This window comes from Heptranchias perlo, chromosome 11 (genome assembly GCF_035084215.1).
Source record: "Heptranchias perlo isolate sHepPer1 chromosome 11, sHepPer1.hap1, whole genome shotgun sequence".
NCBI lineage: Eukaryota > Metazoa > Chordata > Chondrichthyes > Hexanchiformes > Hexanchidae > Heptranchias > Heptranchias perlo.
The window spans coordinates 20127742-20249637 of record NC_090335.1 but is presented as its reverse complement, the minus strand read 5'-3'; the positions used below and the strand labels follow the sequence as shown (position 1 = coordinate 20249637).

The 121896-nt window shown below is 43.6% G+C and overlaps 2 protein-coding genes and 2 long non-coding RNA genes across 7 annotated transcripts in view; 2 read left to right on the top strand and 2 right to left on the bottom strand.

Annotated features, from left to right (window-relative positions):
• Window positions 1-4476: 4476 nt before the first annotated feature.
• Window positions 4477-10788, bottom strand: LOC137327152 (uncharacterized). The gene is made up of 3 exons (XR_010964376.1): window positions 10706-10788; window positions 8225-8308; window positions 4477-4578 (listed from the first exon to the last, which is right to left on the bottom strand). It is a non-coding gene; the product is annotated as an uncharacterized lncRNA (long non-coding RNA).
• On the top strand, window positions 9335-69117 carry LOC137327151 (uncharacterized). Its single transcript, XR_010964375.1, has 3 exons — window positions 9335-9633; window positions 23160-23215; window positions 69034-69117. It is a non-coding gene; the product is annotated as an uncharacterized lncRNA (long non-coding RNA).
• Window positions 69118-72308: 3191 nt separating this feature from the next.
• Window positions 72309-95325, top strand: si:ch211-161f7.2 (retinoic acid-induced protein 2). Its single transcript, XM_067992663.1, has 2 exons — window positions 72309-72457; window positions 82879-95325. The coding sequence occupies exons 1-2, from the start codon at window positions 72455-72457 to the stop codon at window positions 84649-84651; spliced, it is 1776 nt and encodes a 591-aa protein (XP_067848764.1). The 5' UTR covers window positions 72309-72454; the 3' UTR covers window positions 84652-95325.
• Window positions 95326-121153: 25828 nt separating this feature from the next.
• Window positions 121154-121896, bottom strand: part of scml2 (Scm polycomb group protein like 2) — a 161657-nt gene continuing 160914 nt past the window's right edge. For all 4 annotated transcript variants that reach the window (XM_067992658.1, XM_067992661.1, XM_067992662.1 and 1 more), the window contains one exon: window positions 121154-121896. This exon is cut by the window's right edge and continues 779 nt beyond it. The gene's annotated coding sequence lies outside the window, so the exon portion shown is untranslated.

Genomic DNA, 121896 nt, shown 5'->3' with positions numbered 1-121896 from the left:
CGCCCTTCCCTTTTTCAGGTGATGAACAAGAGAGTTCCAAGACCTGTGCTGCAGATTCTTCACTTTCACAGATGGGACAGACTTATTTTATTCTTGTATGTCAGCCAATTTAACTTGCACAAAGATGAATACAATAGACTTTTGAATTTTAGCTTTTTTGCTTTTGATTACAACATTCAAGTAAACTAAAATTATGATCACATGGAAGAAACCGGAATCAACATGTGTGGCCATTGAGTACAAAGAGGTTCCTTCGAGTTGGTGAAAATGTAAAGAAAGAAAGAAAGATTTGCATTTATATAGCACCTTTCACAACCTCAGGAGGTCCCAAAGTGCTTTACAGCCCATGAAGTACCTTTGAAGTGTAGTCAATGTTGGAATGTAGGAAATGCAGCAGCCAATTTGCCCATAGCAAGGCCCCACAAACAGCAATGTGAAAATGACCAGATAATCTGTTTTAATGATGATGATTCAGGAATAAATTTTGGCCAGGACACCGGGGAGAACACCCCTGCTCTTCTTCAAATAGTGCCATGGGATCTTTTACGTCCACCTGATTTTGTACCCTGAGATAGCATCAAGCACTGCCAGGTCTGGTGTCAAAGCCAAGATATAGGATGAAGCAACATCTAAACAGCCCTGAAATAGTATATTAACTTCCACCTCGCAAGGACACTCCCATCACACCAAAGCAATATTTCATTTTCCATTTCCACAGCAGTCATCCTTGTATTTTATTTGAGCAAGATGCCTGAATTATATTGTATTAGGTGTAGTTTGGTATTTCTGTCTACTAGGAAATGGATGAAATCGATTTCACTTTGATCTCATCGTGAAGAGGAGACAGTCTCCATTATGAATTTATATATGGTCTCCAAGGGTCCATAGCACACATCTGCGCAACCCACAAAAAAAGCTTGGACACTTCTATACTAGCGGTTAAAGTGCAGTGTTCTAGTAATTTGAGGCATGACATATGGTAAGTGTAGTATGCTTGGGAGGTATAGGTGACTTTGGACCTATAGGGGGCTAAATTGGGCCACACTGTGCCTGTTTTGTAGGCGCTACGCGGTCTCCTAAACTCCAAAAATGGCATCCGGAATGTGTGCGCACACTTCTAGCATGATTTGCGCCAGACGCCATATTGGTAAAGGTGTTTACACATGCACAGATAACGAACGCCAGCACCATGTTAAGTAGGGAGAATATGCAGTAGATCAGTGTGCAATGCTGACTTAAAGAGACAGATGCGATTTTGGAACTCCACGCTCCAGCCAATCCACTGTCTTAACCTCGCACAGCTGAACAGGTCTTAAACAGCATGGAGGACCCCCCCACCAGCGCTATTTAAAGGGATCATGCAGGAGTTACAGGTTAGTTGTTGGATTATTGCTTCTGGCTGCTGATGTATTTGTACCTATTTCTATACTTGAATACTGGAACTTGGGGACATAGCCTAAAAATTAGAGCCAAGACTTGCAGGAGTGAAGTTAGGAAATGCTTCTAATGCAAAGTACGGTAGAAGTTTGGAACGCTCTTCCACAAATGTCAGTTGGTGCTAGCTCAAGTGTTAATTTTAAATCTGAGATTGATAGATTTTTGTTAACCAAAGATACTAAGGGATATGAAGTAAGGTCACAGATCAACCATGATTTCATTGAATGGCGGAACAGGCATACCACCACTTTCCCTTTTATGCCATGGAGCTGAAATTTCCTCCACCAATTTATCATGCAGTACTTTATCAAATGCTTTCTGTAACTCCATATAAACTGCATCCACTGTATCCCCCCGACTATACTTTCTGTTATTCTCTCAAAAAATTGTCTTAGGTTAGTCAAACATGACCTGCTTTCCACAAATCCATGTTAACTATCTCTGATGCACCTTTAAGTATTTATTTGCATTATCTCTAATTATGGTCTCTAGCAATTTATGGCTAAATGCTTAATAGTTGCCTGGCTTATCTCCTTCCCATTTTTTGAAGAGGTATAATGTTCGCCACACTCCAGTTCTTGAACACAGCTTGTGCCTCTAATGAATTTTGAAAAATCATGGTTAGCCCTCTTCTACTTCCTCATTAACTTCTTTCAATATTCTAGGGTGCATATCAGATACAGTCTTCAGCACCCTTAGCTCCTTACTTCTTAGTTACTTTTTTTTATTAGTGTTAATAGTTCGGCACTACAAATATAAGTTCTCTTGCTTGTTGCTCCAAATATCTCCCCCAATTCGCCTTTACTTGATGCTGGGCTAAATCCCCTGTACAACCTATTTCTCTGTAATCTGACATCATTATTGTTGGTATCCTTTCTTCTGGGCCTCTGTTGATGCACCAAACTCTGCTGCAGCTCTCATTGCTATTATATCACTTGCTGCTCTTAAAATATTTTAAACAGGGCAAGGAAAACATTTAATACATATAAAATATGCTTATGGAGTTCTTAATGATAAGAATATAAACAGAATGCCCTGCTTCAGGTTCAAAAAGATTCCAGTATTGCCAAAGTCAGAAGTAGTAAGTTTGTTTTTTGTCCAAAAGTGGTGATTGCAAACGTCTGTAATGAATTGACCACAAGGAACAATGATTTTAACAGTTTTTATTTTTTTTTAAATAATGTAGACTGTAATCCCAAGGAAACATAGAGCTTTTCAAATAGTATCTCACACACACACACAGGTTACACTCTGTCATGTATACAAACAGGGCCTGTTATTGAAAATAACTGAGACTTGCCATGGCTTAAATTCTCTACGAATCTTTTAAGTGGCCCTGCCCAGTCTGTTACTTTCAGTGCGTGCTTGGGACATTCCTTCCCACGATAAAGATTCCGCAGGGACAGGACAGCAGAATATCCGCCAGTGCACGCCGTTCTCTCGAGTGGGCAGGGCCAGGTGATTGACAGAGAGCTCTGGGAGGGCAAAGAGGACAAGTGAGGTCGCGAGTCCAGTCAAATGATGCATAATTAGATGAAAGCAAACTCCGCCACCCACTCCCCCGCCCACGGAGCGGGTCATTTGTTATTAGTGAATTGCATTTCCGTTTTATCACTATAACTGCACTATATCTGAATGTGAACCACCTACAGCAAGCACGTATTTGCATTTTGCTGATTGTCTACGCGTAAAGGCACTGGTTTGCTGCCTTCCTCTGGCCTGACAGTGATAAGATCATTTCCTGCACGAAACAAATCCTTGAGGTGACGCTCCAGGTGGGGGGAGAGTTCGGTTTGCTGGCTGCAGCTTTCACTCTATTTTCTAAATGCACGTTCTTCACACACAGGCTGTCGCCAAGCGAGCTGTAGTAAATCTGATCCCTTTGGGAGCCAACATGCTTAATGTCTCCAGATAATGTCAAACTGTCGACAAATTAAGGACCACCACATTTCACGGCAGGTTGGCTTCATCAAACCTCATAAATATCTACTCTGTGAGTCTGTTCATTTCTGCTATATTTTATCACGTGTTTTAAAAAAAGCAAAGGGGATCAAAATAAAGTTTAAATGTGAGCCCACTGAGAATAGCTAATCTTTTTTACATTTATGTTTCGCATTATTTCTCATACAAGGATGTTTGTCTTTGTATCATAACCGCATTTTCAAATTGCAAAACGTGTAATGAAGCAATTCCCTGATAAAATCAATCCCGAAACGTACAACATTGTGAGATAGGGAAAGGTCAGGGTCCTTTCACCGTGTGTAATAAACTAACAAACTAATTGCTGAAACTTCATAGCTCTATTTTTGTGTGAATTACATTTCTGACAACTCGATTTTTTTTACTAGAGAATGGATACACGGATAGCACCAAGCTCAGTGTTTTTGTAAAGTTGAGGTGAAAATAATTTTAAGCGATTAGAGCCACGTTGCAACACATGCAGTAAATATTGGTGACATCATATTTACATTTTAAAAGCTGCACACATAATATGCGAAATCTTTTTTTACCCCTCTATTTAATAATGAGTACTGAAAGCTTATATTTGGAATAGACATGAGATTTCATTAGAAACCTTGAGACGTATAATGCCTCAATTTATAATAGTCAATCATTCTGCATTTGTCGCTTCAAATTACTTTAAGAAATTACAGTTTCTTATTCTATACAAAATTTGAATGCAGTCATGTCTGCTAGTTCAACCAAAATCTACTTGAATTAGCCTAATTAAATCCCATTAACAACTGCTTATTACCATTAAGCCCACCAGAACTCACTCGGCTGGTCTCTTACCATCTGCCTTCCCTGTGGGCGGTGTTTTATGTGAACTAAAAAATTACAAAACGCACAGGCTCAAATATAGAGAAATGAATAGTTTTTAATAAGGGTTTCATTTTAATGCCTCCGTCTTGCTGAGATGTGAATTATTCTCAAAATTGTGCCGTGTGGAATTAATATTCGTTTATAGCTGAGAATATTGTGGGCTCCATAAAAACCCACCACCAATTTACTTTGTTTAATATATTTTATTTCTGGTTATTAGAATTTTTCTGTTAATCTCAAGTTTTATTTACAATTTTCTTGGCTATTTGAAAGTAGCTCTCTTTTTTTGATCCACCAGCTTTCCATTTCCCTTTTGGCCTACGAAAAGAAATTTAAAATGCCAAAAATTAATTTTGCACATTTAGTACTTTATTAATATTGTTCATATTTACAAAATAATCAATTTATTTAGAATACTTACAACTCAAGTATAGTAATTATTTAGGAAGAGATCTAGTTGACAAGTAAAATATTTTCTTTTGGTCTTTGAGAATAATTTCAATTGAACCAGCCTCTGACAGCCTGACACCATAAATTGATCAGTTGAAATGCAGTCATGGTTGGTACATTTTAAAATATTTTTCATTTTGTTTTGAGGATTTGGCAAAAAGTCAGTTTGCAAACTGGCACTACTACTCTATGGTTGAAGTATCCATGTTTGCCAATCCAGAACAATGTGTACCCTGAAATTATACAATGGGTCTTTCATAACGATTAAAATGTATACAGTGACCTTATTAGTCTCAACAGTTAATGAAAGACTTTAACCTCCATTTGAAGACCATTGCGTAACGCCAGTCTCAAAGGTATTTGTTATAAATCAGTTTCAGTTTATTATGTGCTAACAAAAACACTTCCTTTAATGGATATAAAATAACCAAAAACTTGAGTGAATTTTATAAAGCTGTAATCTAATCAATGGATTTACATGATATCATAAAGCGCAAGAGTGAAACTTAAGCAGATTGTAACTATCATCTGAGCCCATAGATCAGATTACAGGCTTGAACGTGGTCCCTGGTATCTATTAAGTTTAATAATGCACGCTTTCATTTCTGTGGGTGTGGGCAGTATTTAGTTTTAAGCCATGGAAAGTCATGACGTGAATCTTATCAAACAATATCTACAGTCGATTACAGGGAAATTCTATCTATGCATATGTCAAATAGGGAGTGAGTCACTGGGCAATAACTCCATCTCTGAGTTTACCTGATGAGGTAATCTGTAAATTTATGAATGTCTCCTAAACCCAGAGGTAAAGGATTATTGGATGTCTCAATTCCCAGTATTTCTTATTATGCACAATGGTAACTGGCAAAGTTACCATATACTAACTTCTTACTGGAAATGTAGAATGTTGGTTTTCACTCCAGGAAATAGTAACTGAAAACACTGAAAAGATAAATGCTATGTGAATATAATGTAGGGTTAAGGATCTAACAGCTGTTGATATTTGATCTGAAGAAGAGGCTGCACAATGACACTTGGTAGTTTACCAAAAAAAACTGTCAGATGCTTAAGTCATGAGGTCAAGGAGCATGTATTTTGCACGCCCAGCTTACTTGATTTGCTTTTTCTGAGGGGATGTAACTATCACAGAGGACAACTTTGTAGTTTGCATGACAGTTTCAGTACTGGAATATGATCATATTGCAATTGGTCAGAGGTGGGACAGGCTGGTGGGTACATTGTGGTAGCAAATTGTGGGAAAGGTTTTTATCTATGCTTTTAATTATAATGGACATTGCAGCAATGACAAAATACTGAAAAACACAAGACTCTGTGAAAGGCTGTTATTATATGCATGTGTGCATCAGCCAGTGTGTTACAAATTGCAGGTTTCAGATACTTCTACTGCAAATAAACCATTAATATTTAATTAATGTGCCTGATACAGTAACATTATATGACAAGTACTGTGTCTTACCTTTTTCTAGTCAATTATTGGAACATGTCATATAGTATCTATTATGACTGGCGAAAGATAATTTTACTGTCCAGCAATATAAATTACTTTAGTAAATTATCCCTCCAAAGCTCTGACCACAAATTGTAATCGGAAATGCTTTCAACAACAACAACTTGTATTTATATAGCGCCTTTAAAGTAGTAAAGCATCCCAAGGCGCTGCACAGGAATGTTATCAAACAAAATTTGACACTGAGCCACATAAAGAAATAATAGGAGAGGTGATCAAAAGCTTGGTCAAAGAGGTAGATTTTAAAGAGTGTTTTAAAGGAAGAGAGAGAGAGAGAGAGAGAGAGGCATAAAGGGTCTGGGCAGCTGAAGGCATGGCCGCCAATGGTGGGGCGATGGAAATCGGGAATGCACAAGAGGCCGGAATTGGAGAAGCGAAGAGAACTCAGAGGGTTGAAGGGCAGGAGGAGCTTACTGAGATAAGGAGGGGTGAGCCCATGGAGGGATTTGAGAAGGATGAGAATTTTAAATTCGAGACGTTGCTGGTCAGCGAGAACAGGGGTGAGGATATGAGCAGCACAGTTTTGGATGAGCTGAATTTCATGGAGGGGGGAAGGTGGGAGGCCACCCAAGACAGCATTGGAATAGTTGAGTCTGAAGTTAACAAAGGCATGTGTTTCAGCAGCTGATGGGCTGAGGCAGGGACGGAGCCAGCAATATTACGGATGTGTTAGTAGGCGGTCTTGATGATGGACAGGATATGGGGTCGGAAGCTCAGCTCAGGATCAGATAGGATGCCGAGGTTGCGAACAGTCTGGTTCAGCCTCAGACAGTGGCCAGGGAGGGGAATGGAGTCGGTGACTAGGGAACGGTGTTTGTGGTGGGGACCAAAGATAATGGCTTCAGACTTCCCAATAATTGGAGGAAATTTTTGCTCATTGGACAAGCAGCATGACAAATCAGAGGCAGTGGAGGTGGTTGAGAGAGGTGATGGTGAGGTAGAGCTGGGTGTCGTCAGTATACATGTGGAACCTGAAGTTGTGTTTTCCGAGGGGCAGCATGTAGATAAGAAATAGGAGAGGGCCAAGAATAGATCCTTGGGGGACTCCAGAGGTAACAGTGCAGGAGCGGGAAGAGAAGCCATTGCAGGAGATTCTCCGGCTATGATTGGACAGATCGGAATGAAACCAAGCAAAGGCAGTCCCACGGAGGAGTAGCGTGGAGGAGGATGGTGTGGTCAACCACGTCAAATGCTGCAGACAGGTTGAGAAGGATGAGGAGGGACAGTGCACCGCGCTCACCGTCACATAGCATGTCATTTGTGACTTTGATAAGGGCCATTTTAGTGCGGTGGCAGGGGCAGAAACTTGGAGAGGTTCAGACATGGAGTTGCGGGAAAGATGGGCATGGATTTGGGAGGCGACAACATGTTCAAGGATTTTGGAGAGGAAAGGGAGGTTCAAGATTGGGCGGTAGTTTGCAAGAACAGAGGGGTCAAGGGTTGGTTTTTTGAGGGTGGTGATGATGGCTGATTTGAAATGGAGGGTGGCAATACCTGAGGAGAGGCAACCGTCAACAATATCAGCTTGCATGGGGGCCAGGGGGGGAAGTTTGGTGGGAATAGGGTCAAGAGAGCAGGAGATGGGTCTTATGGACAGGATGAGCTCGGAGAGGGCATGAGGAGAGATAGGAGAGAAACTAGAGACATCAGAGTGTCAAGAAAGACTGTGAACTAGGGAACAAGATAATTAGTCACTGAATATCAGTGGAATATTGTGCCTGTATACAAGCAAATGCACCTCAGTACAGACATGACAGACACGACTCTGGGACCTGCTATTTCATCCAGATAAGAAAGAAAGCAATTCCATTCCTACAATGCCTTTTATGACCGCAGGACATCCCAAAGTGCTTTACAACCATCTCAGATGACTGAACCAATGCTGACACCTTGGTTGCGGCTAGTTGTACTGTATTTGGCTGTTAAAGATAACTGAATGTTTCTACTAAAGAAGGGTAGTAGCAGTCAGAGAAAAAGAAGCAATACCTTTTTATGTGGTTAGCAGAAGAATCCTTTCTTTTGGCATGTATCTGGTATGTGAAATTGTTGTTGGTGTTTGAGAACCAAGTACTGTTGGTAGCAAAAAAGAATGATAAATTTAGTGCTCATCAAGGTGGTATTGGGAAATTGAATTCCTTCCCACTTTGGGTAGTCAGTGCTAGCATTATGCACTGTCAGAACAAGCTGGATGCAAAGTTTCATTCACAATGCTCCAACAAAAAAGTCAAGGTTGAATCATTTGGTGGGGATAAAAAGGAGGGAAATATGGAGTTAAAACAAATGCTGGAAATACATAAAAGGTTCATTAGCATCTGAAAAAAATGTTTCTGATGGAGACCCCTTGTTAGAACTCAACGGGTGAACTACTGCTTTTAGTGCTAAAAAAGCAGTGAATGGGAAAGATACATTACACCGCATTAGGATGAGATGCGCGCTTATAAGGCGAAGGAGGTACAACAACATTCTACTTAAGATAGTTAGCACACGTGAAATCATTGCTGAAGTTTAGAAAATTTGGGATGAAGACTTATAAAATTACATTTGCTGTTGGAAGTTTCAAGCTACATTTACTTGTCTTTATTTCTATTTATTATAGTCTTTATTTCCCCGCAACATGATAAAGATTCTGAGTCCTGTAGCATGTCATTATCCCCAGGGACGTTTTTGGACTCATGGTCTCTCTTTCGCTGTATTGAGGTAGAATGTGCGAATTATCAACATGCGAACAGAAGAGGAAGGTATAACCTATGATGAAAGTTGTTTAAAAATATTTTTTAATTACCGTATGGATTAAATCGATTTGTTTAAAAGGAGAAATGTGTATAAATTAGAAATCTAAATCAACTTGCATTGACCTCTCTGCGCACAAGCCTGGAGGAACGGCGTAGGGTGTTGCATTTCCAGTTAAAACATTGCTTTTTTAGCGTGGTTCCGGTGTGTCAGAGCGTGAGGGCTGGTGGAGGGTCCCGGTGGCTGGTCTGGGCTTTTGGCCGCGGATGGAGGGAGCTCCATTGACTCCCAATGGGCGGGATGTGATGTGATGGGATGGGATGGGGCGGTGCGCGCGCAGCTTGTCACCTCTCCTCCCCTCGGCCGGCGGAGCGGCTCCTGGTCTGATAGCGGCAGTGGTTAACAAGACACCCGGATTGCAATCCGAATCTTGACAGACCGGCAACGACGCCCAGCATCAAACAACACACACCAGAGAAGAAGAAAAAAAACCTCCAACAGCCACCACCACCACCAACAAGCCAGGCAGGGAAGGACATGTAACCAGAGGAAGCTCATACACACAGCCCAGTGCAAGGCGAGGCTGCTGCTTGCTGTGTGTATATGTGTAAATATTGTATATTCGACTCTCTCCTTGAAAACCGGCAATGAATGAAGACAAGAAGGTAAGTGTCAAGAAAAAAAACCCCAACAACCTGGTGGGAACCCTTCATGAAACATTTAAAAAGAGCCAATGTCATAAAATATTCAATGTGCAGCAGTCTGAAACTGATACTGATACATTGTCACTAGTCCCAGAGCCCAGACTGCGAATCAGGAATGGAAGCCAGAGGCTCCTTGTGTTTGTGAGAATTTTATTTATTAATAATTTTTTTTAAAAAAATCATGTCTTACATTTCGAGGTTCCTGTCTTGCTGCCGAATCGCCCCCCCCCCAAAAGGGTCCGTCGGATTATTCTACTTCAGCTGTTAGAAAATAAAGCCATTTCGCCTTATTTTCTTTTGTTGAACAAATACTGCGTTAGGTAAATAGAGTCGCAGTCTTGTGGAAATCGAGCTCTCCCTTTTCCCATTTGCGTAAACCTACGTGTTAATTTTAGGAGGCTCATGATAACGTGATGCAATCACATCAATTGTGTCTCACTGAGTAACTAGATATAAAAATGCATTTTTAAAACTGATATTCAGACGACCAGGTTCATTTTGTTCCTTATTAAACATTGAAAAATGTAACGAGGAAAGTGCGTCTATTTAGATACCGATTACATTTTTAAAAAATGTACTGAAATAATAAAGGAGATTTATAGAAAGCCTGGTCCCCACCGTCACACCTTTATATAAACCAAGTGGATTACGCATTGACTCCCCCCCACCCCCCACCCCCCCCTTAACATACACACGCTAACGTGTGGTGCGTTTTTCTGACAGCAGCAAGGGCTGTCTTGTGTTGTGTTTGAGGCCGAGAGTATCCCCGCCAGTGGCGGTCTCCGGCTGGTGGGAGCAGTGTTGACAAACAGAGGCTGTATTTGGCTGCACTGTAACAGTATCGGTCTCTGGAGTGGGCGAATTGGAGATGTGCGGCGGGTCCAGAGCTTACAGCAGAGACCCCCTTATAAACGAGAGCACACCCACAAAACACCCGTTCATTATTAGCGGTCCGAGTGCTCTTTGATGGACACAGGATTAAATCAACAACAACAAAAAAAAAAATAATGCATTGAGCATAAGATGAATTTACTGTCGATATTCAAAGCGGCGTCCGAAACATCGCGATCTGCGGGAGCCTTTTGGTTCTTCGTTCGTTCCCAAACCCCCGCTCATGCTCAGTTTGTTTGGATTGGCTGCTCTTCCTTTTAAACTGCATATTTTCAGGTGCGTGCGATATTCGCTGTAGGGATATGCATAAAAAATCTGAAGAAAATGATTATGTATTTGTTCATTTTGGTAGCGAGATGTAATAGACCATAAAAGGCAGATTTTTTTTTAAAACATCAGCGAGTTTTTTTTTCTGTTTTAATTTAGGAAACGCAGGTTGTAAACAAAAGGTCGATTATGTAAAGCGAGACATTTGGCGACAATCGGTGTTTGAAAATACGGTACTAAATATTCCGTGTTACTGCTCGGATTTAGCTACTTTTATAGGTTTTTTTTTATTAATGGTTTTGCGCGATGCACACAATTTACTTGCAATTCGAAAATAAAAGTAGCGATTTTTTTTTGAGGGGAGCGAGGAAACATCAGTTTAGTGTGGTTATTGAGAGGTTTAATAATCAAAGGCAAAGTTGCCCTTTGAACTGTCAGTGTGTGAGCAAAATGGACCACAAAACAAAACCGCGTTCAGTTCTTCAGAAGGATCGGCGCGACCTTTGTGCAATGTACAGAAAGAACGAATCCAGGGGCCGATTAGCTGACTTATATTGAAAGAACCTACTGTACTTAATTTCTTGTATATTGTTTTTATTAGTAAACTGGCGAAGGTGCTATGTCTGAACAGAGTACTATGTCAAATATTAATTTTAGAGTTTAATCATTTATAAGTTGGCAGTATTGTAGAGGTTTAACTGAATGATGTTAGATGGCTGACTGGTTAGCAACAAAAACAATTAGTGGTGCGATATTCCAACTTTGATAATAAGATTACCCAAGTTGGAAATTCGATCAGAATACAGTGAGGTTACTGGTTTTACACTGCTCAGGCAGACCGCAGTGATTTCTCTAACTTACCAAATTGGATAGTCAACTGCTGTCTGTCCACAAAGATTTTTAGATGAGGTGGCTGAAATGAAGAAGAAATGGCCTGTCATCAAAACAAGATGCCAGGAGGAAGACAGCCAGTCTTGGGGCATACTGGTGGTGGCCTTTCTGTTTCATCAGTCATTCTTTTGATGCTGGAAAGACCACTGGCAAAGAACCCAGGAGCTGACATCAGTCAAAACCAGGTGAATGGAATTGTTCTTCATCATGGACTAAGTGAGGCCCGCCGACCACCTTATTCAACAGTATTACTGATCACAGCACAAGGAAACAAATGTAGGTTCATGAGCTAAGAATTCCCACTTGCTGTTATTTTAATTTGTGGGTTGCCTAGAATGCTGACTTCCAAGAGAACAGAGTGACAGATACTAAACAGTTGTCATGGTAATCGAAGGAAAAATATGCAATTAAACAAAAAATCCAATATACTTACAAATGCACTAAGTTAAAGGAAGAATAAATACATTTGCTTGGTGTGCTTGTTTTGAGAAAGCACTGAAAGATCCATCTTTTTGCAAAGTTTAATTTGAACATAAAGCAGGAAGAATACATGTAGATGGAAAGGTCACTGACCCAGCATCTACAGAGAAACAATGAAAGTACCTGAATATAGTAATATATGTAGTGTATTTCAGAAGCACATTATTTCAGTGATAATTTCTTTATGTTCAATTGTGCATATTGCTGAAAAGTATCTAATTAAAATACGTTCAAAGTTACAGCGATTAAAAACGATTAATTATCACCATTACTGGCAGCAAAGTGCTTCAGAATTTGATTTAAACACCTAAACCCTGATGTGTGCACAGATTTAAGTACTCTTGCTCATTTTATGTTCATCTAATGATAAAGAGTAGTCTTATGCAAATTAGGTTATATATGCAGTAGTTAATTACAAAGATGTGAAACTTAATTAGGTACATTTCTTTGAATACTTTGATAAAAATACTCTACCTTAAAGAATTGATTTAAAGCCATAATTGGAATAAGGTGTCACTCCCCCTCTCATTTTAAGTTCTCACTTCCACACTTCCCCTTTTATCCAGGAAGCCAGATTAATCCATGCTGTAGGCTTCTGCATGATTACTGTCAATGGAGCACCATTATAAACCAGTAAATAGAAGCTGTGCATACAGCAGAGTGAGAGACACCTGTCAGGTTTCCCTTTCCCGAAGGTGCAATAAACTGCTTCTGTTAAGTTCTTCACCTAGCAGAATCGACAAGAATGATAAAAATTTGTCATGGTTGAGGCTGGTGCATTTGGTCAGCTGGCAACTTTAGGTCTTGGGCATGCACCCGCTGAATTATAAAATATGCATCTTAAATACAACCAGACCACTATAGAATAAAATACTTGGCAAGAAATAAAAAGGACATTGAAAGGTGTGAGAGAGATTTGATTTAGACTTGATTAAACGTAACAGCGATTCAGTTGTTATGGAGAAGACTAAAGTAGTATTGGGTAAAAGATTATTACATGTCATTTCTTCCAGTGTCTTATTTTTGGATTATGATCATTTTTGGTAGATAACATATTGCCGTTAGAAGCGGTGTAATTAGAACTTCTTTCCCCACCTTTTTTTTCCTACTGTATATAAATTCAAATATAACATAAGTTGGGAAAAAGGTCGATCGTTCCAGAGTAAACTGAAGACTTGTCAGATTTAATGAGTGCAGCAAACCCTATCAATCATATCAGACTGTATTGAACAGTTTACTGGGCTCAGATGTGGGTATGTAAGTAAGTACAGTGCTTTGCCTACTGCAGACCACCCTTTAGTCATGATTTCCTTGCTAGTGTGCGAAACTGCAGTTTGATGAGGTCAGCTCCTTTGAATAATTAACATGAGCACCCAGCACAGCTTTGGACTTGAGCTGAGAAGTAGCCTAATTATTTTTGGGCGGTGGGGAATGGGGGGGCGGACGGTGTGGGTGGACCTGTGGTGAGAGAGCCACGAACGATCTCACTAACAGCTCAAATTTAAAGGGGTATTGCTATTCAAAGATAAGTGGCTGCATGTGAAGGCAAATAGTTTCAGCCTTTGTCGAGGCTAACACTGGAATTGAAATATTTGTCAGGTTCGGCTAAGGCTGTGGGTGAAGTGGGGGGTGTGGGTTCTACTAAGGCTGTGGGTGAAGTGGGGGGTGTGGGTTCTACTAAGGCTGTGGGTGAAGTGGGGGGTGTGGGTTCGGCTAAGGCTGTGGGTGAAGTGGGGGGTGTGGGTTCTACTAAGGCTGTGGGTGAAGTGGGGGGTGTGGGTTCAGCTAAGGATGTGGGTGAAGTGGGGGGTGTGGGTTCTACTAAGGCTGTGGGTGAAGTGGGGGGTGTGGGTTCGGCTAAGGCTGTGGGTGAAGTGGGGGGTGTGGGTTCTACTAAGGCTGTGGGTGAAGTGGGGGGTGTGGGTTCTACTAAGGCTGTGGGTGAAGTGGGGGGTGTGGGTTCTACTAAGGCTGTGGGTGAAGTGGGGGGTGTGGGTTCAGCTAAGGATGTGGGTGAAGTGGGGGGTGTGGGTTCTACTAAGGCTGTGGGTGAAGTGGGGGGTGTGGGTTCGGCTAAGGCTGTGGGTGAAGTGGGGGGTGTGGGTTCTACTAAGGCTGTGGGTGAAGTGGGGGGTGTGGGTTCGGCTAAGGCTGTGAGTGAAGTGGGGGGTGTGGGTTCGGCTAAGGCTGTGGGTGAAGTGGGGGGGTGTGGGTTCTACTAACGCTGTGGGTGAAGTGGGGGGTGTGGGTTCGGCTAAGGCTGTGAGTGAAGTGGGGGGTGTGGGTTCTACTAAGGCTGTGGGTGAAGTGGGGGGTGTGGGTTCTACTAACGCTGTGGGTGAAGTGGGGGGTGTGGGTTCTACTAACGCTGTGGGTGAAGTGGGGGGGTGTGGGTTCTACTAACGCTGTGGGTGAAGTGGGGGGTGTGGGTTCTACTAACGCTGTGGGTGAAGTGGGGGGTGTGGGTTCGGCTAAGGCTGTGGGTGAAGTGGGGGGTGTGGGTTCGGCTAAGGCTGTGGGTGAAGTGGGGGGTGTGGGTTCTACTAAGGCTGTGGGTGAAGTGGGGGGGTGTGGGTTCTACTAAGGCTGTGGGTGAAGTGGGGGGGTGTGGGTTCTACTAAGGCTGTGGGTGAAGTGGGGGGTGTAGGTTCTACTAAGGCTGTGGGTGAAGTGGGGGGTGTGGGTTCTACTAAGGCTGTGGGTGAAGTGGGGGGGTGTGGGTTCTACTAAGGCTGTGGGTGAAGTGGGGGGTGTAGGTTCTACTAAGGCTGTGGGTGAAGTGGGGGGTGTGGGTTCTACTAAGGCTGTGGGTGAAGTGGGGGGGTGTGGGTTCTACTAAGGCTGTGGGTGAAGTGGGGGGTGTAGGTTCTACTAAGGCTGTGGGTGAAGTGGGGGGGTGTGGGTTCTACTAAGGCTGTGGGTGAAGTGGGGGGTGTGGGTTCGGCTAAGGCTGTGGGTGAAGTGGGGGGTGTGGGTTCTACTAAGGCTGTGGGTGAAGTGGGGGGTGTGGGTTCTACTAACGCTGTGGGTGAAGTGGGGGGTGTGGGTTCTACTAACGCTGTGGGTGAAGTGGGGGGGTGTGGGTTCTACTAAGGCTGTGGGTGAAGTGGGGTGTGTGGGTTCTACTAAGGCTGTGGGTGAAGTGGGGGGGTGTGGGTTCTACTAAGGCTGTGGGTGAAGTGGGGGGGTGTGGGTTCTACTAAGGCTGTGGGTAAAGTGGGGGGTGTGGGTTCGGCTAAGGCTGTGGGTGAAGTGGGGGGTGTGGGTTCTACTAAGGCTGCGGGTGAAGTGGGGGGTGTAGGTTCTACTAAGGCTGTGGGTGAAGTGGGGGTGTGTGGGTTCTACTAAGGCTGCGGGTGAAGTGGGGGTGTGTGGGTTCTACTAAGGCTGTGGGTGAAGTGGGGGGTGTGGGTTCGGCTAAGGCTGTGGGTGAAGTGGGGGGTGTAGGTTCTACTAAGGCTGCGGGTGAAGTGGGGGGTGTGGGTTCTACTAAGGCTGTGGGTGAAGTGGGGGTGTGTGGGTTCTACTAAGGCTGTGGGTGAAGTGGGGGGTGTGGGTTCTACTAAGGCTGTGGGTGAAGTGGGGGGTGTGGGTTCTACTAAGGCTGTGGGTGAAGTGGGGGGTGTGGGTTCTACTAAGGCTGTGGGTGAAGTGGGGGGTGTGGGTTCTACTAAGGCTGTGGGTGAAGTGGGGGGTGTGGGTTCTACTAAGGCTGCGGGTGAAGTGGGGGGGTGTGGGTTCTACTAAGGCTGTGGGTGAAGTGGGGGGTGTAGGTTCTACTAAGGCTGCGGGTGAAGTGGGGGGTGTGGGTTCTACTAAGGCTGCGGGTGAAGTGGGGGGGTGTGGGTTCTACTAAGGCTGTGGGTGAAGTGTGGGGTGTGGGTTCTACTAAGGCTGTGGGTGAAGTGGGGGGTGTGGGTTCTACTAAGGCTGTGGGTGAAGTGGGGGGTGTGGGTTCGGCTAAATCTGTGGGTGAAGTGGGGGGTGTGGGTTCGGCTAAGGCTGTGGGTGAAGTGGGGGGTGTGGGTTCTACTAAGGCTGCGGGTGAAGTGGGGGGTGTGGGTTCTACTAAGGCTGTGGGTGAAGTGGGGGGGTGTGGGTTCTACTAAGGCTGTGGGTGAAGTGGGGAGTGTGGGTTCTACTAAGGCTGTGGGTGAAGTGGGGGGTGTGGGTTCGGCTAAGGCTGTGGGTGAAGTGGGGGGGTGTGGGTTCTACTAAGGCTGTGGGTGAAGGGGGTGTGGGTTCTACTAAGGCTGTGGGTGAAGTGGGGGGTGTGGGTTCTACTAACGCTGTGGGTGAAGTGGGGGGTGTGGGTTCTACTAAGGCTGCGGGTGAAGTGGGGGGTGTAGGTTCTACTAAGGCTGTGGGTGAAGTGGGGGGTGTGGGTTCTACTAAGGCTGTGGGTGAAGTGGGGGGTGTGGGTTCTACTAAGGCTGTGGGTGAAGTGGGGGGTGTGGGTTCTACTAAGGCTGTGGGTGAAGTGGGGGGTGTGGGTTCTACTAAGGCTGTGGGTGAAGTGGGGGGGTGTGGGTTCTACTAAGGCTGTGGGTGAAGTGGGCGGTGTGGGTTCTACTAAGGCTGTGGGTGAAGTGGGGGGTGTGGGTTCTACTAAGGCTGTGGGTGAAGTGGGGGGTGTGGGTTCTACTAAGGCTGTGGGTGAAGTGGGGGGTGTGGGTTCGGCTAAGGCTGTGGGTGAAGTGGGGGGTGTGGGTTCGGCTAAGGCTGTGGGTGAAGTGGGCGTTGTAGGTTCGGCTAAGGCTGTGGGTAAAGTGGGGGGTGTGGGTTCTACTAAGGCTGTGGGTGAAGTGGGGGGTGTAGGTTCGGCTAAGGCTGTGGGTAAAGTGGGAATGCAGAAGTGCTGAGTAAAAACAAAGTGAAAGGAAACCCAATGTGAAGCATGAAAGAGAATCTGTGGGTATATGATGGAGTGACGTAGCCCTCATCCCCATCCCAAAGTTTAATTTCTGACAAAATGGATGTGCTATTGCATGAGGTGGGTCAGAGAAAGGATGCCCTAATCATTCCATGGCACAATCCCCAGGGATAATAGTGCACCCTATCCATCGGAAGGTGGCGGCCAGGCTTAATGGTCTGTATGGTATCTGCAGGACCTGGGAACAGAAGTGAGAGACGGTTGCACATTCAAAGGAATGTAGCAAGTTAAGACTACCGAACAGTACCATTTACTCGGTCAAGGGCCCAAGATCACATCACGAAGTGTTGCTTGTCATCTTGTTTCATTTTTACTGCTTATACATGGCTAGCCTTGCAGCTCTTTCATTGCATTTTATGCATACCCATATCCGTCCAAACAACATCGGTGACACTTACCAAATCAATCATTGCATCTCATACATACCCATACTTCAGCAGGGCATAGTTAAGATGCACCATACAATTGAAAATCTTGCTGCACTTGCATCTTCCATGAGCTTCATACATCAAATCATTGTAACACAGCCTAGCCGCATAATGCATGGTCACCTGCTGACGTGCAGGTTGCACACTTATCTGCCACTGTGCAGATGCTCCTTCACCTTACATTCCAGGACTACGTTTCTGCTTGCAGGATAAGATAGCACAAAATTCAAGGAACAAAATTCCTAACTGCAGAAAGACTCACAAATCACACTTCCTTGATTCCCTTGGAGGAGGCCATTCTGGCATCTTAGAGCATGGAGTGAATAGGAAAAGGTGAAGTAGCAGGCTCAGGCCTAGGATCCTGCTCTTATTTGTTGTCCTCTTTCTTACTCCCACGCAAGCATACAAACATCACACACAATACCTTGCAATGCAAGATCTGTTTGAAGGTGTGCCGGGGAGTCACCATTGTAACATTTGCCCCTTTTTGTAAGCTGGAAGAGCAGACCGAGCAAGGCAGCACCACACAGCATCCTATGTCCCGCTTATCAAAGCTTGCAAGCACCAACACAAGCTACGTGCAACCAGAATGATGCAATTAGTGAGCATGAGAGGTAGAGCTGACTGAAGCAGAGTGCACGCATGAGGGGAAGCAAATGGTGCAAAAGTTTTAAGCAGTAATGATCTTTATGCTCACAGAGCCATTTCTGTGATACAAGTTGTCTGCAGATCAGTCTTCAAGAGGTAGCTTAGCTAAGTGACAGCCTATTTTGTGAAACATAGGTCTCCCCTGACATGCTCTGTCCGGGGCATTAAACGTGGGTCCTGGGGAAAGGATGGGTGCGTACAGAACCCTTGAAGTGCAGTTGTCCTGCCTTCTTTGTTCCCTCATGAACTATGCTTTCTCATCCAAATCTAGCAACACAATTGAAAGCACTAAAAGGATTTCCATTCTGACCACTTTGCTAGCAGAGTAGGACAAGGAGTTGTAAATAAAAGTCTTGCCATGCAAAAAAAAATTCAGACCTAAATAGCAGCAAAAATTAATGCACCAATGACAAGAAAGCAATATAATAAGCTGAAAAAGCTAAACTTTCAAACCAATGCTAAAAATGCTATGTACCTTTTAAGAAGCCAACTTTTAAAGGCCAGGCCATTCAGACGGTTGTGTACCTATTTTATATGGGCTATCAAAGCCATAGGAGGTGATGCTTCTCCCAAATCATACATTCAGCTTGAGCAGGTAGTGAAGCTCACACTGGATGGCAGCAGTGCCTTGAAAAACTTTAAAGAAATATTTAGTCTAAAAACCAGAGTGCTGGGCACAAAGCTTCACAAAATCGGCCCAATTTCTTACCTGTGATATCCTAAATAGGACTACAATTGCAGTGCTTATGTTAGTTTAGAACACTTTGATTTATTTGTTGCAATTTTGGACTAAATGATTATGACAGCCTTTAATCATTTTGTTTTGCTGGGGCATTAAAAATATGGCCGTCCAACCAAACAACAGCAAGTCACTAAAATTTGTTTTTTGCTGCCAATTTCAATTGGGAGGCACTGGTCACTGTTTGAAAAATTTAGCTTAAAACCTTGTGCTTCTGACTGCTTCTGCTATTTAAGTGATAAATGTTGAAAGCTCCCAATTGCATGAGTCAATAAACTGTTTCTATGTGGTGAATGAGACCAATAACTGACCTGTTAAATCGACCTAAGCATCAGCCAGTTTGCTTAGTTCATTGGCGCCTCTGACACATGGTAAACTTTTTAAGAACTTTATGTAAGTAAATTGTTCAAGAAGAAATGCTGATTATTTTTTTTTAAAACACAGTTGTAATTATTACCAACTGTGCGAGATTCTAAACCTTATAGTAGTCTTTTTAATCCTCAGGGATTATTATGACACAGCCACAGCACGTGAAATGTAATGGTTGCTTTCCTGTTATACCACCTGGTGTAAGGTAACCGTTTTAATGTCAAACAATATTGCAAGCTTGTGCCACGTATGCATTTTGTGGAGGATTGAGATAGATTTGTCTCCAACTGCACCACACTTTGCTGATATTATCCAACCAATGAAACTGCTGGAAATAACTAGTCAATAACTGCCCTTGATTTCCACGATTCTATCAAATGGCAGGAAGCTAATGCATAAATACGTGATCATTAGAGGTGACCTTGTGACTTCATTCTGTAATTTATTGCCCTGCAGTTATTTTCTAATGAAATAGATTCACATTAATGTTGTATTTTTGGTAAATTCCATGGTTGAACTTCATTGGCATATATTAACAATTTTATGGTAATTGAATGAATCTATCCCTGTGCGAAATTGGCTTAGTTACTTCATAGTATGGTGTTTGATACAGATTACATCCTCATCTTTGATTTTTTTTTAAGTTCTGTGACAAATGAATATTTGTGTAATTCAATGTTTTTATTACCAAGATTAACTGAGTACTCAGAGTTGGCGTTTGTTGAGTGTGACATCAAGTTTTCAGGGAAGCTGAACCCAATCAATCAGAAAGTGATTATGTGAGAGCCTCGGTTGAAATAAATTACATTTTTCATCTGAGACTTTTATTGTTTGTCAGCTAATACCTACATTTTAATAAAAATACTAAATGGTGTCAAAACATAAATAAAATAACAAGTGGTGTGAATAAATGACTTCCTCGTGTCTGGCCTTTCTCTTTATCACCTATGTTTGTTTAGTTACTGCTTTAGGAGCTGTGCAGGTTTTGCAAAAAAGTATTCTGTCTGACTATTCGGACAGAAGTAGTTTATCAGAACGTTACAGGAACTGCTATTCTGCCAGCTGATGACATAAAATCTTCAATGCATAAAATTATGCTTTCAATTAAATTAATCTATTAAAGCTTTCTTATAGTTGCCATAAAGGGAAGGAGACATTTGTGCTTCTCCATCGTCCCTTAATTCGTAAACCGGTTTGAGCTGATGCAGGTAAACATTATTAATCCATCGGTACAGGACCTCACTACACATTGGTGCCTGACTGTGAAGGCTGTCAGGACTTTGAGCTATGCTGTAAAAATATATTTTTAAAGAATAAATACTTCTAGAGTAATAAAAATAATTTTTAATTATACAAAATCAGTATTATGAACAAGTAATATTCAATCATATTATCTAAACTAATGTTAGAAATGATGAGAGGTCACACTGACTGACTCCGTTTAGCTCACATTTCCTCACAATACTCAGCTAACCAAGGTATGTTCATTAATGGCCTGGATGACTTTGTTGACAAAATACATTTCAGTATTTTTTTATTATTGCAGTTTTCCTCTTTCATAAAGCATGACCTGAATCAGTCTTGTTCTTTATCATTACCATGTGACTGGTTGGACAACCAGTTGATCGTATTCTAAAAAAAATCTTGCTGCTGACTATTTTGAGAATAAAAAAGCTATTATATATGGAATTATAAATGATTGCTGGTGATTTACATATGTTTATGTGACATTCATGCACAAACAACCAATGAGAGACTCCGTGTACATAGAATTACATAAAAATAACTACATCGAAACAGGCCATTCGGCCCAACCAGTCCGTGTTGGTCTTTATCCCCCATGCGAGCCCTGGTCCTAATCCCATGTGCCTGCTTGTTCCCATATCTCTTTTTATTCCTCTTTCCTTCAACCACCTATCTAACCTATTCTTAGAAGTTGACATCTGTATTTTATCTCCTTATTATCCATTTATTTAATACTTTTTGATTTGTTACCTTTGTTGTTGGAAAATGTCTGATTTCCTGTGAGGGTAATCTGACTGCACAGATGGAGCCCATGGGTAATGACAAATAACGATTGTGTTATGTTATAAATGCAATCGACATCCAACGTGAGAGGTGCAACATTGAAAGACCATGATTTACACACTGAAAATGACAAGGAATTAAAATATGAGGGTGTGACTTTTTAAGAGTCACAGCCAGTGAACATGTATTCAGATAAGCAACATAACCATGTGAATTTTCTACAACCTAGTAGTTCAAGTTAATTAGGTTTTATAAACATTGGTAGATAGAAATTTGTCAACTTTCTGTGACTGATTAATGTAAGCAGGAAGATATAATAGTGGAGTTTGCCATGTCAGAGAAAATTAATGGCTTTAGGTGTGCAACTAACAGAACAATTCTGAAGTGCCAAAAGCAATCACCACATTTGTGTGCTGATTGTATGGGTTTCAATATTTTTCTTGGGATACTTGGGTAACTGTTTTTCATTTTCACTGTCATTCGTCTGGCCTAACTTCTGCTGCCAAGTGGACAATAGCCAGTAACCTGCTCCCAAGGTATTGCAAGTGCCCCTGTATCTGGCCACCAAGAGGTACCAGAGACCGCTCAGTTGTGACTTTCCCCCCAATTTTCCCTCTCCCTGCAGGGAGATGCTGCATTTACTCTCTGCTTGGCATTCTCCTGCTTGTCCTGGCTGAGATCAGAAATTAAAGGAGCAGTACCCAGCCTATGCCCATCATTGCTCTGTAGCACTGAATGCCACTGCGTTAGTCTCTAGGTTCCAATCTTTGAAAGTTGGCATTATGGACACACAGTTGGGTATACACCACATTGTCCTTCCATGCATCCCTGAAATTGGTATTTTTTAGTGCCTTATGTTAATTTTTTGCTCGTTTGGAACTTGGCACTTGATTTCAAGTGCAATGATGTAAAGGTGATGTAAAGGACAAATGAGTATATTAATTCCACTCATTCATCTCATTCAATAATTTTCTAAGAGTTGAGGATGACTGTAGCTTGCCAAGAATGGTGACAGAAAAGCAATAAAATCCATCTTGGCGACCAATATCCGCCACTACACCACTCTATGGGAAAGATGGCAATTATATAAAACTGTTGAAATATTGATTAAAATAATAAAATGTTTGCCTGCCATGCATCTTTTCTTCGGCCAAAAGCATAATGTGATCCTGATCTTGCACTGGAACACAATGCAATTGTAATGATCTCAGCTGCAATTTGGCATGAGACCTTTGGACAAATAATGAAAAATAGAGCTTAGAGGAAAACTGGCTTTATTGAAGGAGTGGATATCCACAAAATGAAACGTTTCAGTTTCTTACCATTTTAAAAAAAAAATAGGAGCCCATTGAATTTCTGTTAGTTTGGTGGGCTAAAGATTAATTCCCTGTCATTAGATCACGTATACTGTTCATTCAAATCCACAAAGCAATATATCCTTATTTAATTAAATTCTGGGTAATCCTGCGATATAAGTAGAGTGTTAGCAGATCTCAATTGTTTCTTTCAAAAATCAGTAGTGATATCGTCACCCCTGTTTACAGGGTTCCACAGTATCTGCTTTAGGTGAAAAGCGTTCAGATGTTTATTAGGTTGAAATAGCTGTCTTTATTTTGACCTGAAGGGTTGTGTTTTCAACCATAGGCATTTCTGTATTTTCAACTGTGGTGATTGGTTGTGTGCTGTACAGTATTTGAAATGAGTATTTGTTGTGGATTTCAGCCAGTTGGAAATAACCATGTTTTTAATTCTCAAATGTTTTTGTATCTTGTATCCATAAATGTACCACTCATCTGATTATTCATTTTGACAGGTGATTAGAACATACTGGACTTCATGCCAAAAATGACTGATAGCAACTTCATGAAGGTTAGTATCCATGAGCAAAAAATATAGGTAAAATAATAAAAATAGAAATTGTAATTTAAACTTTTAGGAAGATTGACATGCTTGGTAGAGATTCTTTGCACTAACTGTAGAAGGAAATATTGTATTTTATATAAATTTAACTTCTGATGAATGATCAAATACAAAAAAAGTCATTTATGTGCACCACAACTCATTTGTGACAACTAAGAGTTAACGGCCCAATTGACCATAAAGGGGTTACAGTGAGATTAACTGCTGAATGGGTAAACCAGGCCCAGCTTCAGATTAAACTGATTTTTATAGGACTAGAGGTAGAATATTTTATGGTTTTGTCAGTACTCCAGCAATGACTATAAGGCTTTGCTATGCTGACAACAGCAGCTTCCAGTGAGGCCTTTCTTGTTTTTGGTTTTTACATGTAAGTGATGTTTTTCACCCCTCACAAAATGGGACTTGTTTAGAATTAGTTTTATATAAATATTCACTAAATTTCCAGAATCTGATAATTTCCTTTAAAAAAGATAGTCATAGACAGTCACTTTTTACTTAGCACATAGGTGCATTTTGCAACTACATTTTGTAGGCTCTGTATCTGAGGTACTGTATTGTAATGCCAGAATTTAACAACAACAACTTGCATTTATAAAGCGCCTTTAATGTAGTAAAACACCCCAAGTCGCTTAACAGTAGTTAGTGTACAACATGTTGGTAAAAACAAATAGGGGGTTAAATTCGATAGCCCCCGAATCCGGGCGTGGGGGTCGTGGTGCGTGATTAACCCGCGCCCAGCCGTTCTGATGCAGGCAGCACGTGAGATTTGTGCTGCCTGGTCATTTACCTGATTCTGCCACGTGCATAGAGAACTAGCTGCGATGTTGAATGACTTCTTACTAGCAGGGGGCTTCGCTATCGCGTGAGTGCCTCGCACCTCTTAAAGGCAGCCTGCACCTCTTAAAGGCAGCCTGCACCTCTTATGTGCAAAATATAAGATACGGGTCCATACCGGGTCTGAACAGAGATCAGACATCGCACAGGTAAAACACAGATGCAGGTCCCGTCCCTACGTTTACAAACTGATGAGTAATGTTAAAACATTGAATAAAGGTTGCGCACTACTAAATCCCACATCCTCCAATGTGCGCGCCAGACCTCACCAATCTGCCGATCTGAGTTTGTACCAGGCCTGCGAGGGTGCATGCACTAAGGTTCTTTGATGATGCACTAGAGGCCTTGGTGCAAGAAGTGGACAGAGAAGGGGCATCCTATATCTGCAGGGGGGCAAGAGGCCCTCCAGACATAAGCTGAAGAGGCAGTAGGGGACGAAGTCAATGCCAGGCGCATAGCACCACGCACATGGTGCAGTGCAGGAAGAAGTTCAATGCTTTGACACGAGTGGTCAAGGTGAGTGAGGTCAACTGTCAAGTCGTGTCGCCTACCAACTGCACCACTAGCCGCATCCACTGCTCCACACACTACACCCCCATCACCCACATACCAACAAACTCTTTCAATTGGTACTCAACCCTTCCAGTCAGATGCTTCCTCTCACCCTCATACATTACCACTGTTGCAAGCTGCACACCCACAACTCACAGGCCACACACACTGACAGCTATTCAACCATGACAGACACATTACCCAAACATCTGCAAGATACTCACTGACACACGTCCCGCTTTCTTGCAGGAGAAGGTGGCGCATAACAGGAGGCAGCAAGTGGCAGTGGCATTTAGCCCCTCGAGCCTGTTCCGCCATTCAATGAGATCATGGTTGATCTGTGGCCCAACTCCATATACCCACTTTAGCCCCATATCCCTTAATATCTTTGGGTAACAAAAATCTATCAATCTCAGATTTAAAATGCAACAGAGCGTTCCAAACTTCTACCACCCTTTGTGTGTAGAAGCTTTTCCTAACTTCACTCCTGCAAGTCCTGGCTCTAAATTTTAGGCTATATCCCCTAGTCCTAGAATTCAAGTATAGGAGATCTCCAAAAACAAATGCATCAGCAGCCAGAAGCGATAATCCAGCACCTAACCTGTAAATCCTGCAGGGTCCCTTTAAATAGCGCTGGTTAGGGGTCCTCCCAGCCGTCTACGACATGTTCAGCTGTTCATGGTTAAGACAATGCATTGGCTGGAGCTTTGAGTACCAAAATGGTATCTATCCCTTTAAATCAGTGTTACACACTGATCTAACCCATATTCTCCTTACTTTACATGGTACTGGCGTTCGTTATCTGCGCATGCGCAAATACCTTTAACAAGATGGCGTTCGGCGCACCTCACGCTGGAAGCTCTACTTTTTCTTTGTCTCTTTTTTTCCTCTCTCTTAACCCAATCTTTCTTTCCCTCTCTTTATTTCTCTTTCAGTACCTCATTTGACATTGAATTCACCCATTCTAACTTACAATTCCTTCTCAGTCCTTGTGTTGGTAATTTCACAATCTTTCAATCTGATTGGTTGAGGAGATACACAGTTCCTTGCCCTGTTTGCACAGATCCCAGATGCCTGTAGGGGGCGCCGCAACATTTCCCTCTCCCACTTCCAGCAATTTGCGGGGTAAAATATCATGGCAATTAAACGGGCAAGGGCAAGTCTAACTAACAGCGGGCACCGTTCGTTGCCCTGCTACAGCAAATTCTGGGCCATTATCTCACATGTTTCCACTGCAGTCCGATTGATGATTAGTGATGTGCGTGAAGAGACATGTTTGCTAGTGTTTCAGTATCTATCTATTTCTTGCTTTCTCTCTAACTCGCTTGCTGTTTTTAATATAAAACAGAGCTTTCAATTTTTTAAATTCAATTTACCAAATCTAAACATGGAAAGTTAAGGCTTATTAAATTGTAAGATTAAAAACTAGAAATGATTAAGGGGCGTATTTTTCTCTCTTTTATAAAATGGGTTAATAACCTTTTGAAGCAGTTTTATAGCCACTTGACAAATATAACTGATAAAGTTCGGTAATTGAGCTGCGGAGTGCACAATACTTGAGAGTAATGGCTGCATGAAATAGAGACAACGCCAATTTCCCTACAAGGTCCTGCACGTATAAGAATTCAGTATAGGTGTCTTCTGCTCATCGCTGTCTCTCCCTCTCCTTTGGTTCAGCTAAATTCACCCATTCTGCTGTACTAAGGCATGGAAACTTTACAAGCATTTTGACTACAAAGTAAACAGGATCTGTCTGGCTTTCAACTGCTCAAACCGCCTACCATTCTGATTTACCTGTAGAGTGTTTGCACATCGACAAAAACTTCTTGAAAATTAAACACATTATGGACAAATATAACTGATAAAGTTCGGTAATTGAGCTGCGGAGTGCACAATACTTGAGAGTAATGGCTGCATGAAATAGAGACAACGCCAATTCCCCTACAAGGTCTCATAGAGTGAATATAGAATCTTGGAAATTTCAGCACAGAAGGGAGCCATTTAACCCATACTGCCTGTGCTAGTTGAGCTCTTCAGCTATGCCAATCCCATTTCCCTGCTCCATCCTGTGTCCTTTTACATTCTTCCTTCTCAAATACTCATTCAGTTCCCTTTTCAATTATGTTACAGTCTCTGCCTCAGTGGTAAACTTGTGATAAAACATTCCATGTTCTAATAGCCCTCTGTGTGAAAATATTTCCTCCAACATCCCCTTTTTTCTTTGAGTAACTATTCTGAATTTATGCCCTCTTGTTACCAATTGCCAAACAGCGGAAACAATCTTTCACAGTTTACTTTCTCTGTTTACCTTCTCAAAACCTTTCATAATTTTGTAAACCTCCTTAACCTTCTCCGTCGCATGGCTTTAATATAATTTCTATAATGGGGTGCCCAGAGTGCACATACTACTCCAACTGCACAGAAATAATAGTGTACTGAGATTTTATGACACCAATTCAAACAATGATTGCACCTGAGCAAAGAAGGGATTCAGATCCATGATGTTTTAGGTTAATAATAGGAGCAGTTTGGGCAGATTCTGAATCATTGAAGGTTATATTTAGTCTAACATAGATTAATAAACAGAAAAGCATTCTAGAAACAAATCAGAATTTAAAACCAACTCAAGCACATCATCAAAGCAAACATTTAAGTGAAAAATTACCATTTTATTATACAACTAGTAGAATGGATATTGCTAAAAAATTAAAGCAGAGACAGATCTGACTTTAAAGTGGGCCTCTGTGGTAAAGTAGAGTCAGCCAATTTAAATAACTTACAGGAAGTTTTTGATTTATTTAGTACAGTAATGTTGAGCACATGTAATACACCTTCCTGTTATATGCTGTACAAGTTTTCCATCCCAATTAAATCCATCTAGCAGTTCCACCCTACATATCGTCTGTATTCAATTTGTTTTTCTATTCCTTTATTAAATCAGATAACGTAGATTTTATAAATCACTTCTATATAATGTCAAACTTTAATGTAACATACTGGAATGATCTTAAATTTTATTGAATTGAATGGGTTGGTTGGTTGTGCACGTGCTTATGTACTTATACTATTTTAAGAAATCACCAATGTAACAAAATTGGTAATTAGATGATATGAGAATACTAATAGTTTATTATATGTAGATTTTTTTTAAAAATAGGTTCTACTGATTGAATTTAAATTCAAATTTAAAAAAAAAATTTAGTCAAGCTTTGGGTTGTCATGTAATATGATTTAGAAAGTAAGAATTTAACAGAGTATAGCCAGATTTTAAATAAAGGGCATGCAAGTTGTGTGTAAAGTGGATAAAACAGGTGTGATAAATGTGTTTTCAGTAACTATGTACTATGTAGACATTTAGAAAGTACCTTTTAAAATGTGGTCAAATCAGTTTATACAAATCTAATCTAAATAAATTCCTGTTACAAAAACTCTATTCACTACTATTTCTGACCTAGTATGTTTTGCGTATGTTGATTATAAATAACATTTATGTCCATCCCGACCAATTGCATATACTATGATTTGACTATGCTGCATGTGAATATAGGAAACTTGAAGATGTTAAAGTGTACATCTGTTTCCAACGTATGAAATGATGTGTTCACTGATCATTACATTCTTTACAGATTTCTAATGCTATTCGTAAAATGTTGCTGCTCCGTATGATACTTGTAAAATTTTAATGGCCCCAGTAACCAACTTAAAAAGTAATATAGTATAAAAAAGTAACCACAGTATAAAATCTGTGCTGCAAAATGTTTAGATAATGTGCCAGAAATTGAAGGGTTTTCTTAGGCTGTACTTGAACAATCTCAGAACAATTTTGTTAACGGCTTCAGTTTTTAAAAAAATATTGGGATGTGGGCAGTGCCTGGCAGGCAGCATTTATTGCCCACCCCTGGTTACCCTGAGGGCATTAAGAGTCAACCACATAGTGTGGGACTGGAGTCATATGCAAGCCAGACTGAGTGCAGGTGGTTGGTTCCTTCCCTGAGAGACATTAGTGAATAGTTGGGTTTTTACAGCTTTTATAGTCATTATTTTCTGGTACCAAATTACTATATGTATGGAATTCAATTTTGCAACTTGCCATGGTTGGATTTACACTCTCAACCACTGAGTTGCTAGTCCAGTATTATAACCACAACACTAACATACTCCTTGATATAACTAACAAAACTGGTATTGAGAGTTTTAAAAAAAAAATCACAAAATGTCATTATGACATATTAAGCAGGCACCCTAAGTGACTTCTCTTACATTATATTAAGATGTGGTTACTGCAGTGCCTAGGTGGCATAAGTGGTCTACATGCTCACAAAGGTGTGGTGACAAGATATAATTCTGGCCTCCTGTCCCTCACAGGCTGTCAGAAGGTGCCAGTAGGGAAAGGCAACATGCTTTCCTTTTGGAAAGGAGATAACACTGGGTGTGTAGACCAACCTGCCGATCCACTCCTTTAACCTGCAGAGTGGCACATTGGTGTGGGAGACCTAAAATAATCAAGAATGGCCAGAAGAAATAGGACAGGAAGAAATAAACAAACTGTGGTATTGCAGCTTGAATTAAAAAGAATTGTAGGATAAAGAAGATAGAAGTCTTTATTATCAGAAAAGTGTCAATTATTGGACACGTGATGAGAGATATGATGTAACGTATATTTGATTAAATTTAGAGTGATGGTATTTGCTAATGTGGCAGCAGTCTAACTAGGTTGTGTAACGCCAGGGATCATCGTGGGCCTGCTGGGTTGTTTCTAAAGGGCTTTGCATGCACAACAGAACTGTGTACATACTTTGTTCTTGATATAATTCATAGTCCGTGTTAGCTGTTGGTATGCTGAAAAGCATCCAACTCAGCTAATTCCATACTAGCTAGCAGCATGATAAGGAGTGGGACTCAGTTATGATGCTTCAACACTGCAACTGTCTTAAAGATTATATGAATAAATGCGTTTTAAAAAATAATCAAGATTCTGTTAATCATGACTTGCAGAAACTTTCCGTGAACTTTTTAATTTAAAGATCAGATAGTACGAACACATTGAAAGATTGCAAATGATTATTTTTACAGTATGTATCTTTTTAAACCAATTGCAGACAATTTTAGTGAAAAACTCAAATAGTGATTGACAGTTTTAATGGGTGAGTAGAACCCAATTCACAGGGATCCATAATATGTCCACTCGTTCACTCACTGGTGCCACAGACTTAAACAAGCTAAGGATGTCTGAGTTGGAAGAGAAATTGCAATCTATACATTGTTTATTTATAACACTTGAGCGGACACAATATATTTTCAAAGTAAGATATAAAATTTATTACGTTATTAATTCATTTTGATAGCGACTGATGATTGTAGAGAGCAATTAATACTGCCCCTGTATGTTATGCAAGCTGCCTTTCACCTGATGATTGCCTACTATCGTAAACATTTCTAGATTAAATTCACAGGACAGTCTCAACCCAGGTTGAGAATCGATTTAATGAGTTATGGCGATCATATACTTCATATCAGTGATCTGATGTAAATTCAGAGAATTTAAATACATGTTCGATTTTTACCATTGACTGCTGTATGGAAACAATTCACCATTTTAATTCTAGACAGGACATAAGTGCAGAAATGATGCTGGGAGCTCAACAATGACAAGAGTGCATGGAATTCAAAAAGGCAGTTCTACACTTTGGAGTTTATTTAAGTGTTATGATTGATATATTTTGTGAATAATGTAAAATTGTTTTAGTATCCTTTAGTTAGTATATGGAATAGTTAGATTTTGTACAACTAAAACAATATTGCATTGCTTGTGTTAACAATGGTTAATAATGACATTGATAGCTGGTACTGCTATCATAGTATGTATTTCTAGCAATATATTAGTCCAGATATTATTAGCCACATAGGATCACACGACAGAGAACTGATAACTTGAGAGTTATCAATTTTATTTAGCCATGATACTGCATGGCCTATGCTTATAGATCAGATGCACATCAGTATTTTGTTTTCTTGTATTTCATAAAATTCTCTTTCCTATATTCAGCGAAATATTGCCAGTGGCACTTTAGGTGAAATTCTGGGCTGGTGTGGTTATAGGAAGGTGCAGGTTAAAGATGCTGAACAACCCGAATTAGTGAAGCTTTCTTCAGAACAAGAACAAAGTACTGATCCACCTTGTATGAATGGTACAGTTTGCTTTGATTTATGATTTCTGCAAATTTCTTTCTGTTGGGGTATATTGCAGATAGATTCTGGCGCAGAGTTCATTTCATGTTGGCCTGTACCAGCCGAGGGAACTAAATTTCAGCACATCATTATAATTAATTAATAAGAAAAAGTAATTTTTTTGTGTCCATGTTGGTCAATGTGTTTTGAAGAGTATCTCTGCTCTATTTAAACACAATGAATTTCAGCAGTTTACTTACAAACATCTCTTCACCATTCTTAAGTGCGTGGAGATGTTCACTTTTACAGAATCCACTTTTTTTTTGCTGCGTGCCATCCTTACTTCAATATGGACAGTTTGCCAGTGAAATTAGTTCTAGAGGGACTGGGTGGCACAGTGAATCCATTCAGCTGGGTGCTCATCCAGATCAATGGTATTTTTCTGCTGGCTGAGAAATGAGTTAAGACAGTCTCAAACCAGTTCTTGACTGTCACATACACAGCACAAAACTGTTCGCTATTTGGCATTAATTGGCAATAATTTTGCATTCTAGCTGAGATGGCTGGTGTAGGAAAAGGAGGAATTCATACTAGTGCATAGGATGCCTCTGGGATTGGGGTAGAGTAAAGATGTTTTATTCTGCAGCCAGCCATGACCTTCCTGATGTGAGAGAGAATGCTTGATGCTGACGTTAGCTTTCCATTCCTTAGCAGTGCGACACCCTTAGCCTGATGAACACAAAATTTAGTTTTTTTTTTCAAAATGAAATACAGTTGGTAATATTATTTGAAATAGCATAATAAATTGAAACAATATTTTGCAACCCAGTACTCTGGATAACTGAACCAAACTGGGACTATTTATACTAGGACATTGTTGATCATGAAATCAGGAGACATGCAGGAAGAGGATAAAATTCTACCACCTTTTTGGAGTAAAATGCAGTGTTATGAGCTGGCTACCTCCACAGAACAATAACACACAGCTCAGAAATGCTCAGCAAAGTATCATGTTTCTGAGTAAATATGGGAAATAATTTGAATATGATTTGAGATCCTGGTTATCTGTGAAGTTTCTCCATATTATTATCTTTAAATTTTGTGTTTTTTAAATCACAAATATAAACTGTCACACATTTTACATATTTAGAAATATTTCCCATGTTTTTTGATTTTATAATTTTCAGGGGTGTGGATTTTGTTTGCATTGAGTCTCAAAAGGAAAGTTTCTCATGAAGAATTTTTATTGACCAGCTCCATTCTGCATTATGCCAAAGCTTAGAGAAACACAAGATTTTTATTATTATTAATAATAATAATAATAATAATAATAATAGAGATTTTATAGTACTCTGTTTTGGACAGTCTCAGAAGGGGGTGAGGTATTTATACAAGTATGTTCCATTGTTATGTAACTATAGGCAGAAGGTACTGTTGCTGGAGTTATTGTATGAATGCTTATCCCTATACCAAATTCATCTCTCTCCTATTTTAATAGAGGTGCTAGATAAACAGCTAAAGCCTTGATTAAGCTGCCAGACAGAGGAATTTGATACGAGTGCAATAATCATTTGTAAAATAACATCCCCGAAAGTGATTTCTATTCTTGTATATCTAAACTTATCAATGGAAAAGAACTTTGTGAAAGTTTAACACAAGAGTTTACCACACATTTAATTCATTTGTTTATGCAGTCTGATAATATTTTTGAACTGATTCGTGTCTTGAAATGTATCTCTTAGATGATATTAAAACTACATTAAGGTTATACTAATGATCCCAAGATTTGATAAAATGCATTGATTCAATATTAGCTTTTGCAATTCTGGTCACTGCATAAGACAGGTAATAGTAACCAACAGATTCAATTGTGACTATACAGAAATGTGAAATTGATTGGATTGTAAAGTGGGATGTAAATTACTAGAATAATGCCAACTTTTAAAAGGCAATATCTAGTTTAGAATTTTCACAATTACTGCAGATGTTGAAAATGATGTCCTTTATGCTGTAACACTACAATATTTACTTTCAAGTAGCAATTATGCTTTTTGGTAGAGGTAGATTTAATCCTGAAGGTGTTGCAGGTAATTCTGTACAGCATTACTAATTCTACCTATATGCTGAGGGTTCAGAGAAAGAGAACTAATAGTAACAAAGCCTTTTTATCAAGAATAGACATGTATTTTAAAGCTAAATGCTCTCCTCCTGTGCATTATAACTGCCCCTTCTATTGTTGTTGCAAAATTGCTGTTATGATGAGTCTGTTTCTCAAGTTTGTGCTTTATCTCATTCTGCCTTGGTCTCTGCTTGTTGATCCACTTCTCCAGCTATCATAATACCTGCTGCTCTAGTGATGATTTCATAGCATATTTATACTGCACATTTTGCATCACTGCAAAGCAACTTCAGTATTGCAGCAACACAAAACATGCTTTAACTTTAAAGTTAAAAAATTGCTCAGACAATCCACTGGATTGCCTTTAAAGATTTAATGTTAATCCTAACTAACCTTAGGATTCCACCATGCAGCAGCATGTGCCTATATTTAACTAAGTGTAGATTCTGCTTTTCCTTGATTTGAACAAACAGTGCAAGTTGGTGGAACCAATCCACACTGCTCTCAGTATTGTGTTGGTGTAAAATAAACAGGTGCAATATTGTTGCACCATCTGGCTCACGGTGTCTCAGTTTCAAAGATCACAGTAAAGGGATATGGGAACATGGGATTAGGACTACTGCTTGTGGGGAACATTGCAGAAATGATCATAGCTCACTAGAACTCACCCTGAAAATAGCAGTGGGCTTAGAATGAGCAGCACTATTGGAAGGCCTTTAAAAACAAAGATAAATTTTCACTTTCTTTATATTATCATTATGTTGTTTGAGTGCCCATGAGTGCCCATTATTTCATCAGAGAAACTGCTTTGGAGCAGTTACTTAGTCTGATGGTATTCAAAGAGATATATAAACATCAATAAATTAATTCAGCCCCGTTACACAGTTCAACCTCATGACTCCTCGAATCCAGCTCCATGATATTTTCATTACTAATTATTTAATGGCAGAAAGAAAGAGATTAACAGAAGGATGAAAATTAATTGTAACTGATTTTTAAAAAGGGTTCCCAACTCTCACCAACTTAATGGCTGTTAAAAGTGAGAAATAAAGAACTTACATTTATGTAGCGCATTTCACCACCTCAAGACATCCCAAAGCATTTTACAGCCAATGAAGTACTTTTTAAGTGTAGTCACTTTTGTAATGTAGGAAATGCGGCAGCCAATTTATGCACAGCAAGGTCCCACAACAGCAATGAGATAATGACCAGATAATCTGTTTCAGTGATGTTGGTTGAGGGATAAATATTGACCAGGACACTGGGGAGAACTCCCTTGCACTTCTTTGAAATAATGCCATGGAATCTTTTATGTCTACCTGAGAGGGCAGACAGGGCCTCGGTTTAATGTTTCATCCAAAAGACAGCACCTCCGACAGTGCAGCACTCCCTCAGTACTGTACTGAAGTGTCAAAATAATGCATCTTTGAAAGTACCAGACAAAGTAAACGCGATGAGCCCTGACATCATCCCAGCTATAGTGCTGTAGATCTGAACATCAGAATTAACAAGCCCCCAGCCAACCTGTTCCAGGACAGCAATGATGCTGGCATGTACAAATAATATGGAAAATTGCCCAGATATATCCTATCCACAAAAAAATAGGGTAAGTCTAACATGGACAATTACTGCCCTAACAGCACTGTGGGAGAACCGTCACCACATGGACTGCAGCAGTTCAAGAAGGCGGCTCACCACCACCTTCTCAAGGGCAATTAGGGATGGGCAATAAATGCCAGCCTCGCCAGCGACGCCCACATCCCATGAACGAATAAAAAAAAAGATCAGCCTTCTCCCAATCATCAGTAAACTGATGGAAAGAGTCATCAATAGTGCTATCAAATGACACCTACTCACCAATAGCGTGCTCTCCGATACTCAGTTCAGGCTCCACCAGAACTAAGCGGCTTCAGACCTTGTCACAGCCTTGATCCAGGTGCGGACACCAGCTGAATGAAAGAGGAGAGGTGAGAGTAGCTTCCCTCAACATCAAGGCAGCATTTGACTGACTATGGCAGCAGGGAGTACCAGCAAAATTGAGGTCAAATGGAAAACCCTCCAATGGTTGGAGTCCTACCTGATGCACAGGATGTGGTTGATGGAGGCCAATGATCAGCTGCAAAACATCACTCAAGGCAGCATCCTGGGCCCAGCCACCTTCGGCTGCTTCACCAATGACCTATCCTCCATCATAAGGTTGGCAACGGGCGGTTTGATGACGATTCCACAATTAAAATTCTCATTCTTGTGTTCAAATCCCTCCGTGGCCTCACCCCTCCCTATCTCTGTAATCTCCTCCAGCCCTACAACCCTCAGAGATCTCTGCGCTCCTCCAATTCTCGATTGGACATCCCCAATTTTAATCGCTCCACCGTTGGTTGCTGTGTCTTCAGCTGCCTAGGCCCTAAGCTCTGGAATTCCCTCTCTAATCCTCTCTACCTCTCCCTCCCTCGCTCCTCCTTTAAGGCGCTTCTTAAAACCTACCTCTTTGACCAAGCTTTTGGTCACCTGTCCTAATAGCTCCTTATGTGGCTCGGTGTCAAATTTTGTTTGATAACGTTTCTGTGAAGCACCTTGGGACATTTTTACTATGTTAAAGGCGCTATATAAATGCAAGTTGTTGTTGTTGTCCAGCTCTATTCACAACTTCTCTAATAGTGAAGCAGCCCGTGAATGCCTACAGAAGGACTTGGACAACATCCAGGCTTGGGCTGACAACTAGCAGGTAAAGAAAGGAAGAAAGAAAGAACTTGCATTTATATAGCACGTTTCACAACCTCAGGACGTCACCCAGTACAGTCGCAGTTTTAATGTGGAGAAATGCGGGAGCTAATTTTGAGGCAGCGAGGTCCAACACATGGCAATGATATAAATGACCAGATAATCTCTTTTTAGTAATATTGGTTGAAGAATAAATATAGCAAGGATACTCCAACAAGAGACAAGCATACCTCTGACCTTCAATAGCACTACTATTGCTGAGTTCCCTACCATAAACATCTGGGGGTGGGGGTTCACCATTGACCATAAATGTAACTGGACCTGTCCTATCAGCACCGTGGCTACAAGTTAAGAGTGTGATGGAATATTTACCATCTCCTTGGATGGCTGCAGCCACAACAACACTTGGAAGCTCAGAACCATTCAGGTCAAAGTAGTTTGTTTGATGAGTGCACCTTCCACTGGACTGCAGTGTGGCTGTAGTACATTCTATCGACAGGATGCACTGCAGCAATTCACAAAGCTTGCTTCAGTAGCAGCTCCCAGCCATATGATCTCTACCACCAAGAAGGACAAGACCGGCACAGATTATAGGAACACCATCAGCTCCAAGTTCTCCTCCAAATCACACACCAGCCGGACTTGGATATATTTCATCTTTCCTTCTTTGTCACTACGTCAAAATCCTGGAATTCCCACCTTGCACCATTGTGAGGGCACCATCACCACAAGGACTGCACTGGTTCAAGAAGGCTGGCCCACCACCATTTTCTCAGGGCAAATTACTGATAGGCAATAACTGTGATCTTGTCAGCATCGTTAGTAGCACAAGCCTGGTCCTAGGAGGTGGACTCCTACGGGGGTCAGGTGAGAACTCGGCTCTCTTCAGGGTCAAACGGAGCAACTGATACATTTCACATGTGCAATATTTTGAATAGGAGATAATAAGGCCATAACCATAGGAATCTGTAAGTCCAAACCCACACTGTTAGCCGATTGGAGAGGTATTCTTGTATGCAATCAGCCACTTCCCAGCTAGGTAAAGTGGTGAGGCAAGGGCTAGAATCCCTCATCTCACTAGAAGTAAATCAAGCAATGCAGAAAATGCAAAGTGGTGAAGTCCCAGGACTTGATGGTTCCCAGCAGAATTTGACAAAACCCTAGCTCCAGAATTGGCTCCCCTCTTGCATGAGACTCTCTATAAGGTGATTAACACCAGCATAATCCCAAGCATGTGGGGAGGTGTCAACATTTTCTTCATCAACAAGAAAGGCAAAAACTCATGGGGCTCAATTTTTCCGGGAAATTGCAGGTGCGTTGGGGGCGGGGGGTGGGGGGGGGGCTCCAAAAATCGGGGAAATCCCGTTTGGGTTCGGAACCCGGCTCCAACCCGCAGACTTCTGGGTTCCCCACTGACGCGTCTGGGTACGCAATTAAAGCCAGCAGGATGATACTTTACACAGTTGTTGAGATAGTTTAAGTAGTTGAACTACTTAATTTTCTCCACATTGAGGCAGGGGTGCGATTTTGAAGCATCCTCAGCGTGTTTCCCATGCTGTGGGAAACACTCCATGTTGCAACAGACGTGTTTCAGCCAGCAGCCAGTGGCTCATTCAAATGCTTCTTTGACAGATGGGGAGAAAAGGCCACTTATTGCAGAAGGGCACTCAGTTCTTTCAGACAAAGTTTTGGCTTTTTTTTTATTCGTTCATGGGATGTGGGCATCGCTGGCAAGGCCAACATTTATTGCCCATCCCTAATTGCCCTTGAGAAGGTGATGGTGAGCTGCCTTCTTGAACCGCTGCAGTCCGTGTGGTGACAGTTCTCCCACTGTGCTGTTACGAAGGGAGTTCCAGGATTTTGACCCAGCGACAATGAAGGAACGGCGATATATTTCCAAGTCGGGATGGTGTGTGACTTGGAGGGGAACGTGCAGGTGGTGTTGTTCCCATGTGCCTGCTGCCCTTGCCCTTCTAGGTGGTAGAACTTTGCTGCGAGATCTTTGTGGTTTCACTGAAAATTCTTACTTCCCACTCAGAATTCTTCTGTTCAAACATATTTAACTACTTTACGGACCCCCTCAAACTCACACCGTCAGGATGGGGGGGGTGCCATGGCTGCATTCACCACTACATTCGAGGACGAGCAACATCACCAGCCTTGCCAGGCACGGCGTCCACCTCCGCCACTTGAAGCTGCACAACACAGTGCTGTGCCACAGGCACCTGCGTAAGAGCACAGAGGGGAACGGGTGAGACGTGGGAACATTTTGAGCGGCGTCCCCACTTCCATATCCTCTTTCGTCATCATCCCTCCCATGGGCCAGGCCCAAATCACTCCTACCACCCTGCTGGACAACAGTTTGGAGGACAAGTGTGAAGCCTTGTAAGGCCAGTGTTAGTGTATCTGTCTGCCTGTTTAAGGCGGCAGAATGTTGTTCATTGTGAGTCCGAAGGGCCGTTGTCAGGGCCTGAATGGACTCATTTGTGAGCAGTGCTTGAAGCTCAATGGAGGCTAGCCTTCCCTCCATCACAGACATTCCCACACTTACCCGTGACAGTATCTCAGAGAATTGCTCGCATCCCTGTGACACTATCTCAGAGATTCCCTCACGTCCCTGTGACACTATCTCAGAGAGTTGCTCACGTCCCTGTGACACTATCTCAGAGATTCCCTCCCGTACCTGTGCCACCATTCCACTCATGAAGGAGTTGGACTCCTCCATCCTCCACGCTATTGTGGAGAGTGCACGTGGCACCTGTTCCAGCACCTCGCAAATGTGCTGTTGTCCCTCGATCATTCTCCTTTTAAAGGTTGGCCCCCCGGGGTTCAGCATCTGCGTCCAGCTCCCACTGACGCGGACTCTCCACAGCTGCCCCTGCCACCAGTATCTGCTCGTGCTTATGTGTGTGGTAACTCACCAGGTGCCAACCCAACTAACTGAGGACTAGGACCCACCCAGGCCGGCAGGTCCTCTGAGGAATCGCCCTCTGCCGTGACAGCGATTGCTGAAGGCCCTGAAAGAGGACAGAAGGCAGTATTGAGCAACATCACCAGAGTGGCGGGAAACAGCGAGAGCGGAGCGGGGATAAAAACAGTGCAGAGCGAGAGCTCACCAGAGCAGCGGGAAACAGCGAGAGCGGAGCGGGGATAAAAACAGCGCAGAGCGAAAGCTCACCAGAGCGGCGGGAAACAGCGAGAGCGGAGCGGGGATAAAAACAGCGCAGAGCGAAAGCTCACCAGAGCGGCGGGAAACAGTGAGAGCGAGAGCGGGGATAAAAACAGCGCAGAGCGAGAGCTCACCAGAGCGGCGGGAAACAGCGAGAGCGGAGCGGGGATAAAAACAGTGCAGAGCGAGAGCTCACCAGAGCGGCGGGAAACAGCGAGAGCGGAGCGGGGATAAAAACAGCGCAGAGCGAAAGCTCACCAGAGCGGCGGGAAACAGCGAGAGCGGAGCGGGGATAAAAACAGCGCAGAGCGAAAGCTCACCAGAGCGGCGGGAAACAGTGAGAGCGAGAGCGGGGATAAAAACAGCGCAGAGCGAGAGCTCACCAGAGCGGCGGGAAACAGCGAGAGCGGAGCGGGGATAAAAACAGCGCAGAGCGAAAGCTCACCAGAGCGACGGGAAACTGAGAGCGAGAGCGGAGCGGGGATAAAAACAGCGCAGAGCGAGAGCTCACCAGAGCGGCGGGAAACAGCGAGAGCGAGAGCTCATCAGAGTGGCGGGAAACAGCGAGAGGGGAGCAGGGATAAAAACAGCGCAGAGCGAGAGCTCACCAGAGCGGCGGGAAACAGCGAGAGCGAGAGCGGGGATAAAAACAGCGCAGAGCGAGAGCGGACCAACCAGGTTCTGATCAAAAAAATCAAAGAGTGACGTCACAGGTAAAGCAGGTGGGTGGTTGGTGGTGAGTATTTCTTTTTCTTAGAACTGTGGGCTAAGTTACAATAAAACCAGGTAACATAACCACATTTATAATTAACTAATTAACTAAACTTAAGGTCTGCAGGTTTTATAGCAGGTAGTGTTTTTTTTTAAGTGAACCTAGGTCCCTAGTATAGTTAACATTTTCTAATTTCAACGTAATTTAAAAGGGGTAACTAAGCTAAGGCAAGTCATGGCAGCAGACCTCGCACCTGTGATATGCCCCTCCTGCAAGATGTGGGAAGTCATGGACACTACCAGTGTCCCTGCCGACCATGTGTGCAGGAAGTGTGTCCACCTGCAGCTACTGACCGATTGTATCTCGGAGCGAGAGCTGCGGGTGGATTCACTGTGGAGCATCCGCGATGCAGAGAAACTCGTGGATAGCACGTTTAGCGAGTTGGTTACACCGCAGGTAAAGGGTATACAGGCAGGAAGTGAATGGGTGACCACCAGGCAGAGTAAGAGGTGCAGGGGTCCCCTGTGGCCATGCCCCTCTCAAACAGGTATACCGTTTTGGATGCTGTTGGGGGAGATGGCTCACCAGGGGAAGGTGACAGCGGCCAGGTTCATGGGTAAGATCCTAAATGAATATTTCGCATCGGTATTTACGGTTGAGAAAGGCATGGATGTTAGGGAACTTGGGGAAATAAATAGTGATGTCTTGAGGAGTGTACATATTACAGAGAGGGAGGTGCTGGAAGTCTTAACGCGCATCAAGGTAGATAAATCTCCGGGACCTGATGAAATGTATCCCAGGACGTTATGGGAGGTTAGGGAGGAAATTGCGGGTCCCCAAGCAGAGATATTTGAATCATCGACAGCTACAGGTGAGGTGCCTGAAGATTGGAGGATAGCAAATGTTGTGCCTTTGTTTAAGAAGGGCGGCAGGGAAAAGCCTGGGAACTACAGACCGGTGAGCCTGACATCTGTAGTGGGTAAGTTGTTAGAGGGTATTCTGAGAGACAGGATCTACAGGCATTTGGAGAGGCAGGGACTGATTAGGAGCAGTCAGCATGGTTTTGTGAGAGGAAAATCATGTCTCACGAATTTGATTGAGTTTTTTGAAGGGGTAACCAAGAAGATAGATGAGGGCTGTGCAGTAGACGTGGTCTACATGGACTTTAGCAAAGCCTTTGACAAGGTACCGCATGGTAGGTTGTTACATAAGGTTTAAATCTCACGGGATCCAAGGTGAGGTAGCCAATTGGATACAAAATTGGATTGACGACAAAAGACAGAGGGTGGTTGTAGAGGGTTGTTTTTCAAACTGGAGGCTTGTGACCAGCGGTGTGCCTCAGGGATTGGTGCTGGGTCCGCTGTTATTTGTTAATTATATTAATGATTTGGATGAGAATTTAGGAGGCATGGTTAGTAAGTTTGCAGATGACACCAAGATTGGTGGCATTGTGGACAGTGAAGAAGGTTATCTAGGATTGCAACGGGATCTTGATAAATTGGGCCAGTGGGCCGATGAATGGCAGATGGAGTTTAATTTAGATAAATGTGAGGTGATGCATTTTGGTAGATCGAATCGGGCCAGGACCTACTCCGTTAATGGTAGGGTGTTGGGGAGAGTTATAGAACAAAGAGATCTAGGAGTACAGGTTCATAGCTCCTTGAAAGTGGAGTCACAGGTGGATAGGGTGGTGAAGAAGGCATTCGGCATGCTTGGTTTCATTGGTCAGAACATTGAATACAGGAGTTGGGATGTCTTGTTGAAGTTGTACAAGACATTAGTAAGGCCACACTTAGAATACTGTGTACAGTTCTGGTCACCCTATTATAGAAAGGATATTATTAAACTAGAAAGAGTGCAGAAAAGATTTACTAGGATGCTACCAGGACTTGATGGTTTGACTTATAGGGAGAGGTTGGATAGACTGAGACTTTTTTCCCTGGAGAGTCGGAGGTTTAGGGGTGATCTTATAGAAGTCTATAAAATAATGAGGGGCATAGATAAGGTAGATAGTCAAAATCTTTTCCCAAAGGTAGGGGAATCTATAACGAGGGGGCATAGATTTAAGGTGAGAGGGGAGAGATACAAAAGGGTCCAGAGGGGCAATTTTTTCACTCAAAGGGTGGTGAGTGTCTGGAACGAGCTGCCAGAGGCAGTAGTAGAGGCGGGTACAATTTTGTCTTTTAAAAAGCATTTGGACAGTTACATGGCTAAGATGGGTATAGAGGGATATGGGCCAAGTGCAGGCAATTGGGACTAGCTTAGTGGTATAAACTGGGCGACATGGACATGTTGGGCCGAAGGGCCTGATTCCATGTTGTAAACTTCTATGATTCTATGTGTCATGTTGCGATGAGCACACTGAGGTGCTGAAGATGGCAAGGCATGTTAACGTCAATTCATTTTTTTTTTTTCTTTTTATTCGTTCATGGGATGTGGGCGTCGCTGGCAAGGCCGGCATTTATTGCCCATCCCTAATTGCCCTTGAGAAGGTGGTGGTGAGCCGCCTTCTTGAACCGCTGCAGTCCGTGTGGTGACGGTTCTCCCACAGTGCTGTTAGGAAGGGAGTTCCAGGATTTTGACCCAGCGACAATGAAGGAACGGCGATATATTTCCAAGTCGGGATGGTGTGTGACTTGGAGGGGAACGTGCAGGTGGTGTTGTTCTCATGTGCCTGCTGCCCTTGTCCTTCTAGGTGGTAGAGGTCGCGGGTTTGGGAGGTGCTGTCGAAGAAGCCTTGGCGAGTTGCTGCAGTGCATCCTGTGGATGGTGCACACTGCAGCCACAGTGCGCCGGTGGTGAAGGGAGTGAATGTTTAGGGTGGTGGATGGGGTGCCAATCAAGCGGGCTGCTTTATCTTGGATGGTGTCGAGCTTCTTGAGTATTGTTGGAGCTGCACTCATCCAGGCAAGTGGAGAGTATTCCATCACACTCCTGACTTGTGCCTTGTAGATGGTGGAAAGGCTTTGGGGAGTCAGGAGGTGAGTCACTCGCCGCAGAATACCCAGCCTCTGACCTGCTCTCGTAGCCACAGTATTTATATGGCTGGTCCAGTTAAGTTTCTGGTCAATGGTGACCCCCAGGATGTTGATGGTGGGGGATTCAGCGATGGTAATGCCGTTGAATGTCAAGGGGAGGTGGTTAGACTCTCTCTTGTTGGAGATGGTCATTGCCTGGCACTTATTTGGCGCGAATGTTACTTGCCACTTATCAGCCCAAGCCTGGATGTTGTCCAGGTCTTGCTGCATGCGGGCTCGGACTGCTTCATTATCTGAGGGGTTGCGAATGGAACTGAACACTGTGCAGTCATCAGCGAACATCCCCATTTCTGACCTTATGATGGAGGGAAGGTCATTGATGAAGCAGCTGAAGATGGTTGGGCCTTGGACACTGCCCTGAGGAACTCCTGCAGCAATGCCCTGGGGCTGAGATGCTTGGCCTCCAACAACCACTACCATCTTCCTTTGTGCTGGGTATGACTCCAGCCACTGGAGAGTTTTCCCCCTGATTCCCATTGACTTCAATTTTACCAGGGCTCCTTGGTGCCACACTCGGTCAAATGCTGCCTTGATGTCAAGGGCAGTCACTCTCACCTCACCTCTGGAATTCAGCTCTTTTGTCCATGTTTGGACCAAGGCTGTAATGAGGTCTGGAGCCCGGTGGTCCTGGCGGAACCCAAACTGAGCATCGGTGAGCAGGTTATTGGTGAGTAAGTGCCGCTTGATAGCACTGTCGACGACACCTTCCATCACTTTGCTGATGATTGAGAGTAGACTGATGGGGCGGTAATTGGCCGGATTGGATTTGTCCTGCTTTTTGTGGACAGGACATACCTGGGCAATTTTCCACATTGTCGGGTGGATGCCAGTGTTGTAGCTGTACTGGAACAGCTTGGCTAGAGGCGCAGCTAGTTCTGGAGCACAAGTCTTCAGCACTACAGCTGGGATGTTGTCGGGGCCCATAGCCTTTGCTGTATCCAGTGCACTCAGCCGTTTCTTGATATCACGTGGAGTGAATCGAATTGGCCGAAGACTGGCTTCCGTGATGGTGGGGATATCGGGAGGAGGCTGAGATGGATTATCCACTCGGCACTTCTGGCTGAAGATGGTTGCAAACGCTTCAGCCTTGTCTTTTGCACTCACGTGCTGGACTCCGCCATCATTGAGAATGGGGATGTTTGCAGAGCCTCCTCCTCCCGTTAGTTGTTTAATTGTCCACCACCATTCACGACTGGATGTGGCAGGACTGCAGAGCTTTGATCTGATCCGTTGGTTGTGGAATCGCTTAGCTCTGTCTATAGCATGTTGCTTCCGCTGTTTAGCATGCATGTAGTCCTGAGTTGTAGCTTCACCAGGTTGGCACCTCATTTTTAGGTACGCCTGGTGCTGCTCCTGGCATGCTCTTCTACACTCCTCATTGAACCAGGGTTGATCCCCTGGCTTGTTGGTAATGGTAGAGTGAGGAATATGCCGGGCCATGAGGTTACAGATTGTGCTGGAATACAATTCTGCTGCTGCTGATGGCCCACTGCGCCTCGTGAATGCCCAGTTTTGAGCTGCTAGATCTGTTCTGAATCTATCCCATTTAGCACGGTGGTAGTGCCACACAACACGTTGGATGGTGTCCTCAGTGCGAAGACGGGATTTCATCTCCACGAGGACTGAGCGGTGGTCACTCCTACCAATACTGTCATGGACAGATGCATTTGCGACAGGTAGATTGGTGAGGACGAGGTCAAGTAAGTTTTTCCCTCGTGTTGGTTCGCTCACCACCTGCCGCAGGCCCAGTCTAGCAGCTATGTCCTTCAGGACTCGGCCAGCTCAGTCAGTGGTGGTGCTACCGAGCCACTCTTGGTGATGGACATTGAAGTCCCCCACCCAGAGTACATTTTGTGCCCTTGCTGCCCTCAGTGCTTCCTCCAAGTGGTGTTCAACATGGAGGAGGACTGATTCATCAGCTGAGGGAGGACGGTAGGTGGTAATCAGCAGGAGGTTTCCTTGCCCATGTTTGACCTGATGCCATGAGATTTCATGGGGTCCAGAGTCAATGTTGAGGACTCCCAGGGCCACTCCCTCCTGACTGTATATCACTGTACCGCCACCTCTGGTGGGTCTGTCCTGCCGGTGGGACAGGACATACCCAGGGATGGTGATGGAAGAGTCTGGGACGTTGACTGAAAGATATGATTCTGTGAGTATGGCTATGTCAGGCTGTTGCTTGACTCGTCTGTGGGACAGCTCTCCCAATTTTGGCACAAGTCCCCAGATGTTAGTAAGGAGGACCTTGCAGGGTCGACTGGGCTTGGTGTTTTGCCGTTGTCGTGTCCGGTGCCTAGTGGTCCGATGCCGGGTGGTCCGTCCGGTTTTATTCTTATTATGACTTTTCGTAGCGAGATTTTACAACTGAGTGGCTTGCTAGGCCATTTCAGAGGGCAATTAAGAATCAACCACATTGCTGTGGGTCTGGAGTCACATATAGGCCAGACCGGGTAAGGGCGGCAGGCTTCCTTCCCTAAAGGACATTAGTGAACCAGATGGGTTTTTACGACAATCCGGTAGTTTCATGGCCATCATTACTGATACTAGTATTTTAATTCCAGATTTTTATTTAATTAATTGAATTTAAATTCGCCAGCTGCCGTGGCAGGATTTGAACTCATGACTCTGGATTTTAGTCCAGGCCACTGGATTACTAGCCCAGTAACATAACCACTATGCTACCGTACCTGTCTGTGATGAATGTTAAAGTTATGTCACCAGACGTTTGTGGGGTGCCAGTCTTGGCATCCCTGACAGGTAGGCAATCGAGAGTTTGGCTCAGCTCCAGCGCCTCCTGCAACGCCTGAGTGAGGATGATGATTTGTTCCGGCCCCCCTCTGGTCCTCGCCCTCTCCCGTGCGTTCTGAGCTCTCTTCTCCTATAAGGGGAGAAAGTACAGACGCGTGAGTGAGTGATGGTGAAGTGGCCAACCACTGAATGCATTGGTTTGGGTGCGGCTGACCATGAAAGAGATGCTTCAGAGGGTGAGTATGAGACAGAGCCATGACATTGTATGAGGATTGGGTTGAGTGTAGTGGTGGGATGAGTAATGGGGAGGTGAGGAAATGCTGAGGAAGTGCAGGTAAGCTGAGGATGAGCCTTAAGTGGGTGTGAGGAACGACGTGATAGAGTAGTGTTGGCTGTGCAGAATGAGTTGGGGGGTGTGGGCAGTGATGTGGAAGACGGAATGTAGGAGAATCAGTAAGTGTACTCACTTTGGCTGACCTCGTTAGGTCATTGAAGCGCTTCCTGCACTGGATCCAGGTATGGGAGATGTTGCTGCTGCTGGTGACATCCTCTGTCACCTCAAGCCAGGCTTTCTTAGTGGCAGAGGCAGGCCACTTCCTCCCGTCCGCTGAGTAAAAGACATCACTCCTCCCCCTCACCCCATCCGGTAGCCCCTGGAGTGAGGCATTGTTGAATCTTGGAGCAGCCTTGCCCCTGTGCTGCTCCATCGTGGTGTGTGGGTGTTTGCTCCAGGAAAAGCCATTGGAGGACTGCCCCTTTAAGTAGAGCTCCTCCAGCTGACAACCTGTGATGCGGGTGCGCAGTAAACCCACTGCGCAGCTTTCGGACGGCAAACCCGGAAGTCACGTTAAGTGGCTCCAATTGACTCCCGATCGCGTGGAAAATGGACTTTTTTTATTGGGCAGGTTACCCACGTGCCCAATCGCCCCCCCTCCCCCGCTGCCATCCTGCCTCCACTCTAATATCGGGGCCATGAAACCACACTTCTTAAAGAGTAATCTTTCTATTAAATGCAACACAAGAATCCTGACCAAAATCATGAGACTGTGCCTAAATAAACTGATTCCCAACATTTTACACAAAGACTAGGCAGGTGCTGTGGAAGATTCAAAAGATCACCAATAATTGAATCGAGTCCAATCTATCACATTGTCTTCCAGACTTCCCCATGGTGACCCTCCTGGGTTTCCTGGAGACCACCAGACCCACTCAACGTGGATGAATACATTATGGAAAATAACCAAGAAAATCATAGTCCCTTTGAGGCTGAATGAGAAATAATTCTTTGAAACCTGGTCATCGTTCCTAACCCAGCAACTGGCCAGAACAAACAGCCATTCTGGAGCATACTGTACATCCCTGGAATGCAATAAGTCCTAGCGTTCTAGTGCTAAAGTAAAACCCATCAGACATGTGGTCGCTTTGGAGAGGGTACAGAGGAGATTCACCAGGATGTTACCAGGGCTGGAGCGCTTCAGCTATGAAGAGAGACTGGGAAGATTGGGTTTGTTTTCCTTGGAGCAGAGGAGGCTGAGGGGGGACATGATTGAGGTGTACAAAATTATGACGGGCACAGATAGGATGGATACTAAGGAGCTTTTTCCCTTCGTTGAGGGTTCTATAACAAGGGGGCATAGATTCAAGGTAAAAGGAGGGAGGTTTAGAGGGGATTTGAGAAAGAACTTTTTCACCCAGAGGGTTGTTGGAGTCTGGAACTCACTGCCTGAAAGGGTTGTGGAGGCAGGAACCCTCACAACATTCAAGAAGCATTTGGATGAGCACTTGAAATGCCATAGCATACAGGGCTATGGACCAAATGCTGGAATATGGGATTAGATTAGACAGGGCTTGATGGCCGGCGCGGACACGATGGGCCGAAGGGCCTCTATCCGTGCTGTATAACTCTATGACTCTATGACACTAACACAGGAAATGTGGAATCAGTTTCTAATGTCGTGCACAACCCAAGTCACTATGTAAAAATCATTTAAAATCACAATTTACCATGTACACTATATCATAAACAGTGTCTGCCATGAATATAATGTATGTCCTCTTAATCCAACCAAAGAGCAATTTCAGTAAAAACTGAAAACATTTTACAGCCCCCTGATGTTGGGTAAACATATTGCCTAGTAGTCATGTAGCAAGCTAAACGTATAGTGAAGTTTAGTTGTCACTAAACTGGACCAGCCATATAAATACTGTGGCTACGAGAGCAGGTCAGAGGCTGGGTATTCTGCGGCGAGTGACTCACCTCCTGACTCCCCAAAGCCTTTCCACCATCTACAAGGCACAAGTCAGGAGTGTGATGGAATACTCTCCACTTGCTTGGATGAGTGCAGCTCCAACAACACTCAAGAAGCTCGACACCATCCAAGATAAAGCAGCCCGCTTGATTGGCACCCCATCCACCACACTAAACATTCACTCCCTTCACCACCGGCGCACTGTGGCTGCAGTGTGTACCATCCACAGGATGCACTGCAGCAACTCGCCAAGGCTTCTTCGACAGCACCTCCCAAACCCGCGACCTCTACCACTTAGAAGGACAAGAGCAGCAGGCACATGGGAACAACACCACCTGCACGTTCCCCTCCAAGTCACACACCATCCCGACTTGGAAATATATCGCCGTTCCTTCATTGTCGCTGGGTCAAAATCCTGGAACTCCCTTCCTAACAGCACTGTGGGAGAACCGTCACCACACGGACTGCAGCGGTTCAAGAAGGCGGCTCACCACCACCTTCTCGAGGGCAATTAGGGATGGGCAATAAATGCTGGCCTCGCCAGCGACGCCCACATCCCGTGAACGAATAATAAAAAAAAACATGGATGATCAAGGCTAAAGATCTTTTGAACACCAAACATCTACACATTAAATCTTTGAATTAGGTGGGACAATTTCCATCCAAAATTTGATTGTGTTCAAACGTGCCCGTAAATCTTTAATGAGGGTATAGAATGATAGAAATTACAGTACAGAAGGAGGCCATTTGTCCCAATACAGCCGTGTTGGTGCTAGCTTTTTTTACTGGAGCTAGCTACCGTTTTTCATTTCTCTTCCCTATCCCAGTATCCTCTGATTTTCTTAGTTTTCAAATACCTACCCTATTCCCTTTTAAATGATATGATTTCTCCTTAATAACCATGTGTGGTAAAGTATTCCATGTTCTAGTAATATGAGTGGAAAAAAACTTCTTCTAACTTCCTCTTTCATTTTTCTACTTTATAATTCTGAGCATATGCTCCTTTTTTCCCAATTCATCAACTATTGGAAACAATCTTGCACTATTTACCCCTTCTAAACCTTTAATAACTTTAATAATATCTATTAGATTCCCAACTTAACTTTTGCCTTTTTTTCATAATTATAGTCTCATTCCTGGTATTGTTCCAGTTAATTTTTATGTTGTACGCTTTCTTTGGCTGATCGTGGTCAACCAATTCCCAAAGGAGACTGGCAGTACTGCACAAATAAAGGACACAGCCCTGAGTTCAGTGTGCTATAACTTTTTTCACAAAGTTGACTTTGTGGCTTTCATGTTATGCAGTCCAATTTCACTAAGGGGAGAAGACTCTCGATGGGGCAGAGGGGGTGGGGTGGGGTGGGTGGAGGTGGGCGTAGAGTGCCTAATGGAATCTCAGGTGAAGCTACCTACATTATTCATGAAGGATTCTGAAGAGAATGTACCAGGTAATATTCTAAAAATTGATGACCATGCCAAATATGTGACCACAAAACAAATATAAATAAAAGAAGCCCAGAAGGTCTGGATCAATGAAACTGGTGCTAGGAATAACAAATGTCTTTTAGTGTGGATATATAAGTGTAATTGATGCTTTTTGCAACAGGGAACATCAACATGTACATTGTGAAAGGGTGTCCATTAGCAGAAGTGAAGAAGATAAAGAATTTGGGCATGATCATAGATCACCAGTGAGGCCATATTTGGAATATTGTTTGCAGTTTTGGGTGCCCTACCTTCAAAAAGAACTTAATGCATTGGAGAGGGTTCAGAGGAGAAAGATAATTCCAGGATATGGAGCTTTAGTCATGAGGAGAAATTCAGAGCTGAACCTGTTTTTGTTGGATAAATGAAGGTGGAAGGACGGCTTGATGCAGGCTTTTAAAATGCTGAGGGGCATAGATGTAAACAGGCTTCCTGCAAAAAGCTTTTGAGGCTTCAAACAGGAGCAGTGGTGAAATGACCAAATACTTCATGGGACACAATGGTTTTTTTCTGCTGCTCCAATTGGGTCAAAATGTAGAAGGCAGCAGCCTGTGTTGGTCAATGACCTTTTCTAGTTCAATGCTTTCTTTTGTTCTTACCTATTTGTAGCATGTGTCATTGTAGTTTGAAACAATACTCTATGCCCAACATTACTTTAAGTGAAAACAACTTTCCTACCTGTGTTTTTGGTATTAATTTAGGCATATCCAATTTCCATCGACACAATGAAAGTGACTGTATACATTTATTCATTACTCCAAAAATAAATTATGCAAATTGAACAAAATAACACTTCAAAATCATTCATTGGTAATGAAATGCTTTGGCATGTTTTGAGCATGTGAAAGGTACTACATAAATGCAAGTTCTTTCTTAACGCTATACACATTGTAAGTTTTGTATTTAAAAGTAGAGCTCTGTTTTATTTTGATGAATTTTGTGCATTCAAATAAAACACTAGAACCAAATAGGTTTGTATTTGCAATAAACTTGTTAATATTTTGATGAGAAAAGGCACTAAAATTGTTTGTCCTGGAGAATCAGCAATCCAGCACCACAAAATCCAATGGTCACCGACAGAAACTCCAAGCTTTAGCCTGGTTTACTATATGTACCTATTTACATGCTTTTGTGCATTTGATTGCAGCGATCATGAGCTATTTACCACTTAACGACATGCAATTGGAATGGTATTTCGTACATGAATGGAATGATTAGGGAAGTAGCCACAAGTCTATTTCTGTAACATAGTGCTACTGATAGCTGGCTTTTAATAATGGTGATTATAAACATTGGTTGGAAATAGTGTGCATTTTTTTGGAAATGTTCAAACAATAGGGAAGTAAGAATAGTTATGTTAATTCTCTGATTCTAGAAGTGAGGATTAATTAGAGGCCCACCAGGCAGTGGAAATAGCTCTTCCCTATTTACCTTATCAAAACCTTTCATCATTTTTAACATTTCTATCGGATCTCCTCTTCACCTTCTCTGTTCTATTGAAAAGAGCCCCAGTTTCACTCATCTCTCTTCATAACAAAAATCTCTCTTTACTGGTACAGTCCCCACCACTTAAAACATCCATGTTTAAAACGGGCAGTCGCTTATATCGGTCGAAAAGTGATAACCATTATCCGTTTGCATTAATGTCAATTTCAGAGTTGCTGGTTGTAGCACCTTAAGGGCTCCATTTATTTCGGGCAGAAACAGCTGTGCTTACTCACCAGTTCCACCACATTTAAGGTGCACTGAATGCAAGAACAAAGATAAGTAAATAACACCTCGTTAAGGTGCACTGAAGCCTTTTTGAAGCAGACTTCATTTTAATATTTTATATTTTCCAACGAGAATCCTTCACCAAAACCTGCATGGCTGTGCAGGAGATTTCTTCCATTAAAGACTAACCAAAGCAAAGAGAGAACTCTTTTACTTGTCCAGCGAATTTGTGCATACAGTCCATCAGCTGTAATAAATGACCCAGATCTGAAAGCTATCCGGTAACATCATTTGTTGAGGTCACTTGTAACTTTCAAATCTGGCATTTAAGTGCAGTAACACGTTCTAAAGGAGTCCAGTCTGCAACAGAGTAACAGTCTGCAATTTCAGACATTTAACAGGCTGAATCCCACATAAGATTCATTTAAACTGAACCCTGCATTGCAGGAAACACTTTGGAAGACGAGCAACAAAAAGCTTAAAAGGCAACAATCCCCTTACAAACCAACCCTGTCCCCTCTCTGGCAGTCCTCAAAACCGAAAAACTACAAATTCTGCTCAGCAGCCACTCAACTATTAATGCCACCACGTTATACCGGCCATCGCATATAGCGGGCAAATCGCATTCGCAGGAACTCACCCAACATAAGTGGTGAGGACTGTGTCGTCTTAGTAAATCTCTGCTGTTCTGTCTCCATGGCCCTGACTTCCATCTTAAAGTAGAGCACCCAAAACTGAGACCGAGACACAGTGGCCAGGATTTTCTGCTTTTGTGCAATCCCAGCAGGTCTTTGGCACCATGGGAGTTTTGCCCACCACAGGGATGTGCCCCTGATTCCAGCAAGTTTCCTGGGAACAGGGTTAATTGCATGTATAGGCAGGCTGTCTAGCCTCCACCTGGGAGGGACACAGGGATTGGCTGCAGTAGACCTCATACGACTGCTGCTGCGTAGTGTGTGCTGGCTGAAACAGTGCAAATTATTTTTAAAAAGCATCATAGCCCGTGCAATCCACTGCTCTCTCTCTCCGCTGCCCATAGTAACGGTGGATGCCAGGGGTGCAGAGACATTCTTGGCACCTAGTATTACAAAACTACAAATGACGGGAAATATGTCATTTGATGTAATTCCTGTTATTTGTGTGCAATTAAAATACACCTTACACATTTGGGCTCACGTACTAAATAACCCAATATCACTTAAGGCAAAAAATGCCAGATGTGGCAGTGATAAACAGGTGCCAGGTGAGCTGCTCCTGAAATAGTTTCCACTGGAGTTCCACCTAGGAGCCAGAATAATTCCAGCAAAAAAATCAAGGGTAATATTCTAACTGCGGCATTGACGCCACTCCCGGGTCATTTGGAAATGATTATGAAGCTCCTGCCGTCAGGCCCAGCGGAATGCAAGTCATGTACTAATGGGGTGGAGGCCCAATTCCTATAGGTTTCCTCCCCATTTTCAGTCCATTACAGCTGGTGAACTGGTTGGTGCACCTGGGGTGTAACAGACACAGATTTGTCGACAATATTTCTCAGGTGCTAGTAAGCAGGTGTACTTTTTCTAATCTATTGTAATAGCTCAGAAATATCCCCTTTATCTCTCTCTCTTGTGCTTTAATTATAGCTAAGTACTGGCTAAATTCAAATTAAAAACACTCCTTGTGAGAAATGACTCAAATAAATATGGATGAATAGTTTCTACCAATGTAAAATGACTGGCACTCATACCCATATATAGCAATGTTAAAATCATGGACAGTCATATCTATACATAGCAGTGTGACATCAATGACTGTGATCCTCATTGTTTACTTTAGCACCTTCTTCCACACATACCTCCAAGTGTGGTGAATTATGGAGACCAGGGCCTTTCATGTTACTGCCTACCACACCTTCAGTGGATTCTCTGTTTAGGCTAGCTCTTCCTTGTGACTCATGGATGGCATTTCTCTGGTCCCTCATTCCATCAATAATAATGTGAAGGACCCACAATTATTAAAGTGGGTCTTTTTACACCGTACTCTCTCCATTTGGGCTCTAGTTTACACACTGTACAGCTGAATGGGGTTATGGAGCATTACTTATAGCTCTCACGTGCCTGTTACAGGGTTGCCTGTGTTTCAGCACCATTATTGCAGGTCTTTTTTCATTTCGACATCTCAATTGTGCATTAGTTGTAACATGTCCTAGCTCCAAGAATGCACTATTCATAAATTTGTGTTTTCTTGCAAGTGTGCTTTTAAAAAAAAAATTAACTCTCATTTCATGCACAATCAATATTCTAAAAGCAAAATTAAAGTTCCATATCTTTCAAGCCCCGCCATGGTGTATCATTGACCATACTGAGAGCCTCTCTGAATCTGTGAAAGCAAGCAACCGTATTAAAATTTGAATTAACAAAATTAATATATATTGAAGGAAAACATCTTGACACAGTTATACAATTAGAGTAGTGATATTTCTTAGGAATTTCATTCTGTAAATACTAATCCCTATAGGGGGCCCCCCTTTGAAACCTGAAGGACTGGAAAAAGAAATTTGTAGTTGACAAAAGGGCATTGCCCTTGGCCATATTGAGGTGGCTAATTTATGTTTAGGAGTGTCATCAGGGCACGGGAACTGTGGGTTTGCAGTCAATGGCACTCTATCAACGTAAAGGAGCCTTGAATGTCACATGTCTTCCCAGGGTCTAGTGGCTCCAGATTTGAAGTTGCACCCCCTCAGCTTATAATGAAGGCGCTGAGTATGAAATCTCCCTTTCCCGACTAAGGCATTGGTGACATGAATCATGAGGCATTTCTCCACTATAAATGGGAGGAAAGTTCATGTTTGGCAAAAAAAAAGTTTTCATTTAAAACACCTCGAATTTAAATGGACAGAAAATCAAGCAGGCTCTGGTGAAATCGCCTCTGCCCAATTTTCCTCTATGCACCGTGCCCAGGCAAGGCATTATGCCAAATGCAAAAACAGGAAAATCTGCCCTATTGACATACCCAAATAAGCAACAAAGGGAGTGATTTTGACTTTGTGCGATAGTGTAAAATGAGTGATAGTGAATCAGCAGCCCATGTTACATCTCTCCCCATTTTTATTTCCATTGACGTCAACGGAAATAAAAATTCGGGAGAGATGTAACACAGGCTGCCGATTCGCTATCACTTGTTTTACACTATCGCACAAAGTCAAAATTACCCCAGAGTCTTGAGTTCATGTATTGAGTGTGCTCAGTGTATATGTAATAATGGAAAACAGTGGTTTTCTTCTGAGCTCAGATGGAATTAGTTAGTCGATAAGTGGAAACATGCATTCTGTTGTAAAAAAGGGAGTTTATGATTTACTTATTTTGATAGTTAACCCATTACTCTGTATATTGCATATACCTTTAATGTAACAAAAAAATTAAAGTGAACTTTCTCACTGCATACAGTGTTTAAGCATAGTTCATATTTGTCTTTTTAATTGGCAAGTTCTTTCATGTTATTTGTTCCATTGTTTTAGTAATTTTTAAATTACTTTTGGTACATCAGCTTCATACTTTATAAAATTTTTGTCAGATGTTTTATTCTTTCGTTGGATGGTGATTTATCTTTATACAATGAAAGACATAATCTGATGAAAATACAATAATATAGAACCACTTCAGTGGGGACCAGGGAGTATTTAATAAAAGATGATTAAAGCAACATCAAAGAACATCTACCTTCCTTTTTAAGTACTCGCCAAAATCAAAACTGTTGCAAGATTAATGTTTTATTTTAGTTTGAGGATACTTTAGATGAAGAAATATTCTTTGATATTGAGTTTCTCTAATATTGCAATCATAGAGATGCATGACTGCAAATTGGCCAATTCAGGATGAACAGTATAACTGCTGCTGGACCATCGTCCATTCAGTGTCTTACATTGGTTGTGAGACCACCTGGAGGATGTATGGGCTGATTCTCCTCTCCTGGTGCTAACTGGGAACAATTTGTGCACAGTACTCTAGGACCAAGACCTCAGCGCCCAATCTTTCTGATTTAAATATTACAGGTGTGCATTAGGCATGCATTGGGTTTGGGGGGGTGCCTTTTAGAGCACCATTGAAGAAGTCCAGACACTACTTGTGGATTGAAGGCAGCAGCAAACTTAAAGGGACAGGTCAGATGGGAGCCCCATAAGAGAGCCTGAAGGACTTAAAATGTTTAAGGTAAGGGGAGCAGGGTTTTCAAGTCGATAGTTTCTAATGACTAATGGTAAGTTTTTAATTCCACTGATGCCTGCTAGAAGCTGTGATTTGCATGTCAGTGGTCTTCACGTTTGCTTAAAGGTGCTGTTTCCTATGAATGAGTTTATGCCTGGCAGTGCAGCAGCACCCAAGCAGCAGTCTGGATATCCATACAGTCTGCCCTGGTGGGAGCTGGTAAGAGGGCAGCTCCATTGTGCCAAGCAGTAGGTGGAAGGACAGCAAGCATGGGGATGAAGAATGATGGTACGGAAATAGGAGGAATGTGTTGGTTTGACTTTGAGGCCTCCCTTTTTATTCCAGGTGGAATGGAACAGGTAGTATGGTCAGGGCAGGCAGTATTCTTGCTCTGCAGTAGGGAAACAGGTGGCTCGGGAGAGGGCCAGGCAATTTCTTCAGCCATCAAGGGGGCTTATGGTTGTTACTGCTTGTCTGCCTCCATATAAGCCAGATTGCAAAAGGAAAGATGTGGCTCAGTGGTTAGCATGGCCGCACTCACTGGGGGTAGATTTTGACTTTGTGCGATAGTGTAAAACGGGTGATAGCGAGTCAGCAGCCGGTTTTACATCTCTCCCCATTTTTATTTTGATTGACTTCAATGGAAATAAAAATTGGGGAGAGATGTAACGTGGCCTGCCGATTCGCTGTCACCCGTTTTACACTATTGCACAAAGTCAAAATTACACCCACTAAGTGTAAAGGACTAACAACATTCTGCAGCATGTTCAGCAACAGCTAAAAAAAGCCGAAAACTAAGACCTTTATTTGGCAATCTCATCGCGTCCCTTAAGATAGATAGGAGTAGAAATTGGTATGTGTCGCGATCGAAATCAGGGTTAGGGGGACCAATTTTGGGCAGAGGCATCCCGTGGCCTACTCTCTCCCCACCAGGAAGTGCGGCAGCTGCCAAATTGGAAGCTGGTGACTTGCAAGTGCCTGAGGCGCCCGGATAAAACAGGCGTTAGGTCCCTTGAATATTCCAATCATGGGCCTCACAACTGTTTCTAGACCTCATGCCATATTAGGCAAAAACTGAGTGGAAAATGTAAGTCTACAGCGGCCTAACCAGCAGGTCCTTGAAGGTATAGCTGGGAGGCTGCCAAAGAAGAGGTAATTGATTTAAGAACATAAAAAGTAGGAGAATGCCATCCTGCCCCTCGATCTTGCTCCGCCATTCAATAAGATCACAAATGAGCATCCACAGCTCTCTGGGGTAGAGAATTCCAAGGATTTACAACCCTCAAAGTGAAGAAATTTTTCCACATTTCAGTCCTAAATGGCCGACCCCTTATCATGAGACTATGACCCCCTAGTTCTAGACTCTCCAGCCAGGGGAAACAGCCTCTCAGCATCTACCCTGTCAAGCCCTCTAAGAATTTTATACGTTTCAGTGAGATCACCTCTCATTCTTCTAAACTTCGGAGAACATAGGCCCATTCTACTCAATCTCTCCTCAGGACAACCCTCTCATCCCAGGTATCAATCTAGTGAGCCTTCGTTGCACCCCCCCCTTTGTATTGTCAGCAAACTTGGATACATTACGCTCGGTTCCCTCATCTAAGTCATTGATATATATTGTAAACAGCTGAGGCCCAAGCACTGATCCTTGCGGCACCCCACTAGTTACAACCTGCCAATCCGAAAATGACCCGTTTATTCCTGCTCTCTGTTTTCTGTCTGTTAACCAATCCTCAATCCACACTAATATATTACACCCAATTCCACGAGCCCTAATCTTGTGTAACAACTTCTTGTGTGGCACCTTATTGAATCCAATCTTTTTGAAAATCCAAATATACTACATCCGCCGGTTCCCCCTTTTCTTTTTACTTACCTGAATGAAAGAAAGACTTGTATTTATATAGCGCCTTTCACGACCTCAGGACATCCCAAAGTGCTTTACAACCAATGAAGTGCTTTTGAAGTGTAGTAATGTAGGAAACCCGGCAGCCAAGTTGGGCACAGCAAGATCCCACAAACAGAAATGTGATAGTGACCAGATAATCTGTTTTAGTGATGTTGGTTGAGGGATAAATATTGGCCAGGACACTGGGGAGAATTTCCCTGCCCTTCTTTGAAATAGTGCCATGGAATCTTTTACGTCCACCTGAGAGGGCAGACGGGTCCTCTGTTTAATGTCTCATCCAAAAGACACCATCTCCGACAGTGCAGCACTCCCTCAGTACTGCACTAGAGTGTCAGCCTAGATTTTGTGCTCAAGTCTCTGAGGTGGGACTTGAACTCACAATTTTCTGACAGAGGCGAGAGCGTTACTCACTGAGCCACAGCTGACGCCTGTCATGACTCCACAGCACAACTGTGGACCACAGCGGGGCCTGTGCTCGACCCTTCCTGTTCCATCCCAGGACTAATCACAGCCGACCCAAATTGGTGACTTCCAAACCGGCGAGCTGCATCGTGCGCTCAATCGGCATCTGCGGCCTCAAGGTGCTGAATTTGCCATGGGCCTCGCACTGGCACAATGGAGCAGTCGCTCCGCTGACTTGCCCTTCGTTTCGTGCACAAGTCTATTTTCCAGCCCATAGTTCCTAAACGGTAGCCCTGGAACCAGTGGCATGAGGTTTTACTGGGAGCAGCTTGCTCCTGAGTTGTACTCTGTTATTAAAGGAAGTTTGAGTGCAGAGATCTTTGACATTGGTTTTCATGAAATGTACATGTGTACCCTCTTTTTCTCGCAAGGTCAGGTTAAGACATCAGAATGTTTGTGTGCTGTGCTATTCAGGAGCCAAATGGGAGCAAAGAATTAGCATCCATTTTACCTCCACATTGCACCTGTTTTTCAAATGCCGTTTGGGAGAGGACAGTCAGGCCTGTAGTTCCAAAGTGCTTTGGCCTAAAGCAAAGTTACAAGGCCAATTTTTTAAACTTTAAAATTTAACTTTAAAAGCAGTCAAAACTTGTTCAATGGACCACATTTCAGTTTCTGATGTTGAATAAAAGCTGACAGTCTCATCTAAGCTTAGTTGGGGTTTAGCAGAGAATGGTGCAGGAAGGATAGTATAAATTTGTGTTGCCACTTGCACTGCATTCTCAGTTCTACTAGTGGGTGTAATATAACTGCACTACAATCCTATTGTATAATACTCTTCATTAGAAGTGTACTGATTGTGGCGAAAGGTTTTATGTGTCACAAAATCGTTAACCCATATTTTATAATGATTTTATTACGTGTGATGCACAGTAGAAATCTTCCCCCATTATTTCTTGCTAAAAGGCAAACCTGTTTTGAAAACTGAAAAAATGTTTAAAGGGATACATCAGGGCTCTGAACTATTTACTAATCCTTCCAGTAAAACTTCAGGCTCAAAGAAAAATTTTCTGCAAAAAATGGCTATTTATTGATTTGAAAGTGCTTTCTGGTTCTGTCTTATCTGTGGTGATATTTTAATGAATTATGTATTTTGTTTACTTAGTTTCACCACAACAGTGTGACATTTTATCTCATTGAGTATCTTTACAGCACAGTGTATTGAGATTCCACTGTCAGGGCACTTATACCTGGATAACAGTGGATTATTGGGATTTAAACTGTAGGAACTGTGCACAGCTTTAATAAAAATGCAAAGGAGTTGGGATGATTTCTTCCCTCAAAGAAAAAAATCACAGAATCACACAGCACAGAAGGAGGCCATTTGGCCCATCATGCCTGTGCCAGCTCTTTGTACGAGGTATCCAATTAATCCCACTCCCCTGCTCTTTCCTCATTGCCCTGCAAATTTTTCCTTTTCAAGTATTTATCCAATTCCCTTTTTAAAGTTACTATTTAATCTGTTTCCACCACCCTTTCAGGCAATGTATTCCAAATCATAACAACTCGCTGCATAAAATTTTTTTACCCTGATTTACCAATTATCTTAAATCTGTGTCCTCTGGTTACCGACCCTCCTGCCAGTGGCAACAGTTTCTCCCTATCTACTGTATCAAAACCCCTCATAATTTTGAACACCTCTACTAAATCTCCCGTTAACCTTCTCTGCTGTAAGGAGAACAATACCAGCTGCTCTATTCTGTCCGCATAACTGGCAAATGGTGGGAAGTGGTGTTCCATAGGGATCGGTGCTGGGACCACTGTTGTTCATGATTTACATTATGAACATTATGCATATTTGGATTCGGGAATTGGCATGTAACAAGGGTACTACAGTAATCATGGGTGACTTTAATCTATATATAGACTGGCCAAATCAAATTAGCAATAATACTGTGGAGGATGAATTCCTGGAGTGTGTACGAGATAGTTTTTTAGACTAGTTTTTTAGATAGTGTGTTGAGGAGCCAACCAGGGAACAGGCTATCCTAGATTGGGTATTGTGCAATGAGAAGGAGTTAATTAATAATCTTGTTGTGCGGGGTCCTTTAGGGAAGAGTGACCATAACATGATAGAATTCTTCATTAAGATGCAAAGTGAAGTAGTCCAATCCGAAACTAGGGTCCTAAATCTAAATAAAGGAAACTACGAAGGTATGAGGATTGAGTTGGCTACGATAGATTGGGAAGCTTCATTAAAAGGCATGACGGTGGATAGGCAATGGCTAACATTTAAGGAACGAATGCATGAATTACAACAATTATACATTCCTTTCTGGCGCAAAAACACAGAAGGAAAAGCGGCCAACAAAAGAAATTAAGGAGAGTATTAGATCCAAAGAGGAGTCATATAAAGTTGCCAGAAAAAATAGCAAGCCTGAGGATTGGGACAGTTTGGAATTCAGCAAAAAAGAACCAAGAGATTGATTAAGCGGGGAAAAATAGAGTATGAGAGTAAACTTGCAAGGAACATAAAAGTGGACTGTAAAAGCTTCTACAAGTATCTAAAAAGAAAAAGATTAGTGAAAACAAATGTAGGTCCCTTACAGTCAGAAATGGGAGAATTTATAATGAGGAACAGGGAAATAGCAGAGCAATTAAACAAATACTTTGGTTCTGTCTTCACGGAAAAGGACACAAATAACTTCCCAGAAATGCTAGGGAACCAAGGGTCTAGTGAGAAGGAGGAATTAAAGAAAATTAGTATTAGTAAAAAAATAGTGCTGGAGAAATTAATGGGACTGAAAGCTGATAATCTGCATCCCAGGGTACTAAAAGAGGTGGCCATGGAAATAGTGGATGCATTAGTTGTAATCTTCCAAAATTCTATCGATTATGGAACAGTTCCTGCAGATTGGAGGGTGGCAAATGTAACCCCACTATTTAAAAAAGGAGGGGGAGAGAAAACAAGGAACTACAGACCAGTTAGCCTAACATCAGTAGTAGCGAAAATGCTAGAGTCTATTATAAAGGATGTGATAACAGGACACTTAGAAAATATCGATGGGATTAGACAAAGTCAACATGGATTTATGAAAGGGAAATCGTGTTTGACAAACCTACTGGAGTTTTTTGAGGATGTAACTGGTAGAATAGATAAGGGAGAACCAGTGGATGTGGTTTATTTGGATTTTCAGAAGGCCTTTGATAAAGTCCCACATAAGAGGTTAGTGTGCAAAATTAAAACACATGGGACTGGGGGTAATATACTGGCATGGATTGAAAATTGGTTAACAGACTGGAAACAGAGAGTAGGAAAAAGTGGGGTCTTTTTCAGGGTGGCAGGCAGTGACTAGTGGGGTACCGCAGGGATCAGTGCTTGGGCCCCAGCTATTCACGAGATATATATCGATGATTTGGATGAGGGAACCAAATGTAATATTTCCAAGTTTGCTGATGACACAAAACTAGGTGGGATTGTGAGTTGTGAGGAGGATTCAATGAGGCTTCAAGGCGATTTAGACAAGTTGAGTGAGTGGGCAGATACATGGCAGATGCAGTATAATGTGGATAAATGTGAAGTTATCCACTTCGGAAGGAAAAATGGAAAGGCAGAGTATTATTTAAATGGTGATAGATTGGGAAATGTTGATGTACAAAGGGACCTGGGTGTCTTTGTACACCAGTCACTGAAAGCAAACATGCAGGTGCAGCAAGCAGTTAGGAAGGCAAATGGTATGTTGGCCTTCACTGCAAGAGGATTTGAGTACAGGAGCAAGGATGTCTTACTGTAGTTATACAGGGCCTTAGTGAGACCACACCTGGAGTATTGTGTGCAGTTTTGGTCTCCTTACCTAAGAAAGGATATACTTGACATAGAGGGAGTGCAGTGACGGTTCACCAGACTGATTCCTGGGATGGCAGGACTGTCGTATGAGGAGAGATTGGGTCAACTCGGCCTGTATTCACTCGAGTTTAGAAGAATGAGAGGGAATCTCATTGAAACATATAAGATTCTGACAGGGCTAGACAGACTGGATGCAGGGAGGATGTTTCCCCTGTCTGGGGGTCCAGAACGAAGGGTCACAGTCTCAAGATACGGGGTAGGACATTTAGGACTGAGATGAGGAGAAACTGTGGAATTCTCTACCACAGAAGGCTGTGGAGGCCAAAACTGAATATATTTAAGAAGGAGCTAGATAGATTTCTAGATACAAAAGGCATCAAGGGGTATGGGGAGAGAGCGGGAATATGGTATTGAGATAGAGGATCAGCCATGAATATATTGAATGGCGGAGCAGGCTCGAAGGGCCGAATGGCCTACTCCTGCTCCTATTTTGTATGTTTCTATAAAAAGGTTATTGATGCACTGGAGGAGGTGCAAAAAAGATTCACAAGGATGATACCAGAACTGAGAGCATATACTTATCAGGAAAGGTTGAACAAGATGGAGCTCTTTTCTTTAGAAAAGAGAAGGTTGAGGGGTGACCTGATAGTGATCTTTAGGATAATGAAAGGGTTTGATAGGGTAGACGTAGAGAAAATGTTTCCACTTGTGGGGGAGTCTAAAACTAGAGGTCATAAATATAAGATAGTCACTAATAAATGCAATAGGGAATTTAGGAGAAACCCAAAGTGTGGTAAGAATGTGGAACGCACTACCACAGGAATAGTTGAGGCAAATAGCATAGATGCATTTAAAGGGAAGCTAGATGAGCACATGAGGGAGAAAGGAATAGGAGGGTATGCTGATAGGGTTAGATGAAGTAGGGAGGGAGGAGGCTCATGTGCAGCATAAATGCTGGCATAGACAAGTTGGGCCGAATGGCCTGTTTCTCTGCTGTAGACTCGATGTACCTGAAGTCCCTTATCCTTGGTACCATTCTATTAAATCCCCTCTGCACCCTCTCCAAGGCCTTGACATCCTTCCAAAATGTGGTGTCCAGAATTGGACACAACACTCCAGCTGATGCCTAACCAATGATTTATGAAGGTTTAGCATAACTTCTTTGCTTTTGTACTCCATGCCTCTATTTATAAAGCCAAGGATTTCATGTGCTTTTTTAAAGCCTTATCAACTGCAATGTGTACAGTTTCTACCTATAAAAAGAGAACTAGGCAATTTCCACCCCCTTCCCCTAAAATACACAAGAATTAAATACCAGATCATGTTACCCATTATAAGGCTCTATGAAAGACACTTTAAATCAGTTTTACAAATTGCTCCTGAATTGATTTAATAGTCATTTTCATTTCTGGGGGTCCATTTATGAGAGAATGCTCACTCCCATAAAGTACATTTAGTTAACAGTGTGTATCTCTGACAAGAACGTAATTTGGTTCAGTAGATACCATTTCACTGTCTGAACTCATTTCATGAGTGTATCCATTACTGTCTCAATAAATGTATGTATCACTCAGGTGAAGAGTTTTACGTCATTCAGTCTTGTTACTTTGCTTTCTACCTTGCTGTTATAGTCAAAGATTAGAACGTAAGTAAATAGTAGCATTGGTTTAAAAATTTTTAAAGCAAGAAGTCACTACATTTGTTTATCTATGTGCTATTGATTTTTTTTCAAAAGAAATTCTGCAGAACCAGATTTTTGTGATGAGATTGGAATTAAGAGCAGTTTTGCGCTTCAAACACATGTCTGATGGGGTCTGAACAGAGACCATTACAGCTAGCAGATTATAAATAAAAAAGCACAATCAAGATCAAAACAAGATGAATTAGTTAGATGTCCTTAAACTCGGTGATTCATTAACAGAACTAATAATATTATAATAGAACATCTGTACTTTCTTTTGAATGAGAATCTAGTCATGCCATTTATCAAATTAGACACAGTAACATTTTTGAATTTATTTGGGCAGTAGTGTATGATTTGTTAAGAGAATTTAAATTAGTTTGTCAGTGCTGGATTTACAGACACTTGGGTTGTAGGAATGCTAATGCCACTACTGTTTTGGAGGAATGTCAAAAGTAACTAAATCAACAAGGAATAGGACATTAAACATTGATTAATCTTGTGATCATTGTGCATTCTAAAGAGTTTTCTATGTCGTTGGCATTCTCTGAGTAGACATATTGGCTTTGGACTTTGCCTTTCTTTGGTGCCAGTACAGTTTCCATGGCATTAACAGGTGGGAGTTGTGCTATGATGCACTTCACTGGCATCACTACACAGAAAAATAAACATGAAAATGTTATTTAAACTTTGATTTTATCTGGCCATTTTTTCATGTATATGTCAAAATGAATACAATAATCTCCATGTGCTAAAGTGTTCTTTTCAAAATATATAAGAACCCCTCCCCCAATTGAATTACAAAGGAGTCTAATTCTTGGTAAAAAATAAACATTTTTTTAAAACGTAAGCTGCATTGAGATAAGTCCAGAAAATAGGAGTTATTTTCACCACAATTTTTTTGAGACTTGTTGGATGAGGTGGGGGGAAGGGGTGGAACAGAGCAGGACAAACCATCCATTTGCTCCTATGACTGGGGGAGGGGAAAGACAAAGTTCTTAAGTGTCATTAAGACCAGTATTAGATTGATTTGTGTCGAGAGGAAGTTTGAGGCCATTGGAGAGAACAGTGAATAGGCCTACCCCATAGGCCTATCGTATCCAGAAATTAAAAATGTCTTCCAGCCAACTCATACCAATATTCACAAATGCTCTGATGTGCTTAGTATAAATTACTCCGTTGTTGTGGTTTTTTTATTAATAATTTCAACACCACCTCAAAAATAGAAATATTTATTGCTGCAAAGGCTTGTTTTCAGAACAGCTCACTTCCTGGTACATGGTAATTCGTTCATGGGATGTGCGCATCGCTGGCAAGGCCAGCATTTATTGCCCATTCCTAATTGCCCTTGAGAAGGTGGTGGTGAGCCGCCTTCTTGAACCACTGCAGTCCGTGTTGTTGACCGGAGGTCACCGGTTACGGTTACATAAGAACATAAGAAATAGGAGCAGGAGTAGGCCAATCGGCCCCTCGAGCCTGCTCCGCCATTCAATAAGATCATGGCTGATCTGATCCCAACCTCAAATCTAAAGAACACAAGAAGTAGGAGCAGGACCCGGCCACTCAGCCCCTGGGCCCGCTCCGCCACCCACAGGGCCTTGACCGATCCGAACTCAGCTTTCTGTCCAATTTCCTGCCTGCTCCCCGTAACCCCTAATTCCCTTTACTTCTAGGAAACTGTCTATTTCTGTTTTAAATTTATTTAATGATGTAGCTTCCACAGCTTCCTGGGGCAGCAAATTCCACAGACCTACCACCCTCTGAGTGAAGAAGTTTCCCCTCATCTCAGTTTTGAAAGAGCAGCCCCTTATTCTAAGATTATGCCCTTGGGAACATCCTTACCGCATCCACCCGATCAAGCCCCTTCACAATCTTATATGTTTTAATAAGATCGCCTCTCATTCTTCTGAACTCCAATGAGTAGAGTCCCAATCTACTCAACCTGTCCTCATATGTCCACCCCCTCATCCCCGGGATTAGCCGAGTGAACCTTCTTTGTACTGCCTCGAGAGCAAGTATGTCTTTTCTTAAGTATGGACACCAAAACTGTATGCAGTATTCCAGGTGCGGTCTCACCAATACCTTATATAACTGCAGCAATACCTCCCTGTTTTTGTATTCTATCACCCGAGCAATAAACGCCAACATTCCGTTGGCCTTCTTGATCACCTGCTGCACCTGCATACTAACTTTTTGATTTTCTTGCACTAGGACCCCCAGATCCCTTTGTACTGCAGTACTTTCCAGTTTCTCGCCATTAAGATAATAACTTGCTCTCTGATTTTTCCTGCCAAAGTGCATAACCTCACATTTTCCAATATTGTATTGCATCTGCCAAATCTCCGCCCACTCACCCAGCCTGTCTATATCCCCTTGCAGGTTTTTTATGTCTTCCTCACTCTCTACTTTCCCTCCCATCTTTGTATCATCTGCAAACTTTGATATGTTACACTTGGTCCCCTCCTCCAAATCGTTAATATAGATTGTAAAGAGTTGGGGACCCAGCACCGACCCCTGCGGAACACCACTGGCTACTGGTTGCCAGTCCGAGAATGAACCATTTATCCCAACTCTCTGCTTCCTGTTAGATAACCAATCCTCCACCCATGCCAGAATATTACCCCCAATCCAGTGATTCTTTATCTTGAGCAATAATCTTTTATGTGGCACCTTGTCGAATGCCTTCTGGAAGTCTAAATACACTACGTCTACTGGTTCCCCTTTATCCACCCTGTACGTTATGTCCTCAAAGAACTCAAGCAAATTTGTCAGACATGACTTCCCCTTCATAAAGCCATGCTGACTTTGTCCTATTAAATTATGTTTATCTAAATGTTCCGTTACTGTCTCCTTAATAATAGACTCCAAAATTTTACCCACCACAGATGTTAGGCTAACTGGTCTATAATTTCCAGCCTTCTGCCTACTACCCTTTTTAAATAAGGGTGTTTCATTAGCAGTTGTCCAATCTGCCGGGACCTTTGCTGAGTCCAGAGAATTTTGGAAAATTATTACCAAAGCATCCACAATCTCTACTGCCACTTCCCTCAAGACCCTAGGATGTAAGCCATCAGGTCCAGGGGATTTATCCACCTTGAGTCCCATTATTTTACTAAGTACCAATTCCTTAGTGATTTTAATCGTATTTAGCTCCTCCCCCCTAGAGCCCCCTGTTTGTCCAGTGTTGGGATATTCTTAGTGTCCTCTACCGTAAAGACTGAAACAAAATATTTGTTCAGCATTTTTGCCATCTCCATGCTTGCCACCATTAATTTCCCGGTTTCATCCTCTAAGGGACCTACGTTTGCCTTAGCCACCCTTTTTCTTTTTATATAACTGTAGAAACTCTTGCTATCTGTTTTTATATTTTTTGTTAATTTATTTTCATAATCCATCTTCCCTTTCTTAATCAATCCTTTAGTTACTTTTTGCTGTCTTTTGAAGACTTCCCAATCTTCTATCCTCCCACTAAGTTTGGCTACCTTATATGTCCTTGGTTATTGGCTTAGTACAAAGAGGAGAAGAGTCAATTCTCCCTTAACTCTCAATTCGCTTTATTCATGTCGTTAGATCATATACATATAGCTTATACGTCTGGTTAGATATAGACATGCAGTTTGCACAAGGTTATACAGTTTTATACCCAAACTAGGATCTAAACGCACACCCACTAGGTTTCTCTGACACTCCCTGAGTGGTCACAGAATATAAAGGCTAATACCCGAAAAGGAGAGCTGACGCTGGCCAGGTGTTCCGTTCTCTCTCTCTTTCGACGTCATCTCTACGTCCCTGACATAGGTTCTTCCACTTCCGCGATGGTTGGTCTCTGGAGTCTTCGCTCTGGCTCCATGCCCCAGATTCTTCATTCTTATTCCGAATCTTATCTCTTCAAGCTGTGCTGTCTCTCTCTCCCGTTGGTTTAGGCTTTCTCGCCTAGTCCGTGTCTTCTCCTCATTGGCTCTGTCCCAAGGACTTAGGTAGCATTACCTCATTACTTCTTTTCTAAATAAGGACTTGTGTCTTATTACATCTCCTTTGTCTTTCACAAAACTTAGCTAATTCAAACTGGTTCCAGCCAACTCAGGCCAGCGACTGAACTCAGGTTACTTCAGTTCAAAAGTTGCTTTTGTCTGTGTGTCAGCAGTTCGGAATAAACTCAGTAGTTTCTGCAGACCCTGGCCAACAGTGTGGTGAAGGTTCTCCCACAGTGCTGTCAGGTAGGGAGTTCCAGGATTTTGACCCAGCGATGATGAAGGAACGGCGATATACTTCCAAGTTGGGATGGTGTGTGACTTGGAGGGGAACATGCAGGTGGTGTTGTTCCCATGTGCCTGCTGCCCTTGTCCTTCTAGGTGGTAGAGGTCGCGAGTTTGGGAGGTGCTGTCGGAGAAGCTTTCGCGAGTTGCTGCAGTGCATCCTGTGGATGGTACACACTGCAGCCACAGTGCGTCGGTGGTGAAGGGAGTGAATATTTAGGGTGGTGGATGGGATACCAATCAAGCGGGCTGCTTTGTCCTGGATGGTATCGAGCTTCTTGAGTATTGTTAGAGCTGCATTCATCCAGGCAAGTGGAGAGTATTCCATCACACTCCTGACTTGTGCCTTGTAGATGGTGGAAAGGCTTTGGGGAGTCAGGAGGTGAGTCACTCGCTGCAGAATACCCAGCCTCTGACTTGCTCTTGTAGCCACAGTATTTATGTGGCTGGTCCAGTTAAGTTTCTGGTCAATGGTGACCCCCAGGATGTTGATGGTGGGGGATTCGGCGATGGTAATGCCATTGAATGTCAAGGGGAGGTGGTTAGACCCTCTTTTTTTGGAGATGGTTATTGCCTGGCACTTGTGATGTTGCCTGGCCCTTTAAGCTGCTGCATGCTTTAAATCCCGCAGCAGCAGCATGCTATTATCCGTCATCCAGTCAGAGGTGTTTCTGACGCCTGGAAATCACACAGAAATCTTAAAATTAGGCTTACCTCGGAGATTCCGGTGGGGTCAGCGTTCATGGTGTCAGGCGACCATAATTGATATTCCACCTTTCTTCAAGTCAACGTCGGACCTGATCAGAAAGTCTAGCCATCCCAAACTTAATTTTCATTAAATTTTTACTAGATTAGAAGTTGTAGGTAGAATTATAGCTGTTTAGTATGATTTACCAACTTATGGTATCCTTAGTCCAAACACTTAAAAGAACTGCAATATTATTTTGAAATTGGAATATTTTTCAGAACATAAAGGGTTGTTTACAAAGTTGTAAGATTTTGTATCTATTTGCTTGAGGATATTCTTATTGTTTTCACACAGCCCGTGAGGCCTTTTATGTTTTAATTGCTTAGTTACCGTGCTCCCAAGCCATGTCATCAGCCCCTTTCCCCTTCCTCTGTACTCTATTGCTCTTGCTATCCTATCTGCTATACTGTGTTTATCATTTACCATCAGATTTTGGGATGGGTTTGGGGAGGAAAGCAGGTATTGATAAAAACTGCATTAAATATACCAACTTAAAGTTTGAATCAGGTCTGTGAGCTCGATGTAAGACCCTGAGCTGTAAACTATAAACTCTTAAAGCCATTAACCTGTACCAAAAGTGTCTAACCTTCCCTCATAACTATGATTATAAGCCACTAAATCCAACTTGTACATGTGCCAACTCTTAATTCTTAAACCCAGCAAGTGATAATAAATTAGGGAATAAACATTACATCTTTAAGAACAGAAAATGCTGGAAATGTACAGCAGGATTTTGAAAAGGAAAGCTAGGTTAACATTTTGGGTACAACCCTTGATCAGCACTCATGGGCTAATGCTAACCTGTCTTTTTCTTTCAGATGCTGATTGATTTCCAGCATTTATGGTTTTACTTTCACCAATGTAACTTTTAAGATAGGAAACCATCAGTATATTTTCTATTTAATTTTGTTGCTAGCAATTTTGTCTTAATCTCATGTCTATAAATAAAGTTTGATCCACCAGTAGCAGTAGTTAATTTTGAGATTATATTAGCTTTGCTTAGTGTATTCCACAATTAAAATAGCATTATTCATATCACGAATAAAGTCAATTAACATCTACAGTTTTTGCCCTGTTCTCAAAATCTTTGAAAAGCAACTCAGACCTTTTCATTTTGAGAATTTTCAATCTTGGCAATGCTTGAATATATTAAAAAATTTTAAAACGTTTTTCATTTCAACAATGTGCACTCTTGAGTAATTGCTAAGTTTTGCCCTTTTCTGCACCCTGTATAGAGACAGAGTCAGTGAACATACAAGCTGTGTGTGCCTGGTGCCAGAAGCTGAGTTTTGTAAACTACTCCCTGAGCCTTGGTAGTGAAAACAAGTCCTTCTGTAGTGAAAAATGCTTCACCACTTGCCGCAGGATACACTTAAAACGGAATAAGGTGGGTGTTATACTGCTTGCTGCTGTGGTGTCAGCTTGACCGTCTGATTTCTTCCTCTTATTGCTCTCTATTTCTGTTTAAACCATGTTAAACTCCAAACAGAATGAAGTATCTTTCATTCGAATGTATATACTCTCCTATGACGACGTGAACAATCCCTGTTGTTTTTCCTGTTTTCTCCCTTTGCCAGGTTCCATTGGGCATCCCTGTGCTGCGAGGTGGGCAGCCTGTTGCCAATACCACTCTCAGCAGATGGCAAAGAGCTATGGGACAGGGCCCTGCGGAGCTACCTTGGGGCTGATCGTGTGTTCCCGATGCTGAGTTGCCAGGGTCACTACTCCATAGATGCTGTGTATGCTTGCACTTAAAGAGCTCAAATAGTGACGTGTAATAAACTGGATAGCCAGGTGGTGAAGGATGGAATACTAGAGCCTGGTCTTCAGTTGCTTCCAAGCCTTTATTCACAGAGATCAACATTATCCACACCACACCCGAGATCAGCTCTCATATAAATGGATACAAGAGAGTTCCCAATTGATACGCACCACCTGAATACAGTTAACACTAATTGATATAAATCACATAGATACAATTAACATGGCACTCCCTGAGCTTCGTGATTGATACACTGGAAACACTACAGGGGTCGATGGCTGAAAGGTAGGGTCAGGAGCCAGTGAAGGGCTGTCTTTAAAGCACTCTTACTGCATCATGGCTGTACCAAAAATAGTAAGTCAGAAATGGTCCACAATGATGGGCAACAAGTAAGGGTGGCCCTATAACAAGCAGAGGGCCACCCAGGACTGAAATTTAAAACTTCTGAAGTGGGTCTCCCCTACTGCTGAGATGCTGCAGCTACATTACAAGGGGGGAGGGGCTCTAATTTGCGTAATATTTGTGTTCTAATATGCCTCGTGCAGGCTCCCAGTGTTCTATATACTGGTCGACTAACATACACTGGCGAACCCTGAATGATTCTGGCGCATAGTAGGACTCTACACCCAATAATATTAGTCTCCTGCACCCAAAATATTGATGGCTTCCCCTGTCTGATTTTACTCTTTTCCTCCGGCAGGGAAACACTTGACTCTACTTGTGGTTGTGATTGTAATTAGCAGGGTGTAGGAACTGGAATCTGATCTCGCCCCCCGCTCCCCCCCCATTCTATGGTATTGCTTGACCACCCTCATAGTCGTATAAATCTGCAACAGGGTTCAGTGTGTGAGAATAGGGAAGAGGCTCTTGTCAACAGTTTCCCGCTTAATGAGCTACCAAGCACATCTGTTGTGCTCGGGCGGTAAGTGGAGGCCAGATGCTTCTCTACAGGGAGAGAAGGAAAATTGGATGGCCACTCTTAGTCAAGTCTCTGATGCTAGAACAAGAACAAGATTAATGGAGGCCTGGGAGCAGCTGAAACAATACGGGCAGATTAAGAGAAGAGGAAGAAAGCAGAAAGTAATTTACAAAAAACTACTGCATATTGTTTGTTCAGCAGAACAACCTAAAGATTATAAACACCTCAAAAGGATCATCTTTACAAGTTTGTGCTTCTGGCGCAGTGTTTTGTGCGATGGGAGCACATGGTGGGAATATGGGCACAGAGGTCAGTGTGCCCGATTCGAGGCCCATGAGGTTTTCTGCTGGGAGCGCAAACTCGGAGAATTAATCCGTAAATGTGTTTCGAATTGCTTCAAAATTTGGCCACACCCTGATGTCACCGACATCACAAACATCTCTAGGGGTCTTGTCCATCTCATGATTTCCCCAAACTGTCTCAACTCTTATCACTTTATAGTCTTCCTTGTCCTCTAAAGACTGTAACCACTTCCTTGTGGCCATTGCCATTTGTCATGTTGTATAGATTTTAGCTTGTGCACAGGAGCACTTCTCTTTTTAGGTAGTGTAGTTAGGGAAGATTGAACTGCTGCTACATTGACCTACCCAGGTATTTGTAGGTATTAGCAATGGGTGGAGTGAAATGGACGGCATGCTCTGACATCACCGCCCCGATATTAGCGGGATGGCAGCGGCGGGGTGATTGGGCGCGTGGGTAACCCGCCCAATAAAAAATGTCCGTCTCTCACGCGATGGCGGGTCAATTGGAGCCACTTAACGTGACTTCCGGGTTTGCCGTCAGAAACCTGCGCAGCGGGCGGACTGCGCACCCGCATCACAGACTGTCAGCTGGAGGAGCTCTATTTAAAGGGGCAGTCCTCCAGTGGCTGCTCCCGGAGCAAATACCCACACAGCACAATGGAGCAGCACAGGGCAAAGGCTGCTCCTAGATTTAACGATGCCTCACTCCAGATGTTACTGGATGGGGTGAGGAGGAGGAGGGATGTTTTCTACCCAGCGGACGGGAGGAAGCGGCCTGTCTCTGCCACCACGAAGGCCTGGCTCAAGGTGGCAGAGGAGGTCACCAGCAGCTGCAACATCTCCCACACCTGGATCCAGTGCAGGAAGCACTTCAGTGACCTAACCAGGTCAGCCAAAGTGAGTACAGTTACTGATTCTCCTACAATCCGTCTTCCACATCACCGCCCCCACCCCCCAACTCATTCTGCACTGCCAACACTACTCTATCACATCACTCCCCACACCCACTTAAGGCTCATCCTCAACTTACCTGCACTTCCTCACCACTTCCTCACCTCTTCATTAGTCACCCCACCACTACCACTCAACCCAATCCTCACACAACATCATGGCTCTGTCTCATATTCACCCTCTGATGCATCTCTTTCACAGTCAGCTGCACCCAAGCCAATGCTTTCATCGGTTGGCCACGTCACCATCACTCACTCATGCATCTGTACTTTCTCCCCTTATACGAGAAGAGAGCCCAGAATGCACGGGAGAGGGCGAGGATCGGAGGGGGGCCACAACAAACCGTCATGCTCACAGACTCCGAGCAGGAGGCGCTGGAGCTGAGCCGCACCCTCGAGCGCCTGTCCGTCGGGACTGGCACCCGACAAACGTCTGGTGACAGAACTTTAATATACAGCACACACAATATCAATTGACGTTAACATGCCTTGCCATCTCCAGCACCTCAGTATGCTCATCGCAACATGACACATCTGTGATCAAGCTTAATATTGCCTTCTGTTCTCTTACAGGGCCTTCAGTGACCGCTGCGACAGCAGAGTCCGATTCCTCAGAGGACCTGCTAGTCTCTGAGGGTGCACCGTCACATCTGAGCGAACCATCCACCGGCGCAGATACTCACACCTCAGTGGTTCCCCGTCCGCAGTTAGTTGGGGTCGCACATGGTGAGTTACCACACACGTGAGCACGAGCAGATACTGGTGGCAGGGGCAGCTGTGGAGAGTCCGCGTCAGTGGGAGCACTCCACTCCAGGCTCTGCTCAGCTGGACACAGATGCTGAACCCTGGGGGCCATCCTTTAAAAGGAGAATGATCGAGGGGCAGCAGCACATTTGTGAGGTGCTGGAACAGGTGCCACGCGCACTCTCCACAATCGCGCAGAGGATGGAGGAGTCCAACTCCTGCATGAGTGGAATGGTGGCACAGGTACAGGAGGGAATCTCTGAGATAGTGTCACAGGGACGTGAGGGTATCGCTGAGATACTGTTGTGGGTAAGTGCGGAAATGTCTGTGATGGAGGGAAGGCTGGCCTCCATTGAGCTTCAAGCACGGCTCAAAAATGAGTCCATTCAGGTCCTGACGACGGCCGTTCGGACTCACAGTGAACAACATTCTGCCACCTTAAACAGGCAGGCAGATACACTAGCACTGGCCTTAGAAGGCTTCACATATGTCCTCCATACTGTTGTCCAGCAGAGTGGTAGGAGTGGTGTGGGCCTGGCCCAGGGGAGGGATTATGGTGAAAGGGGACATGGAAGTGGGGACGCCACTCAAAGCGCCCCCACGTCTCACCCGTTGCCTCCCTCTCAACCAGTACCCGCAATGCTGCCTCTTCTCCAGGTGGCCAAATCTGCCCCTGCACAGGTGCAGGTGGAGCAGTCTTTGGAGGGGCCCTTACGGGCACCGAAACCCAGAGGGCGTAGGCCCAAAGCATCTAATTGGTCAGGGCATGAACAAGAGCAACCTGCCACTACCTCTGCTGCAGCCACAGGGGAGGCACCATGTGGAAGTAGTCAGAAGTGAAAGACGAAGGTTTTGTAAGTACAAAGGAGATGCAAAAGGGTGTTTGGTGGTTAGTCAGGTTTTTTATTTATATTTGCTTTTTGCTAAACTTACATTAAATAATATTATTGTCACCACTACTGCTACGTCTTGGCCATTCTTGACTGGCTTCTGTAATAAGGCCCTTTCATGAGGTTCACCATGAACGCCGGCACTTGATGCCACCCATTGGGTCACTCTGCAGTGGATGTATGTGTAATTGCAGGACTGTTTTGTGCAGGGAGGGGTAGGGGGGCTACTGGTGTGGCCGCTGCTCTATCCAGGTGGTGTGAGGACTGGACTCTTCACACTGTCTGATGTTAGGGGCACCGTTCACATATCAGTGACTCTCAGGCCTCACGAGCAGCCAGGTGAGCCGCTGTTCTGCCCATTGGTTACTCCTGCTCCTCCTCCTCCTCCTCCTCAATGTGGGTGGCAGATGTGGATGGGGCCTCCACTAGCAGCACCCCTCTCTGTTGTGCCGTGTTATGCAGGATACAACACACGACTATAATGTGTCCCAATCTGTCTGGTGCGTATTGAAACGCTCCCCCAGAACGATCAAGGCACCTGAAATGCATCTTGAGCAGCCCTATAACATGCTCAATTGTAGACCTGGTGGTGATGTGGTTATCGTTATATCGACACTGTTGCTCAGTGATGGGGTTCCTCAGAGTTATCATGAGCCACGTGTGCAGGGGGTATCCCTTGTCCCCGAGGAGCCAGCCCTTAAGGGTGTTCAGTGCGTGGAAGAGGGGCGGGATGTTGGACTCCCGGAGGATGAAGGAATCGTGGCAGCTGCCGGGGAATCTGGCGCACACGTGAAGGAATCTCTTGCGGTGGTCACAAATGAGCTGAGTGTTGATGGAGTTATAGCCCTACCTGTTGATGAACAGTCCTGGCTCGTGTGGAGGTGCTCGGATTGCTATTTGGGTGCAATGGATTATACCTGAACCCGTGGGAAGCCAGCCACAGCGTTGAATCCCACCGCCCTCTCCATCTGGCTGAGGTCATCCATGGGGAAGTTGACGTAGTGCGAGGCCCTGTGAAACAAACCGTCGGTGACCTGCCTTATGCACTTGTGTGCAGATGACTGAGAGACCCCAGCAATGTCCCGGTGGCACCTGGAATGATCCGGAGGCGAAGAAGTTGAGGGCAGTGGTGACTTTGACAGCGACAGGTAGGGAGGTGCTGCTCGGCCCAGCCGGGAGCAGCTCGGCATGAAGAAGGCTGCAGATGTCTGCAACTACCTGGCGACTGACTCTGAGCCTCCGAATGCACTGCTGCTCAGAGAGGTCCAGGAAGCTGAACCTCGGCCTGTAGATCCTCTTGTGAGGGTAGTGCCTCCTGCGATGTCGCTCTCTCTTGTTGCCCTCCATGCTCTTGTGCAGGTGCCTGTGGCGCAGCACTGTGTTGTGGAGCTCCACGTGGAGGAGGTGGACGCTGTGCCTGGTGAGGTTGGTGATGTTGCTCATCCTCGGATGTAGTGGTGAATGCAGCCATGGCGCCCCCCCACACCCCCATCCTGACGGTGTGAGTTTGAGTCCGCAAAGTAGTTAAATATGTTTGAATAGCAGAGTTTTGGGTGGAAAGTAAGAATTTTGAGTGAAAACACAAAGATCTTGCAGCCAAAACTTTGTCTGAAGTGACAGAGTGCCCTGCTGCAATAAATGAGGTTTTCTCCCCACCTGTCAAATAATCATTTGCATCTCCCACTGGCTGCTGACTGAAACACGTCTGTTGCAACAGGGAGTCTTTCCCACAGCACGGGAAACACGCTGAGGATCCTTCAAAATCACACCCCTGCCAAAATGTCGAGACAATTATGTAGTTCAGGTACTTCAACTAGCTGACAAACTATGCAAATTATCATCCCGCCAGCTTTAACTGCCGGTGGAACTTCTACATTCAGGAGGCTCACGCACCCGGACGCGTCACTGGGGAACCCGGAAGTCGGCGGGTTGGTGCCGGGCTCCGAACCAGCTTGGGATTTCAGCGATTTTCGGAGCCTCCCCGCCCCCAACGTACCCGCTCCTCTACCCGAAAATCGAGCCCCACCTGTCATTGTACCACGGTGACATCGCAAATGTCTCAAGGGCCGTTGCCCATCTCATACTTTGCCCAAAATGTGATCTAGACTGGCACAACTCTAGCGGTGTGTAGAGGATGTAATCATTCAAATAATCCAGCTTTTTGTTGACTTTATAGCAAACTAAGAATTAAATTTTAATTTACAAAATACTAAATTGGAACACTGAATTATATATGAAATACACTAGGTAGCTGAAGGCTTTAGAAATGCTGGACATTGCCTTTAATGTATTTTTTTCACAGGTTCTAAATTTTCTTTCAAATTATTTTGTCCAATTATAAATAGTCAAATACTTACATGGTGGGTGAGGACGTACATTAATAGTCTTCAGATCAGCAATAGGCAAAAAACTGTTTTAAAGAACCTATTGTTGAACAGATTTTCAGTATCTCAGCAGCTGTGGTTATTTGTGTCGAACACTCTGCTCATTTTTTTCGTCTTCTGACTGCAAGTGTTTCCAAAAATAGTGTCAGCTATTTATTCCATTTGTGTTGTCTTGCCGCTAATTGGCAAGCAAAGCTGGAGAGTTGTGTTTCAGTTTATTGGAAATGCAATAAAAATAATCAACCATGGCCGTCATAGTTCAGGGTGGTTGTTTCGCGGCTGCTAGGTGGATTGTGGGCGACTTGAACAAGGCTGGGTGCCACTGCTTCTATAATGAGTTCCTTGATGTGGGTCATTACATCACAGTAGTTAGAAGCAAACAGTGACTGTGACAGGATGACCCTCAATCTTTACACTTTTCTCACGTTTACACTAAACAATCCTCGATATCTGTATATTATTTTAATTTACACAAATCAAAGGAAAGAAATTCTGTGAGGGGCCCTGAAAGAAAGATATGGTATTTCAGACAGATAATCTGAAATTCATTGGGCAGCTTGCAGCTTTGATGTTTGATTGACAGATTGTCGGATGGGGGGGTGGGGGGCAAGAGAGGAGGATCGGGCTACAAAGCTTCAAACATTAAAATTCTTACCTGTAGCTTGTGGCAATTGATATCTGGTATTATAATTATACCAATTACTTCACAACTTCACAAAGTGGAATAAAACAGATGATTTTGAGATAAAAACAGAAAATGCTGGAGAAGCTCAGCAAGTCAGGCAGCATCTGTGGAGAAAGAAACAGAGTTAATGTTTCAGGTCGAAGACCTTTCATCAGAACTGGAAGAAGTTAAAGAGTTAAAGTTTTTAAGCAAGTACAGAGCCTGGGGAAGTGGGGGGGGGGGGGGGTAAGAGGGGAGGAAAGGACAAAAGGGAAGGTCTGTGATTGAGTAGAGGACAAGAGTGATTAAATGACAAAAGGGATGATGGTGCAAGGAGGGTGGTAATGGGACAGGTTAAGAAACAAAAGATGGGTCTAGAGGAGCTGCAAATGGCAACAGCAGAACCATTACCAGCACCTGCTGTCCAAAAAAATGGGAGCAGTGGTTATGGTCTGAAGTTATTGAAATCAATGTTGAGTCCGGAGGGTTGTAAAGTGCCTAAACGAAAGATGAGGTGCTGTTCCTCAAAGGTGAAACCGTGGTTTACTTTTACTTCTTTCACTTTAGTATACTGTATTCGCTGCTCACAGTACAGTCTCCTCTACACTGGGGAGACCAAACGCAGATTGGGTGATCACTTTGCTGAACACCTCCGCTCTGTCCGCAAGCATTACCCTGACCTGCCGGTCAGTTGCCATTTTAATTCCCTGTCCCACTCCCATTCGGTCCTCGGCCTCTTACACTGATCCAATGAAGCTCAAGGGAAGCTCAAGGAAGAGCACCTCACCTTTCGTGAGATGAACAGATGACCTGGTCATTTATTTTATTGCTGTTTGTGGGACCTTGCTGTGCACAAATTGGCTGTCGCATTTCCTACATTACAACAGTGACTATACAGCCAATGAAGTACTTTTGAAGTGAAGTGCTTTGGGGTGTCCTGAGTTAGCGAAAGGTGCTATATAAACACAAATTCTTTCTTTCTTTGCTGCCCCTCCCTCAGCATCATCCCCAGGGCTCTCAGTGAAAAGGGCAATCCTCTGTCATCCCTAACCTCCAGCATACCCTCCACGAGGCAGTGAATTGAAATTTTGCTTGCCGCTAACCTGCACTGTTGGGATTGTTGCTGCCACTTTAAGATACAGCAGCAGCCTTTTAAATCTACTGGCGCACAGGATATCCTACCCCTGTGGCCTGCACACTCCTAATACATGTTTAATCTGTACTGGGAGCAATGAATAATTAATTAAATAAGTGGATCGTGCAAAATTTTGTGAAGTGTTCACGTGCGTGTCCTTCGTGTGATGTGCCCGTGCACTTCTAAACACACGTCACTGTGGCCTGAGTGTGAAATCAGCCCTTCTGTTCCTTTAATTGGAATATAGGGCTAGATTTTTCTACCGGTTTATTAATGGGCGGAAAATCCATCTTGTACTATAAAATGACTTTATAAAGATGATAAAATCTGAATATAAGTAATTTTAGCACTTTGAGGTAATCCAGCCGAGTTCAAAACCATCTTAGGAGCATAAACATACTTTCAATTTGTCTTTGTGTTCTAGTTGCTGTTGACTGACGGCCAAACATTTAATTTCAAAGTACAATGGAGTTTTGATATAACTATTCCATTTCTCACAAATGAAGGATGGATTTTTGCCCATTTTAATACTTTGTTTCCTCTCCCTTTTTTCGGATTCACACCACACACCAATCCTGTACCGGTGTGGGTAGATAGGAACTTGCTGGCAGCTTTCTGCCAGATTTAATCTGTCACTGGTTGTTGGTGGCCGTCCTTACATCTAAGTAGGTCTCACTCTTTGGAATTCCCTCCCTATACCCTTTGGCCTCTCCACCTCTCTCCTCCTTTTAGACCCTCTTTAAAGCCCACCTTTTTTTAGTAAGCTTTTGGTCACTTCTCCTAATCTTTGGCTTGGTGGCCATTATTTCTCATGCCTTTGGAAAGAGCCTTGGGACATTCTTAATGAATGCTAGTAGCTGTGGTAGTATTTGATCTTGGTTTCTCTGAGTTCTACAAATCTAGTAGTTCAAGTATTTGAGTGCATGGTTTCTAATCAGAAATGCTGAGCGTTTGACTCATTGGTCACTTGAGCTCATTTTTGTGGGTTTTATAAATTCCTCAGTTGAGTTGCTAGGTACAGGAAAAAAAAGCAACTTGATCAGGTTTGCTCTGCTCCTAACTAGTGGCTGCAGCTGGCCAGTTGCTAACAGTCAATATAATTGTTGGAAGTGATAAAAGCGTAGAGAAGCTTTCAGACTTCACTGATGAAGGCAGACACAAGTCGAGAAGAAGTCTATACTCGGAGAATTTGAGAAGAGAACTTTTGGTTAAATGAGCCACTGTGTTGCTAATTCCAACTTTCCAATTAGTTTTGGGGCTTCCTTTTAACAATAAACGTCCCTAATTTCCACAGGGACTTCTACTTTCAAAAGACATGAGCACTTCTAAAAATGTTTTAATTTTAGTTAATGGCTCAGGGGCAAGCTGCTGAAGCATATTGTACTATGCTGATATTTTTTTTATTCATTCATGGGATGTGGGCATCGCTGGTGAGGCCACCATTTATTGCCCATCCCTAACTGCCCTTGAGAAGGTGGTGATGAGCCGCCTTCTTGAACCGCTGCAGTCCATGTGGTGAAGGTTCTCCCACAGTGCTGTTAGGAAGGGAGTTCCTGGATTTTGACCCAACGACGATGAAGGAACGGCGATATATTTCCAAGTCGGGATGGTGTGTGACTTGGAGGGGAACGTGCAGGTGGTGTTGTTCCCACGTGCCTGTTGCTCTTGTCCTTCTAGGTGGTAGAGGTCGCGGGTTTGGGAGGTGCTGTCAAAGAAGCCTTGGCGAGTTGCTGCACTGCATCCTGTGGATGGTACACACTGCAGCCACAGTGCGCCGGTGGTGAAGGGAGTGAATGTTTAGGGTGGTGGATGGGGTGCCAATCAAGCGGGCTGCTTTGTCTTGGATGTTGTCGAGCTTCTTGAGTGTTGTTGGAGCTGCACTCATCCAGGCAAGTGGAGAGTATGCCATCACACTCCTGACTTGTGCCTTGTAGATGGTGGAAAGGCTTTGGGGAGTCAGGAGGTGAGTCACTCGCCGCAGAATACCCAGCCTCTGACCTGCTCTTGTAGCCACAGTATTTATATGGCTGGTCCAGTTAAGTTTCTGGTCAATGGTGATCCCCAGGATGTTGATGGTGGGGGATTCAGCAATGGTAATGCCGTTGAATGTCAAGGGGAGGTGGATAGACTCTCTTTTGTTGGAGATGGTCATTGCCTGGCACTTGTCTGGCGCGAATGTTACTTGCCACTTATCAGCCCAAGCCTGGATGTTGTCCAGGTCTTGCTGCATGCGGGCACTGCTTCATTATCTGAGGGGTTGCGAATGGAACTGAACACTGTGCAATCATCAGCGAACATCCCCATTTCTGACCTTATGATGGAGGGAAGGTCATTGATGAAGCAGCTGAAGATGGTTCGGCCTAGGACACTGCCCTGAGGAACTCCTGCAGCAATGTCCTGGGGCTGAGATGATTGGCCTCCAACAACCACTACCATTTTCCTTTGTGTTAGGTATGACTCCAGCCAATGGAGAGTTTTCCCCGATTCCCATTGACTTCAATTTTACTAGGGCTCCTTGGTGCCACACTCTGTCAAATGCTGCCTTGATGTCAAGGGCAGTCACTCTCACCTCACCTCTGATAATGATCTGACACAGAACACTGCACGGCCACAAAGGGCAACGTGACATAGGTCCCTACCTGCTAACTGTTCCAAGCCACAGCAGGCAGTGGATAGTGTGAAGTGAGAAAGTAAACAGGACAATAAAATCAAAACCAGTGAAAGAGAAGTGTAACAGCTGGTCTACTCAGTGCATACTCAGTGTAGCCACGTCTATTTATGAGGGGGCAGGTCCAGGCTCCAAAAGCACAAGATCACAAATTACAACAGTTAAGGCTGTACAGTCAGCCATCTTCTAGTGATGATACTTTCAGTAAGTGGCACTTACTGCAATGAAAATCTATGTTTTTATACCATGCTATTATATTATCAATGATTCATTTTGACACCAAAAGAGTCTAGAAATCGCTGTGGGTGATCTTAGATTAGTATGCTCATATTACATTTTTATATGCACTACTTTAACTGAGCTGTTTACTCATGTAAAATAAATGTGATAATGCCTACCAATATTATCAATAGTCAGTGAGAGGCAGAAGAAAATATGCTGATATAGCAAGAAGTAAGATTCAAGAAATAAGTAGAGATTACCATAAAGTACATGATTTCCCGTTATGGTTTTTGGTCCAGAATAGTGGGATATATGCTGTCATGAAGCTGTATACATGTCAGAAAATATATACATCTATATAATCACAACTCTTTTATGTAGGGCTCACACATCCTATCCACAAACCTTACTTCCGGTTAGGAATTTTGGTCGTGCTTTTCTATCAAAATTTACCCTTGTAAATTGCTATGTCAACATTCCTCATTCAATTTTACCATGTCACCTGTCATGTAGGACAGGATTTGGCCATCAGATGACTCTATGGAGCACATCCCTGTAGTGTGTCTCCTAACCATCACCACCGTGTCTATTTAAAGAAAGTATTCATTAACTTAGTGGACAGCCATGGACAATTTACTTGTGTGCGTACATATATATGTGTGTGTGTGTGTACTTGTGCGTACGTGTGTATGTATTATATCTATATTCCAAAATGTTTGAAAATGCACCAAAAAAGTGTTGAAAATTAAGAATTTCTGGAGGACATGCCTCGGACTCATCAAGAAAAATAAATTTTGTATAGTGTGCTGCCTCACCACTGATAAGGCACCGTCTTCATGAGAAAGTGTTTGGCAAGCCTTTTCATTTATTTACTATGTAAATTCTATCGAAGAATATGATAACATCACTGGTGCATGAAGTCATCATGATGGTAATGTAGGATGGCTCTTTCCATCTTCAAACGTAAAATGGCTCGCCAAGCACTTTTCCCTGAAGAGGCCTCTTTAAAAGATTGGTATTTGCCACTACATGATTAATTTTTTTTTAAAGTACTTGACGCACTTCTTTTTAGGATGAGGAGAGGGTTATCAATCAGCGGAATGAAGTCTTTTGCAATTAAGTCATCCACCCAACCACTCACCAGATAAAATTGGAGAAGATGAACATAACCAGTTTAAAATTACCGAGGAACCATTAAATTGTTTGGGCTGGATTCTGATAAGGTTTGATAAATATTATACCATTGTGCCACCCAGTCCCTTCTGAAAGCAAATATATATAATTTTCCCAATTTTTTTTAACCCTAAATTTTCTGCACTTCTCTTGTTAAAATATTGGGATACAGTTCCACAGGCATTGATAACCCATCAGCACCTCACCCAAATAGCCTTGTTTCATGTGTACGCCTAGACAATGAGTGTTGACAGGCTGGTCGACCACGGTGGGCAGTACAGGAAAGTGTGATCCTGTCCCCTCCTGACAGCCACATACTCACACTTTGAAGCAGGGACTACTGCATTGCAGGAGAGGTCAGCGATTACCACTCAGGAGCAGGAACCCTGGCTGTTTTTTCTTTTCCTAGCCCAGGACCACAGAGGCCGATTGTAACAACTGTGCTGTTGCCCCAGATGAGATCAGTTAACTCGGTACATGCCAGGGATTAAAGCTGGGACCATGCTAATCTGTATATGTCAGTGGCACACCAGCAAGTGCTTTTACCCACTGTTGAACAGCGGAATGAATATCCACTAAAATGTGCCGCAGAGTGGTCACATGAATACTCATTCCTGCCATTGTCCAAATGGGAAGTTCCTGGACTCAGGCTTTGCTTCCCCATAGGGAGGAATGAAATGTATTACATTACATAAAATTACAGAGAATATACAGCGCAGAAACAGGCCATTCGGTCCCACTGGTCTGTGCCGTGTTTATGCTCCACACGGCCCCCTCCCACGCTTCTTCATCTCACTCTATCAGGATATCCTTCTATTCCTTTCTCCCACATGTGTTTATCTAGCTTCCTCTTAAATGCTATCTATGCTATTCGCCTCAACTGCTCCTTGTGGTAGCGAGTTCCACATTCTCACCACTCTCTGGATAAAGAAGTTTCTCCTGAATTCCCTATTGGATTTATCTTATAGTTAAGTTATCCTGGGCCAGTTTCAGTGAGACATTGGTGGAGAGCTAAGAGTTAATGGTCTGCCCTGTCTTTTGGCCAGGATGGTGTACAGAATGTGTAGACCAAGATAGGGAAGAAAACAAAGAAACACCAATTTAAAAAAAAACCTAGAGCATTCTAACATGGTTTGGGTGTAATATCCTGAGCTGTTCAGAGTTTATTGCTTTTTATCGCATGATTATGCAACTTCTACAGCTCGTCACAACGGGTGATGCAGCTTTAAAAGGTTCTGGGGACTAACAATTTTTTTTTAACTTGCAGGCCTGTGATTGGTGCAAACACATCCGCCACACCAAAGAATATGTGGACACTAGTGACAGTGAGAGCAAGCTTCAGTTCTGTAGCATGAAATGCTTGAACCAGTACAAAATGGATCGATTTTACAAAGAGGCTCAGTCTAATCTGCCCATGGATGTGACAGACTCTCCATCCCCTTCAATTCCAAACAATAAACTGGAGAATGGAGTGACTCAGCTCATCACTGCAGAAGCGTGGAATATCAATCCTACAGGTCTCCTGAAAAAAGCACTTTCCCCCTTGGTAGCTGTTCCAGCATCTTCTATTATGACACCACAAACAGACCCACCAAGTGGAGTGTCGCTTAAAGTGGCTGCCACAGTACTGCAGCCAATTTGTTTAGGAGACAGTCCTATGGTCCTACCCATCCACTTGCAGGTGGCTGGGAGTTCAACACCCCAGATACCTCCTAGTAGTAACGCACCATGGGTAATGACTAATCAAGGTGCAGTGCCACTGTCTGTATTACTGGAGCAGCATTTGATTCAGCATTTAAATTCTCCACTGCTGCTGGCTTCACCTACCCCAAGTCCTGCGAACTCTGTCCAAAACCACATTCTTCAGGGCACTCCCGGTTCTTGCATTCAGTCTCAACCACTGGGACAGAAACTTTCAAATCAAGCACAGGAATATGATTTACCACCTCCTCTTCAAATCCCTGGTTTTGCAACAGTTCTCCAGGACTTTTTCCCTTCACAGAACGCAGTGCCGCCGATACCAAATGTCCAATCAGGCCCCGAGAACATGTCCACTAGTTTTTCCTCTGCCCCACACCAAAACTTTAGTGGACTGTTTTCTCCGTTAGTTCCTCCTGCCACTCTTCTCGTTCCATATCCAGTAATAGTTCCTCTTCCGGTCCCAATACCCATTCCCATCCCCATTCCCATCCCCATGGCCAAGGATGCAGATCCTAACAAATTCACAGACATGCACAGAAAAACGACCTATAGCGGCAGCACCACAAGCAGAAGTACCCAGACTTCAAATGAGAAAGAAGAACATAAAATCTTAGAGTGCATCCAACACCGGGGAGTACAAGATTTTCAACATGCAAACTGTAAGTTCAACTCTGAGACAGAGGCTCTTGATCTTTCCATGAAGAGAACATCTGTATTAAAGAAAAATGAGTTTTTTTATCAACAGATTGAACAGGATGGTGTGTTGGATTTATCAGTTGCAACCCCCAAGAAAATGAAAGAAAGTCAGAATCTTCCAGGTAATACATCTTCTAGTCTGTCAGCTAATTTGTTGAATGAACCCCTATCTCATTCGAGCGAATCCTGGTCTAACGCTGTGCCACTGTTAGGTGCACAGAAAGTAGAGGCTGTGTTACACGGCACGTCTAATAGCTGTGAGTTTTCTAGCCAACATAAGTGGGTAGTCGACCAAAACTACAGTAGACTGAGGGATGACTCGCGAGCTGGCTGTAACACTGACACCATGAGCAGCACGGACACTGCAAAAGTCATTGTGTCTGTAAAAGACGCTGGCCCAGCTATTCTCTGTGGCAAAATAAAAACTGTTGTTGGAGTATCTACAAAAAACTTTTCTTACAAGACCGATCTATCGCAGGAGTCTGTTTTACAATGTTATGATGTCAAATCTCAACTCGAGCTCAGAGACAGCAAAAAACCCAATAAAAATAGAGGCATAAAATTAAAGAAAATGAGCTCACAGGATTTCCATGTCCTTCCAATAAAAAAACAGCGCCTAGCTGCCTTTTTTGCAAGGAAGTAAAGTATTTGATTATTTTACAGTACTTAAGGAAGTACATCCAATAAAAGCAAACCCATAGAATGGACTGGAATACGGATTAGGTCGGAACATCTGTTATGAAATTAATTCTTGCAGTAATGAAGTTTTATGGAATATTTATTTAACAGTGTTTTGTTTTAATCATGCTGACAGCTTGTATTGGAACAAATTTGAATTACTTTTTCCCTTCTCCTTACATCAGAAAGGAGACTGAAGCTTTAGTAAAACAGCCAGTGGTTATAAATGTGTCCTTATTGCCAAGGCGCCTTTTTTGACACAGGATGATTACAGTTACAAGATATATTGTTTCTTATCCTGAAATGTTTCCTGTTGAACCTCTGACTCTGCAGGTGCTAAGTCTCTCGCCTGCCTTGGTTAAAATGCTTTTGGAAAACAGTCCAGGTCACTTCATTGTAAACTTTTTTAACGTCACAGCCAACTGCCACGTGCTTGACACAATTGGGAATAACTGCAATTCAGACCACTTAGAAATTGGTAAACAAATGTTTCCTTGTTTTTCACTGGTTAAAATTTTTTAAAGGTATTTATAGGAATTGTTTTAAACACACAAGTCATGGGGCATCTGCCCAGTCGGAATCCATCCAGTGTAGTATAAATGTGGTATTTAGTTTTATTATACCATATTACATGCATTTAATTTAACATAGTATAATTTGTAAGGACTGTCAATGCTTTGTTTTCTGCCCGGTTGATTGACTCTTGTTGGAATTGGTTTAAACAGTTAGAAGGTAATGAATTATTTGTACATTGTTATTGCTGCAGCCTAACCATAGGAGTCTGTAACTGTGCATTTACAGTCCGGACCCACATATAGGTGTATTTTAGATTGTTCTTAAATTCTAACTCTACAATGGTCTGAAGTAAACCTGGAAGATAACAAGTTTATGATAGATGTAAAGCTGCCACAGAAGTAAAATAGGCCAGAAGATACCACAACTGCTCCAGTGTAAACACACATTTGACTCCATGTCTTTGTGTGCTTCACTAAATGATGTAATGTCTGCCTGGTAATGGCCTTCCTTCTCATATGATTGCTGTCCAGCATAGAGTGATTGCCATCAGCTTCCAAAAATGGAACAGTGAGCTGCAAGCTGATGGCACTGTCATCAATCACTGGGTTTAGCTTCCTGTGAAGGACTCTTGAGGATTTGCAGATTCCACCAATCTCACTAAAGCACAGTGACATTCTATCTAAGCCATCTTTCATTTTTAATGTAACACTGAGGCAATATTGTGTTGAAAACTTCTCTTACATCTCATGTGAAAGTGCATACTTTAATGAGCACCACATCGTTTCTTTATCCAGATTAGGCCAGGGTTGGATGAAAATCACACATACACATTAACACATGCCCACACAGCAGCTTCTGCAGTACTCATACTGAGCTTAGTCTTCAAGTTGAGTGTATATTTAATAATTCTAATATATAACGAGTTTATTTCCTGGAAATTGACTGTTGATTATCGGTGTAAACTTGTAGTCACATAACAGTCAGTAACCCTTCAATGTGGATGTGAGACACAATGACCATTAGCATCCACCAGTGCTGGAAAACTGACGAGTCTTTTCCTTTCACCCCAATACAATTTTGTGTGTGTGTGTGAGAGAGTTTGTGTGTGAATGTGTGAGAGTGTGTGTGTGTGAGAGAGAGAGTATACATGAGTGTCTCCATGTGTCTATCTCCTAGAATTCTTTCAAGGTTGTACTGTTATGACAGTTTATAACTGTTATCTGAGACCTATTATTGAAGTTTACAGTATCATCTGAACCAACAGTGAGATTAAAGCCTTATGATCACTCCCAGACATTCAGTATTCTCTATTCATCCAATATAACAAGACTGCAGAAATATGCAACTCATTCTTCTTGTCCTGGGAAAGTTGCTTTGTTGCAGTTAAGTTTTAAGTGGAAGCAATTTAAAGGGGTGAGTACATTGAGTATGTTTGAGTTGTAGCTTTGATAACACTACTAATAAAATTAGCACTTAAAAAAAACCTCACATAAAATGAGGCTTGGATCCACAACCCTGAACTTGAGTCTCACAATGTGCTGATGAGATTCGTATACTTTCTATATCATAATCAGTACCCTCTTTGAAAATCAAGAACTGATCCACACAGAAGTAGCAGAAAGCCCATTAAAACATACAACTTAGAGGTTCAACAGGTGAAAACAACTGAGTAACAGTTTACCATGGTCTCTGCATCCACACTATCTCTATACTAGTTTAATTTTCAGAAATTCTAAAGCTTTGAAAAGTCAATACACTTTCACTGCCTGACAAAAATCTGCGTAGATTATTTGTCAATGGCACAGACATTAGAATTTTTACAAGGATTTTTACTTTGCAGTTACATTTTAATTGACAGGTCAATGAAATTACCATTATCCTTGATTAAAATTGTGCAATAGTGTTAGGAATTTGATATGTACATACAATTTTACACTAATGTATTACAGTGCAACAAACAAAATACCAAATGTTCTTTTCAACAAGTAATAACCGGACACAGACTATCCTTTATCAGTGATTCTTTTTGTACGACTGTGGCAAGAATGAACCATGGCTTGAGAAACACACATCTTATTGTGAACTTTTTGTAATTGCTAAATGTGAACAGCTTACAGATAAAACTATCTAGTGATTAAGGGGGTGAAATTCCTGTCTTCACCAACTTTAAAGAAGAAGTCAGCATGAGTATTAAGCAGGTACTAACCACTTTATACTCAAAGTACTAAAATTAGCAGATACAGGAATCTTGGCCCCCAACTTTGAGGTTTCAGTTGGCCTTGTAGGCCGCTGGTCTAGTTCCAGAATGATTTGTTAATTAGTATGAATGGGGTGTGGTGATCCTTTTATGCAGACACTCTTTAAGGCTGGTTTCATTGTACAAAGCACGAAATGATCCTTCAATAGAAACCATTCCAGCAGCAATCTTACAGAAGGTATCAAATCATGAGCAAATTTTTCAAACTCTCTCATTGTGTATCTATAGTTGCTACATTTAATTGGTAATTAAATCCTTACAAACATGAAAGATTATACATAAATGTTTGTAGCATATGCTTTGCAAAACAAAACACGCCCTTCTCAATCAAAAATCTGCAAGGACTCTCCTGGAAATATTGACTAATAAAATACTCTGCTTTGTGGGCACTGGACAGAAATCCGCCTTCTCCATTTCTCTGTTGGTTTCTGGGCTTTACTCTGACCTCCATTTTGGTCGCTGCCGTCTACTCATTGTATTCTCTGCTGGACTGCCTCCATTCCTACAGGCTCAGTTTTTTGCTTTTCTACTGATTATTTCACTCTATGTTGAACTAGCTTTGATCTGTTCCTGCTGGTTCCTAGCCTGCTCTGCATTCCTCTCCCCTGCTCCCCTGCTGTCCACTTGCTTCCCATGGCTGCTGACTCCACTCATCCTTCAGTAATCCTTCATCACCCTTCACTGACTGGGTTGGACCAGCTCCTCAGCTCCTATTGTTGCTCTCGATCTTGTGTGCTCCTCACCTTCCTATTGCTGTTAACTCACCTGCACTGACCCTGTGGATTTACCTTTCAACCTCCCCTAGCTTCCTGCTCTTGGTCCTCAGGTTTCACTCCTTGCTCATTTGCTGGTATTCCAGATCCACTAGCGTGCACTGCCAACACATAAGGCTACTCGACATCTTCTTTGGATCTGTGGATCATCTTCTGCTGGATCATGGTCAACGTCCCACTCTTCTTTGGCTATCTGTTTCTACTGGATAACCTCCATCAAAGTGCTGACTGATACTCTGCCCCTCGAACAGTGCTTAGATTCATTTCCTTTCCATTTCACATTTTGGCTGCTGTTCCAGACCTGAGCCCATTACGTCTTTCCCTCTTTTTTCCTCTTGGGACCTTCCCTCCTGTCTCCACCCCTTCCCGTCACTCTGTCATGCCACTTTTCACTTCTCCCTTCTTGGGTACTTTGATCCCCCCGCCCAATCCATACCGCAACCCATCACTACCACTCGGCCTTCCTACTCTCCTGCTGCCATCCCTGGCTTGAATTCCCCCTTGGATAAGCCCACATCCACCCTCTGTGACTCAGCATTCTCCAAAGGGGCCTCCTTACAAGCAGCAACTGCCCCATTCTCATCTCTTACCTACCTTCCCGTCCAGTGTACCACTATGGGCTAATCTTGCCAATCTCCTTCCTGTTCTGCTCACCCCACCCACCACTGCCTCCTTGGACTCTACCAATTACTTCTCAGAATACCCGTTCACTTGCGAACAAAGCCCTTGCAATCCACAACCTAATTGGGGATGATTATGTCTTCGACCCCTGACACAAACTCCACATCCTCGCCACTGATTCCATCCCCCTCCCTGGCCACTGTCTCAGGTTCAAATAGACTGTTTGCAACCTCAGCATCCTATTTTGAACTTCCGACCCCATATTGTCTCCATCACAAAGGCCAGCTACATCCACCTCCATAACATTGCTGCCTCAGCCCATCTTCTGCTGAAACTCTCATTGATGCCTCCAAAGGGCAACGAGCTCGGTATTTGGGGCACAGGGCACATCATCCTAAACTCAGCTCAGCACCAACATTTCTAAACCACTACCTGGGCTCAGACTCAGTAAAGGCGAGTTTTCATAGAATGATAGAAAATACAGCACAGGAGGAGACCATTTGGCCTTAGGTGCTGGCGAACTCTCCTGTAACCCCATTTACCCCCAGATGCTTTTACATTCCTCTTTTTCAAATATCCCATTCCCTTTTAAATGACGTTCTAGTCTCTGCCTCAATAGCCACTTGTGGTGAAGTATCCCATGCTCTAATAGCCCTTGATTCAAAATCCTTCCTTCTGGGGAACCCTTGGTTCTTCCAGTGAGAATCCTAATTCTCTGTCCCCTTGTTTCCCATTTGCCCACCATCTACAGTAAAGTCCCCAGGTTTCTCTCACCCCTTTACTGCCTGCTCCTCTCTTGGTGCTGCTCCCACTCACCACGTTGCTGCTGCTGCCGCTGCTGCTCCCGGCTCTGCAGGAAATGCTGGGCTCCATATCCACTCCATTCCCGAGTCTCCCTCTCTCTACCACTCCCTCCCCCCCCCCCCGCCCGAGTCCCAATTCCCCAATCCCCATTCCCCAGAGTCATTCTCTCCCCAACTCCCTATACCCTGAATCCCAATCACCAGTCTCCCTCTCTCCCACGAGCCCCTGACCCCAGTATCCCAATCTCCCCCAAGCCCATGTCTCCCTCTCTCCTGACCCCAAGTTTGCTGCCAATCTCTCCCCCACCCCGAGCTCCAATCTCCTGACATACCCATAGTCCCCAGGCACCCACTCTTGCCCCCATTTAACCCCAATCCTCTGTCGTCTAGTCCCTGTTCGACCTAGTCCTGTACCTCTCTCTGCTCTATCCTCCCCCTCCAGACGCCCGGCAACCAGCCGGTCCCATTTCTGGTCACCCCTAAGCGGGGGCCGGCTCTGCAGCAGCAGCCGGTGATGTCACGGAACTTGGAGCGGGGGATGGGGGGGCACTGCTGCGGCAGAAAATTTAAAATGCAAAGTTCTCTCCGGCTGCCAGCAGCAGTGCCCAGGAGATTCATGCCCCATTCCGGGAGACGGTTGGCAACCCTACCTCTGCCGACTTTTAAGTATCCTTTCTGAAATGAGTTTGGGCAACTTCAATTGGGTTTCTAGTGAACATGGGTCCAAAACTGCAGCTCATTTGGCACTAAATTAGCAATCTTATTCAAGTTCATGGGAGGACTAGTGTGAGAATTAGAAAAATGTCACACTAGTACAGTAGGAGATGTCTTACAAGTGTAAGGAGCTCTGCATCTAAGCATACTGTACCTGACTTGGGAGTGACACTGTGCGCCTGACATGGTGCTTATCCATGTGTTGGAGAATATTGTTGACAAGGACACTGCTTCAATAGATCTGTTTAAAATTATTACAGTTTATGAAAGTATTTGGAATGTGCCAGATCTATGTTGGATTTGAAGAAAATGGTTGTTGATGGATTATGTAAGCATACAGCTAAGCAAGTATTATGTATAAAGTCCACACAGGGTCCGGTTTACTCTTGTAATGTGTTGATTGAGGTTACTTTTTCTGGCTCTGCCTTATACTTTCTGCAGTGATAATAATATAAAATCTGTTCAGCCAAATGTGTTGTTTAAATCAGCGTTTAATGACAGAGTAAATGATAACAAGATAAATTGAATAGAACTTACCAAACTGGAATAATAGTGTTTAGGAAATAAGTTATTTATGTCTAATTTTTAAATTTGGTTCGTATTTGATTGTAAATCATTGTTTGAAAGAAATCTACAGATTCTAAACTAACCTGGGCAATTTTAGATCTTCTTCATGGGTAATGGGTAGCCACAGTGAATTAGCCTACGATTAAGTTTGTTATTCACCATCATTGCATTGTAAATGTGGTTATGTTCTTTACATAAATAAATAATTCTATATAGTAATCTAACTGCATTCTTGTTATTAAACAAAACAGGGAATTATTTCATTACAGTGCACTCTCAATTTCCTAGATATGATGTGGAAGAGTGGAAATCATATGTTGATGATGTTCCCCACATCACCACACACATCTCCCAGCTAAAAGCACATTGTTACATGCACCGTTTGCAATGTGCCCATACAGAACTACTCAATGACTGAGTTGACATACATCTTGCCTATGTGGCACCAATTATAAAGCATGAATTGAAAAAAGGCCATTTAGCTCATCATGCCTTACAGTACAACCTACACCATCAATGACTGTTACTCCCCTCCCCCCCCCCGCCTTCCCATTTCATCTCCTGAGGGAAAGTTCGGCATAGATATCTACATGCAGTCGAGCAAAACTCCAGAATATTTAACCATTCCCACCCAAATTTAACAGCATAGGAACTGTTATGTTCCATAGAATTCTTCTGCTCATGTCTGGGCAGAAGCCATATTTGTGGCACATCCTTAGCTAATCGTTCGGGTTTTGTGTGCGCCTGTGGTGAAGTTAATTCCCTGTTGCTAAGCCAGATGATAAGAAACTACAAGTCTCGGTGTGAGTATGCTTTCATAAAATGGTTTATGCTATGATGAATAGTCATTATGCTTTGTTGTACAAATTGTAATCATGTAAATGAAAGATGATTACAAGACTTGTAAAGTCATTTGATTGACATCAGCAAATTATAATAAAATTATAGGTAGGCCTAGTCATGTGACCCACAATTTTATGGCAATATCGGGTATATTAATGTTGCAGATTAAAAATATAGGTGCCCTTAGATTTAGAGACAGAATGTTTAATTTCCTTGAGCACGGAGGTTTAGTATCCTCATTAAGTGTGTACGTCCTGTCAGTCATTAAGGAGTGGCATTAACAGCAACCTGTGGCTTAGGCCTTTCTGCCACTTGAAGGACACCATACAGACATAGAAACAGATTTTAAAAAGTTAAAATCTTGTTTGAATTACTGCAAGTAAATTCAGAACAGTTTGAAGCAATGAATTACTTTGATGTTAACTATTCCGAAGCTTTCTTTACACATTAGCGGATACAACCAGTGCTATAAGAGGTCGTAATCCATTGCGGCCCATGGAATAAAGGGGGCAATAGCAACATGGATATAGAATTGGTTAAGTGACAGGAAACAGAGAGTAGTGGTGAATGGTTGTTTTTTGGACTGGAGGGAGGTGTACAGTGGTGTTCCCCAGGGGTCGGTGCTGGGACCACTGCTTTTCTTGATATAAATGACTTGGGTGTACAAGGCACAATTTTAAGATTTGCAGATGACACAAAACTTGGAAGGGTAGTAAACAGTGAGGAGGATAGTGATGGACTTCAAGAGGATATAGACGGGCGGCATGGGCGGACACGTGGCAGATGAAATTTAACGCAAAAAAATGCGAAGTGATACATTTCGGTAGGAAGAACGAGGAGAGGCAATATAAACTAGAGGGCACAATTCTAAAAGGGGTGCAGGAACAGAGAGATCTAGGGGTATATGTGCACAAATCGTTGAAGGTGGCAGGGCAGGTTGACAAAGCGGTTAAAAAAGCATACGGGATCCTGGGCTTTATAAATAGAGGCATAGGGTACAAAAGTATGGAAGTCATGATGAACCTTTATAAAACACTGGTTCGGCCACAACTGGAGTATTGTGTCCAATTCTGGGCACCGCATTTTAGGAAAGATGTGAAGGCCTTAGAGAGGGTGCAGAAGAGATTTAGAATGATTCCAGGGATGAGGGACTTTAGTTACGTGGATAGACTGGAGACGCTGGGTTTGTTCTCCTTGGAACAGAGAATGTTGTGAGGAGATTTGATAGAGGTGTTCAAAATCGTGAAGGGTCGAGACAGAGTAGATAGAGAGAAATTGTTCCCATTGGCAGAAGGGTCAAGAACCAGAGGACATAGGTTTAAGGTGATTGGCAAAAGAAACAAAGGTGACATGAGGAAAAACTTTTTTACACAGCGAATGTTTAGGATCTGGAATGCACTGCCTGAGGGGGTGGTGAAGGCAGATTCAATCATGGCCTTCAAAAGGGAACTGGGTAAGTACTTGAAAGGAAAAAATTTGCAGGCCTATGGGGATAGGGTGGAGGTGTGGAACTTGCTGGATTGCTCTTGCATAGAGCCGCTCGGAATGGCCTCCTTCCATGCTGTAACCTTTCTATGATTCTAAGATTAATATGAGCTTTGAGCTGTTTTCATCCTAATTCCTGTTGTCCCATAGATATGGAATGAAAAAATGTTTAAAATTCTGTATTTTTACCATAATTGCAGGGGGTAGTGATATTACTGCAGGCAAAGTCGCCTATGTTCTTACCAAATTAAATGAAATGAGACATGTTTTGGAAACCAAATTATGTTTCAATATTCTGGTAACAGTCTACAATTCTTAAATGTTTAATTTCTTATTTGTTTAAATGCCACAATTCATTTTTCAAGCCACAATTTATGGCTTGACTGTTGCACTGAGATATTTGCCATTCTATTAATTTAGAAGTATTTATGAGACAAATGATAAGTTTTTATATAATGGTTTAAATTTTCTTTTCAGTTTATCGTTACTGGTGTTTTTCCTTTGGTTTGCTTCATCAAGTGGATGAGGTTAATATTTTAGTCCACCGCTCATTACTCAATAGTATTAGGCAATGCTATTAATTAATAATTACTTGGAGATCACTGTTCCTGCCAATGTACTAAAATATATTTGCAGTAACACTGACAGGTGATGATGGGTTTAGCTTCTTCATTTTTTTTTAAACAGTACGATTTTACTTGATTTTGAAAATACTGTATTTTTGTGACAAGGCAGTATAATGTCAAAGAAAAACTATAAGACAAAAAAGGGGATGCATTCTCTTAAAGTGGAAAATTGTCCTTTACATATATAATAGAGCTATGGGTAGGCTTTTCAGACCAGCAGATGTTCTTCTCAGTCCTCCTGTGGAGAAGCCTTACAAGCATTGAATCTACACAAAGGAAATTCAGTGGGTGACCCAACGTGTATCATGTCTGCTGTACAGATGATATGGACTATGAATGTGAATGATAGATACAATTTAAAAAAAACATTTATTTTAATAATGCGTAAAGCTTATAGTATAAATCATTATAGATTCAGTGGAATAAACCATTTAGTCATATTAATCCCCTTACGATTTTTTAATAAAGCATCATCAATTCTTGATTGTTGCAAGCGTTAAGACTTGAGGTGATTACATATTGTTGTGCGGCGTAAATATGTGTTCAACCCTGTATTTATTTCATTGTTAATGTTAATTTTTATATTGTACCTGAGTAGAATGTAACAAATTTTGTTAAAAAGGGAAAAAATGTTGTTTGCACTATATAGTACTATAGATTTCTGTATTTTATAAATCTATTGGGTGTGATCAAAATTAATTTGAATGTTCGACACATGCACAAAGCTTGCTATAGATGGATCAAGTGTGCGGGTGTATAGAGTGCTTGTAGCTGAAAGTATTTGACAGACAAATCCCATAGTTACACTCAGTTTCAGAGCATGAAACCATGGCAAGTTTGAAAATTCAGATTAAACCAAGGAACAGAGCACTCGCTTCAAATTAAGTGACTCTGTATAAATGGATTATTGTTTGTTTCATCACATGGTTCGGTTATGCCAGAAATGTACTGTAATATCCAGTGTCATGTCAAATCTGTAATTGTACCTTTTATAAGAAGCATTTTGAGTATGACTTCTTTTCTAGATATAATTGTTCTAAAGAATTTTTTATTTATACATCCAAACGATATAAACACCAGATATTTTAAAAATGTTTTGTTATGTAATACCAGTTAACACTTGCATAAATGTCATGCCTTATACTGTATTCTGAGCCAGTTTAATACCTACAAATAACGGCTTTCAGTTTGATAAGTCTGACCAGCACACTTTATGCCTACATGTGTTGAATTTATTGCAAGCACACCATTTGTGTAATAGATGTTTTAATAATACTGTACAGTACTTGATTGATGCAGTTCAAGGTCGGTGTGGTGATTTCATGGGAATATCAGAGAACTGAATTTATACTCAGAGAATACAGCATCATCAGGGATTGGTTTGTTTGCTGCAGAAAATATTACGAATTTTGTTCTATTAAAATAATAACAAAATGTTCTTATACTCTTTGTGACTTTCATTTAAGTGTTAAACTGTAAAACAAAAATGTTTTCCCCAATGGGATACCTTTCATGTCAGTCACATCTATTACCACCACTGTGGTGGAACTATCATAATCTGCTATTGTCACTGACAAGAAGTGGGAGGACAGTACCCACCCAACCCTTTGTCTGCAATGTGTAATTTGATCCAGTCATTGTTAGGCTGGCTACAGAGTTCAGACAAGGCACAGTGTTAACACTACTGATTTCAGAGGCTAACACTACTGAGTTCAGAGAACGCACAGCGCTGACACCATCGAGTTCAGAGAACGCACAGCGCTGACACCATCGAGTTCAGAGAACGCACAGCGCTGACACCATCGAGTTCAGAGAACGCACAGCGCTGACACCATCGAGTTCAGAGAACGCACAGCGCTGACACCATCGAGTTCAGAGAACGCACAGCGCTGACACCATCGAGTTCAGAGAACACACAGCGCTGACACTACTGAGTTCAGAGAACGCACAGCGCTGACACCATCCAGTTCAGAGAACGCACAGCACTGACACTATTGAGTTCAAATAGTGAGGCCATGGAGGGATTTCAATATGAGGATGAGAATTTTACAATCAAGGTGTTGGTGGACCAGGAGTCAATGCAGGTCAGCAAGCACAGGAGTGATGGGTGAACGAGACATGCTGTGAGTTAGGATACATGCAGCAGAGTTTTGGATGAGCTCAAGTATATTGAGGGTGGAAGATGGGAGGTCCGCCAGGAGAGCATTGGAATAGTCAAGTCTAGAGGTAACAAAAGAACGGATGAGGCTTTCAGCAGCAGATGGCCTGAGACGGGCAATGTTGTGGAGGTGGAAGTAGGTGGACTTTGTGATGGAGAGGATTATGGGGTCGGAAGGATGCCGAGGTTGCAAACAGTTTGTTTCAGCTTGAGACAGTGGCCAGGGAGGGGGGTGGAATCAGTAGCAAGGGAATGGAGTTTGTGGCGGGGACCGAAGACAATGTCTTTGGTCTTCCCAATGTTGAATTGAAGGAATTTACAATTCATCCGAGACTGGATGTTGGACAAACAGTCTGACAACACAGGCAAGTGGAGGGGTCCAGAGAGTTGGTGGTGGGCGTCGTCAGTATACATGTGGAACCTGACATCATGTCTTTGGATGATGTCGCCAAGGAGCAGCATGTAGATGAGAAATAGGATGGGGCCAAGGATAGATCCATGCGGGACTCCAGAGGTAATGTTGCGGGGCAGTAAGAGAAGCCATTACAGGAGATTCTCTGGCTATGACTGGATAGGTAATAGTGGAACAAAGCATGGGTATTCCCTCTCAGCTGGACAACGGAGGAGAGGCATTGGAGAAGGATGGTGTGGTTAACTGTGTTTAAAATCTACTGAAATAAAGATGAGGAGGGATAGTGCACTACGGCCACAGTCACAGAGGATGTCAATGTTGACTTTGATTAGGGCCGAAACTTGATCGGAGAGGTTCAAACATGGACATGCGGGAAAGATGGCGGACAGGTATGGGGCCAACGGACAGCAGCATTGCCTTCTACTCCACAGCTGTAGATAATGCTCAAAGTCTAACAGCGATAGCTGTCAGGAATTGCAGGCAACACAAACTGCACAGTGCCTGCGCTTCACTCCTACAGCTGCTCTGCCAGTTGGATTATGTGTATCTATGAATTCTGCTCATCCTCCTTCCATTGCTCCTTTTCTTCATTAAAAAAAGAGATCACAAGATAACTATGGATGAGCAAGGCCATTTGGCTCGCCTTGAATCAAGGGTTGATCCCTCATTGTGTGAAGAACGATTTCTTGATATCATTCCTACATTTAAATCTGTGTTGTTTTTTCCTATACTACCTATCCTCCTGGTGGCTTTTCTCCGCACTGGCCACAGTACATCAGTAGCTCCCTTGTGCCTCAGTGACCAGCACTGCACAAGGGAATCAAGGTGTGGTCTGAGCAGCAGACTGTTCACAACTTCCTCTGACATAAAGGCCTGGACTTTCCTTATGAAAGCCATCCACTTCTATGTGGTGGTCTGGCAAGTGGAGTGGGGCAGGGCACCTCAGCCAAAACTCCGCACCAGAACTGGCCACCTCGAATTCTGCCATGATTTCCCTCCCATGACCCCTCTGTGGCCCTGATCATTCTGCTGGCAGCGCACCCACCGGATTCAAATGAATGGGGTGGGGGGGGGGGGGCGGTGTAGAATTGCTAAATTCAAACACATGGGCAGTAACTGTTGCAACTACAGACGTGACAACAACTCTAATACCTTCCTCCTAATGTCTGGCTGGTGGCTACATTGATCTCCTGGACTGCCACAGGAACATAGAAATCGGAGTAGGCCATTGAGCCCCTCGAGCCTGTTCCACCATTCAATTAGATCATGGTTGATCTGTATCTTAACTCCATCTACCCACCTTGGTTCCATAACCCTTAATACCCTTGCCTAACAAAAGTCTATCAATCTCAGTCTTGACATTTTCAATTGACCTACTCTCAACAGCTTTTTGGGGGAAGAGAGTTCCAGATTTCCACTACCCTTTGTGTGAAGAAGTGCTTCCTGACATCACCCCTGAACGGCCTAGCTGTAATTTCAAGGTTATGCCCCTTTGTTCTGGACTCCCCCACCAGAGGAAATAGTTTCTCTCTATCTACCCTATCAAATTCTTTAATCATCTTAAGCACCTCAGTTAGATCACCCCTTAATCTTCTATATTCAAGGGAATACAAGCCTATGCAACCCGTCCTTATAATTTAACCCTTTTAGCCTTAATATCGTTCTGGTGAATCTGCGCTGCACCCACTTCCTTCCTTGAGGTGCAGTGCCCAGAACTGAATACAGTACTACAGATGGGTTCTAACCAGAGCTCTGTACAGCTGTAACATAACATCCACCCCTTTGTAGTCCAGCCCCCTTTGAGATAAAAGCCGACCTTCCATTAGCCGTTTAAATTATTTTTTGGACTTGTCCTGTCCACTAGCTTTTAGTGATTTCTGTACTTGAACCCCTAAATCTCTCTGCTCATCCACAGATCCTAGCTTCCTGCCATTTAGAAAATACTCTGATCTATCTTGCTTAAGTCCAATCCTCACATTTTCCCACACTGAACTCCATCTGCCACAGTTTTGCCCACTCGCCTAATCTATCAATGTTCCTTTGCAACTTTCTGCTCCCATCTACACCATTTACTGTGCCACCTAACTTAGTGTTGTCAGCAAACTTAGATATACGGTTCTCTATTCCTTCATCCATGTCATTTATTAAATATAGTGAAAAGCTGAGGTCCTTGGAGGACACCACTAGTCAACTCCTGCCAATTTGAGTACATACCCAAGGCTGGAAATTATAGACCAGTTAGCCTAACATCTGTGGTGGGTAAAATTTTGGAGTCTATTATTAAGGAGACAGTAGCGGAACATTTGGATAAACATAATTTAATAGGACAAAGTCAGCATGGCTTTACGAAGGGGAAGTCATGTCTGACAAATTTGCTTGAGTTCTTTGAGGACATAACGTACAGGGTGGATAAAGGGGAACCAGTGGATGTAGTGTATTTAGACTTCCAGAAGGCTTTCCACAAGGTGCCACATAAAAGATTATTGCTCAAGAGAAAGAATCACTGGATTGGGGATAATATTCTGGCATGGGTGGAGGATTGGTTATCTAACAGGAAGCAGAGAGTGGGAAAAATGGTTCATTCTCAGACTGGCAACCAGTAGCCAGTGGTGTTCCGCAGGGGTCGGTGCTCGGTCCCCAACTTTTTACAATCTATATTAACGATTTGGAGGAGGGGACCGAGTGTAACGTATCAAAGTTTGCAGATGATACAAAGATGGGAGGGAAAGTAGAGAGTGAGGAGGACATAAAAAACCTACAAGGGGATATAGACAGGCTGGGTGAGTGGGTGGAGATTTGGCAGATGCAATACAATATTAGAAAATGTGAGGTTATGCACTTTGGCAGGAAAAATCAGAGAGTAAGTTATTATCTTAATGGCAAGAGACTGGAAAGTACTGCAGTACAAAGGGATCTGGGGGTCCTAGTGCAAGAAAATCAAAAAGTTAGTATGCAGGTGCAGCAGGTGATCAAAAAGGCCAACGGAATGTTGGCTTTTATTGCTAGGGGGATAGAATATAAAAACAGGGAGGTATTGCTGCAGTTATAAGGTATTTGTGAGACCGCACCTGGAATACTGCATACAGTTTTGGAAAAGACATACTTGCTCTCGCGGCAGTACAAAGAAGGTTCACTCAGTTAATCCCGGGGATGAGGGGGTGGACATATGGGGAGAGGTTGAGTAGATTGGGACTCTACTCATTGGAGTTCAGAAGAATGAGAGGCGATCTTATTGAAACATATAAGATTGTGAAGGGGCTTGATCGGGTGGATGCGGTGAGGATGTTCCCAAGGATGGGTGAAACTAGAACTAGGGGGCATAATCTTAGAATAAGAGGCTGCTCCTTCAAAACTGAGATGAGGGGAAACTTCTTCACTCAGAGGGTGGTAGGTCTGTGGAATTTGCTGCCCCAGGAAGCTGTGGAAGCTACATTATTGAATAAATTTAAAACAGAAATAGACAGTTTCCTAGAAGTAAAGGGAATTAGGGGTTACGGGGAGCGGGCAGGAAATTGGACATGAATTTAGATTTGAGGTTGGGATCAGATCAGCCATGATCTTATTAAATGGCGGAGCAGGCTCGAAGGGCCGATTGGCCTACTCCTGCTCCTATTTCTTATGTTCTTATCCCTACTCTGAGTCTCCTACTTCCTAACCAATTCCCTATCCAAGTCAATAGGTTGCCTCCAATTCCACGCGCTCTCATTTTTGTTAACAGTCTCTTATGTTGGACCTTGTCGACAGCTATCAGCATGATCTGTAAAAACTCCAACGAAACACCCTGCCGCACTCACAAGTCTGCTGGGGGAGTGAGGCCTCCGCATTGCGAGTAGCTGCTGGAGGGATTGCCTGGGCAGGTATAGGTCCCACCTTGCCACTTCACCAACACCATCTCATTGCTGTTTGTGGAACCTTGCTGTGTGCAAATTGGCTTCTGTGTTTTGGTTCCTTTATTTCTTTCCTTCCTTCCCCTGGTATGGCCTCCATCTTCACTGCTGCAAGCCCAAGGGGCACAGGCCTGGGTGTATCCTGTGCACAACACGCTTAACCATCCAACACCTTATCAGGATGGACACCATCAAGCGTTTTCAAGCCTCACCCTCCTTTGCCAAGACCGCCTACCACTTCAGGGTCATCATGGAGAGCAATGATAACCCTCTGCTTCTTTACTGCACCATCAATCATTTCCATAAACTCGCCCATACCTACCCCTCACCTCCAACAAATTGCGAGGAACTCACTATCGCCATGGTGCACTATCCCCCCCTCGTCCTCAAATTTATGGCCCATGGTCATCGATCACCATCATGCCTGGGGACTAGGTCTGTTGCAATGCATGGTGTGGAAGGGCATCTTGGGAGCAGCAGCAGGTGTACCTTTGAATGGCCCACGAACCCAGTGAAGCTCCCAGGAAGGCCTGCTTGCCGCTAAACATCAAAATAGCAAATAACACATAAATGTAGTGTCATGCATGTTGGTAGGACGAACACACAATACACTCTCATTTACAGGGAATAATGAAAGAGGTTGAGAGAGAAAAAGATCTAGGTGTTATTGTGCACAGATCATTGAAGGTTCATGACCAATATAGAGAAGCTGTAGCTAAAGCTTACAGTATTGAGTTGTACTTACAGAACCATTCAGTACAAATCAAAGGACCCCCTTCTGTCATTATGCAAGTTGCTGGTTGGACTGCACCTGGAATACTGCATCCAGTTTTGGTCCCTCACATAGACTTGTTAGCAAAATTAAATCCCATGGGATTAAAGGGCCAGCAGCAATGTGGCTACAAAATTGGCTAGGGGACAGGAAGCAGAGAGAACATAATTAGAACATGAGAAATAGGAGCAGGTGTAGGCCGTACAGCCCCTCAAGCCTGCTCCGCCATTCAATAAGATCATGGCTGATCTTCAACCTCATCTCCACATTCCCGCCGGATCCCCATATCCCTTGATTCCCTTAGAGTCCAAAAATCTATCGATCTCAGTCTCAAATATACCCAACGACTGAGCATCCACAGCCCTCTGGGATAAAGAATTCCAAAGATTCACCACCCTCTAATTGAAGAAATTCTCCCTCATCTCAGTACTAAATGGCCGACCCCTTATCCTGAGACTATGCCCTCTAGTTCCAGACACTCCAGCCAGGGGAAACAGCCTCTCAGCATCTAAGTAGTGGTGAATGGTTGTTTTTCAGACTGGGGGGAAGTGTACAGTGGTGTTCCCCAGGGGTCATTATTAGGGCCACTGCTCTTTTTGATATATATTAATGACCTGGACTTGGGTATAGGGGGTATAATTTCAAAGTTTGCTGATGACATGAAACTCAGAAAGGTAAGCAATGTGGAGGATAGTAACAGACTTCAGGAGGGCATAGACAGACTGGTGAAATGGGCAGACACATGACAGATGAAATTTAACACAGAGAAGTGTGAAATTATGAACTTAGGTAGGAAGAATGAGGAGAGGCAATATAAACTAAATGGTACAATTTTAAAGGGGCTGTAGGAACAGAGAGACCTGGGGATGTATGTACACAAATCTTTGAAGGTGGCACAAATTGAGGAGGCTGTTAAAAAAGAATATGGAATCCTGGGCTTTATTATAGAGGCATAGAGTACAAAAGCACGGAAGTTACGCTAAGCCTTTATAAAACATTGGTTAGGCCTCAGCTGGAGTATTGTGTTCAATTCTGGGCACCACACTTTAGGAAGGATGTCAAGGCCGTACAGAGGGTGCAGGAGATATTTTTTTTTATTATTCGTTCATGGGATGTGGGCGTCGCTGGCAAGGCCGGCATTTATTGGCCATCCCTAATTGTCCTTGAGAAGGTGGTGGTGAGCCGCCTTCTTGAACCGCTGCAGTCCGTGTGGTGAAGGTTCTCCCACAGTGCTGTTAGGAAGGGAGTTCCAGGATTTTGACCCAGCGACGATAAAGGAACGGCGATATATTTCCAAGTCGGGATGGTGTGTGACTTGGAGGGGAATGCTACAATCCTACAATGCATCCTGTGGATGGTATACTCTGTAGCCATGGTGTGCCGGTGGTGAAGGGAGTGAATGTTTAGGGTGGTGGATGGGGTGCCAATCAAGCGGGCTGCTTTGTCCTGGACAGTGTCGAGCTTTTTGAGTGTTGCTGGAGCTGCACTCATCCAGGCAAGTGGAGAGTATTCCATCATACTCCTGACTTGTGCCTTGTAGATGGTGGAAAGGCTTCCGGGAGTCAAGAGGTGAGTCACTCGCTGCAGAATACCCAGCCTCTGATCTGCTCTTGTCGCCACAGTATTTATGTGGCTGGTCCAGTTAAGTTTCTGGTCAATGGTGACCCCCAAGATGTTGATGGTAGGGGATTCGGCAATGGTAATGCCGTTGAATGTCAAGGGGAGGTGGTTAGACTCTCTCTTGTTGGAAATGGTCATTGCCTGGCACTTGTCTGGCGCAAATGTTACTCGCCACTTATGCCAAGCCTGGATGTTGACCAGATCTTGCTGCATGCAGGCACGGACTGCTTCATTATTTGAAGGGTTGCGAATGGAACTGAACACTGTGCAATCATTAGCGAACATCCCCATTTCTGACCTTATGATGGAGGGAAGGTCATTGATGAAGCAGCTGAAGATGGTTGGGCCAAGGACACTGCCCTGAGGAACTCCTGCAACAATGTCCTGGGGCTGAGATGATTGGCCTCCAACAACCACTACCATCTTCCTTTGTGCTAGGTATGACTCCACACACTTGAGAGTTTTCCCTCTGATTCCCATTGACTTCAATTTTACTAGGGCTCCTTGGTGCCACACTCAGTCAAATGCTGCATTGATATCAATGGCAGTCACTCTCACCTCACCTCGGGAATTCAGCTCTTATGTCCATGTTTGGACCAAGACTGTAATGAGGTCTGGAGCCTGGCGGAACCCAAATTGAGCATCGGTGAGCAGGTTATTGGTGAGTAAGTGCCGCTTGATAGCACTGACGACACCTTCCATCACTTTGTTGATGATTGAGAGTAGACTGATGGGGCGATAATTGGCCGGATTGGATTTGTCCTGCTTTTTGTGGACAGGACATTCCTGGGCAATTTTCCACATTATAGAATCATAGAATCATAGAAGTTACAACATGGAAACAGGCCCTTCGGCCCAACATGTCCATGTCGCCCAGTTTATACCACTAAGCTAGTCCCAATTGTCAGGTAGATGCCAGTGTTGTTGCTGTATTGGAACAGTTTGGCTAGAGGCGCGGCTAGTTCTGGAGCACAAGTCTTCAGAACCGCAGCTGGGATGTTGTCGGAGCCCATAGCCTTGGCTGTATCCAGTGCACTCAGCCATTTCTTGATATCACATGGAGTGAATCGAATTGGCTGAAGACTGGCTTCTGTGATGGTGGGGATATCGGGAGGAGGCAGAGCTGGATCATCCACTCGGCACTTCTGGCTGAAGATGGTTGTAAACGCTTCAGCCTTGTCTTTTGCACTCACGAGCTGGACTCCGCCATCATTGAGGACGGGGATGTTTACAGAGCCTCCTTTTCCTGTTAGTTGTTTAATTGTCCACCACCATTCACGACTGGATGTGGCAGGACTGCAGAGCTTTGATCTGATCCGTTGGTTGTGGAATCGCTTAGCTCTATCTATAGCATGTTGCTTCTGCTGTTTAGCATGCATGTAGTCCTGAGTTGTAGCTTCACCAGGTTGGCACCTCATTTTTTGGTACGCCTGGTGCTGCTCCTTGCATGCTCTTCGACACTCCGCATTGAACCAGGGTTGATCCCCTGGCTTGTTGGTAATGGTAGAGTGAGGAATATGCCAGGCCATGAGGTTACAAATTGTGCTGGAATACAATTCTGCTGCTGCTGATGGCCCAGTTTTGAGCTGCTAGATCTGTTCTGAATCTATCCCATTTAGTACAGTGGTAGTGCCGCACAATACGTTGGATGGTGTCCTCAGTGTGAAGACGGGACTTCGTCTCCACAAGGACTGTGCGGTGGACACCCCTACCAATACTGTCATGGACAGATGCATGTGCGACAGGTAGATTGATGAGGACGAGGTCAAGTAGGTTTCTCCCCCTCGTGTTGGTTCACTCACCACCTGCCACAGGCCTAGTCCGGCAGCTATGTCCTTCAGGACTCGGCCAGCTTGGTCAGTAGTGGTGCTACTGAGCCACTCTTGGCGATGGACAATGAAGTCCCCCACCCAGAGTACGTTCTGTGCCCTTGCTACCATCAGTGCTTCCTCCAAGTGGTGCTCAACATGGAGGAGGACTGATTCATCAGCTGAGGGAGGGCAGTAGCTGGTAATCAGCAGGAGGTTGCCTTTCCCATGTTTGACCAGAGTCCATGTTGAGGACTCCCAGGGCCACTCCCTCCTGACTGTATACAACTGTACCGCCACCTCGGGTGGGTCTGTCCTGCTGGTGGGTTAGGATATACTCAGGGATGGTGATGGAAGAGTCTGGGACATTGGCTGAAAGGTATGATTCTGTGAGTATGGCTATGTCAGGCTGTTGCTTGACTAATCTGTGGGACAGCTCTCCCAATTTTGGTACAAGTCCCCAGAGGAGGACTTTGAAGGGTCGACTGGGTTTGGTTTGCTTTTGTCATGTTCGGTGCGATGCCGGGTGGTCCTTCCGGTTTTATTCTTATGACTTTTCATAGCGAGATTGTGCAACTGAGTGGCTTGCTAGGCCATTTCAGATGGCGATTAAGAATCAACCACATTGCTGTGGGTCTGGAGTCACATATAGGCCAAAGTCACATATAGGCCAGACCGGGTAAGCACGGCAGGATTCCTTCCCCAAAGGGAGGACCTTAGTGAACCAGAGGGGTTTTTACGACAGTCCGGTAGTTTCATGGTCACCATTACTGATACAAATTTTTTTAAAATTTAATTGAATTTAAATTCCCCAGCTGCTGAGACTGGATTTGAACTCATGACTTTGGATTATTAGTCCAGACCTCTGGATTAGTAACATCACCACTATGCTACTGTACCCATTTACCAGAATGGTGCCAGAGATGAGGGACTTCACTTATGTGGAGAGACTGGAGAAGCTGGGTTTGTTCTCCTTAGAACAGAGAAGGTTAAGGGGAGATTTGATAGAGGTGTTCAAAATCATGAAGTTCAAAATCATGAACGGTTTTGACATAGTAAATAAGGAGAAACTGTTTCCAGTGGCAGAAGGGTCGGTAACCAGAGGACACAGATTTAAGGTGATCGGCAAAAGAGCCAGAGGCGACATGAGGAAACATTTTTTTACGCAACGAGTTGTAATGATCTGGAATGCACTGCCTGAAAGGGTGGTGGAAGCAGACTCAATAGTAACTTTTAAAAGGGATTTGGATAAATACTTGAAGGGAAAAAATTTACAAGGCTATGGGGAAAGAGGAGGGGAATGGGACTAATTGAATAGCACGCACGATGGGCCGAATGGCCTCCTCCTGTGCTGTACCTACTATGATACTAGGTGAGTGAAAAAGTGGCCTTGGAAAAAGTTCAAAGGAGAGCTAGGAGAATAATTCCTAGCTTAAACAATCTTAGTTACTCAGATTAGCATTAAGAGCTGGGTCTATTTACTTTACAGCAGCATCGGCTTTGAGGCGACCTGATAAGATGGAGACTGGAGAATGGGGATGGGGGTGGGGGAGAGACAAACGGCACGGGATAAGTCAGACAGGCTCCGGAGCAGCAGCAAGAACATGGTGAGTGGGAGTGATGCCGAGAGAGGAGCAGCTAGTAAAGGGGCAAGTGAAACCTGGGGACCTTACTGTGAATAAATAGTGAAAGATTATGGCATGGCACAATTTGTGCCAGTCGTTGTGAACCTGTCTTCACGCATGGCACACTATCAGCATGATCTGTAAAAACTCCCCTGTTTGCTGGAGGAGTGAGGCCTCCACATAGAGCAGCCTCCCACTCGCTTGACTCTGAAAACTCTCACGCCAGGCCAACCCAGCAGTTGACTGGCAGGCCCCTTCAAGTATGTGGCCCCATGCAAGATCATGCTGGGTGTTGTATCCGTTTCCCTGAGGCTGAGTTTGACAAATCTAAAGCATTGACTATTTTACATAATTTGAGCTGCAAGTTTGGTTTGGTGAGGCACATTTCATTCAATGAGAACAGATGAGGGTGACTTCACTAGCGGAGCTGTAGCTTTTTAGCATGAGAGGGACGTTATCAGATGGCCCAGTGTGTGCGTAGAAGGAGGACGTCATGCGTCGATCAAAAACCAGAAGCACACGCGCTGTCGCTAATCACTCCACCAAACTAAACACTCTGGTAAAGAGCTGTGGCGACTGATGGGGCATTGTGTGTGGATCATGGATTGTTTTCAGGTTTATTTGGGGGGGGTCACCTCTTACATTACAAAGTGAATAGTGACATGGGAGCTCAATTTTTAAAGCAAAGTCTGGGTGCATTGCGGGCAAAGAAAATTGTATTTTTTTGGAGCGGGCAGAATCCCGGCTCCAAGATGCTGAAGAACGCGGACGACCCAGAGTCATCTGGGCGCACGTGCCATTCCCAAACCCGGAAGTCCCGCCGATAATTAAAGCAGCAATTGAACTAGTTGAAGTAGTTTAAAAATGAATAAATGCAATTTACAATGAAGGCAAGCGATTTCAATGCTGCCTCAACGTGTTTCCCGTGCTGTGTGAAACATGCCATGGTGAAGGAGTTGTGTTTTAGCCGGCAGCCATTTGGACATTTAAATGCCTGTTTGACAGATGGGAATAAAAGGTGAGTTATTGCAGCAGGACACTCAGTTCTTTTGGCTGGGAGATTTTTATGTTTAGACTGAAAACTCTTGGTTTCCACTCAGAATTATTCTGTTTACACGTATTTACCAACTTTTCAGACCCCCTCAAACTGACACCATCAGGATGGGGGGCGCAATGGCTGCATTCACCAGTTCATCCGAAGACAAACAACATCATCACTCTTGCCAGGCATGGCGTGCACTTCCGCCACTTGGAGCTCCACAACACAGTGCTGTGTCACAGGCGCACGCCAGGGCAACTCAGCTGGCGGGCCCCCATGCGGGATGTTGTATCCGTTTCCGAGGCTGAGTTTGATAAATCGACAGCATTGACTATTTTACATCATTTGAGCTGCAAGTTTGGTTTGGTGAGGCACATTTCATTCAACGAGAACAGATGAGGGTGACGTCACTAGCGGAGCTGTAGCTTTTTAGCATGCGCTGAGAGGGCGTTATCAGGTGGGAGTGACGTCGCAGGAGGCACTACCCTCATCAGCGGGGCTACAGACCGAGGCTCAGCTTCCTGGACCTCTCTGAGGAGCAGTGCATATGGAGGCTGAGAGTGAGTCACCAGGTGGTCGCAGACATCTGCGGCCCCCTTCATGCCGAGCTGCTCCCGGCTGGGCATCTCATTACACGTCACTGTTAAAGTGACCACTGCCCTCAACTTCTTTGCCTCCGGATCATTCCAGGGTGCCATAGGTGACATCGCCGGGGTCTCTCAGTCGTCTGCACATAAGTGCATAAATCAGGTCACCGATGGCTTGTTTCGCTGGGCCTCGCACTACGTCAACTTCCCCATGGATGACCTCAGCCAGACGGAGAGGGCAGTGGGATTCCACTCTGTGGCTGGCTTCCCATATGTACAGGGTGCAATTGATTGCACGCATATAGCAATCCGAGCGCCTCCACTTGAGCCAGGACTGTTCATCAACAGAAAGGGGTGTCACTCCATGAACACTCAGCTCGTTTGTGACCACTGCAAAAGATTCCTTCACATGTGCACCAGATTCGCTGGCAGCTGCCACGATTCCTTCATTCTGAGGGAATCCAACATCCCGCTCCTCTTCCACGCTCCGAACACCCTTAAGGGCTGGCTCCTCGGGGACAAGGGATACCCTCTGCACACGTGGCTCATGACACCTCTGAGGAACCCCATCAGCGAGCAACAGCGTCGATACAACGACAGCCACATCGCCACCAGGGCTATAATTGAACATGCGACAGGGCTACTCAAGATGCGATTTCAGTGCCTCGATAGTTTTGGGGGAGCGCTTCAATATGCACCAGCGAGAGTGGGTAACATTATAGTAGTGTGTTGTGTCCTCCACAACATGGCGCAACAGGGTACTGGTTGAGGAGGCCCCATACTCTCATCCACCATCCACATTTGCCATCTACATTGAGGAGGAGCAGGAGGAGGAGGAAGGCGACGAATCCATGGGCAGAGCAGCGGCTCACCTGGCTGCTCGTGAGGCCGGGGAGTCACTCATATGTGAATAGTTCTCGTAAATCAGAAAGTGAGAAGAGTCCAGTCCTCACAACACCTGGAAAGAGCAGTGCCAACGCCCGCAACCCTCCCCACCAAACAGTCCTGCAACTACACATACACCCACTGTAAAGTGACCCACTGGGTGGCATCAAGTGTCGTCGTTCATGATGAAGCACATGAAAGGGCGCTATCACAAAAGGCAGTCAAGAATGGGCAAGACGTGGTAGTAGTGGTGAGAATGATAACATTTAACGTGACTAACAAAAACCAAACATAAATGAAAAACATGACAGTCTGTCAGACACCCTTGTGCATACCCTTTGTGATCACAAATCCTTAGCCTTTCTCTTCCTACCTTTCTACATGGTGCCTACGCCCTCTGGGTTTTGGAGCCCATGAGGGCCCCTCCAAAGATTGCTCCACCTGCACCTGTGCAGGGGCAGACTCGGCCACCTGGAGAGGAGGCAGCATTGCGGGTATTGGTTGAGAGGGGGGCCAACAGATGAGACGTGGGAACGCTTTGAGTGGCATCCCCACTTCCATGTCCCCTTTCGCCATCATCCCTCTCCTGGACCAGGCCCATATCACTCCTACCTCCCTGCTGGAGAACAAGTTGGAGGACATGTATGTTGCCTTGGAAGCCCAGTTGTAAAGTCTCTACCTGCCTGTTTATGGCGGCAGAATGTTATTCACTGTGAGTCCAAACGGCCGTTGTCAGGGCCTGAATGGACTTGTTTGTGAGCCACGCTTGAAGCTCAACGGAGGGTAGCCTTCTCTCCATTGCAGACATTCCCGCACTTACCTGCAACACTATCTCAGACATTTCCGCAGTTCCCTGTGATACTATCTCAGACATTTCAGCAGCTACATGCGACACTATCTCAAGACAGTTGCTCATGTCCCTGTGACACTATCTCGGAGATTCTCTCCCGTAACTGTGCCACCATTCCACTAATGCAGGAGTTGGACTCCTCCATCCTCTGCGCTATTGTGGAGAGTGTGTGTGGCACCTGTTCCAGTACCTCGCAAATGTGCTGCTGATCCTCAATCATTCTTCTTTTAAAGAATGGCCCCCGGGGTCCAGCATCTGCGTCCAGCTGAGCAGAGCCTGGAGAGGAGTGTGCCCACCGACGCGGACTCTCCACAGCTGTCCTGCCACCAGTGTCTGCTCGAGCTCTCTTGTGTGTGGTGACTCACCAGGTGGCAACCCAACTAACTGACTACTGGGAGCCACCGAAATGTGAGTATCTGCACTGGTGGATGGCTCACTAAGATGTGACGGTGCGTCCTCAGCGGCAATATTAAGCATCATCACAGATGCATCATGTTGCGATGAGCATACTGAAGTGTTCCACATTGCAAGCATTGCTAACATCAATTCATGTATGCGATGAATATTAAAGTTGTGTCACCAGACGTTTGTGGGGTGCCAGTCTCGGCGTCCCCAACGGACAGGCACTCGAGGGTGCGGCTGATCTCCAAGGCCCCCTCCTCCGCGTTTGAGGACCACTATTTGTTGTGGCCCCCCCTCCAGTCCTCGCCCACTCACGTGCATTTTGCGCTATCTTCTCCTAGAAGGGGAGAAAGTACAGACGTGAGTAAGTGAGTGATGGTGAAGTGGCCAACCAATGAATGCATTGCTTTGGGTGAGGCTGACCATGAAAGAGGTGCGTCAGAGGGTGAGTATGAGACAGAGACATCACATTGGATCAGGATTGGGGTGAGTGGTAGTGGTGGGGTCGCAAATGGGGAGGTGAGGAAGTGCTCAGGAAGTGCAGGTAAGTTGAGGATGAGCCGTAAGTGGATGCGAGGAGTGATGTGATGGAGTCGTCTTGGCAGTGCAGAATGAGTTGTGGGGAGTTGATGTGCACCACAGAATGCAGGAGAATCAGTAAATGTACTCACTTTTGCTGACCTAGTTAGGTCATTGAAACGCTTCCTGCACTGGACCCAGGTGCGGGATATGTTGCTGCTGCTGGTGACCTCCTCTGCCACCTCGAGCCAGGCCTTCTTGGTGGCACTTCCTCCTGTCGGCCGGGTAAAATAGTTCCCTCCTCCTCCTCACCCCGGCCAGTAGCACCTGAAGTGAGGCATCGCTGAATCTTGGAGCAGCTTTGCCCCTGTGCTGCTCCATTGGGTCTTCTGGCTCTTTACTCCAATGGCTTTTGCTGGAGCAATGTTCCTTTAAATACAGACGCTGCAGCTGACAGCCTGTCATGTGGATGCGCAGTCGGCCCACTGCTTCGGGTGGCAAACCCGGAAACAAGATTAATAGCCACCAATTAAGTCGCGATCGCAAAGGGAAAGGTAATTTTTATTATTCGGGTTTGCCACGTGCCCATCGACCCTCCCGCCCTTTTAAAATTGAGCCCAGTGTCCAATGATGTCACTTGCCGTACATGCGTCAGGCTTTCCGAGAAATCAACTCGCTGCCATTCATGCTTAAGAGTGTGAGCCAGGTTTACCGGGTGGGGGGGTGGGTTCCCCCTTCCCCCGCTGCTTCTGCTTTCCCCATTGCTTCTGCTTCCCCTTTCTCCGGCTACCTCTGCTTCCCCCCCTGCTTCCCGCCTTCCCCCCGCTTCTGCTTCCCCACCCACCCCCACTTCTACTTCCCCATCCCCCCGCTTCTGTTTCCCCGCCTCCCTCCGCTCTGCTCTCCCCTTCCCCCTTATGGCTATTTGCATTGGCTGCAGTTTTGGTGCTCGGCCATCGGCCTCCGGCCCGTGCTTTTAATGAACGGCAGCAAGGGTAGTTGGTGACCTACAATGAGCATAAGCGTCATTGAAAGAGAAATTCAATCCCTGGCGCTAGTCACAGTATTCATTTTCAGAAACAGGAAGCAATCTGAAACTTAACATGGATTACTTGTCCTACAGTAAATACTTTTGATCAGCTTACTTTGAACAATATGTATGAGAAAAGTGAATTAACGCTTGCCACGGTGTTCCTGCTAATAGACGATCATTTTGATAAAACCTCTTTTCTCCCCATTACTATGAAGTGAATTATGCAGATATTTGCATGTTAAGAGCAGATATCGACAATTGTAAGAAAGAACTTACATTTGTATAGCACCTTTGACATTCTCAGGCCATTCCAAAGTGCTTCACAGCCAATCAAGTATTTTTGAAGTAAAAACAAAAAATGCTGGAAACATTCAGGTCAGGCAGCACCTTTCGAGAAAGAGTCAACGTTTCAGGTCGATGGCTTTAGATCTTAACCACCGCTCCCATTTTCTCTTGGACAGCAGGTGCTGGTAATGGAGGATGGCTGCACCACAGCCACTGGGATTGGAGGTGGTGTGGGCTAGGGATCCCCTATTGATACAGGACAAAGCAGCCCGCTTGATTGGCACCCCTTCCACTACCCTGAACATTCACTCCCTTCACCACCGGCACACTGTGGCTGCAGTGTGTACCATCCACAGGATGCACTGCAGCAACTCGCCAAGGCTTCTTCGACAGCACCTCCCAAACCCACGACCTCTACCACCTAGAAGGACAAGAGCAGCAGGTACATGGGAACAACACCACCTGCATGTTCCCCTCCAAGTCACACACCATCCCGACTTGGAAATATATCGCCGTTCCTTCATCGTCGCTGGGTCAAAATCCTGGAACTCCCTTCCTAACAGCACTGTGGGAGAACCTTCACCATACGGACTGCAGCGGTTTAAGAAGGCAGCTCACCACCACCTTCTCAAGGGCAATTAGGGATGGGCAATAAATGCCGGCCTCGCTAGCGACGCCCACATCCCATGAAAGAATTAAAAAAAACACGGTCAGCAGGGTGGTCCGCACCCCTGGGGTGTACCGGCCTTTCTTCCGCCATATTCCCAGGACCATGGCAACCCTCGCAGCTTTGCCAGATTTTCCAAGCTTCTCTCCTCCTCTGTTCTTCTGCTGTAACCATTTACACCTCCTCTTGGCCCAGTTTTTGTTTCTTTACTTGTCCCATTACCACCCCTTTTGTCTTGCACCAAAATCACTTTTGTCATTTAATCACTCCTGTCCTCCACCCTAACACAGACCTTTCCCTTTTGTTCTTTCTATGCCCCGTGTCCCCCGCCTCCCACTTTTCCCAGGCTCTGTATTTGCTTAAAAGCTGTTCATCTCTGAGATCTTTCAGTTCTGATGAAAGGTCATCGACCTGAAACATTAACTCTGTTTCTCTCTCCACAGATGCTGCCTGACCTGCTGAGTGTTTCCAGCATTTTCTGTTTTTATTTCAGATTTCCAGAATCTGTGCTATTTTGCTCAAGTATTTTTAAAGTGTAGTCACTTAAAATGGAGGGAAATGCAGCAGCCAAATTGCACAAAGTAAGGTCCCAGCAACGAGCTAACTGATCAAATAATCTGTTTCATCTGGTAGCATTGATTGAGAGATAATTTGTAAAAGAATCAGAGGGGAGATAAGGAGACTTTTTTAATGCAGTGAGTTGTTATGATCTGGAACGCACTGCCCGAAAGGGTGGTGGAAGCATATTCAGTAGTAACTTTCAAAAGGGAATTGGATAAATACTTGAAAAGGAATTATATGCAGGGCTATGGGGAAAGAGCAGTGGAGTGGGACTAATTGGATAGTTCTTTCAAAGAGCTGGCATAGGCATGATGGGCCAAATGGCCTCCTTCTGTGGTGTATTATTCTATGACATTGTTTCTTTGAGGGAAGAAATCATTCCAACTCCTTCACAATTGCATTAAAGCTGTGCAGAGTTCCTGCAGTTCAAATCCCTGTAATCCACTGTTATCCAGGTGTGGTTGTAAGTGCTCTGACAGTGGAATCTCAATACACTGTGCTGTAAAGATACTCAATGAGATAAAATGTCACACTTTTGTGGTGAAACTAGGTAACCAAAATACATAATTCATTAAAATATTACCACAGATAAGAGTACCAGAAAGCACTTTCAAATCAATGCCTGTTTGCAGAAAAAATGTATTTGAACCTGGAGTTTTATTTGAAGGATGAGTAAATAGTTCAAATCCCTGATGTGTCCCTTTAAACATTTTTACAGCTTTCATAACAAGTTTGCCTTTAAGTAAAAAATGACCAGGGGAAGATTTCCCCTGTGCATCACAAGCAATAAAATCATTGTAAAAAATGGGTTTATGATTTTGCAACTCTTCAGTGCCGTTCCTGCTCATAAGCACGTAACACTAATTTCTGGTCATGAATCTCACTGAATTAGGAATTTATATTGTTTGGAAGACTTTAAATTGCTTTTGTGGGTTATGGGGAACTATGAATTTCTCTGTTTTTCTAAACAATACAAGTTTCTATTTATAAAATAAGACATTCACCTAAGTTATATTTAGGGTCAACAAATCTAGTCAGAATAGTTTGAAAAAAATCATCAGGACGTTGCACTCAATTTATGTTTATTCTGTCATAACAAAGTTATCAATCAAAAACATACATTCCCTTAGGAATGTTTAATGCAGGTAACTATTAATAAGCATTTTACTTACTAAACCGTAGGAACTGTTGTAAACTTTTACATTTTAACAAACAGCTCTGAACCTTTAATAGTGAACTTTGATAAGTGAGTCATAACTGCAGTTAGGTGTCTGCCATGGTTCAGTAATAGCCCTCTTGCCTGAGTCGGAAGGTTGTGGGTTTGTCCCACTCCAGAGACTTGAACACATAATCTAGGCTGACACTTCAATGAAATACTGAGGGAGTGCTGCACGGTCAGAGGTGTTATCTCGTGGATGAGATGTTAAACCGAGGCTCCGTCTGAACTCTCAGGTGAATGTAAGAGATCCTGCGGCACTATTCGAAGAGTGGGGTAGCTTTCCCAGTGTCCAGGTCAATATTTATCCCTCAACCAACATAATTGAAAAAGAAATTATCTAGTTATTACCTCATTTGAATAATATGTGGTAAAAGTATTTTTTGCTTTCTTTTGCCAATATTAGGTGTCAGCCTTAGCTCAGTGGTAGCAATCTTGCTTCCTAGTCAGAAGTATGTGGGGTCAAGCCCCACTCCAGAGACTTGAACATGTAATCAGGCTGAGGGAATGCTGCACTATCAGAGGTGCTGTTTTCTGGATGAGGTGTTACATTGAGGCCCCGTTTGCCCCCTTAGGTAGATAGAAAAGATCCTGTGGCACTATTCGAAGAAGAGCAGGGGAGTTCTCCTGGTGTCCTGGCCAACATATTTCATTGCTGTTTATAGGGCCTTGCTGTGTGCAATTTGGCTGCTGTGTTTCCTACGTTACATCAATGACTGCACTGCAAAAGTACTTAATTGGCTGTGAAGAGCTTTGGGACGTCTTGAGGTCATGAAAGGCACTTTATAAAATGCAAGATCCTTTTTTTTTTAAACAGAAATGTAAAACACAGAATCAAGCTTTATAAGGTGCTACAGATCCATAACATTACCACATGACATTGAGATACGCTGACATTTTAATACAGAAAAGAAGCAAGATTTGGGGTGTGGTATAAGACTGCACCATTATTAAAGTGCTCAGATAACAAATGATATCTGTGATGCTTTCGTTTATAAAGCTATCTGAGCTAAGAGATGATGGAACACAAGAATAAAGCCTACTGCTCATAATATTTTGTGCGCAGAAGTGTAAATCAGATTTACTAGCATTTCCCATATTAGTGAGACCAGGTGACAATCTTATAACATAAAACCATATGACAGAAGAGTCTCACGCAATTATACTGGAACTGCCTTTTATCAATATAATGTTTGCCCCATTTATATATATTTTTTAAAAATCCCAAATTCTTTCTGGTCCCTTAGCACCAAAAAACTAAACAGAAAGGCCATCCCCTCCACTTTGTCATTGTGCTCTTAAGGCAGCCAAAGGGATGTGGGTGAGACTAATCCAGTCAAATCTTTCCCTCCCTCTCTGTAAGGATGCAGTCAGCCTGTGTTGACAGCATATCTGAAATCAGGAACTTGTGGGGAGTCTCTGCCACATCATTCTTGCACTCAAATACAATGTATTTGCAACAGTGTGCTTGAAATGTAAGAATTCTAGTGAAGCTGTGTGCAATGGAATTAAAGAAGCAAAAGGGTACGTTTAGTGCTCACCAATGGCTTTACAAGTTTATACAGTGAGTAGCTGAGCCAGACAACAGAAGTCCCTGGTTTGATCCTTTTGTCTATGCTACGTTAGCCGGTTTTAGTTGTGCTGATGGTCGGAGTGGTTCAATTAACCTCATTGCCTCTGGGTTAGGCAGCAGAAAATTCCTGATCACTATTTAGTGACCCATGTGTGGCAGTCAGATGAGGCCAAAGTCAGATCCAGTTGTGTTGCCCGCTTCTCTTGTGAACCGATGGCCTGCAAACACACTGTCCAGTCTCACATGACTACCGTGGCCTGCTAAGAGACTAAAAGAAAGAACTTGCATTTACAAAGTGCCTTTCATGACCTGAAGTACTTTTTTTCTGCATATTTGTCTTTTGAAGTGACTTCACAGCCAATGAAGTACTTTTGCAGTGCAGTCATTGTTGTAATGTAGGAAACACAGCAGCCAAGTTGCACACAGCAAGGTCCCATAAACAGCAATGAAATATGATGGCCAGCACACGAGGAGAACTCCTCTGCTCTTCTTCAAATAGTGCCACAGGATCTTTTATGTTCACCTGAAAGGGTAGATGGGGCCCTCAGTTTAACACCTCATCCAGAAAACAGCACCTGCAGCATCCCCTCAACCTGGATTACATGTTCAAGTCTCTAGAGTGGGGCTTGACCCCATAACCCTCTGACTAGGAAGCAAGATTGCTACCACTGAGCTAAGGCTGATACCTAACATTAGCAAGAGAAAGAGTAAAATACTCTCACCACATATATTATTCAAAAACAATTAGGATGGGGAACCTGAAGGAGAATCATCACCAAGTCATTCCTGCACACTTCCCAGCAATTAGTAGAGTGGCATCAGCAGAGGCAACTCACGCTCCCCCAAATGAAGGGTTAACTATAATGATTTTTGTGCTTCTTCCTCCCTGTATATATTGCATGTTTACAACTCAGCATTCCATAAGAGCCATGTACGAGCAATTAAAAGAAGCACACCATTGTACTTAAAATGAAGCTAGTAAGAACTCTAAATCCCCTGGAATAAAACTTGTAAACAAAATAACCCAAGATGTCCTTGCATAGAAATTTCACTATTTTGGTAGCAGCTGTGCAGAGACTGCATTATTTAGGCCAGAACCACTATGGAAATTTCTTTACTGATACTTCAGTATCTTTAAAGTCACCTGCTTACTGTGACCATCTTAGAGCTTTTTTTATATATCACTGCCGACAGCTTAAGGTTTTATATTTTGTGATTGATGATTTACATTGAATCTACAGCACAGAAACAGGACATTCAGCCCAACTGGTCTATGCTGCTATTTATGCTACCCACGAACCTACTCCCACTCTAATTACCACTTCCCACCCTGCCCCATATCCTTCTGTTCCCCTCTCCCTCATGTATATATCAAGCCTCTCCTTAAATGTGTCAATGCTATCTGCTTCAACCACTCCATGTGGCAGTGGGTTTCACATTTTCACCACTCTCTGTGTAAAGATATTCCCCCTAAATTCTTTATTTGATCTGTTAGTGGCTATCTCATATTAATGCCCCCTTGTTCTGGATTCACCCACAAGTGCAAAGTTTCTCCATATCCAACCTATTGAATCCCTCCATAATTTTAAAAGCCTCTTTCAGGACTCTGTTTAGTCTTCTCTTTTCTAGAGAAAAGAATCCCAGCCTGCTCACTCTTTCCTGATAGTTGCATCCCCTCAATTTTGGTAACATTCTTGTAAATCTTTTCTGCACTTTCTCCAATGCTTCAATATCCTTTTTGTAGTATGCAGACCAAAACTGTACAGAATACTCCTTGTGGTCTAATAACATTGTATGTTGTTGTATTCTAAACCAAATTTCTGGGTGGTTGAGGTGGAAACCGTCATTCAATACTTTAAAAAGAAATCGTAACATGATAAGAACTTATTTACCTGACACAGAATATAGACAGGAAACTGTAATAACAATTACTTGCATTTATATAGCATTTCTAACGTAAAAAACACCCCAAGGCACTTCACAGATGGAAGCAAGGAAGACAGCTATCAAGTCAGGGAGTGATTTGGAAGGGTAATCAAAATCTTAAAAGAAGAATCAGGTTTTAAGAGATTTTTTAAAGGAAGTCAGGGAGGGAATTCCAGCAAATAGGAGCCAGTGGTGGAGTGCAGGGAAGGGGCTACACAAAAGGTCAGAGAAATAGGGGGATTTAGGGCTGGAGGAGATTACAGAGCTAGGGTGAGGGTACGGTAGCATAGTGGTTATGTTACTGGACTAGTAATCCAGAGGCCTAGATTAAAATCCAGAGTCATGAGTTCAAATCCTGCCACGACAGCTGGTGAATTTAAATTCAATTAATTAATTAAAAATTCAATTAATTAAATTTTAAAAATCTAGAATTAAAATACTAGTATCAGTAATGATGGCCATGAAACTACTGGATTGTTGTAAAAACCCATCTGGTTCACTAATCTCCTTTAGGGAAGGAAACCTGGTCTGCCCTATATGTGATTCCAGACCCACAGCAATGTGGTTGATTCTTAATTGCCCTCTGAAATGGCCTAGCAAGCCACTCAGTTGTAAAAAGTCACAATAAGAATAAAACCGGATGGACCACTAGGATATTGTTGCTGGGTCAAAATCCTGGAACTCCCTTCCTAACAGCACTGTGGGAGAATTGTCACTGCAGCGGTTCACGAAGGTGGCTCACCACCACCTTCTCAAGGGCAATTAGGGATGGGCAATAAATGCTGGCCTCGCCAGTGACGCCCACATCCCGTGAACAAAAAAAAGAGCATGGAGGGATTTAAAGACAAGGATTTTAAATTCTTGGAGCAATGGGGAGCCAAGGTAGGTCAGCAAGAAAATGGTTGATGATGGGCAAGTGGACTTAGCGTGGGGTAGGATATGTGCTGCAGTTTTGGACAAATGTGAGGAGGATGGGAAGCCAGCAAGAACAGCTTTGAAATAATCAGGTGTGGAGGTGACAAAGGAACATATAAGGGTTTCAGTAACAATGGGGTTGAGACAAGCAATGTGACAGAAGTAGAAGTGATGGAAAGGATATAGGGTTTTGAAACTGAGCTAAGGACACCAAGATTGTGAATGGTCTGGTTCAGTCTGCAACTTGGAGGGGAACTTGTCAATATTGCTAATCTTCTTCTTGGTGATAAGAGGCTGCAGGACTGGGAGGTACGTTTGAAGTAAGTTTGGTAGATTGCTGTGGTGCATCTTGTAGATTACACTACAGCCACAATATGCTGGTGGTGGAAGGGTTAGATATCGAGTTCAATAGCAAGGGTACCGATCAAGCAGACGCTTCTTGCACATTGTTGCAGCTGCACCCTCACCCTTCCAGGCAAGTGGATTTCCATCACAATCCTGACTCGTGCCTTGTAGATAGCAACAAGGTTTTGAGGAGTCAACAAGTGAGCCACTTGTTACATCGTATCCAGCCTCTGCCCTTGTAACCACGGTGTTGATATGGCTGGTCTAGTTAAGCTTCTGGCCAATGGTGACCCTCAAGATTTAAGGAAGGCTTGATGCAGACATGGGGGAGAAAGGAATAGAGGGGTTGGGTGAAGAGGTAATTAGAGTGGGAGGAGGCTGGTGTGGAGTATGAACACCACCATAGACCAGTTGGGCTGAATGGCTTGCTTCTATTCTACAGTTGATAATGGGGGCACTTGGCCATGATGGCATCACTGCAGGTCAGGGAAGGTGGCTGGGCTCTTTCTCGTTGGAGATGGTCATTACCTGATATTCATGTGGCACTAATTTTACCTGCCACTTGTCAGCCTAAGCCTGGATGTTGTCCAGACCCTGCTGTAGGCTGTTATTAGCTGCTTAATTATCAGGCAAGTTGCAAAGAGTTAAATATTGGAATCATAAGCAATTAACCCCACTCCTGACTACAACAGAAGGATTGTCATTGACAAAGCAGCTGAAGATGGTTGGGCCAAGGTTACTGCCTTGATTAACTCTGCAGCAATGTTCTGAAGCTGTGATGATTGGCCTCCACACAAAACCATTTTCTTATGGGTCAGCTATGCCTCCAGCCACAGGAGGGTTTTTCCCTTGACCCCAATTTTGCCAGAGCTGGTTGGTGCCTTACTTGATTGAATGTTTCCTTGATGTTGAGGGCAATTATTCTCACCTCCTTGCTGGAATTTACCCCTTGCATCTATGCCTGGATCACAGCAGTGATGAAGTCTGAAGCCAAATGGTTCTAGCAGAACCTGAACGAGCATCAAAGATTATTGGTGAGTCGGCCCCACTTTATGACATTATTGATGATGCTTTCCATCACTTTGCTAATGATTGGGCAATTGGGCCATAATTGGTTCAATTTGTTCTTTTCTTTGAGCATAGACCATAGTTGGACAATTTATACATTGTTGGGTAGATACAGTTTCATAGCTGCACTAGAATTGCTTGGCCGGGGGAAGAGAGGGTGATTACTTCTGTGCACATGTCTTCAGCACTACAGCTAGAATGTTGCCTGAGCCCATAGCTTTTGGTGTGTCCAGTGCTCTCAGCTTCTGCTTTATGTCATGTGGAGTGAACCAAATTGACCGGACACTGACATCGATGATGTTGGAAACCTAGTGATGAGGCCAAATGGATGAAGTCGTTTGCAAGCACTTCAGCCTTGTCTCTTGCACTCATATGCTGGCTCCGCATTGGTTGCGAATGGAGATATTTACGGAATCTCCTTCCATGATTCGCTTGATTGTCCACCACCATCCTCGACTGGATGTGATAGGTCTACGGAGGTTTGTTCTGATCAGTTGCTTGTGGGACTATTTAGTGCTGATAATAGCACAGTGGCAGTGTCCCTCATTTTGAAATTGGCCAATGTGGTTTTGGAGGACCACCTTCATTTTGTTCCCAAGAACTTTTGTCAGCCGCATTCGGCATCCAGGTTTGGCCTCTAAATCTGTGCAGTTCCTAGTTCGACCTTCAGACTAGGTAAATCAGCATTCGCCAGTTGCCGGCTCTATCCAGTTTCTGCGAATTCGAGAAAATCTTGAGTTTGACCCCCCACCCCCCAACCGTCGACCAAAACAAGCTCCACCACTAGTTTAGCATACAGGTTGTAGCTTCAATAGGTTGGTACCCTATTCTAAGATATGGCACGTGCTACTTCTGGCACATTCCTCTATACTGCTCACTGAACCAAGGTTGGCCTCCCAGCTTAATGATCAGGGAATGAGGTATTTGTTGGCCTCAGGGTTACAGATTGTAGTGGTATAAAATTCTGTAGCTGCTGATTCGCCGGTGTGCTTCACAGATGTCCAGTATTGGATGCTAGGTACGTCCTTAGTTTGTCGCAATCAGGATGGCACTAGTACCATACTACTTGTCAAACGTGCTGATTGTCAGAGATAGTAAAACACAAGACGGAAAACAGACAATCATTTATTTCTTGCCAAGATGCTGTATTATGTACAGTGCTTTGACTACTGCTCATTATATTAGAGCCGCAATAGAGAAATGTGCAGTTAAAACCAAGAATGGGACTGTTCATAAACACTGATTTGAGACTATGGTATTTAAATTATAACATGACTACACTCGAAGTATCATACACAAATTTATAGAACTACAAAATGTTTATCAACCATTATGCATAAAGCATTTTTCTTCCACAAGTATGTCATTACCTATGCAAAAAATATTTTTTGTTTTCTTACTAAAAAGGGATTTACCTTGTATAAAAAGGCAACCAGCAACAAAATAAAAATCTATTTTCAGACTACATACTTATGTAAAATAGTCATTTCTTCCGATTAACATACTCATTATGAAATACATTCAAACTGTTACTGGCTAGGAAATTTTACATTCTTGTCCCTGATTCAATTTTTCTTCACAGGCACAGATAGTAAAACAGCTTACTATCAGTATGTTAAGTCTCACAGTGTACAAAACATGGCTGGTTGACTATACATTATCAGTCAACAAATTACAAAAAAATAATGAAAATTGAGGGTAAGAACATACTATAAATGTACAAACAGTAAAGGTCTTTAAGAGTAACCTGCCAAAACATTGTGCTGGTCTAGTTTTCAATTACTGCATAACAGTGTAAACCACTGCCTGACCCCTTCAAGGGCGACAGTATTAGCCTGGTTGATCATATGAC